Genomic DNA, 139,895 nt, shown 5'->3' on the forward strand with positions numbered 1-139,895 from the left:
CCCCAACACTGCATCTTTAAATAGCCCTGGCCAAGAGCTCCTGCCACATGTCAGGAGCACTCCAACCTGGCTGCCACATGTTGGAGTTTCTTGTGTTTTCGGTTTTCCTTCAACGCGGGGGGAAAAGGGAGCAGAGTGGGGATGGGAGGCTCCCGTGTCACAGCAGGCAGATCCAGCTGAAGGTGCCAGACCCCTCCAGGCAGATTACAGGAGGGAGAGAAAAATAATAATTAGGGTGTTTGCTCCCTTCAAGAGCATTATCTCTTCCCTTCCCATCTGGAATCGGATGCAGCAACGGCGGCGAGTGCGGCGAGTTTGAAAAGGAAAGTGTTAAGGGAGGGAGGAAGCTTGGCTGCCAAGTCACCAACAGAGAGGGGCAGACAAGCCTTCAGCTTGGGAATGTTCTACCAGGAACCAGGTCAGCACAGAGCTGTGCGAGCACAGATCACACCTGTGACACCTGAGTGCTCCCATCCCTTCCTGCCCGTCAGCCCCCATCAGGCTCAGGGCTCGGGGAGCAGCCGGGGTGTGTCCAAAACCAGAAATAAATTAACCAGGAGCAACCGTTGGGAGAGCGATGAGGCAGCAGCTGAAACCTTGTGGCAGCCTGAGCTGTGATCCACTCCCAGCACAGATCCACGCAGGCCTGTTCTCCCAGGGCTTCACTGCCCTCCTGAGAAGGTGAATTATTCCTAAGAGGCCGCCCCAAGGGAGCAGGGGAGCTGCACCAGCTGCAGAACGGCCACTGCCACCAACCTGCTAATACGGGTTTCACTTGGAGACCAGAAAACTGTTTTCTTCCAAAAAATTGTTATTTTTAAAAAATTGAAATTAATTAGGGGTAAAACACTAACTCTAGTGCCATGAACAGGCAGGATCAACTTTTTTCCCCTCCAAAGGGCAAAGAGTCATATACCATCCCCAGCTGAACCTTGGTGCTTCGAGCTTTTCAGGAGATGTTACCTAAACTTTATTAAAAGAAAAAGAACAATGTTTAAATATCAACACTGGACTAGCCCAGTCTTTTTTTCCAAAGTCCACATTCTTCATATGAAGCACACACGGCGTCCTGGATTCCCCAAGGCTGCATGTTCAGAAGTTCACAGTACATGGAACCATGTCTTTTTGTATTTTGTTTTTTTTTCTTGAGTTTCCTCTCCTTGCTCAGAGCAGCCACCCTTTTGTGGTCACTGACTGCATAAACCTCAAGCCATCTCCTATCCACGTGGCTTGGCCTAAGATGCCAAAGGTTTCCTTGATGAGAGTTGATGTCGTCATGCTCTATGGATGGAAAAAAGCAAGAGAAAAAAAGCACCTGGTACAGGTTTCTTGAGACCCTTGCGGATTCCTCTGTTCCAAAGCTGTTTCTGAAAGTCTCGGGTTTTATTTATTTTTTTTTTTGCCGGTTTCTCGAGCAGTTTTTGGCCTATTGCTCTGTCTCAGTTTGAGGAGCTGTTGTTGGATGATCCGGAGGTGGACGCGATGGCAGCTCCAGCTGGGCTGCTGGTGGAGACGGATTTGCGGATGTGGGGCAGCAAGTAGGGATCACAGGCCAGCTGCTGGACATCTATCCGATCCTCCTTCCGGTAGGCCAGGCACCGCCTGATGAACGCCTGCAGCACCCCAGGGCAAGGACAGGATTAGTGGCTTGGGACACAAACAGGAAGCTTTTGGCTCTTTGGGAGCAGGGCCAGAGGGACAACCCAGCGCCGAAATTCCGTCCCCAGGCACGGCCCAGCTCCTGCCCCACCGAAGCTCAGGGTGAGCAGAGGCCACGGGGTTCAACCCTCAGCCTGAGACTACAACAATCGTGGAATGCTTTGGGTTGGAAGGGTTGGAAAGATCATGTGGTTGCAACCCCCTGCCATGGAATCCCAGGATGGTTTGGGCTGGAAGGGACCTTAAAGCCCATCTCATTCCTGCCATGAGCACCTTCCACTAGCCCAGGTTGCTCCAAGCCCCGTCCAACCTGGCCTTGGACACCTCCAGGGATGGGGCATGCAAAGCCACTGATCCTTGTGCAAGAGGTGAGCCTTAAACATAGAATTCCAGCTGATTGTAGGGAAATCAAGAGGATGGAACTGCCTGTCCCAATCACTGACTGACCCACAAGCAGATTTACCTTTGCTTCTGGTGTGACTACTGGCTTTGGAGGGAACTGCACCTCGGTGGCTTTCAGGATTGTGTTCTCCTGCAGAATATCTTGTTGTGACTGGTTGTGACCGAAGGGCTACCAAAACAAAACAAAACAGTTGTTAAAGGTTGGTGACAGGCCTTAAAAGCCCCGTAACACCACTGTTCATCATCACCTGACATCAGTATTTTCCAGGCAAGCAGCCCACAGCTGCTGAGAAGGTGCTGCAGATTCCAGCCAGAGGAGCAGGACCTGCTGCTCCCACACTTCACTGAACACGAGGGATCAAGCTGGAATGTGTCTGGAGTGTCTCTGGCTCGGCCTGGAGGGATCTCCACCTGCTTGCAGACCTTGCAGGTCTGTTATAGCATGTGTCATCCATCTGAGCTGATGCAGATCCACCCACTCCAGCCTCTGCTGGGCTGGTTCCCCATGCCTGACTGACAGCTCTGAGCAGCACAGACTGTGTCAGCCCTGGCTTTCACAACACTTGGTTACCAAGGACTCCTGGAAACAAGAGCCCATGGAATCCTTTTCCTTCTGCAGCTGATCTCTGCTGTTGTCACAAACCAAATTACCTCTTCTCTTTTCCTGACCCACACTCTTCCCTCCCAAAAGCCACCCTAAAAACTTGCAGAATGGGTCTTTGTACTTATTTTTCCCCCCTAAAGACTTGCAGCCATCAAGCCCAACAAAGACTCAGGGCATTGAAAATGTTACAAACCAAGACCAGACCACAGTGCCCATCCACAGTGGTCTCAGTGGGAACATGCCCAGTGGAAAGAGATGTTGTGCAGAATGTCTTTTCTGAGGGAAGTGCCACACAGCAAAACACAGCCTAGTGCCTTCTCCCCACTTCCATTAGCATGGACTCTGCCTTGGAACTGATGGCAAGGAGACAAGGTGGAAGCACCTAAGTCTGGGGAGAAGGAAGGAGGAGCCAGGGCTGCTCCCAAAAGGTTTGGGAAACACCACTAAGAAAGGAGTTAAATGCCTTCTTACCTTTCTGCCATAGAGACACTGATAGAAGATGACTCCCACTGACCAGACATCAACTTTATTTGAAATCTTTGGAGGTTCCTTCCCAACCACAAAACATTCTGGTGGCAAATACCTGATTAGAAGCAAGTGACAACAGGTTATGAGAAGCAGCTCCAAGTACTTTTGATAATTTTTTTTTTTTTCAGAAAGGAAGGAACAAGCTTCTGTGATGAGATACTGGTTTGGGATTCAAGGGACCCCATTTCATTCCTGTGGATCTCTGGGCCAAGATCACCAGTGCCTACTCTCCTCCTGGGAACAGTGATCCCAAGGACCCTCCAGACACTGGTGTTCTGAGCTAGCAGCACACTCAGTTTCTTTTCACCAGAGCACGTAAAACAACTCCATTTTCCTTTATCTTCAGAACTGGTATTTGTTGTTGAAAGACCTTGGCCAACAATCCCACAATGGAAGCACGCAGCCAAAATACATATTTCTAGAAATACAAGCCCAGATGCCACGTCCCAGTTAAGAGACACTCAGGGTACAGTCAGTGTCATTTTTAGGAACAGAACAAAACTGTACAGCACGAGATGCCTCAGCAAATGTTCTGTAGAGCCGTTGCCCGTGGTGACAGTCGGCAGCTCGGGGGACATCTGAGAGTCCCCCTCAGTGGCACTCACAGAGGGGCTGCTCTCAGCCACTGACACTTGGCACTGAGGATAAAGGAGTGCTGAAAACATCTCTCACATGACACTGAAATGAAGCCCTGGCTATAGACAGCACTGTGAGATTTACATATTTTTTTTTGAGAGCTAACTATGGCTTTTCACCTCCTTGTTTCAGGAGAATAACTCTTTCCATCTCCCTGATGTACCTCAATTGCCAAACAGGTGTAGTATTCTCCTCGTCCTTGTTTAAGCTGGGAGGCAGTGCCACTCTGGACTGTGAAAGAGCAGCCAAGCCCCACTCCAGAGCTCTCAATCTCAGCAGCATATGCAGCTTTTCACCAGCCCTTTGGATCCAAGCTGGTTTTTGAACACTAACCCACTGAACAGCGAAAAGCTGCCAGCCTCAAAAGGAGCTGTGTGACAACAAGAGCAGTTTCCAGGGTCTCAAACCTCCAGTGTCTCAAGCTGTCACAGCCAATGGCAGCACACACAGAGCTGACACAGATCCAAAGCTGTTTATAAACTGTTCTTGATCTTCACTTGCAAGAGCCCCGGGCGACACTTACCAGTAAGTACCAGCCCCCTGCGATGTCAGTTCCATGCCATCGACAGAGTTGTAGCTGTCATCATCCATGATCTTGGAAAGTCCAAAATCTGTGATTTTTATCTCTCCACATGCAGTACCATTGACTAGAAGAATGTTACCTAGAGAGGGGACATGAACAGCCTTTAGGTTACACATCTAGCAAGGAAACGAGAAGAATAAAATCGCGCCGAGTTCTGGCTCTGCACGAGGACAAAGGGCCTACACTGTGAGCTGCAGCAGCCTGGGGTGATGTTTTAACTCTCAAAACCCCAAGTCCAGAGACAAGTCTGCTCCCATCAAGCACTAGAACTGCTCTGCCCATCCTTGAATGACCCAGTGGCCTGATCTTCCTTGGAGCCTCCAGATCCTGAGCCCTGTTAACCAGCGGGCTTGATGCCCAGGCTGCTCTGACCCTTCCCAAAGGTCCTGTTGGAAGGGCAGGTCAAAAAGGAGGATTAAGGAGAGAAGTGCACACACAGTTCTGACTCATCCTGCCCAGAAGTTCTGACTTGCCCTGGCCTCTCAACAAGCCAGAAACTCTCCTTCTTGGCAGTGCTCCCCAGTGACTTTCTAAGCTCAAAAAGGACAATTACTGCTTAGGCAAGAGTCTTTCACAAATCCATCAAGGATCAAGGAGTCAGATCATCAGTGTTCTTCTCCAAGCCTACAATAAAGCAGCAGAACTGTGCGTGGTGGCAGTGGATGAATCACAGCTTTGCACAGCTGCAGGCACAGCTCAGACACCCGGGAAGAGGCGGGGAGGGAGCGGGGTCAGGAGAACCAGTGCAACAGCACCACCTCCTGTACACATTCCTCGGGCTGATGCAACAAACCACATCACTCAGCAGTTACACAATGCTGATGAAGTGCCACCAGGACAGGGAGACGAGCCAGGGATAACTGCCCAAAGAGATGGATGAATTTACTGGACTAGCAAAAAAGTCATGTCACCAACACGCACCACTCCAAACAGAGCATTCCCATTTCCCTCCCGTGATTCTGCCCAGTGGTAAAGGAAAACCTACAACAAATATTTGGGGAGGATCCTCTCCCGGGCAGATGTAACTGAGTGAATTCAAAGGCAGAGCTGAGCAGTCTCACTGTGTGTCCTCAGCTTTGGGAGCTGCCCCACGATACAAAAACCTGAATATTTCCATATCAACTCCTGCCATCAAAATTTTCAGCCAGATGATTCCAGAAAGAAGAAGCCAGAAGAATGGGAACATGAAGCACACTAGTAATTGTGGGAACCTTTATGAAGCAATAACAGAAGCTCTCAACAGCAAAATACAAGCAGGACATTAAGAAAACAAACACAGACACTCGGTGGTTCAAGGGCTCGTTCTGAACAAGGAAGCTCCTTTTTCTGGAATGTTACACTTCCTTGTTTTATGTTGCAATTCTGGGAGACAATACCCTTTCCACAGCATGTCCTATGCATTTGGGGTTTTTTTTCTTGTTGCAAGCTAGTTTTCCCAGACAGCCCTGTCTCCATTTGCTGTCTGACCAAAGGAAGCTCCCCCACGTTACCTGCAACCCATTACCTTTTGTTACCTCCTCAGGCACCTCAGCACAGCATACCTGGTTTAAGGTCATAGTGTATGATGGGAGGTTTGATTTCATTTAAGTATTTTAAAGCATTCACAATCTGCATGATAATGGATCGTGCCTCTTTCTCTGACATGAGCTTGTGCTGCTTCAGGTAGAAGTCCAGATCATTCCCCTCACAGTATTCTAACACTGTACAAAACCTGCAGGCAAAAACAGCAGTTGTTGTAATTAAGGCACCTGAGAGGAACCAGAACACTTTGTTATTGCTTGTCTGTAACTCACCAATTTGGTCAATATATTAAATTAAGAGTCTGCCAGACTATTAATTCTTTTCTAAAAATAAGCTCCCAGGAGCACAGGCCTCGATGCTCAAGAGTACAAAGGTCAGAGATCCCCCATTAAAGACCCAGAAGCTAAAAGCTGTATGAGCTGGGGTTGTTTGCCCAGGCCAAAGAATAGGATTTACCAGTAAAGCACCACATCTGACACAACACAAACAGGCTGGTTTGGGAGCTGGAAAACCAGTGTAGGTTGAAAGTACACCTCAGATATCTCTAACATTGGTGGGGACATTCTCTGGAGCTTTCTGGGAAGTTTTAAATAGTCTGTCTGTAGTGAAGAGGCCAAAGCAAGGGAAAGGACAACACAACTCACGAGTCAGTATCCAGCGAGAAGTAGTCGTAGAGTTTAACTATTCGGGGGTGATCCAGTTCTTTGTGAATTCTGTACTCTCTACACGCATGTCTGAAAGCAGCAAAGTCTGAGCATTAGTCATACAAGTGACTTAATTCTTAGTTCTGCAGATAGTGAACCCAGACACACCACCCAGCATCAGCTTCAGTGGAGCTCATCACGCTGCTCAGCCTCAGAAAAGGCAAGGGAAGGAGGAGCTGCACAGAACAGCTTTTGGGAACCACAGAACCCCAGTGCAGCTCCAGGGCTGGCAGTGCTACAAAATAACTCATCTTGATTAATGGGACTGCTTGCCAAAATAGAATAACCTCACAAATCCTTAAGGGATCCAAGATGGCTGAATGCAAAAATCAGCAAGTTCTACAAAAATTCCATGATGCTCAACAGCCCAACTTCCAGGCTTCAAATTCAGCTTAGTTTGTCACCAGTGACTTGTTAGGGATTTAAGATCACAGCTTTGTCTGGGAAGCTCTGAGGAGAAGGCTTGGCTGCCACTCTGGAGAGCTTATCTAACCCATGGCATTAGGGAGCAAGAGCTACCAACAGCAAAAGCCTTCCAGTAAAGAATTTCTTCCTAATATCCCATCTAAACCTTCTCTCCTCCAGTGGGAAGCCATTCCCCCTTGTCCTTTGCTCCAGGCCCTGTAAATAGTCTCTCTCCATCTGTCTTGTAGCCCCTTCAGGCACTGGAAGGGGGTCACTCTGGAGCCTTCTCTGCAGGCTGAACAGTCCCAACTCTCTCAGCCTTTCCTCCCAGCAGAGCTGCTCCATCCCTCAAACCATCCCTCCAACAGCTCCATGTCCTTCCTGTGCTGGGACCCCAGGGCTGGAGGCAGCTCTGAGAGAGGCAGAGGGGCAGAATTCTCTCCTTGATTTGCTGCCCACACTGTTTTGGTTGCCCAGAGAAGCTGTGGCTGCCTCTGGATTCCTGCAAGTGTCCAAGGCCAGGTTGGATAAATTTGGAGCAACCTGGGCTGGTGGAAGGTGTCCCTGCCCAGGGCAGGGGGTGGAATGAGATGGTCTTTAAGGTCCCTGCCAACCCTAATCATTCCATGATTCTACATCCTCACCATCTGTGAAAGGATCCATCATTCTGGGAAGCAGAGGGAAGGGGGAGGCTTTCAGGGAGAACCATGGAGGTGTGTACCTGGAAGATGGGCAGGAACAACTGTGTCCCACAAAACAGCTTCAACATTTCAGAGAGGAGAAGCCACTTTACACTTCCCTCACAGAGCACTGGTGCTTTGAAACCTGGTGCCAGAGGGCTGATACAAAACTCTGAGTGTGTTTGTGGGCACATTTAAAACACTTCTAATCTGACCATAACTTTTGCAAGCAGCTACTGGGCTTTTGAAATGTGGCAAACACAGGAAAAAATTGGCAGACACTGGATAACCAAATGCAGGAGGAGTTTGGAACCATGGCTGGCTGCTTTACAGACCCACTTACTTGTGATAGTTTTCTTTCTTCTCATCTCTCCAGTTTTTATTTAACTGGTGTATTTTCACAGCTACGTATCTCTGTTCTGTTAAATCAAATGCCTGCAGAGAGAAGAGCTGAGAATCAGTGGGAATCCCAGCTTCAAGTTAACACTGCAAAAGCAGACAAGCTCTAACAACCCAATATCCCCACCCAGGAAATCAGCATTACGACAGAGTGAGGGAAAAGCAAACCCACATTTTGAGGTAATTAGTTTCACTAATGAAACCAAGCAACTCTGAAAACAATTGAATATTCTGGGCTTTGATCTGACCTTCCCCATGGAATCTAACTCATGCTGCATTTATTCTGACATTTTACCACCAGAGCTACAAAGGGACCAGAAAGGCCAAATTAGCAAAATATAGACAGTTATTATATTGGGAAAGACCCTGCCATTATCCCCCAAGTCCCCAACTCATTTTCTACACATGGTTAAAAAAAAAAAACAAACCCAAAATACAGAAGATTTTTCAATACTTTGTTTCACACTAGTAGCTCAGCTCTCCAACTTGGAGCATAATGTTTCAGCATATTTAGAAGCTGGAGAATTTAATGACAGAACTGTGTGATTTTGTGCTGCATTTTCCCTTCTACTTTTTTTACTATTTAAACAGTCCTTAAAGAATGGGCCTCTGGAATTGTGCTCTTGGAAAAACGCAGAAATCTTTTACCCTGTCTGAGAGCAGCAACAGCTAATAATTCACAGGACAGGGCAAAATGCTATTGTAAGCAAACAAGGATACTCTGTGTTCATCTCAAAAGTTGACTACTTAATTCCTAATGCTTAATGGATTGGCCAAGACCCTGGAGAAGAAGGGCCAAGCATGTCTTTGTTTTAATAACAGAGTTACAACTCTTAAGAGCAGTCAGGTATGAAGCATTCATACCCTCCTGCTTTCATCTGTGGTGCCAAAACTTTCTGCTTAGTCAGCAAAGCCTCCAAAGAACAGCACAGAGAACTTACACTCAGCTCACACTCTCTTCTTCCCCCCCTGAGCAGTCTGGTACCCTTAGTTTAGGTACCTATTGCTGCCCTCCATCAAAATAATAAAGCACTGTGAAGTTTCCAGTATTTGCATTGGCATAATTATTTTTCATCCCAGCCAAATTCAACATGAATTCAAGACTACTGAGAGCAGATGGGGAGTACTGAGGACTGGAATGGCTCTAAGCACAACAGTCAAAGAGCAAGCACTTAAAGTATCCCAGGTCTTGGCTGTCAGGAGTGCTGACACACAAGGAATCCTCAGTTCTAAGGAAGTCCCAAAACTACACACACACACACCCAGTCTGCTACTTCAGAGTGTAAAATGAAGGCACAAGAAACAAAGCCTTCTACCCCCAGGAAATGCAGGCTTTGCTCTTATTACTGCAGCTATTTTCTCTTCTTTGCAGAGATGTTCAGACTTGCTGTGCCATCTCAGGAAGGCTGAGCCACTGCAGATGTTTGTGTGCAGCACCTGGAGAAACGAGTGCTTTGCTTCTCTGTCCTGACAAAACTTGAAGACTTGGTGCCACATTTTCTTGACACATGTTTGCAGGAAATTTGGCCTTCTGAGGACAAGGGCAGCACCCAAAAATCTCAACTCTGCTGCCTAATGCAAGCCAGATGCACCAGGAGCTTTGTCCTCCCTTCCTCCCGCCACAACCACGCACAGAATTGAGAAAACAAGGGGAGAAATTCTGCTTCCTACAGTATTTTCCCTGCACATTCAGATTCCCCCACAGATTGCCATTTCAAATTTACCTTATATACTTCACTGAAGCCACCTCTACCCAGAAGATGTAGCAACAAATATCTATCATTTAGCGTTGGATGATCTTTAAATCTGGTGAGAAAGACATGGTTTGAGAACACTGACAGAGATAAATCACAGCTACTGCACAGCTGAGAAAAAACATTCTTATTCTCAGACAGAAAACTATTAATGACTGACAGATTTGATACTATTTTATCACTCTGCACTGATGAAAGACTATATCATGGTACCTTGATGTACTTGGAAGCCTTCAAGTTATATCACTGTGCCACCCCCCAGCCAAGTGACTGTTGAGTTGTAAGATCAAATTAAAAAAGATTGTCAAGAGAACAAATAAAAATTGCTTTAAGTTCTTACTGTGAATTATCTTCATTGTGTATCCTTTTCAATTCCCTGATGTGTAGATTCCTAACCCTCTCTAGCCGTTCCAGCTCTGCCTGGATCTCTGCTTCTTCCTGCTCAAGGGGAAACCAAAAGGAAAACACGACACTGGGTGAGATACTGCAGGCAGCACTTGGAAACACAAATGTAATTCCACTTCCCAAGAGGTTACTGCCAAAAAAACTTGTCTGGGAGATCAGAGAGATGGTCAGAGTCAATTAAGAGTCAGGTGGAAGGTGATGGGAATGAAAACTGACTGGGCAGTTCTGTTCACACCTACACAGGTAGGAGCTCACATCTCTGTACACCTCCTTATTTTTCACATTTTAACATTTTCTGTAATTAAGAAGCCTTGTTCTCTGATCCTGCTCCTTCCCTAAGCATTGTGCAGCTGTTTCTGTAGGAATTTCAATTCAGTTGGGACAAGAGAAAGGTGACAGCGCTCAGAAGTAAGGGCAGGGATGTCATGATGCCACGTGGGGATGGGGCAGTACCCAGACAGGATGGGAAATGTGAGAGAACAACATTGTGTCCCTATTAGTAGTGGCAGTGCCAGAACAGGTCAGAACGTTCCTCAGTGCCATGGGGAAGTTCTGACAACTGTTTATCCAGTGGGAAGTTCAGGTGCCCTCAAACATGACAGGAGAATTGCCATCCCTGTGGCCAGGGCTGCAAACCTCAAGGAAAACGTGTCCCTTGAGCAGAATGGGTTGGGTGTGTGACTCAAGGGACATCGTTACCCATTGGTCTTGTGACTCTGCTCCTTCCCTTTCCAACTTGTTCTATTTTTAGACACAAAGAATGAGCCAGTTTCCAAAAGTGGAGAAGGATAAGCTCAGCTTCAGACAATGCCACGATCCCAGCACATTACTTCATTTGCCATTAAGGTCCATTTCCCAAGGGATTCCTCCATTCCAGGGTGGCAGTGCCACATGCCAGTGGAGATGGACCTGCAGTTCATCCCCTGGAGCCATGTGGAAGCTGTGGAGCCCTGCCCAGATCCCTTCTCTTTGTTCACAGGTCAATAAAGCACAATGGGCACAGTGCCAGCAGATTCCATGTGTGCAGTAACTTTCCCTTCCACTGAAAATACCAAGGAGTACAGAGGCATTAATGAGGCTTTGAATGCAACCTGTGTGTCAAGGTTACAGGAAAAAAAAAATAAATGTAGAGCTCAGGCACCACCTGAGAAAAGAAGGGGCACATTTGTCCACTTTCTCTTCGTTTCATTTGGAAAAGAAAACTCCTTGGCCTTAGCAGAGATCACACCTAACCAGGAAATGGCAGAAGACATCTATCTTTTTTCCTTCAGAATTTCATCTGTTGCAGTGTCCCAGAAAACTTATTTATAGGTCACTGCAATCACTTTCAAGGTAACCAACAGCTTATCTAAATATAACCTCAGCTGCAGGTACAGTTCCTACTGAAGCCAAGGTATTTGAGAACAAATGGGCATTGCAGCTGCCTAAACAGGACTGGTTTGCAACAGCCCAGGAGATTTTACTGGACTGATAATGCTGGTTACTCAATATTGCAAAGAATTGGAAAAGCTGCATTTTGTTGTTGTGTTCTCCTGATTTTCTTCCCTTGGTCCATTCCTTCCTGTTCAGAGCCCAGCACCAGGCAGGTCACAGTGACAGATGTATCAAAAGAGTGGAACTCTCTGCATGAAATCCTAACTGTAAGGACACAGAAAGCTATTTATTGAAGCAAAGAACATCTTTCCTGAATACCACTGCCCTGGAAAAAAATTATTACAAAATCCTGGCTGTCCCTTTCAGGCAACAAAAACATCTCATCAAACAAAGAGTGGTGACCTCTACAGAGAAATGCTCTTGTTCACAGAACACTGCATCAAAAAGCCTTTGCTGCAGTCAGTTCTTACCTTTTTAAGATGACCTAGTCTGAGTTTGAAGATTTCTTCCTGTTCATGATACTCTGCTAATGTTAACCTGCACAAAGGAGAAAGATCCAACACGTTAGAGTTCAACAAAATGAACACACATCACCAGTGGGAGTGACAAATACCCAGAGGACATCAACAGCCAGCACAAAATTTTGTAGATAAAACTCTGCAATCCATATTTTTTAATACTCAATCTACAGGAGAGCTAAAGCTTAAAATCTCAACACATTAATTTCAAATCCAAGTCCCCAACAACACCTGTCTAGGCTAGGGACTGACTTTTAACAAAGATGGTTAAACCAGAATTCAAATATGGCACACTGAAGCACAAGTATTCCACAGCCTATTTTTCCATGTACAGTTTCATTTACTGACTCATTTTTCAAAGTTTCCTTTGTAATAAAAGCTGGATAATTCAATCCAGCTACTCCCTCTGGGACCAGCAGCACACCTGGCCACAGAGCCACTGCAAATAGAGCAATGACCTGGGATTCAGAGCTTTTTCCTGTTGCAGGTCCTGCCAGGTGGCTTCCAGGGAAATCTTGGGAAATTTACTGTATCTTGGACCTCACATGTAGTTGGGAGAAGCAATGGGATAAGGGGAATAATCCCCATTTTATGGATAGTAAATGATGTGCAAAATTTCCACCCCAGATGGCTGGTCAAGAAAGTTTTATGCTTTCAATATCTTTTATACAAAGGGCTTGGAGCAACCTGGGCTGGTGGAAGGTGTCCCTGCCCATGGCAGGGGGTGGGACTGGATGAGCTTTAAGGTCCCTTCCAGCCCAACCCATTCCATGATTCTATTCTATAGCCATGTAGGACAGAGGCAAAGCTCAGCCTTACACTGAAACAGTGACAGACCCCATCACTTGTGAAGTTCAGTGCCCTGCTGAGCTCTTCAAGGTTAGAAAATCAATCAGTACATTAATTGTCTCATTACTACCAACAAGGAGCTTGGTAAAAGCATCACATGCGAACACAGGGCTATGAAGCCCATATCAACTGCATCTATTTATTCTGTAAACAAGATCTGCATGTGACAGTGTATAAATATCTTTTTTTGAACCTAAACTGAGTTCAAAGGATATCCCAGGAGGATTCCTGCAATAGCAGTTGTGCTCTGCACAGTACTTCACACAAAGCTCCACGAGGCCTCCACAACATCAATGCCACAACTAATTTCAAGAGGGGACCAAGTTCTTCCTCTGTGCAGGCTGGGGGACCTTGAGAGGAGAGAATATTCAGCTGATCAACCATCTTGAAATGCCCCAACTTCCCTCCTCTGTTGATGATGCAGAGGGTCCACATAGTTGAAACCATGTGGAGAGCATGTTAGCTGATAAATTTAATGCAAAACTCACAAGCCAAGTTCCCTTTGAAGGAATCTCCACCATAAGGAGCTGCTTATTACAAATTAAAGATATGTATAAAACACAGCCAGCACCATAAATGTTCACATGTTGTCCCATTTCTTATAAAAGTGTGCTGAGGGCCAAGGAGTTGGGTTTGATGATTCTTGTGGGTCCCTTCCAACTGAGGATATTCTGTGATTTTAATTCACACACCACACCCTCCCCCTGACAGCCTGGATTTTAATCAGATTCAGCCAATCTAAAAGACCATCCCAAAAGTTTAGGTCTTTCTGTGATCCTTTGGTTGCTGTTGCTGTATAAGGGAATAAAAAGACAATTGAATAAACCAGCAACAGGCTTTGCACATATTCTTGTGCCCAAATGCTAAACAGCACCAGTCTCCTCATTAAGGCAGAGATGTAATTAGTACCACCAGATGTAACAAGCACCACCAGGCCAACACTGCCCAAAATAGCTGCCTGTTACAGCAACCATTACAAAAATCACAGGGGTCTGAGACAAACACTGCCCTGTTTCACACAAACATGCTGAAAATACACCACCTCTAGTAGAGCTTTAGGCTGCCCAAGCTGCCCTAATGAATGTCAGACAAGCCCAGCAGATTATTCTTCCTGAATGAAAATCCTTTTCTCATTCACAGCCAGAAACTCATTTTGGGACAGCACATGTTTAAATTTGCATCACGGGACCTTCCTCTCCTTTTTAAGACACAGCAACAGCCACGAACCAAAGAGGAGCCAAAAATCAAAAAGGAATTTGGCTGTCTGCTTCTCATTCAACTTTTAGGAACATTTATATTTAAATTGCCCAAAAGTCAGCCTCTGTGTAAGAGTTACACAGAAAAAGCCTCCCTCCAAAAGTCAGAAAATGTTATTTCTGATACACAATGGTCCAACAAATGCACTCACAGGGTAATTAATGATTAAGCAAGTAGTCAGTCGGTCCAGTTGCTACAGCTGACTTGCAAAAATGATGTTTTCAGAAGCTACAACACTCCACATGAACCACATCCATACCCTGGTAAGCACTTTTTATCAAGCACACCACAAGAAGCTCTTCTAAGCCACAAGTATAAAACCCTAAAATGATAAAACCCCAAAGTGAAGAATGATAAACCAGCAAGAACCAGAGAAAAAGACCTGGTAGCACAAAAGGCTTCCCAGCAGAGTCTGGCAAAGCTGGGTGAGGTCACAACCCCAGCACAGGCAGAAGCTCACTCAGTATCACAGACACGACCATTCCCATCAGGACCTGTCCTGCCACATCTCCAGAATAATCCACACCACAGGTGCACCAGTCTGCTGGGGAAAAACATCCCCACAAACATGGGGAAAGCTCATCCCACCCCTCAGAAGTCAAAGTTTACCACAATGAACAGCAACACTTCAAAATATCCCTGCACTGCCATTCCACTGGCTGCTCCCACCTCAACCCTTGCAATGCAGAAGGACAACCTGAAAGTTTTATTTAGTTCTTTTCAAGCTCACTTGGCCAGAATGAGGGGTAAATGACTCCAATCAAGTTATTTCTTTGCCCTCCAATACAACCCACCTCATCTGCAGGCACCTGGATGCCATCTGGGGGCACTGCCCTGGTTGCTGAGGGCACCCTGAACATGAGGATTCCCCCAGTGCCATCTCTGCTGTGACTGCACAAGGCAGTGGGAGCTGTTGCTTCACGTGCCCTTTTAAAGATCCAGGCTAAGAATTCAAAGGGCTTCAGGAACTTGGAGGTCAAATCAAGCCCAGGAGGATTTAATAGTGCAAAATGAAAAGTGTCACTGAGAGTTATGGTATTGCCCACAGCAAGGAAATGGGGTCTGTAAAGGGAACTGATAGAATGGAGGGGTAAGTCTCTGACTAATGTATTTCCAACTCATAAAAAGTTCCAAAAAATAATGGTTTAAATTTCTTGTGAGACCCAGCTTTACTCTCTAAGAATATAAAGACTCTTGGAACATCAGTAACTTCAAAAGAGGTAGGGGAAAAAAAGTCTGTAAGAAGAAAGAGTAGCACTTCCACTACCTTTCCATTTCCCCAACTCAGGTATGTGTGAAAGACTGCTCTGGGGACACAGGCCAGTGCTCAGTGCTCTGTCTCTACAGAGAGCATCTGGTTTCTTCAGCATCCCAAATTCATTGTTTGAAAATTCCAACTCACAATTCTCCCCAGAAAGTCCATAGAAATCAAGGCTTCTCAAGGTGTATAATTTTGTTTTCCTTACAAAAAGTGCACCACGTGTCCTACCCCGATGCTGATATCAATTGTGAACTTGCAACACTTAAGTCAGACCCCACTTTCCAAATACTGAAAAAGTTACTGCATTCAAAAGAAATAAAGTTAAGTTCATATACAAAGTCTGGACTCAGCAATGATCCTTGTTTTACTCCAATGAAAACTATTCAGAACTGCAGCCAGATGTTGCTGAGTGCCAGGCTAATTCCACAATACTCATTTGTGCATGGAGCGAAGCCTGGAGGCAAGGGCAAGATTCCATTTCCCAGGAGATATTCCATGCTCTCTAAGCAAAGCCTGTGGCTTTGCAGTGCCCCCAAAGAAGGCCCTGGATGGAACCTACGTTTCATTTTCTGCCCCGTTGGTCTTGTTCTTGCGCTGCTTCTGCTCGTTGCTGGCAGGGGGGGTCTGTCCCATGGCCGGGGGCTTCCTCTTTGCCAACATTTTTCGTTGTCTTTCTATTTCTTCCCGCTGGGAATTTATCCTTTCCTGTTGCCTGGAAAGCAGAGAGAAAAAAAACACAAAAAGCAACCATGAAGGGTGTGCACTTGGTTGTCTTCAGCATCTGCTCTCACCGGATCGGAGCGAGGAATCCCAAACGGGTCGGACTCGGAAGATTAGAAACGAAATATTTTCGTCCAGAAAAGGGGGATGTGCCAAAGGTGATGAGTCAGATTTTTAAAAGGTATTTTTACATAAAAGGGGATTCTTTTCCTGGCTCACAGAAACCTTGCAGTGAGTGAAAGGTTTTATTCATGCAGAGGATATCCAAAACCAAGGAGTCGCTGCCCTCACGGAAACCCAGGATCCATGGTAAGTCACTAACTTTCCACATACTTTTTCCTAGAAGGCTCTGTTCTAAATCTCAAGATTTTCCTGTTAAAACTGTTCCTGAAGGCTGGTACTGCCTGACAAAGTATCTTTATACTTCAAAGGTACAGTTAAACTACCCTAAGTTCTGTAAAATATAACCAACACCATTCCCGATTTCACCAAGAAACAGCCTCTCCTCTGAGATAAAAAGACTATCTGGAAACATTTTGAAGTGATAAAAGCACTCTTGAAATTCAAGTCTAAATGACTTAAGCATTTACATACTTAATTCCCTTTTAAGAAGACACTGCAGGTAAGTATTCCAAAAGTATTTCCTCCATGTCTTACAGCAGAAACTAAGCAAGAATTATAAAGTCCTTAATCTGTGCCTAACAAGAGCTGCACCTCCCTATCAGACTACAGAGAAGAGATGTGATTTTAAAGGATCACACACAGCTCTCTCTAATGCAATTAATTTGCCAAGTCCTACTTAAAGGTCTAGGCCAGGTGGGAATTGACTGGATATTTCCATTAACATCCTGCATAAAAGGGTCTCTGATCTTCATTTCCAGGTTTCTGCAGCCCCTTTGATCACTGTTACCAGAAGGCAGAAAAAGTTAAATAGTATGGATTTTCTCTTTTAAGCTTCTCTACTTTCTACTTTCAAGGAAAAAAAAAAAAAGCAAGCTAATTAGCCTTCCCTGACTAATGTATGCAAGTATGCAAATCAAACTGATTGACTCATAATATATGTGAGATTTTGGTCCACCCTAAGCACAGCAGTCACAGAATCAACGAGGATGGAAAAGACCTCTGAGATCATCCAGTCCAACCTTTGACCCACAACATCACCTTGTCACCCAGAGCATGGCACTGATGCCACATCCAGTCTCTTCTTAAACACCTCCAGGGATGGTGACTCCACCACCTCCCATTCCAGTGCCAATCACTCTCTCTGTAAAGACCTTCTTCCCAATGTCCAACCTAAACCTTCCCCGGTGCAGCTTAAGACTGTGCCCTCTTGTCCTACTGCTGGTTCCTGGGAGAAGAGACTGACCTCCACCTGGCTACACCCTCCTGTCAGGGAGTTGTAGAGAGGGGGTGCACTGAGGATTCCCAACAGGGCTTTCCAACCCACTCCAACCATTTCAGTCCAGTTCAAGTCTCTGGAGCTTTCAGTGGAAACGTATTTCCCTCTTCAGGGTGAAATCATTCCCCATTGTCAGTAGCTCCTGTCTGATCCTTCCATGCATCACTCACACCATTCTCACACTGACATGCATCACACACAACTGCTTGCTTTTGACATTTCTGCCTGTGAAGTTAGAGAAAGTGCAGTTTGTCCTCACTTGATGAGGTTCTGGAAGGCGTAGCCGTCTGTCCACTGCTCGGTGAAGGACGCGCCGTGCCGCACCGTGGTGAAGTGCCCCAGCCTCAGCCTGTCCTGCATGCTCTTATCCCTGCAGGCCATCTTCTCCTGCTTGGACTGCAAACAAAACCCAGCACATGTGAAAATACAAGCCATAAATTAGCAGCTAAAGAGCTGTGCCCTGTTTTAAATCACCACCAATTCTTAGCGCTTTCTATTGTTTCGGTTCTGCTTATCTGAAATGCAGCTGATCATTGAGCAGGTTACTGCTGGTGCTTCACAGGGGTTTGACAAGTATTTGTTCACCTCCTTCCTGGTATTTCAGCCTCACTTTTCCCTCCTGATTATTCCCTGGGCAGCTCACCCATCCTAGGATCAGTTGAAATCAGTCTGGCAGCAGGATTAGAGCTGCCCCTTTGTGCCAGTAGCTTAGCTAGACCACAGGCCTGGCTTTGATCAGGCCCTTATTGACTCAATCAGGTGATGGAGACAGAAAATACACCTTGGATCACTTAAGAGTATGATACAGTGATGAGCCAGCTCAGTCCTAGACTTGTACCATGCCCAGACATGACACAACCTCAGTTAGGTCACCAACATGCATAAACACTGGTGGTGGTGTCTGTCACAGAGGGTTTTGGTGGTTTCTGTACAGAGTGTTTCTGGGAAGTGAGAACAAATTTCCAAGGCCTGAGACAAGAACAGCAAAGTTTCAGCGAGACAGGATTAAAGATGAGCCTGGGAAGCTCCCCACTGGAGCCCCAGGTACCTCTCTGAAAGCCAGGCCTAATTAACACCTTGCCCAGAGTCACAAATCCTCCCAGAGAGGGGAGTCTCAGTCAGCCAAGAACAATCAGCTCTGTGACAAAAGCAACTCAAACAGACTGCATGTACCAGCCAGCACCCGGGTGGTTTTGCCCATCCAGTGCCCACAAACAATAGGTGTAATTGGCCAACAGGTGAAAGAGCAATCAAACCCCCCCACTGTTTAGCCATCAGGAAAGCTGGAAACCTTTCAACACTGAGCAGGCTGGACACTGGTAAACAGCAGCCTGGCACTGGCCCCAGTGTCTTTAATGTGTTGTTTTCAGTGTTACACAAAGCAACGATCTCCAGCTTCGCCCCGTGGAAGAAGGAAAGGTCTAAATCACCTGCCCATGTCCCAGAGCAGATCTGCAGTCCCACTGCACAAGGGGACACTGCTCTGGCACTGCCAGGGCTGCACAGGGTTGCTTTTAAAGTGCATGAGTCTCCAAATCAAGCAATGCCTGCTGCATTTAGAGCTCTATTTCACTCAAGCAAGAGATCACTGCGACTGTGAAAAGTAACCAAATCCCAACATTCTGAACCATTGCAGTCTTTGGATTATGTTCTCATTTGCAGAGAAATAATTCAAGGCAGAATTCCAGTTGTCTTTTATCACCACAGCGAGAGGAGGAGGTTTGTACTGTTCAGATGTTTCCAAGGATGTGAAGTGTGCCTGCAGAGATGTCCCCTGCTCACCTTTTCTATAAGAAGCTTCTTGCTCATCGTTACACATCGATTCAACCGCTCCTTGTACTTCTCCAGCATCTTCTGCTGCTCATCAATCTGCCTCCTCAAATCACAGTTGGCCTAAAAGTGAACAGAGAACAAAGCCTGTGACTTTAAACCACTGAGAAGAGCCAAACTAAGCATCACCTAGGCAGAAGTTTCTCCAGTTAGCTCTAGGGAGCAGATTAAAGTCAGCAAACCAGCAGGATAAGGAAAAAAGGAACAGGTTCCTCTTGGCAAAACATCCAAGGCAAACTTAAATTTTTAACTCACTCACATCTGAACACCCCTCTAGAACAGGTAAGTTCTATCATACTGCTTTACAGGTAAGGAACTAAGGTACAAACAGACTAACACAAGGAAAGGGATTTTTTAAAAAAATTCTTTTAAACATTTAAGACCTTGCCCCAGCTACCAAGTCTCAAAATAGCTTAGTCATTCCTGGACTATCCTTCCTCTTTAGCCACAATACTGGCAGAGGAAAAGGATGGGGGAACTCCCTTTGCACTTTCAGTGAAATTCTTGTTTAAATCCCTGTCCATGAGCCCCTCTACACAGACTGCTGCCAGCAGCAGCTGCTGTGTAACAGCACAGAGCACAGTTGGATCTGCAGCCATTTGCATTGAGAGAAACTTAAATTTGACTGTCTCCCTTCCAAGCAATAGTCTGGCTTCTGATAAACAGTAAATGGTAATAAAAATAATAATAATGATTTTTAAAAAAAATCTACTTCCTGCTTCACAGATTATTTTCTTTCAGATGCTGAGACCAGACACACACACAGAGCCTTCCCTCTACTCCCTTTAATGTGCTTTCTAATGCTTTTTGACACTTCACAAGAGCTGCCTCTCCAGCTGATGAGAGGCACATCAATTAGAACTTCTCCATTAAGACAAGATCCTTGATTTAAAGGTATTTATCTTTTACTGAAGAATACCAATGGGTTAAGAGTTTTACTCTTTTGGTTTGACCAAAAGATGTTCTCCTCATCTCTCCACACATCACTGACTCATGAAGGAGCATTTCAGAACACAACTCCCCAGGTACTGAGAGGCTGTTGCACATGCTGCTGAACAAAAGCCACAGTCACTGCTTGTGGATTCAAGCAGGCCCAAACACAGTGTCTACACAAGCCAGACAATTATCCTGCACTTGGATTTGTTTTACCTTGCAAGTGTGTTGGTTCTACAGCTGGTGTACAAAATCCTGCTCTGCAGCCCGGCTGGCACAAGCATTCCAGGTAACTTTAAATAGCAGCTTTTAGAAGAGTTGTCCCACTTTAAATACTTACTCTTAATAAGTCATCTATCCTCCCCTCCTTCTTCTCCAAGTCAGAGTTCTTACTGTTTTCTAGTGCAGATATTTTTTCCATTGTGAGGTCGGACTGTAGGGAAAAAACACCATAAACCACGTTTAAGACAAACAGGGAATGTTTCAGACAGTCAGCACATAACATCCCAGTGGAACCCCCTCTGGTCTGAACAGCTGGGCCTAAGAAGGACTGATCCCCTGCATCCTTGCAGTCAGGGGAAGAATTTTCTCCATTATTCCCTTTGTTTTTGCATGGGGGGCTCCTCCAGCACAGCAGGGGCAGTCAGCCAGCACAGAGCTGCTCTGGAGAACACAAACTGGGAACTCTGCACAGGCTACAATATCCTGTGTCCTGCACATTTTAGCTTTACAGTTGAGCTCTGCCCACTCCTTGGTGGTCTCTGTGCAGGAGAGCTTGTATAGGGAAAAGGCTTAAGACAAACCCCCTCAAATCCCAGCCCTCAGGTGGAATATCATGTTTATGAGATCTTTGATGGGCACAGACAACCACCTGCAGACAGAGACAGCACCTGTGGGTTCTAAAGTGGTCTTGACAGAAAACACAAGTCTTCATTTTAAAACACAGATGGACAGCAGGAATATTGAGCACAAGCTTTTGTTTCTGACAAATTGTTGTATTAGTGCCCACTGGGGACAGGAGCTTTACAGTTCTTGAGTGAAACCTATTTGGAAAGTTTTATGGGGTGCAGCACATCTCAAATACCTTCACCAGTGAAATGAGACTTAAACCCAGCAACAGAAGACATATATACTATATTCTTTTAGTGTTCCAAACTCAGCACTCTGATGAAAGGATGGGGAAGGAAAGGGGAAGGAGTTGGTATGTACATGAACACAGCATCTAAAATAGCCAAGTGAACACAGAGGAAACTCTCTCCCTGACTGCCCACACACATTTCACACTTATGGCTAGCAGGCACCTATCCTGGTTCTGAGAAGAGTTAGCAGAGACTTAACCTGTGGAATTGTTACATAACTGTTCTCCAAATTCCAGGCTTGCCTGGAAGCTCACACCATGGAGCAAGAGACAAACTTGGCTGACTGTTGCCTCTCTACACATGCCCAGTAGGGGAAAGCTCAAACAGAACACCTGCCAGCACTGCTCATCGAGCAAGATGGGCCTAAATCCCAAAAGACAAAGAGGAGGCCTGGGAAGGTCACCTCACCTCTGCCCTAACTTGGTTAATGCTTCCTGCCTGCAGGAGGCACGTGTGACAAAAGCTTTTGTCAGGGAGGGCAGCAGGCAGGGGGTGTGTGGAGAACCTGGGCTGCAGCTGGAGGCCAAGCAGCAGAAAGGTTCTTTGGTAGCTGTTATTTCATTCTGCCAAGGGCACAGACTCACTTGCCCTGGGGCAGATGAAGGCTGTTTGAGCATCCACACTCTTCCATGTGACCCCATCCCAACCCACACGGCCTCAGAGCACCTGGGCCCAACACTGAGGGAATCACATCCTGCTCCTGTCACTGCCACCAGGGATTCAAGCTGGGAATCACTGAAGATTATCTTTTTTTTCCCTTTCTAAATTCTATCAACTCCAAACAGGTTTGGAAGGGAAAACCCACGAATGTGTACATGTCCTCATCGTGCAGCCAAGCATCCTCCTGGATTCTTTCCCATAAGTGTATCCTACATCCAGACCTCTGGAGAATATAATGAAGTTGGACAGCTGCAAAAAGCTTGCTCAGAACATGTCTTGCTAAGAAGATGGACCTTGTGGGCATGTTAAGCAGAGGAGAGAGTAAGAACATCTATTTGAATAAAATAGATGTTAATGGAATAAAACCCACTGTTTGAAGCGTGGGTGTTGGGGCAGCAAAGATTGAAAGGTTTCTCTGGCAGGTTCCTGAGTTATGGCATCGTTCTCACACAAGAATTCCCCAGAGAAAACAGCAGCAAACATGGATCTTCCCAGACCAGCATTTTAACAACACAGACAACAAATGTGACCCTAGTGACATGACAGAGCTTAGGCCTGAGCAAGTGAGTACTCCCAGAGATGGAATTGCTGTCCTTGGTGCACAAAGAACTTGTACCACCTGCTGGGGGAATGGAAACCAGACCTTCCCAGCAACCAAATCATCTCTGACACAGACCAGTGTGAGGAAATGATTGCTTAAAAATTGCTCAAGGGAAGGGTCAGACACAGAGAGATCAGAGATGAAAATCCAAAGAAGATTAAAAGCAGGCTTGGAGAAGAAATAAGCCAGGTGCATCGCAGATAAAGCTGAACATCCTGGTAAGCAACAGAAGAAGATGACACAGATAAAAGAATCTTAATGTAAAAGGCACCAAAAAGACACCAGTACAGTCAGAAGAGCTACTCCTCTTCCTGATTCCAGGTCAGTGAAGTTGCTGGGAAGCACTGTCAGGAACACATCATGTTCCACCTTGACAGGACAAACTATTCCAGGGGTGAACTCTGCAGAGGCCAAAGATCTTCCAGCCAGACTGTGGCTATTTGTACTGTAAGCCATGCAGATGCACCCAGGACCCTGAACAGAGGCATTCCCAACCACCACTCAGGTCTCCTTCACACCTTCACTTCCAGAGAGAACATTGAGGATAGCACAGAGCTGACACAGACAGGGCTGAGATGCTCCTCTCCCAAGCACAGTCACACACAGCTGAAGAACTGCCCACAGCATTGACACAGAAAAGCCTCAGCAGTAGATTGGACAAACTCCAGCAGCAGCAACTGAAAACATCCTTTACAAGATGAGGAACAAAGTTCAGAGTGATTTACTTCACTCAGTAGGTACAGACTGAGTTGAGAATACTGGCTCTTCCACTGGAAACATCATGTCCACTACCAGAGGCACGGCAGACAAACTGCATCAAGCTTCAACCTCACACCCAAGAGCTGTATCATCTAGTGAGCTATACCTGTGACTGTTTGTGCTGGATGGAAATCTGTTTTTGGGAAGTGCAGGAATGCTCAGTGTTCCCTGATCCGGTAGAAGATGGGCTGCCTTGCTGGGCCTGTAAAAGAAAGTTGTGTATCGTTATATGTCCCTCAGCACGACCACAGAGCCCGTGCACACACACAGGGCTGCAGCCTGGCCTGCACCACACTCTCATGTTCAGGTTTAAGAAGGCTCTAGAGATTCAGTTCAGTAAAACAAGAGTGTCAGTTTGCTTCAAGAAGCCTGGCCCAACCTGCTGAAGACAAAGCTTTTAAAAGCCTGATATAATTCATGTCAGCTGAGATTAAGCGAGGCCAAACCAAACATTTCTCACAGCGAGACTACACTTCATTCTTTTGCTTTTGTGCATCTATCAGATTAACCTCTCAGATGGTATCATTCTGATCTAAGATTTTTTGAGTTGTTAACTAGAAACTCACACTTCTATTAAACGAGCAGAGCCTGGCACCTACAACTCTTCACAAGGGAGATGAACTTACCAGAAGACGACAGACTGGGTCAGCAAAACCCAGGCTGCAGAAAAGCTCTCAACTCCCCATCCCTCAACTAGACATCCCTTTAAGGACTCTTAAAATCTCTTGGGAGCTGCTCACCGAGACAAAAGTAAAGCAGAGGCCACCTCCCCTCTGTGCCAGCTGCTCATTCTCAAGCCGCTGCTTGGCCAGCATCACCGACATCAGCGTGGGCAGCGCTGAGTGCTCCTCCTGCGGCTCCTTGGCTGCGCCGCCGTCTGCCCCGTACAGCGGCTGCTCCACCCGCCGCTGCAACACAGGCACAAAACACACAGTCAACTACTTTGGGGGCTTTGGGGAGGGGGGGGGTTGTTTTAAATTGAAAAAGAAAAAAAAAGCAGTTCCTTCTGAGTCTCGCCAAAAACTGTGGTCAGCGAAGCAGCAGCTCAGGAATGAGCAGGCGGCGTGGTGAGGGTGTGATAACTCCAGTCCTGGGGGGATTGCTCCAAGGGCAGGCAGCAAAGGGGGAATGGAGGGAACAATTAAAAAAACCCCACCAACCTAACAAATGAACACACAGGACAGAGTTCCTCGTTGCTGAACAAAACCCCCTTCCTTCGCAAATGCGTGTTTCAGAGCCAACAGGCTGAGGATCCAAAAATCTACAGTGAGGTTTTTGGTCGATGTGTTCACAATTGTGCTACTTGATGTTTTGAAAGGTTCACTTTAAACCAGCCAATGTCACCATACAGTGTTATTCTGGGGAAGTAAACTGGGTCAGAACTGCTAAATGGCAGCAACCTAACCATGTCTAGGACCCAGACATCAGGGCAAGCTCATTTCTGTCATTACAGCTGGGGCCCATCTCCTACAAGGTAAACAGGGTACTAATGCTTTCCCCAAAATCTTTTAAAGATCTGTTACATCTTTGAAGGGTCAGCTCCTTTCTCCTGCAGTAGACTCGTTTTCCAACTGTGATCCAGGAACTGGGTTTAATAAGAACAAGAATCATCTGAGCTGCACTGATTACAGCACTCAGCATCTCCCTGTCCTGACCTTCCAAGCCAGCCCATAGCTGCTAAAACTTGGCAGTCTGGGTAATAATCATCCAAGTCCTTCCAAGCCCTAACTCTGGGCCAGGCAAATGCCTCAGGGAAAGTAAACAGTCAGGTCAGGCTTCAGTTTTTCCTAATAGCCTAAATTGCAACCTGAAGCATATTTCCTGGCTAACATTACCGGTGTCAAGAGTGTGCTTCCTTCCCCAAAAGAGAGCTCGTGCCTGAGAGTGGCATCACAAGAGCCTCAAGACCTGCAGATCATTGTTCTGATCAAAGGAGGAATGAGGCAATTCAAAGCAGTCAAGAGATCTGAAGACAAGAAGCGACGTCCTGAAGCCACTACAATTCCTCTGCAAGTTCTGATTGCAGAAAATTTCCAGTGCAGTACAGATTAACTCAGGTTTGGAGGAGCTTTGTCTCATGTGAAAGACATTTCAACACTCTGTTCCCTTCCTAGACCACACTGACACCTGCAGTGGGTAAGATACTCAACCTTCTCCACTCATCCCCATTTTTTGGGCCTCAGCTCAAACCACTGACATTCAGTTTGGAAGAAGAGGACAGATCTTGCAAAGGCCCAGAATTGTTATGAATAAGCAAACACCACAGGTTTAGCTGCAAGAGTAAAGAAGAGAAGAAACACAAAGAGCACCTGTGTAAGGAGGAATACAAACTGGCCTCTGAAACTAACTCTAACATCAATATTCATCAGAAATACTCCACTCAAACTTCTACCTACTCAACACACACAAATGCAGAAGAAAACCAAAGGAAGAATCCACTTTTCCCACTACAAACACCTGTGGGGTATCTCATCTGCTGGAAAAAAGAATTGTCTCTAGTCCCTCACACATCTGCAACATTCAGAGATGCTATTTCTTTCACTACCCTCTCTTTAAAGAGATGTATTAGTGAATTAATACAAGACAGGAGGAAGGGCCATTCAACTGACAAGCTGTATTTTAATTTTTAGAAACATTAAAAAGGATCTAGAAGCATGTGTGAAGCTCCCCCCTCAAGCAGCAATGCAAGGCTTCTGAAATCTAACAATCACACATGGAATTCTGAGCAGAGTGTTCAGTGCTGGGGTTTAGTTCAGTACATTCAGGAACTGTGTAGAGGTCTCTGCAGAATAATGTAATCCCTAAGGACTTTGGTTTTGGGAATTCCAACCTTTCCCACAATGCTCCAGACTTCTGTGACACTCAACAGAAGCTGAACATTTTTAAAGAGGGAGCCCAGGCAGTGGTCAAAACTAGAGCTCAGCTCTGAATATTGTTTTGCTAATGAAGCAGATTTCTTTGGCTGCTCTGTGCTAAAATGGCTTAAAAATACTGGTTACTTCTTCACATCCAGATCTTGCAGAAATGCTGTGCCAGCAAAATGGAATTATGTAACAAACAATAGCACCAGCTGTGCATGTACACACATTCCTCTGCAAGTTTTGGCTGATGCCCCTTGCAAATCACATGCACATGGTAAGAAGTAAAAGACCTTCCCAGTAAAATTATGGTGTGTACCATGTTCAGGATATCCAAAGGGTCCAATCAAGATCAGAATATCCCTGACCAGAGCTGCACAAACACAAGACATTCTCCCAACTGGATGGAGAAGTTCATGTGCTACAGTGGAATACAGGATAACTAATAGGTCAGTGCCACCTTTTACTAAGGACAGGGACCTCTGTAAGCACACAGCTAATAAAAACAAATAAAAACAGTCATCCTGCATGCTTTAAGCTCAGGTATCCATGTCACACACAGCTGGAACAGCCACTGTCCCAGGGTCCTGGACACGGCTTCACTCCCAGAGCCCAGGTTCAGGTTGAAAATGGAGAACAAGCCAAACCACTCACCACGAGCCACCTCCCTGCTCAGAGCCTTGTGTTACCTGTGCCTTAGCACAGCCACCGAGCCAAGCAATGCCAGGCCAGCAGCAGTGCCAGGCCAGCAGCAGTGCCAGGCAGCAGCTATGCCAGGCCAGCAGCAATGCCAGGCCAGCAGCAATGCCAGGCCAGCAGCAGTGCCAGGCCAGCAGTGTGTCCCAGGAACACTCACCGGCAGGGGGTTGGACAGGGAATGCTGTGGCGAGGACCTGGCGACGGGCGGCACGCTCCGACCGGGACTGGTGCCTGGGCCACTGCCCCCGGCAAACTGGGCATGGAGACACAACAGGATCAGCAGGAATCCCACACAGACACCACATTTCACCAAGTTTAACACAGACAGGAGAGATTAATCTTAAAAATGAAGCCTTACAGGCTTCACAGACTCATCTTTTTCAGAGGAAAACCTTAACATTTCATGTGATGTTTTCAAAAGTAACAGCAGAAGTTCCTCAGACAAACCCTGGTGTTTGCACTGAGTACATTCTCCTTTTTAACACAAAAGAGATATAAACCTGCATGTATAAACCTTGGCTTATATATCCTATTCTAGTAAACCACTGATTTACTAGAATTATTTACGAGAATATTTACTAGAATAGAATTATTTACTAGAATTATTTTATTTACTAGAATTAAGAATAGAATTATTTACTAGAATTATTTACTAGAATAGAATAGATTTATTCACCAGAATTATTTACTAGAACAGAGTAGATTTACTAGAACAGAATAGATTTACTAGAATAGAATTATTTACAAGAATAGAATTATTCACTAGAATTATTTACTGGAATAGAATTAGGAAGCCCCTTCCCTGTGAGATGTGTCTCCTGTGCACCACAGGAGTGGTAAGGAAGGCACAGCTCCACTGAGGCACCTGTGCTAGTCACTGGTAAGAGACAGGACAGGTAAGGAGCTGGCAAACTGCTCTAGTTGGCACAGAAATCCCTGCACCACACAGTGAACCACTCATAAAAAAACTTCAGCCAGGAAAAAATTAAAACACTTACAAGCACTTAATTTCTGACTCCAAGTTAGTCAGTAAAATAAAGAAATGACTTAAGAGAAAAGCTACAGCCCTGGATTGAGCAGAGCTGGAAAAACTTCAGAAACTATGCAATGAAAAAAAGAATATTGACTTTTGGAATGTCCATCACTGTTGTGGGGAGGGGTTTCCATCTCCCACGTGCTGCCAGCCTCCCAGGGGAGGTTTTTCTGCAGAGGGAACCCTGTAAACAACTTCCTACTCCAATCAGTGAGGACTGTGCAGGGAGGTTCTTCTGCAGCATGAGCTCTTATCAAAATTGTTTGCATACTCAGATATCCTCATCTGAGATCCAGGTTCCAGTGAACCTCAAACCTAGACCTAAGTGAAAAAATGCTTTAGCAACTGTTCAAATACATGTTAATTTAAAAATCAACTTCCTCATATCCTGTGCCTAATCAGATCTGAGCATATCAGGCTGACATCATCAGTCAGTGACCCCAGCAAGGGATCAGCAACTCAAGTCACATCACAAATTTCCATCCACAGATTTTGCAGGATGTGAATTCAGGTAGATTTCTCAGACAACATAAAGACACTTACCTCAAAATAATCACTAATTTTATGTCCTCTAGGAGTGCCTTTTCCTAAAAAGGAAAGCAAAGGATTGAAATAAGAGTTGTATTTGTAAGAACAGAAGTTCCAATGCCATTCTAAAATCTCCTCCTACATTTTGACACTCCTTCCCCTGCTCAGTGCAACACCTATCACAACAAAGCTGCTGCACAACAAAAGCCTGCCCCAGGGTTACAGCTCCTGTGCTGTTGTTGGGAGGATCTACAGTCGACAATTCAATTAACTCTCAATTCCAAACATTTCAGATCCAATCAAACAGCATTTGCACCTGCTGAAGTACTTAGAAAACACTAAAGGTTTTGACTGTTGCACAGGTTCTCCAAAATTTCCTTCAAGATAAGGAGAGAGCAAAGGCTATTTTAGTCCTCTGCCTTCAGGTAAATTACTTTGTATTAGATCTCTCTTACTTTGTATTAGATCTCTCCCAAGCATTCCTATAAGAGTTCGAGAGATAATTAGTGGTGGCTTAACACCAGCTCATTAAAACTCAGCCCTTTTCTCTTATTATAATATTATCAAAGCAGTTCTGTCAACACAATTTTCACTACTTTCTTGTTGAGGAACAAAAGAAATCTGCTGGAAAATGTGAACTTGGGCTTGAACACACCAGGTTCTCCTGAGCTCTCTGGACAGCAGGGCCTGCTCTGTGCTTGGGCACAGCTTGTTCTCAATTTGTTGGGGCACAGCTTACTGTAACAAGGCTCAGAAAGCAGGGAAGGGAGCACAGGCTCTGTCCTCCAGTCTGGCTGCTGTGTGGGTAGTGATGCAGGACCAAAACAACCCTGCAGCTGAGCCATAGGAAGCCTCTGGGCAGCCTGCCCCATGGAAATGCAAGAGTTTGTGGGAATAAACGGAGTATTTTTCAGCCAGCGAGGATAACGAGGCTCCCAGAGGAGAACACACCATCATGGAGTAGTTTATAACAAGCTGCCCGACACACCCTGGAGAAGAGCCATTAGTTTCCTAGGACACAAGGAGTTACCAACCCTGCAGCAGGGTGGGAGCAGGAATTACCTTGACTGGTCTCGTAGGGTTCAGCTTTCCTCTTCCTATTCCGCTGGTCATTCTGTTTTTTCTCAGGAGTCTGTTAAACAATACTTCAAAATTAACATTTCTGCAGTTATTCCAAGAGTTAAAGAAAATGCCAATACACAATAATCTGTTCCATATCCCCAGTGGCCAGTTCGTTTCTCTGGTGCATTTGTTTCTCCTGCTGGTACTTAAAGAAACAACTGCTCTCAAATAGCTGCTACTTTCTGATGTGCTGCAGAAGGGAGAGAACACGGTTAACAAGGAGAATAATAAATTTTTTCTTATTTCAGCTGCAGCAATCCAGCCTCTACTACCCAGTGACCTCTCAGGGCCAGCAGAGCAAGCTCAAACACTTATGAAAATCTGTGTAAACTGTTTCAAGGTGATCATAGCACTGGTACAAGGGGAATAACAATGAGAGGTCTGAGTGCTGACATCCAAATTTGCAGTCCAATCACAGTCTACCAGGACAATTCACCTTGCCTGCAGGTAATGCTTCCTCCCAAAGCTCATTGCAGAAGGGGACAAGAACTATCCTGTCCACTGGTTCAGAATTACAACCTTGCACAAGGCAAGGAAGAGCCCCCCAGGACAACAGCCAGGAGAGACCTGTCACAGGTGCTGGACTTTGGTTTGCTCCTCAGCTGCTGTTACTAAAGTCAAGGGTTAGTTGCTTCTGCCATTTCTGTGAGCAACCAGAGAGCTGAAGGGCAGCTGACCAGTGGATTGATGTATAATCAGTGTTATTTATGCACAGGCACAATACAGAGCATAGTTGACAGGCCTGAGGGCTCCAGAAGTGTCATCCCTGAGGCCCAAAGGCTCCAGAGTGCCAGGCCTATCTGTTTGTACAAGGCTGACAGGCCCAAACACGTGGGAGTGGAGGAGACCCTGGCATGGTGCTTTCCCCATCACCAGGGTCACATCTGTGGCCAAACCTGCTGAAAGCATAAGGAAGCACTGCTGGAAGCAGCTCACTGAGGTTGCTGGAAAGAGAGAGGTCTTATCATTTCCATCACCAAACGTCATTTTAAAAACATCTCTTATCCCAAAGGGTCCCAAAGAATTCCCAAGCTCTCTGCTCTACAGTCACTGCAGCCACCACTAAACCACACCCTGGGGCCAGGGAGAAAACCACAGAGTGCAAAACACAGCTCTGGGGGAGGGAGAGCCACGGCCAGGGAGTCTGTGGGAAACCCAAGTTCCATGCTCTCTGCAAACCCCAAGTCTCAAGGCCCCTGTTTGAAGAGCTCTGCCAAAAGACTTGCACAGAGTCAGCACAGAAATCAATCTCCCTCCTTTAGCAGGATAAAAAGGGATAAAGCTGAGCCTAAACGTGGCTGTGTCCCCACAGTGGGTGGGGGACATGGACATCAGCTGGGCACCCACTGCCACGTTTTCTAAGAGGATGGAGGGGATCTTAAGACAAAGGTGGTTATTGTGTCTGCAAGGTCCTTTTTTAGAATGAGGGGACTGCAAACTCCATAACTGTGTAGAGACTTGCTGCTCCAGCTGCTGTGTGTGGAGAAGTCAGTGACATTGCCTCCTCACTGCAGAGTGAAGAGCAACTCCTGAGCAGCGTTGGCGTGACTGTAACACCACGGGCTCCATTACAGCCTCCATGGAGCTGGGAGCATATTAATGAGATTCACTTCAAGTTGTTTTTCCATTCAAGTACTTACATAACAAAAATGACACACAACATTATCTGCTACAGACTGAAAAAGCAAGGAATGGGAGAGATTAGAGTATGTCAGCTTGGTCAATTTAAATCTCTCCACAGAAGTTCAAAAAAAAAACAAAACCCAACCCAATTAAAATAAGAATGAATACTCGGTTTTTCCACTATTAACTGCACTTCTGGAGTTTTAGATACTGCATTCTCAAAAGACTGAGCTTCACTAGACCACTCATATCAGCACTGCCATATAACAGAGGGAAGTATGATCCAAAACTTACCTGATCACCATGTGGGAAGTTCTTTAAATGCATAAGAAAATGCACTTAAACTTGAGATTTAGCTTTATTAACATGGAATTTTAAAGTAAAAATCTAACTCTACACTTAATTTTGCTGCTTTAGCAAGAGTTTTTAAATAGTTAATCCTAAAGCACTGAGATTAATCAGGGACAAAGCATCAATTTTCTCCTCCCCACACTTGCACAGAGTGATCCATGAAAACTCTGCCTTGTACAGACTTAGGCAAAATCCCATATTTGATAGATAAGGCAAACTTTTCCATTGGTGCTCTCTGGCTTTTACTGGTTCAAAAGTACACCAAAACCAGCAAAACCAATTCCCTAAGCTGAGCTTTACAAATGCTGTGCTTGGGGTTGGGTAAATCCTGCCTGGAGCAGTGGGAAGCTTCCCAGCATGGTCCAAAGACTGCAGGGTTAAGCTCCAGACTAAATACTTGCACTAGTCCCACTCACACCCAAAACTAAGACAACTGTTGCTCACTCTCACACAATTTCTTGTACATTTTGAGTTCAATCATGAACTTGACATGAGTTAAGCCCCAAAAGCCCAGGGGTTGAGCCTCTTACCTCCAATTCCTTATCGCTCAGAGAGCCCACGCTGCACAAGCTCTGGTTGGAAGACTCACTATTTAATGGACCCTGGTGAAAAACAAGCAAAGACTGTTAGAAACAACACCCAAACGAGGCAGACCCGTCCTATCAAACACTGCACCTCTGGGCTGGCCTAAGTCCTGTGGGTACAGCAGCTCCAACACCCCCACACAGGATGGGGCACTAAACTTCACAGGTCCTTTGGATGGGCAGTTGGATGGGCAGGACAGTTGGATGGGCAGTGGACAGTCTTTTCTCAGGATAATGCTCCTCCAGCCTTTGGAATGATATTTCTGTATCAATTTATATACTCACTGCTCCATGCAACCCCACCCACAAAACAGCCAAGGTGGTATTTATAACAGCCTAAGGTTTGAGGGGAAAAAAACCTCCTGATTCGTTGAGTAGCAGGAGTTCCAAGCTCAGCTCTTCAGACAAGCATCTGCTTGACCCTGGGCTAAGCATTCAGAGGCATCTTCCATCTGGCAAGGCAGCTATTACTGTTATCAGATGCTGGCTGTACTACTGATTTTTCTTTAAATGTGTCATTTTATGCTTTTTTTAACACTGGGAGAGTGCACAAGTGAGAGTTGTGTTCCCAGCAGTCCAACTGGTACCCACAATACCATCTTTTCCCACTTGGCTGTTTTATGGACCCAAGGCTGACCTGCCCACAGAGCAGCTGCTCCCACCAGGCCACAGCACAAACTCCAGAGGCTGGAACAGATTTATCAAAATAGTAACCAGGTACCTCAAGAGCCTGCTGCATCTTTGCAGGCTCTGCTGGATGCACATCTGCATTTTTACATATCCAAGCAGTTTGAAAATGATTTAAGATCTGTATCAAAACCGGTTTTAAAAGGAAAAAGTGAATCATGCAAAGTCACCATGTTTTAGCCTGACACAAAAGTATCCTCCTACAGATGTAACTTCAAAAAAAAAAAATCTAGACAAATTTGACAAAGATATAAAAACAAGATTCACAATTAATGATGGAATGTATTAACAGGAAGAATGACATGATAAAGCCAGCTCTCCATTAATAACTTGGGAGCATCTTTTCCCCAAGATTCATTCTATTTTAGCATTCTTAATTTTGCAGTAACCATTTCCCACCAATCAATCTTTCCTTGTGGCAAAGCCACTTCTTCTTATATTTTTGAGCAGAAGACTCAATGGTGGGCTGGGGGAGAAGCCTTAACACCACAGTGAAACCCCACAGTAGGTAATTTTTGAGGGGACCAGTTCTCCCTCTCCTATTTCTGACACAAACACCACCATCAAATTAAATCTGTGATATAACCTAGTTGTTACTAACCCCAATTTCCAAGTAGGCATGTGCAAAAAGTAGAAGTTCTATTTACTTTCTGTGTTACACTGAGTGTTAAATACCAAACCTGTTCCTCCTAAAATGCTCAGTTCCTTCAACACAAAAAAAAATAAGAAAACCAAACACCTGAATAGCTCAAGAAGCTAAACATTTATGATTCCCTTTTAAAAGTAAGTTACTTTAAGAAAAATTGCAGGTTTATACTCTTTAAGCCACACCATTATCCCTTCAAGCCATCACACAAATAGCTCAGGACCAGAAAGATGTTTCATCTCTTCAGCAATAGTTGCTTTTTAAGCAAAGCAAGTTCCCCACCACCCAGTGTGACAGCTCACAAATGTTACAGGTACAATTCTTGGTTATTCCAGGGATTTTACTCCTTGGCCAACAGGATTTAACAGAAGTGCCAACACTAACCTCAGCTACATCCACGTGAAGGCCTCACTGTTAAAAAAACCCTGTAATATCTCATAGGAAGTGGCAGCAGAAAGTGAACCCTTACACCCATGAGAAAGCTTGTTTATAACCTGCCCAAATGCTGCCCTCCAAAATCCTTCCCAAACCCTGCAGCACCTCCTGTGCCAGCTGAGGTTGGGGAGGGGCAGGAGCATCTCTCCCAGGGAGCATTCTGTGGTTTCAGAGGGGCAGGTCGGGGTTCTGACATGAGGAAGATGAAAGTGAAAGTTGTTTCCACCTTTGCTTCAATCTCTCTGCCTGTTTTTGCACGTGGACAGCAAGGGATAGGAGCAGCTGCTCCCAAAATGCCCCATTGGAGCTTTTCAGGAACACTGTGGTTGAAGGGGAAGGTCAGGGCTCACACAGGACAATGCACCATGTTCTGGGGGCACCTGGACAACAAACTGTTGAGGCTGTCTAGAGTCAGAAATGATGCTAAGATTTTTTCCAGAAATACAAATTTATCCTCTCCAAGACAAGAAATCCACTCAGTTTGCCCCTGAATGTAAAGTTCTGGGATGCAAGCAGCTGCAAAAATGCCTGATACAAAATCCACTACGTTTTTCACACTTCCAGTACTACAACTACCTGTACTGACTCCTCTGTGTGGGAAATTTTCAGCTCTAGCAGCTGGAATCAAACCCACTTTTGGAATCAACAAAAGAGTAGTTCAGTCCTTGAACTAGATCAGATTCTTGAAGAGCAAAAAAACCCCCTTTTTCCCTTTATTTTAAACCTTCCTGTAGAATCTAAAGTGACAGTGTGGTAGAACTGAACTCAGTGCAGTAGTAGAAAGGGTGAGAAGGAACCAAGTATTTGGCTATGGAAGCACAACAGCTTGTCCTTGTCTACAGGTATCCAGCAACTTCACTGTCACATGGATCAATATTGTGAACAAATGCACAATTAATTCTTTGTAGACATGTTTTGACCCATTTTCACTGCAAGAGCCTCCCTCTCCCTCCACTACCCTCCAGAGGACCTTCCACTTTCTTACTGGAAAGGATTAGACCTTTACAGGCAAGAGCTGAACCTGGCAAAGTTGTTTTGAGGCATTCTGGCAATGGAAACACAAATTGTTCACTAGAACGTGCTGTACTCAAAGCAATAAAGATGCAATACCCAGGATGTTTCAGGAACAGGGCCTAGTGCTCAGCTGCACCTCTTCTCACAAGAGAAAGGGAAAGCAAGTTTTCCTGATCATCCAGATACCTCATTTCACACCTAACCTCACATTATCAGCTCCTTATAGCAACAGGTTTAGACATGGATGTGAAACACTATACATCTGAGTATCTCCCCTCAACCAACAGTCAGTGAGTGTGTGTATAAAAACCCCTTCAAATTTATATTTTATCATTCCTGACTGTTTATATTTAACTCAGCAACTGACACTGGGTAAATGTTCAGTACTTAATTTAGCATACCATTTTTAAGTGGTCATGACACAAAAGGAATTAAAGGAATGAACCTGAATTTTGGAAAGAAACAAAAAAAAAAACAACAAACAACCAAAAAACCCAACAAAGCCAAGTTAGCAAAGAACACTAACACCAGAATATTGCCAGGGAAATAGCAGTGGGGAATAATAAACATGGAATAGTTTACACAGGAAGGGCTTATGAATTTTGTTGCAGAAGTCATCTGGCTTTTCTAGCATAGACCACTTTGGGATAATACTGCACTTCTGTGCTATCACTCCCAGCCCACTCATCCCCTGCGCCCTGTCAAGGGAATCGCTGATGGGGCTCAGCAAAAATTCAAAATACGTGGGTCATCTGAACCAAGCTAATGGCTCCTATAGTGTTTACCTAAATGACAAGCACAAGAACAGCACACACTTCCTCCTCCACAAGGAATTTCTCCCTGAGATAAGCTGGCAGGCTCTTTTCCCTTGTGATTCACCTATCAAGTGCTGCCTCAGCCCGTGACCTACCTATGCACAACAAAGCCTCCATGTTGAGAGCTGGATGCAACAGCAGCAGCAGCAGCTTTCGAGACTCCTACTCAAAAGCAAGAATTTACAATCTGGCCACTCACAGGTGCTGGTTAGTCATTTCTCCCTTTGCAAGAGCCCCTGGGAAGGCCACAAGTGAGGCACAATGGCCGAGGCTTCAACACAAACAGCTCACCCTGCTGAGAGCTCCCACCAGATCCATCTGCAACACCAGCCTGGCTCCCCCCCTCACCCATCTCCTGCCTCCCATGACCTGTGCATTTCCACAGTCTCTCCAAGCTCCCAGAAATGATCCATCACTCCACAACTCCACTTGGGTAGTCTCCATTTTGTGCTGTCCAGAAGGAATCTCTAGGAATTCCAGCTGCCCAGCCAGAGCGTGCAGTGCAAAATTCTCTGGCTGTTTAAATGGAGGAGACATGGAGAGATGCTTCATTACCTCAAGCCAAGCTAACCTGAGCTCCTCTGAATTCTGTAGCAAATCAGGAGATTTCAAAGGGAAAAAGTCAATCCTTAGTTCCACTAAAAGTTAGTGCTGACTCCACACAGGTTCACACCAAAGCAAGATGGTTGAGTGGTTTTACAGTTATTCTGCTCCAGTGCTACTGTGTCAGACAGGTTTAATTAACATATTCTTATCTTATTTCAAGCATCACATAAGTATGAGAATTACAACCTGCTTCTTAATTGGACTTTTAGAAAAGCTCAGTATTATGGCCGATAATGAAATCCCCGAATCACTGAGGTCTTTTTGCCACGAGAAGTTAATCTACTCTCAGATGTTCACAGGTAACCCCCACTCTTATCAAGATGGGTAAGCAGATTTGCAGCAGGATTTGCCTGGCTCCCATTCTGCCTCAAGAGTTCTCTCTGGTTGGGAATACAGTATTTTTTATTTTACTGGTGGCAAACTGGACGGAAGGGTCACACCACTCATCCTAACCCTCAGCTCGGGGGCAGAAATAGAACTGAGATCTGACAAACTATTTCTGGGCTCCAGGAGCCAGACAACACATTTGAAGTAAGTAATGTTGCACAGGGAAGCATCCAAACAATTTTCAAGTATCTGGCATAAAGTCCTGGCACATTCTGTGGCAGCTGATAAATGAAACTGTAAGTTTTAAAACTCTTATTAACAGGTTCTTCTGGTGGCATGTGACACCTGCTCAGGACCATCACTGGGCAGCACCACCTCCCTCCAAGGAAGACCTGATTATCCTCAAACAGGAATTCTCAACTCAGTAACTCTGCTGCTAAAACTGTTGCTAAGTAGATCACAGACCTGTAAGTTCCTGAAGAGACCAAGACTGAAAAAGTGACAGAGAAAGAGTAAAAACCCAACTAATGCAAGGAAATGCTGGTTTTTTATGAGCACTTCTCTTTTTGGATGCAGATGTTCTGCAGCGTTACCTTAAAGAGGGAGGAAAGGGAGCACCAAAGACCCAAACTTCTTCAATTCACAGTTAGCTGGATGTACAAGATCCCTGTTTCTCTCCCTACAGGTAACTTCAGCATTTTTAGTTTAACTATAATTAAGTGACACACACAATTTGGTTTGAAGGTCTTTTAAAGACCAGACCTGTAGAAGATGCATGTGCTGCTGTGAGGGTCTGCCCTGGTCAAACCTGTGTGCAAATACACATTCACCCATCACAATTCCTTATTCCAGTTCTTATCCAGGAAAAGTCTGTGGAAATGACACAAACCCTTTGGGGTTTATCCCCTTGACATCCTAAAGGCAGCACCCAAATAGGGGAAAGGGAGGCAAAAGAGAAACAGAACAGATTTTATCTGAGAACAGACAAAATTAAACAACATTATCTAGAGAAACACCCCATGTTCTGTCTCCTGTACCTCCTGACCCAAGGAAGATGCCCCAGGTGACCAGTCAGGATAATGCCTTAGGTTTTCCCAGTCAGTAAATATAAGCAGGAGCTAAATAAGCAGGAACAGTCGGTGTCAGCTAGTCATGTGTTCATTCAGGGACCTGCTCTGCAAATTTGGGGAAGAATGGCACTTCACCATATGGCAAGAACAGACATCCAAAGCATCAGTGGCTTTTTGAAGCTATTTGGTGACCTGGATGAACCACAGGAGTATAACAGTTGCCTGGAAACATTCCTTGCTCATAAATTTGATTCCATGTATTAACTCCAAGCTTCTAGAGAAATATACTCTCCAGCTACTAAGTAAGAAAATTCATCACAGACTTGCAACAGAATTTTGAGGCATTTGGGACTAAAAATGACCTCGGTCATTGGGTTGTGCCTTCAGCTACCACAGGAGGTGACAGCACACAGCTGTTTCCAAAACAGTTTAGGATTTCTGTCCTCTACTACTGTTACTGGAAAGCTCTTCCAGAATCCCATGACTGATGGCTAGAAGCTTTTTTTTTTTTTCCTAGTTTCCAGCCTGAAAATTTATTCTAGATCAGCTTAGTCTCATCCATTTCTCCCAAGAGGTGGTTGTTCTTTAGCACGGAGGGACAGGGGAAGTGTTAAGATGTAAAGTAATTCTTTAGCAGGTCCAAAAACATACCCTGGGTTTTTAAACATTCAAGAAAGCAAAGCAAACACACGGAGAGATACACCCAGTGGGAGGAAGGCAGGAAGCTCAGCACAAGTGCCTGCTGCCTTCACCCAATGGTGGAGCATCTGAGATGACATTTCTTCCTTTTATGCAACAAACAGCACCAGACACCTTCCATCCCAGGGGGATGGGCCAGTCCCACTAGATGGCACTCACTGGTTCTTTCCTTCAAACATTTCATTGGAGCCAGCAAAAAAAAAAAAAATAAAAAAATTAAAAATAATAATAATAATAATAATAATAATAAAAAAATCTTAGTTGAATCCCACAGCTTTCCCAACATATTCCCTTTAAGACAGTGGTGACCTACCAAAGCCAGGGCGGAGCATGACGGACGGAGGCTTGGGGGGGTGGGGAGGGAATTTGAAGCACCAACCTGGGAGGGAATGTAGTAGCTGAAATTAATATTGCAACCAAGATTTGCTGCAACATAGCAGAGTCATGCTAATTCATATCAATGGTTGGCTGATCTAGTGCAAATTAGCGAGAATGCAAGTAAATAAATAAATATATAAATATATTGTTTGCAATAAGTGTAATGCACTTTAACAGTTTACTGACTGGTACAAGGTAAAAACTGCACAACAACAGGTAAAAATAAAACTCAGCAACAGAACAGCTTTGCTCAAAGTAAGGCCTCTGAGATATGAGGCTTTTTTACTTGGATATGCTTTAGAAACAAAAATGAGTTCTCAATATTCACCCCTACAGGAAAGGGCATGTACTTTCTGCTCCAAACATATTGGAAACATAATTAAGACTTGCTTTCCTGTATCTTTTAAAGGTTATTCCTTTAAAAGGAATAGTTCCTAACATTCTTTGCAAGTACTGAACATGTTGGCACTGCTTTAAAGCTTCAACAGTGTTTATGCTTTTAAGTTTTAGCTATTCCAGAAAGTTGTTTGGCTTTATCTATAGTGGTACAGCTAAAGATGCTAAAGTGACAAAATGGGGTAAAAAGGCAAGAAACAGGTGATAAAGTACATGAAAAGTTGTAATGTTGTATAAAACAAGTCTTTCAAGATCACAATACATTAAAGTACTATAAGGTTTTATGGCAGTAAAAGACTTCAGATTTAAAAAGTCTTAAGAATAGGGGGCAAAGATGAAAAAATCCCCACACTTTTACTTCAGTAACCAGAATTGTTACCTCTTAACAACTTCTAGTGTTAATCCTCCTTACTACACTGTCTTACAGCTGAGAATTTGGCTTCCTCACACTCCCTTCCCAAGACTTAACCTTGTCTGAAGAGCAGAGAAAAGCATGAACTCAAACTAAACTCTTTCAAGTTCTGACTCACTTTGCATTTTTCTAAGAAAAGCAGCATCTACAACGTTTCTCCTCAACACAGTTCTAGGAGATTTCTGACAATTTTCTACCAATGATATGTTGCTTTGCCCTCTACCTTGATGCTGTCCAAAACTTGGTATCTCCCTCAAAAATTACCTCCATGTCCCTGACCTACTTTAAGATGAGTTTTGCCACCATTTCATTGCTCAGAGAGACTGGCACTGACACTGCCAACACCTGGAGAACTTGGAGCTTAATGCCAGGACACCAGGCAACCACACCATGTTGTTACTCAGGTGCCTTGCTCAGGGAAGGCAGCTCCTGACCAGGGAGAAGTTGTACACGAGGATAAAGATGGGATTTTACTGGCAGGTTGTGGATCAGACCCAGGAGAGCTGCCCTGCAAACACTTTGTGTGTTAAATGGGAAGGCCCTGCACCCCCAGAGAACTGAACAACTCAATGTATTCACTCTGGTTACATGTTGTATCCAACACACTGCACTGGAAACTGTATCTCACCAGAGGCCAAATCAGCTCTCCAAGGCATTCCTGCACAAAGGAAGAGCCACGGGAGATTCCCACTTCCACAAAGTTGCCGTGGAGTTTTTTGGGTGCACAAAGTGCCTTAAGATGGAACAACTCCTAAGAACTTCATCAGAGCCCCAAATCTTCCGGGTAGCGAAACATCTGCTCGTAGAGATCCCATTTTCATTCCTCCTGAACACACTTCACGCAAATTAGTTGTCAAAACACGACTGGCGACACAAAACTTCTCTTGCAAAGCCAAACTCTCCGTGTAGAAACTAAAAACACCCAAACAAAGTGCAGGCAGGGGTGGATGAGAAGTCCCACCTGCTAACCACAGGTACTCCCACTCACCTTGGCAACCCCGACCCCGGTGAACCTGGCCTCCAGGAGCTCCTGCCTGCGTGGGTCCAGGCTGTGCAATTCTTCCATCATTTCTGCTGCTACGGGAGAACAACACTCAGATTATGCAAGGCAAGGAAAAAGGAGAGACATTTAATATTCTGTGCCACTGATGAGACTTAAAAAGTGCCTGTTCTGCAGCACAACCACGTAGAGAGCATTTTCTTGAAAGAGAAATGCAAGCTTACCACGTAATAACAACATGACTTTGCCACCATATTATTGTATTTAAACCATAACCCTGCTGGAGTTTCCTCTCTTCTGTTGTACCAGCCATTTCAAGATCTCTAAATCCAAGAAACCAATTATGTCACATTCTCCCACTGGATGCTTTATTGAAAGGAAAACATGGGACCAGAGTGTTATGACTAAAAGATTCAGAGCTTTTCATCCGTGCTGCATGACTAGGAGAAAAAAAAAAAGCAACATTCTTTACCCCATAATTTATTTTTGGCCAATCCTGGAAATACTCGATCTCCCCAAACTCCAGATTTCATTGACAACAGCTCTGGTTCTTCCAAGCACAGAAAGAGATTATAAGAAGAAAATAATGCTCATTTAAACCTTTTAATTTATAGGGTAAAGCATCAGATGCCTCTAAAATAACAGCTGCTTCTACATCTTGGATGTGCTTTGGCAATCCAACACTATGGATGCTTTATATGAAGGGTTAAAAACCCACCCAAGCAAAACTGTGTAAACAGGTTAAAAATCAGGAAATACACAATTCGAATCCTGAACTGCTAAAAAAATGGGACAAATTTCACTGTTCATTATAACTGTGAATCACATCTTCCCAACCGCACCAATCAAGTTCATTTCCAGAAATGTCTGTTCCAGTTTCATTTTCTGGACTAAGGTAGGGAAGGAAAAAAAAAGGCAAAAGCAAAAAAAAAAAAAAAAAGGCAAAGCCCAGAAACAGAAGATAAAGATTTGCTGTATAAAGAGCATATGCGATGAGGAAAGTTCTTGAAGGGCAGCAAGTGCCCTCTAGAACAGGCAGTGCACAATTGTTCCTTTTATGAACTGTCCATTTTGTCCCCGCCGCTTCCTCCAAACGCTGCGGCTCCAAGTTACAGGGGCAAAGTGAATCCATCCGGGGGCATTCCCAGCTGCTCTCCCAAATCAGCCACAACCCTCAAAAACTAATGGGATACTAAACGTGCTTATCAGACCACCTTATTTCTGCTGAGAGCCCAACAAAGCTCTCTCAGCCCAGTTTTCAAAACAGGAAATCTGAGCAGCAGCGAGGAAAATGACAGACAAGCCACGAAAACGCCAAAGATGTTCAAACGCTCCCAGGGCTTCTCCCCCCACCGCGGGGCCACCATCCGTGGGGAACCGCATCCCCACGCCGGGATGCTGCCGTGGGGAAGGGGCTGACACAAGCTCCCCCAGCCCGGGGGGCTGCCCCGGGACCCCCGCGGGCAGGGCTGCCATTCCCTCCGGGTGGGGGGATTTCCAGCAGCCCTCTCCCACCCACTCGAGGCGCAGAGCCGAGCGAGCAGCCTTGCCCCGCTGCCAGCTGCTGCACCGCCTCGGCCTCCTCCTCCTCCTCCTCCTCCTCGCCCCCCAGGCCGGGGCTCCGCAGGCCGTGCCCACCCTGCTCGCCCCCGCGGGGCCGGGCCGGGCCGCGGGGCCTGCGCTGCTCCGAGCCCGGCGAGGGGCCCAGGCCGCGCCGCCGCCGCCCCGGGGCTCAGGCCGCGGCCCTGCCGCCCTGACCCGGCCCCCGCGGTTCTGCCTCTCCCCCACCCGCCCGCCCGCCGGGATGGGGCGCAGGGGGGTCCCCCCGCGCCGGCCCCACCGCCCCCCGCGGGGTCTCACCTGGCGCTGCCGCTCCCGCCGCCGCCGCCCGGCCCAGCGCTGCCGGGGCACCGCGCGGAGATCCCGCCGCCGCCGGGGGCACGAGCAGCAGCAGCAGCGGCGGCGGCGGCGGCGGCGGCGGGAGGAGGAGGAGGAGGAGGAGGAGGAAGGCGGGAGGGAGGGAACCTGCTGCGGCGGCGGCGGCGGCGGCACGGGCGGGATGGAGGGAGGGGGGAGGCCGGGGGCGGCTCCGCTGCGGGCAGCGGGGCTGGGGAGGGCGGAGGGGCGGGCGGGGAGGGAGGTTGGGGGGGGTGGTTCGGGGGTAGGCCGCGGATCCCCGGCCTGGCGTGAGGAGCGCGGCCGGGCCGGGGCGCGCGCGGGCCGGCGGCGGGACAAAGGGCCTGGCGGGAGGGCTCGGGAGGGCCCGGGCGGTCACAGGTGGGGCGGGGCGGGGCGGGGGGCGCGGCGGGGCCGGGGCAGGGCAGGGTCGGGGCGGCCCCCCCAGGTCCCTCCCGGCCCGCGGCGCTCGGCCCGGCCCGGCACTGGGGGCACACGCGCGGGGCGACACCGCCAACAGTCTCGCGAGAGTTGGCGCGCCGGGGACGGGGGGGGTCAGAGGGGGCGGGGCTTTGGGGAGGGGCGGGGCCTGAGGGGGAGGAGGGAGGGGCGGGGTGGGGGGTCACGGGGGGCGAGGGGGGTGATGGGGGGGTTACCTGGGTGGGGGGGGGGCAGCGGGGGGTCAGGGTGGGCCATGGGGTCAGGGCAAGTCGTGGGGGTAGGAGGTAATTAGGGGGTCACACGGGACTGGAGGGGAAGGGGGTGATTGGGGGGTCACAGGGGGCTGGGGAGGGAGGGGGGTGATGGGGGGGTCACAAAGGTGTAGGGGGCTGGGGGGGGTCAGGATAGGCCATGGGGTCAGGGTACTATGGGGGTCGGGGGGAGCTGAGGGGGTCAGTGGGGGCAGGAGGGTCACAGGGGGTGGGGGAGGGGAAGAGGATGATGGGGGGTTCACAGGGGGCTGGGGAGGGAAGGGGGTGATGGGGGGTCACACAGATGTAGGGGGCAGTGGGGGGTCAGGGTGGGCCATGGGGTCAGGGCAAGTCAGGGGTGGCAGGAGGTGGGGGGGGTAAGGGGCCCGGGGAGGGGTCACATGGGCATGGGGGGGCATCAGTGGGGGGTCAGGGTGGGCCAGGGGGTCAGGGCAGGTCGGGGGGGACAGGAGGCATGGGGGGTCACACAGGTGTGGGGGGGAAGCAGGGGGTCAAGGTGGGCCATGGGGTTGTGGGGAAGGCACAAGGAGGGGTCAGATCCAGCCTTGGGGTGAGGACAGGGCCGGGGGTCAGCAAGGGAGGGGGGCAGGAGGCAGGGGGGGTGTCTTACAGGTGGGGGGGAGCAGGGGTCAGGATGGGTTCAGGTTTCTGTGGGGCTCAGAGGGGTTTGTGGGGGGTGACAGGCACAAGTAGGGGGTCAGATCCAACCTTGAGGTGGGGATCAGGTCAGGGGGACAGGGACAGGTCCCTGGTGCCCCCACAGCGGGGGTGCAGCTGTGGTGTCCATGTACCCCCAATTCTTCCCCTCCTCTCCAGTCTCCATCTTCCACCCCCAGGAGCGACCTCGCTCCCCAAACCACCCTGTTTCCCCCCCCCCCCCGATGGAGGGTACAGCCCCCAACTCTCCATCCCCCCCTCCCCTCCCCTAGGGGACCCCCAGGAATGTTCCCAGCCCCTCTTTTGGGGCCGATCCAACATGGAAAACACGCGTGTGAGAGACACAAGCCGGGCGCCCCAGCAGCCCCCGTCACACACGGCCCGCCCTCGCCTTTGCAGGGCCGAGCTGCCGCCGGGGGAAAAAAAAAAAACCCACCAAAAAAACCCACCAAAAATTAAAATAACAACAAAAAAAGGCTCGTCCTGGCTGGACCCGAGCGATCCCATCGCGGCTCATCCCGCCCGGGGCGGGCGGAGGGGGCAGGACCCGCTCGCCCCAAGGCTGAATCAGCTTTGCGAAAAGCAAACAAGGCAAGGGGGGGGAAAAAAGAGGATTGTTGGGAAGGGAAGTGGCCAGGCCTGTCCGAGGGGAGGCAGGCGCGGATTAGCGATGGGAGAGGAGGCTCCCGGAGCTCCAGAAGGGATCCGGGAATGCCGAGGGACATCCGTCAGCTCCGCTTTGCATCCAGCGGTTTGGGGGCGAGCTGGAACCCCCAGGCTGGCAAAGGGAGGGTGCGGGGAGGAGCCGGGATTATTTAAAAATCGCCAATTTATCGTACTTTTGGTAACTGGGAGCAGCCAATGGCTCCGGGAGCGCTGCCTGCTCACACAAACCGTGTTTCCTGTGCTTTAATTTCAGTGGTTTTTTTTTTTTTTTTTTTTTTTTTTTTTTTTTTTTTTTTTAATACAAGAGCAACTCCAGGTTCAGCTCCTGCTCCGTGAGTCACATTTTCAGTGCACGACCAGTGGCAGGAATCAAATAAATAAATAAATAAATAAATAAATAAATAAATAAATAAATAAATAAATAAATAGCATTTTCTGTCTGTGTTGTGGTTTTTTTTTTTTTGTTCGTTTGCAGGGGGTGGTTTTTTTGTGTTTTGTTAGGAGTTTTTTTTTTTCTTAAGAAGAAGTCCTGGAGTAAATATTCCATCAGCTGCTAACTAATCACAGCCATTTAGGGGAGCGCTAATTAGGACCACTCGCGGTGAACGTTGTTCAAGGAGGTATAAATTTCATTTGAGACGTTTCTGTTTGATTTTTGGGTGGAGGGAGGAGAAGATCTGGGAGCTGTTACACCCAGTAAAGAGCCCAATTTCCCAACACCCCCCCACCCCTAGAAACACCTCTAACTCCCAAAGGACCAGCTCAGCCCCTCAGAGTGCCAGGCAGGAACTGGACACCAGTAACACCAAATCTATGGCACTGTCCCCCCCATCCTTGTGTTTTAGGGGTGATGGAGGTTACTTTGGTCTAATTTTTCCTGTCCTTTTTGGTCAACATTTGTTGAGGCACTTCCTCCTCCTCCTCCTCCTCCTCCTCCTCCATGCATTGCCAGGGATTATATTGCCAGGGATCACACTGCCATCAATATTTCCACCTAAGGCCACCAGAAAAGCCCATGGGCTGTCACAGAATCACAGAATGGTTTGGATGGGAAGGAACCCCAAAGCCCATCTCATTCCACCCCCTGCCACGGGCAGGGACACCTCCCACTGTTCCAGGTTGCTCCAAGCCCCGTCCAACCTGGCCTTGAACACTTCCAGGGATGGGGACAACCTCAATCTCTGTCATTTCCCAGTGATTGTTTGCTCACTGTCACTTCTACCACTCACAGATCAACGCCCCTTGCTCTCCTTCCCTCTGGCAGGACCAGATTCCCAGGGAGGTAACAGCCTCCTGGAGAATCCACTGCAGCCAGGAATGTTTTCCAAGACATCCTGCAATCCACTGCTGAGCTCCAGGCCTGACACAGGACCTGTGGCCACAGCCCTGAGCTCTGGGTCAGGCTGGAGCAGGGGGTGGTGACATCTGATAACAACAGATAAGCTGAGGTTGCACCATCCTCCTGCTGTGCCTCACCCCTCTCCCTGCCCCATGTTCCTCTGAAATGGTTGGAGTTTCTCTTCTCACTTGTAAATCAGGGGTAGGGCACGTTCCCTTCAGTACATTTTGGGAAGACAGCCCTCCTGATTTGCAGTCCAGGGGCTCTGCTCTGCTCCTGGACCTCTTCCCTCTCATCCTCGGCCCTACATTCACACCCTTCCCTATTTCTCTGCTGCAAACTCAACTATGGTCGTCTCCACCTCCATCCTCCAAAGAGCAGCTCAGAGCAACACTTCCAGCTGCAGTTTCCTTTCCAAGATGCCAGAATTGCAGCTCACACCAGCCATGGCAGCTGGTCCCTCTGTGGCACGGAGGGAGAAGGAATCAACAAGTTGTAACTGTATTTCTGGCCACAAGCAGGAATTTTGGAGCAGCCTTTAAGGGTCCCACTTGCTGTCAGTGGAGTGCCAGGTAGGTACAAGGGATTTTAGGCAAGTTCACTGGGCAGTAGGAAGGAAGTTACTGGGTAGATTTCCCAGTGCAAAGCCTGGAAATCAGGGCTCTCAGAGGTTTTCCCTCCTACAGTCCATCAGGACACAGCTCTGAGCAGGGATGCACCATCCATCCCAGGCTGGTACAACACTTCTCACTGTGCTGTGCCAGCACATCCAAAACTGGGGTGTCTGGAACAGCAAAGGTCTCTCAGGTAAAAAATATAATTATCAGTGTTAAGACACAGCACACTTGGACTATTTTTTATGACATCACCTCCCGTGGGAGCTGATCCCCTGGGTTTGGACTCAGCAGAGAAGTGGTGGATTGTTTGGGGGTTTTAATTCTGTTTTCTAAATACGAAAAGCCAACTTACTGGAATGTGCTTCTGGCAAGAAAAGGTCGGTTTGTGAGTTTCTGTTTTTACAGGGCAAGGTTTGCTACTTCAAAGTGGCTGCAATATGTGAGTAGGTCATCATTTCGCACAGGAAGTTTTTGGATTCAATTAAAATTTCTAATGTCAACTCTTAAGATACTTCTAAAAGCCTATAAAGCAGCAAAACTCAAATATTTTAAGGTTAGAAGACCAAGATTTTGTTGATGTGGACTTGATTTTCCCCATCTTTTTTGGGAAGAGTTTGTGCGTTTCACTTTCCGGCCCAGCAAGAGAAGGGACTATTTGGATCTCCAAGAATTCTCATGCAAGAAAACTCCTCCTTCCAGGAGGAGTGACACACAAAACTATTCTGTTATCCCTCTGTTTGATTAAGCTTGTAAGAGCCCCTGAGCTCTGGTCCTTTCAGAGGAGCTGCTTGGGAGCAACACATACAGGGCCGACCAAATATTATCTCATCCATGGGGGCCAGCCAGCCCTCCTCCTCCATGGGCTCTGCCAGATCCCTCCCGGACACATCCTGCTCTCCAGCTCTGCCATCAGCCAGTGTTAATGCTGCTGATTCCATCCCCTGTGGCAGCTCTCAGCTCCTTGGATGTCAGCAAGATCCTTGGCACGCTGCTGGTGTATCATGTTTGGAAGGACGACTCAGCTGCCGCAGCCATTTTCTCTGTCACTGGATTCGGCTGGAGCAGCTCAGAGCTCCCCTCCAGCAGGCACAGCACGCTCAGCAAAACTGCAGCAAGCCCTGCCCTCCCATCACAGCTCCTCTGCTAACCCAGGAGAGGTCTGACCAAAATTTGGTAAGGTTTTCATAGGTATTTTAACAGAGCACGTAACAGGTTCCTTCTGCCTTGAATTGTGAAAAGATAAAATGACAGAAGTCAAACTCCTCGTCTTTTTAATGTGTTTTTGGTGACTTTTCTTTGCCTCTGCTCTTCATGCTTGTGGAATACTCTGGCTGCATTTTTTCCAAGCATTTCTGTACTGCCACAAGATTTAGAAATCCGCTGATTCAAGGTAACACATACACAAGAGAGCTGAGATTCCTCAGTGACAGCAGGACACTGGAGAAAAGCAATAAAAGTCTGAGCCTTTAAAATGTAAAAGCTGGCAGAAGTGGTCTCAAATCCAAACATTTTGTAGCACTGAGAAAAAAACAACAAAAACCAAAAACCACAAGAATTCAGCACTCAACAGGTTTTTTAAGGATTTAGCACCAAGGGATGCTGTCACCTCCAGGCATCACATCCTGAAGAGGCCAGCCCTTGTCTGCAGAGCAGATTCTGTTGGATCTAACAAGGCACGAGTTGCAAATGACGATTTTTCTGGACTTGGGGGGAATTCAAAACCTCTCACCCCAGTGTGGATTCTTGTCTAGTAAGGGCAGGGCTTCTGCCACACTACGAACATTAAAAGGGTCTTTCCTCATTTTCATTAGGGAGAAAATTGGTATCTGAGCTCCTCAAAGATAACATGCCATCACCTGACTCCTTCCCGAGGCCATGGACAGGCTCCACCCTCCCACACAATGGAGTTTATCGCCGAGGTTGTTCCTGCCCCTCCCTCTGTCTACACCTTCGGGTGCCCCATTAGGGAGGCTTTGATACCCAAACCCAGTAGGAAAGCATCCAGGTCACAGCCTCCACACTGCAGCCAGCCAAGTGCAGCCTCAGAGCCGTGCCCTAATCCAAAGGGAGAGCATGTCCTGCTGCTGGAGGAGGAAGGGAGCTGTGTGCAGGCACCTGGAATTGTGCAGGCACCTGGAACTGTGCAGGCACCTGGAATTGTGCAGCCTCCATGGCCCAGCTGAGGGGAACCAAACCTCATAGGTAGGAAACACCTCTGTGTGCCTGGTGCTAGAAACATCCACTGGTTTTAGTTCTGCACACACTTGAAAGGATGGGATTCTCCTGAATGTGCAAGTCCTTCCCTGCCCTCACTTGCTCCCAGCTTCCTAGAATACAAGAGGGTTCTATTCTCAGCAGGGTTTGCCCCCTGCTTCTCTTCCTCCTGCATAATAACACCCTACCTTGCAGGGCTTTGGAAAGCCTTAATTAGACAAACTGCTCTGAGATTTGTGTGAGAGGGAAATTAAATCAACATCCTATTGTAAAGCTGGAGTTACTGCACACACATTTCTCCAAGTACATTCAGCCTCTGTGTGAGTGTCTGTAAACACATTCCAACCTTCCTAACAAGGCTCCTCTCAGTAGGGAAGAAGTCACTCAAAGCTGTGGAAAAGCCAGACTCAAGTTTTCTGTGCAACCTTGAGCGACCTCTTCACATCCACCCTTGGCACTAAATGTGGAAAAAAAACGTGTGGCTGTTTAATTACAGACTGCAGGGACACAGACCTGCCCAGGTGAGGGGGGGACAGCACCACACCTCCAGCTCGGTCCCAGGGGTGAGGAGGCAGCCTGAGGGGAGATCAGGCAATCTTTCTTCTCCCCAGATGAGGAAAGCCACATCCAGTGACCCTGGAGAAGATCCCCCAGGGGTGCAGCAGATCCCCCAGTGTTCCCCCCTCACACCACAGAGGTGTGAGCTCGGCATCTGCGACCTGGGATTGCAAACGAGACCTTCCCACTTCACACGAGCTGAAAGACAGTTTCATATTCCAAAGATGTGGCTGCAATCCCCCAGAACTCCCCCAACCCCTCCCAACATGGAATTGCAAGAGCTACAAAGGGTCCTCTGGACTGCAAAATCAACCTGAACACAGCAGAGACACTCACGCTCCACCCCAAACCCAAGCTGCTGTTCCCACGCTGTGTTGGTGCCTGCAAGTGAGGGCTCTTTGGGGTTATTTAATACCAGGGAGCACAGCTTAGAGCAGCAGGGTCCAAACCTCACCAGGATGTTCCTCCTTCCTGGAGACAGCCATGGACCAACAGGCTGGGAGCTGCAGGCAGGTGCTGACACGTCAGACTTGCCAGTGAGCTTTGCCATCCCTGCTTTCCAACCACAGCCAGCTCCTGCTCATCCTGCTGGGGGTCAAAGACCATGGATTCAAGAATAAAAGCCTTTGGTGGGAGGACCCCTCCTGCCATGCCACACAGCCTCTGGGCAGGAGGGAAAAGCAGAGGCACACACGGCTCAGATTCCTTTGCCTTTCCCTGCCTGTGCTCCAGCTGAGTGGGCAGTGCTTGTGCTCTCCCTCACAGAGGTAGCAGTATCCTCTTCACTTCAGATTAGCACTCAGGGCTGCTACAAAGGTGATTTCCTGCACTGTGTCCCACTTTCTCAGCAACACAAGCTCCCATTCAGCCAGGCACTTCCACACAGGAACTTACTGCCTTCAGCAAGAGCTAAAAGCACAAACTCCAGAGCTTTGCTGATTAGGCACAGAGCTGACAACTCCTTTTCCTCCAGAGCACCTCACTTTGCAGGAGAGTCCTCCAAAAATTCCTCCCTAGTCCTCACTTTTCTAGTAATTTTTATCTTGCCCTGAAAACATATGTGACAACACAGTGAAAATCAGAATGTTCTGTTGGAATCAGTGTCTAAGGACACTGCACACAAGGACATGTGCCAGCCACCCCCTGTCAAGGCAGAGGAACAGCTACAATAGCAAAAGTGATCCTCACTGTGGATCCTCTCCTGGACTAATTTCCCCCAACGTGGCACCAAACCAAAAGTGGTGGCACTGCTCTGACTGACAGATGAGATCCAGCTGATGGACCAGGAGAACAAAGACTGCCTGACTTGGTTTCCTTTCCCTCCACCTGTGTTTAGAGATGGAAGGATGCTCCCCAAATCCCTGAACAGCCTGATCCCTGCAGCCTCACCCTCACTTCTGGGCACTGAACCTGTGCATCTTTCATCTGTGCTCAGGAAAAACAGTTCAGGGCTGTGATTCCCATCGGGAATCCAGTGGGGACAAGCTGGGGCTCATCCCAACGCCAACGACAGAAGGAAACTCTTCCAGCTTCCACTAGGATGCAGTGCCAAAAGCTGCTGGGGTGTGCACATGGAGGTTCCTTCTGCTCATAGCCCTGTTCTGTTGAAATCATTCAGGTCTCATTTATCCTGAGCTCTACAACTCACAAATGGTGGTGGCATTCCCTGAGAAGGTGGAGAGAAGACAATTGTGTCTGGTCTCACACGCCCCTGGTCAGAAGAATTTGATGGTTACTGTTGTAACCACTGAAATCACTACAAAGAACTGCTGTTCCCACTTTGCTGTGCTGTCAGGAAGATCCTGAGAAAGCTCCAATTTTCAGTGGATTTTACAATGTACTTATTTTGGAAGGGACAGCATCAGAAATACCCCCCAGCTCCTTGTTCTCTTCACCTCCCCTGTTCCCTCCTGCCTTCCAATTTCTAGCCCCTCTGTGAAATCAGGATGCTGGGAGAGGAATGATGTACCTGGGGAGGCAAAGGGTTCTTTGCCATGGACTGGAGCCCTCAGCATCATGGCTGGATCAAAACCCTTTCTGAAGGACTAGTTCCAAGTCCAAGTCTAAATCACAGGCTTGATGCCCTAATCCCTACATGAAAGGGTTATGTGAAGGGTCAGAATAGGTGGTGATAAAGTTCCCTTCCAGCCAAAACAATCTTGGAATCTCCAAGGAAATCCACCATCCTCTGGCAAGAGCCAGGACCAGACTTTCCAAAGGGTAACAATGCCTGGCTCCAGACTCACCAGGGCAGTGCCAGTGAAGAGCTATGAAATCATCTCTTCTGCTTGGGAGGTTCAACAGGCCACGTTGGCATTGCCCGTGAGCCACAGACCACAGGCCTTGGAATGCTGGGAACAAAACCAGACCAGATACGCTCAGAAAGGCTTAAAGTTAATGTTGCTCTGCTAAAAAGGAAGAGAGGGGGGGGGAAAAACCGAAACCAAGTAAAGGCACTTCACGTGGCTGTTCAGCACGGCAAAAGGCAGTTGGGAGATTTCCTCTGAACGTGCTGGAAGGGGTTGTGCAACCCAGCTGGCTCAGCAGGGGCAAGGTGGGAATGGCAGGAGCTGCTGCAAGTCAGGACTCAGGTACCCGACAGGAGAGCAGCAGGAAGGGGAGCAGGGATTAATGAGGGAAACTCAGACAGTGTCTGTCTGTAGGAGGCCTGGCTCAATTCAAGGCCATTAACTTGTTGCTTTCTGAACACCACCAAGAGCACTGGAAACAAAAGCACGTCTGCCCAGCATGGGCCCTGCTGAGTGATTGCTTAAATACTCCAGCAGGATGAAGAGCATTAAGAAAGGCAAAGAGCCACTTCAGTGGCTCCAGGCTCCCAGCACTGCAAGTTTTTGCATGAAGCCCAAGTCAAAGCCAGGCAGGCAACTGGGAGGTAGCCTTGAAAGTAGAAACAAATAAATTACTAGCCTTCATTTTCTCCCATTCTGGAGTTTAAATTTAAAGGGGAGGTCCATCAACTTTACATAAATCATGTTTATAATTAAAAACATATTTTCCTGCACTGCTTACAAGCCTTTGGATGCTTAATAAGGCATTTTTCACATTATTTTAAGTCGCACTAATTATGCTGCTTGTTTACCCCAGTCAATAATTTTTCTTCCAGGGAGATAAAGCCATCCTGGGACTAGACCTCCCTCCAGAGACCAAGAGGGAAAGGCCCCCAGGGAGCTGCCTGAGGCCCCAGGAACACATGGGAGGTCTGTCACCGAGCTGGGACATGAGTCACATCACGTCCAACACTCACAGGACTCTTGCTAAGCCTGACTCTGAGCCTGGGTAAGCTGAGGAGACTTGAGCTTGCTCAGCTGCTGCCAGAGGCCTTGAGCTGTGCTTTGCCTAGACCTTGCCTGAGGTGCCAGCCTTGCCAGGGAACCAGACTTGGGAAGTTTAGCATGAAAACACAGCAGTGACTGCACAGCTCCTGGGCTGGGTCGGGTTTGTGCCTGGCACAAGCCAAAGGAGCTTTGGAAGAGCAAAGCTTTATCTCCTCCTCTTTCATTTGCAGGTGCTGGAAAGGCTCTTGGCCCTTTAGAAAATGCAGGACCAACCAACTGACCAAGAATTCTCTTCCCAGTTATGTGACTCCCTTTCAACATTATTGAATACATAAAAAAGTTGGATACATAAAAAAGCAACGGTGCATTCCCACTGCAGCCTTCGTGGTGTGAGTGGATTCCCTGGGTCACCTTCCCCAGGAAGGGCTGAAAAGTCCCACCTAGAAGCCTTCAGGTAGCAGACAAAGCAATACCTGCAGGGTGACACAGTGCTGCAGGAGTCAGGAACTCCTCATGCAGCCCCATGCCCAGCAGGAAGCATTGCTCCAGCCCCTTCCAGTGCTTCCCAAAGCAGGGTGTTCCTGCTCCATCTCTCCAGTGCTCCTGCAGACTCTCCAAAGGCACAAATGACATTTCCTCAGCTTTTTACCCTTTCTCCTCTGGTTCAAGGCAGCAGTTATTTCATAACCTCCATGTCTCCAGAGCTGGCAGTTACTCTTAGGCAACTGCAGGCTCCAAACACAAGTGTCTGGCTGACAAAACACAGAGGAACTGCTCTTCAGCCAGTGCTGCACAACCAACACGTTGTTATTTCATGAACTAAAACAAGGTAGGAGATACCAGCCAAGGCTTTCTCTTCTTCAGAGCTGAGAGCAGGCACTAGTGAGACTCATGGTAACAGTAAAGAAAACTGTAGTTACCTGTTGGTGGCCCTAATCCTTCAGATCAGGTGCTCTGTGCAAGCCTGATTTATATTAATCAAACCAGCACTGAAAAGCATGACCACAAAATTTATTCTAATACCTGTTGTACCACACCCTAAAAATAACAAAAGAAAACAGGCTGAGATAAAAGATATTTGCTGTCAAAGGTGGGGAAATACCTCCACAAAGCCACAATGTTGGCTTCCTCTAAGGAATTAAACAAGAGTGCAGAAATTAAATATTCTGCAGATTCTGGGTCAAAGACAAGTGTCTTGTCTGCTTGGGTTTGGCACATCACCATGACAGGGCAGTTTGTGACCAGCAGAAAAAGCAGGTAATTATTTATAAACCCTGGTCCCATGGGCTGCTTCTGATATGCTGCACTCTGAAGGTGCCCCCAAACTGGCATCAGCCCTAAATCTTTGAAAACCTGAACCCTGCCTGATAGGAATTTCCAGCAGCTGAGCTGTGGTGTGCTGGTTCCCTGGGTGGACACCCCTGTGGACAGTGAGGGCAAAGCAGCAGCATCTCCTTTCTCCACAGGTGATCTGCACACCTCGGGGCATCCAGGGGCAGCTGGCACAGAGAAACTCTCACAGTCTCAGCTCCTGCCCTCAGATCAATGTGTTTGAACTTGTGGATTGGCACAAACCTGAATGACCAGAAGAGAGTTGCATGAGATAAGCTGGCCAAGGGATTCATAGCAGTGACCAGCTGCAGAGAAGAGCAGATTTAGTGCCTTTGTATGTTCTCTGTTCACGAGACACGAGCACACAAGACAGAGGTGAGGTCACAGCTCTCCTGTTTCATGTGGAAATCCAGAGTATGAGTGACTTGCTACTCATCTTGCTCAGCTGCTGGAAGACACCAGGACCACTTCTTCAGTTGTTAAAACCATAAATAATTTCAAAAACTCAGACCCGGGGCTCCATCCTCAGCCCAGTTCTCTTCAACATCTTCATTAATGACTTGGATGCTGGACTTTGAAGGAACACTTCAGTTTGCTGATGATACTAAACTGGGAGGAGCAGTTGATTCCCTCAAAGGCAGGGAGGCCTTGCAGAGAGACCTCCACAAATCAGAGAGCTGGGAATCACCAACCATAGGAATTCCAACAAGGGGAGGTGCTGGATTCTGCCCCTGGGATGGGGCAACCCAGGATGGATGGACAGACTGGGAATGAGAGGCTGGAAAAGCAGAGCTGGGAAAGGGCCCTGGGGGTCCTGGTGGTGCCAGTTGGCCCTGAGTCAGCAGTGCCCTGGCAGCCAGGAGGGCCATCCCTGTCCTGGGGGCATCAGGGAGGGGATTGTCCTGCTCTGCTCTGCCCTGGGGTGGCCTCACCTCAACATTGGGGCAGTTTGGAGGGACACAATATAAAAAAAATGACATTAAGCCATTAGAGAGTCCAAAGGAGGCCATGAGGATGGGGAAGGGTCTGGAGGGGAAGCCTTATGAGGAGGCTGAGGGCACTTGGTTTGTTCAGCCTGGAGAAAAGGAGACTGAGAGGAGACCTCACTGGGGTCTGCAGCTTCCTCATGAGGGGCAGTGGAGGGGCAGGTACCAACCTCTGCTCTCTGTGACCAGTGACAGGACTTGAGAGAACAGCTGGAGCTGTACAGGGGAGGGTCAGGTTGGATCTCAGGGAAAGCTTCTTCCCCCAGAGGGTGGTTGGCACTGACCAGGCTCCCCAGGGCAGTGGGCACAGCCCCAGGGCTGTCTGAGTTCAAGGAGCATTTGGACAACACTTTCAGGCACGTGGTGGGATTCTTGGGGCGTCTTGTGCAGGGCCAGGAGTTGGACTCAATGACCTTGACGGCTCCCTTCCAACTCAGTACATTTTACGACACCTAAACCACCCCTCGGTCCACTCTCAGGGCGTTCATCCTCGGCAGAACTCGCAGTGACACCAGGCACTGTCCGAGGCACTGAGGTGTCCTGGGTGTGCAGGACTCCATCAAACCACGTCTCACCAGGAGGAGACACTCCCTGGGCACGGAGAGGCTGCAGCCCCAGAGCCCAGGCCGTGCCTCAGGCCCGGGGGGGGCCGGGTTTGCGGTACTTGCACTGGATCCACACCCGGTACATCGTCACCTGCTTCCCACGGTTCACCTGCAGCCGCCGATCCACCACGTTCTGGATCTTCTCCAGCCCAGCCCTGCTGAAGAGGTGGTTTAATTCATCTGGAAGCAGAGAGAAGGGCACTGAGGAGGCTGTAATTCCTTTAACTGACAGCTGCTCACGCTGAGGGCTGAGCCGTGCTGAAAGATGGGCCAGAAGAAACTCAGGGCCTCACCCTGGCAGGGAAATGATCAAACGAGACTTAACTGCTGTTCCAGGGGGGTTTAACACCACAGTTTGTCAAGTTTTCCTTCTAGCAAGGAAGGAAAGAAGAATTTGGAGTACAGCTAGAGTTATAGAAACTTGACAAAGAAAACAGCAGCAGTTTCCCACGTGGACACTGCCTCCAGTAACTGATTAAGGAGCATCTTCTGACAAGTAGGGACAGATCCATTCCTTCCCCTTCCCCCCCCCTCCAGAGGAATTTCAGAGTCTGCAAGAGCAAAGAACAGGATCAGACCTACGCCTTTAAATGGTGGCAGTAAGATCTGTGCTGTATAGGCTGGAGGGGAATGGGATTCATTAAGGCTAAATTTGGGGAAAAAAACATCCTTAAAAACCACACCCTGTTGGGGCCCAATCAAAGCATTAACAGCCCTGGAGGCTTCAGCACTTCCACGGGCAGGTATTCCTGACCAAGCAAATAAGTCTCAGAGTGCCCCAGCACAGTGGCTGTGGGCAGAGCCAGCCCCAGTCCTGCTGAGCAGCAGAGAGCTCGCTCCACGGCAGCCCAGGAGCACGTGGTTTGTGTGGAGTTTCTGTAGGAAAGGGTTGACAGGTCCCAGCTTGTGCTCCTTTATCAGATGCTTTCCATCGTGAGGTGCTTGCCAAACACACATTAAACATTAATTTTGTTGTGACAAACAAGACTGGGGCAGTGGGGAAGGGAACAGTTCGATGCAGTTGTGCCCCTGCTCGAACGCTGACCAGGCACTGACTGGAGGTGCAACTGGTGATAAACTGGGAGAAGAACACACCCCTGCCAACACCAAGCAGCAACAGAACTTGAAGGGTGCCTCAGCTCCATGCTGAGCCCCACCCTTCTGATTTCCTCATAGGAGAACAGAAATATTAAGGGAAGTTCCTCCAAGTGGTGTCCAACTCCCTCCATCACCTGCAGGCAAGATTCAAGGAGAGCTCCTCCAATCCCACCCCTCCCAGGGGAGCAAACACTCCAGTTTTTCTCTAAAAGGATTTTCCACTAAGGAGTTCACCATACTTGCACCAGGAACTGACAAACCAGGTTCAATTAGAAGACACTTAACAGTGCTCCAAGAAAGACAGACTGGAAAGAGCTTGTGGCCAAACTTGAGGGCAGAGGGACAAGAAGCAGTGAGGAGAGTCAGAGGGATGTTTTTGGATTGTCAGAGGGATGTTTTTGGATAGTCAAAGGGATGTTTTCAAGCCTCCTACCTTGTGTGAAGAAGTAGACTCTGGTGCCATCACCTCTCACATAGAAGTTTTCAGACAGACATTGACCTGAGGGCAAGAGGGATTTAAACAGTTACCAACTATCACTTAAAAATCAACAACAGGCACACTCTGTGCTTCCAGGGAATTAATGAGCTGCCTCCACCCAGGGCAGACACAGCTCCAGAGAAGCATCATCTACCAGTGATGTGGCCAGAGTTGCCAAGGGAGGAGGGAAAATACCTTTCTTAAACCGAAGCTGGGCCAGGTCGTAGCGTCCGTAATCCCGTAACAAAATCATCCCCCCTGGCTTCAGGAGGCGGCTCAGTCTGCTCACAACGCTCTGCATCCTGAGGGAGGAACAAACCAGGAGTGCTCAACATCCTGCAAAATCAGGCTTGATCCCTTCCAAAAAGATGGGATGAAGTTTCAACTCGATATATGGGTATAGATGTTTGAATTTCACATAAAGAGCTCCCCGAAGCCAGCAGGGTTCTGAGCTCTCCCAGTCTCAAGTGGGTGGATTTGATTTGGCCTCTTTATTTCTGACACTCCCTGATTCTGGGGTACTTTTTTCCTACAAGGATAACAAGCCTGCCACGGCAGGGGTTAACTGCTCTCCTTTACTGATCACAAAAAGATCTCCCCTGGTTTATGTATAAAAAAGTAGTAAGTGAACTTGAAGAAAAATGCTGTGTAATAAAACTGAAGGGAACAAAAAGAGAGACTAATATAGGTTGTAACACAGTGTCACACTAGGATCACAGCACTTGTCTTACACTGTTTTCTCAACCTGTCCCCTCCCTTCTTGCCACCTCCCATGTGAGAAATTCATCCACCCTTTGAGCCTGAAAATCCAGCAGAGTATTTTCCAAACAGGTGCTGAGTGCTCAGCATGGCTGAGGTTCAGAGCAGTGACCACAGCAAGGCACCCCCTGCAGCCACTTAGCACTTCAAAATCACACCTGTCCTCTGCCAGAACCTGTTACAGCATCAAGCACCTGCTTGTAAACTCTGTAAACTTCATTTACAGAGGCTTCACGGAAAACTGGACCAGAAACACAACAAACTTTAATTTTACTTGACATGAGACTATTAAAGAGCTGCAGTTGTAGAAGAATTACCTTCTGCAATCACAAAGATTAAAACTTACTTCTCTGGGAGAATTGCTGAGAGGACAAAGATAAGAATAACAATGTCAAGACTCTCCTCTGGCATTGGGAAAGGACTTTGGTCGTTGCACAGGTCATGGACAAAGGCAAAGCAGCGAGAAGAATCATATTCTGCATGGTTCTGTATTTGAGGGGAGAGAAATCAAGAGCATCAGTAGCAGACCCTGACCTCAGTATTATCTGGACATGGAGCATTTTAACTTTCACATCATCAAGTGGTGTGTCCAGAGATCTGTGTCAGCCTCACTGGTCTAAGGCAGATGGGGTCAGGTGGGTTGGGCAGGAACAGTGCTGACATGGGAAAAAATAAGAACACACAGGAGGTTTACCAAGAAGTTGGTTTTGTTACAGTCAGACAATCAGCACTGCCAAACCCCCAAACTGGATTCAGGCTTTATTGCAATTTTAAGGTCAGATTTTCCACTAGCAGTGGTAAGAAGTGAGGGATTTATATTGTTAAATTGGAAATCCTTACATAAGTGTGAGCATCAGGGCCCCTCTCTGCATCACTGACATCAATATTCATTTCACCTACAAGTAGATATTCCTTATCCCCCAAATATCAAACCTGGCTCCCTAAAACTGCACTCTCAAAAATCCCATTTGGACCTCTGTAAGAAGTTGTGTGCTTTCCTGAAGCTGCTGCTTTGAGAAGTGGTTGTGTCACCTTAGGAGGATGAAATGGGTACTGCCTCTGCTGCTCTCTCATCTCGTGAACTGATGGCATTTGATACTTCCTAAATTCTCAGTTCTGCTCTGACCTGAAATCTGTTAGCAGCTTTTGTCCTTTGACTAAATCCCAGCCTCCTGCTCCACAAACAGGCTCCCTCCTCAGCAGTCTGTGCTGGAGCAATCAGACCACGTTCCCAGAACTGACAGCAGTGCACACACAAACCCAAACCAGCTTCAGTTCCTGTTAAAAAATAGCCTGAATGTTTTCAAGGTTCAGCAGTTACTCAGCTAAAAGAGCACTGGATTGAGAAAAGTACTGCCAAGCACAGGGGAAGAAAATCTGCCTGACTTGTCTGCTGCCAATGTGACATTTTGAGAACTTCAACTTCCCTCCTTCCTACAATCTTTGATGGTTCATTTTCCAGATTTAGGGTCAGCAGCAGGGCTGGCTAAAAACAGAAAGCTGCCAGCACAGCCAGAGAGCTGCTGGAAGCTGGGAGAGATTTGTGTTAATGGGAAATTGGCCCCAGGTACTTCCCACTTTTTCATAAATCACCACTGAGTTTACCTGGACAAGATCCACAGCTGTTGTAGAAAAATCACAGCAATAAACAAACAGGCCTGGGTCACTGCAAGAAAGCACAGAAACTCATCATTTATAGCCAGCAATTAAGGAGTGTCTCAAATGCAGAGTGCAGAACTGGGAGCCTGGGCTTTAGTCTCTGTGTAAAAATTTGGTGGATCCCATTGTTCCTTTATGCCCACTGTGCAACTGCTTCCTTTTCCTTCTGGAAACAGCAAATGGGAGACAGCAAATGTGAATGTCGTGTATATATTTACAGTGAATCACATTTTTTTTCACTGAATCTACTTTAATAATAGACCCTTAGATTATTATTACACTTTCCTTTGCATTAAAGGAGAGACATGTGAAAAACGTGGCAAGTTTAATGTAAATTACTCCTGGATAGATGGAACATTTTGGAAAACACACTGAAAAATGATTCAAGGGTATCACAGAAATAGAAATGTGACTTCCAGCAGAAATCACTCCCATGTTAACATCTGCAAATCAATACTGGAAAAGGAGAGGCACCAAGGCCTGCAGGAAAATGCTTTCAGAATGAGACATGTAAACTCACAGCAGGCTTTGTTGGTTGCATTCTAAGACCAAAGATTTCCAAGCTCAGAGCACAATAATATGAAGTTGCAGGTGGCAAAGGCCTTTCTCTGAGATTGTTTAAACCAAGATCACAGAGAACACTTTTCCAATTGGTTTTTAGGGGCTGGTGGATCATGCAGGTAAAAACCTACTTCATAGAATCCCAGAGTGGTTTGGGTTTGAAGGGACCTTAAAGCCCATCCAGTGCCACCCCCTGCCATGGGCAGGGACACCTTCCACCAGCCCAGGTGGCTCCAAATTTATCCAACCTGGCCTTGGACACTTCCAGGGATCCAGGGGCAGCCAGAGCTTCTCTGGGCAACCTGTGCCAGGGCCTCCCCACCCTCCCAGGGAAGGATTTCTTCCCAATATCCCATCTAACCCTGCCCTCTGGCAGTGGGAAGCCATTCCCCCTTGTCCTGTCACCACTTACTTGTTGGTTTGTAAAATTGGGAAGACTGTATTCCCAGCCCCACAGCCAACCTGCACAAACAAAGCAGATGCACACAGTGAGAATAATTCCTTCAGCACATCCCAAAATTTCAAATCCTCTCTCTACAGCCAGGCAACAAAGAGAACCTCCCCAGTACCAGCTGAGCATGGCAGTGACCATTTGTAACCCTCCCTGCAAGGTCTGTGTTCAGCTCTGAGGAGCAGAATGACTCTTGTGGAGAACACTAAGCAAGTTCTTGTCAAAATCTTACTAGCAAACTATATATTGTTACTCTCTAAAAGCTGTTTTTGCTGGAAGCCCAAGCATAACAACCAGTCTGAGTCACTGAAACACTGGCAAAGGCCAGGGGTGGGTTACATTTGCTTCCACAGAAATTCAGAGAAATGGAGAAGGGAAGTTTGCTTTACCCAAATTACATCCTGCTGTTGCAGAGTTTCCTTCACTATATGGCTTTTCCTCAGCTTACAGCCAGGCCCACAATGATTCTGCCTTATTATTCCTTTTACTTGTTCCCATTTGAAGAGAAGATGATGGCTCCCACAACTGGGTTTGGGGAATTTGCCTCTGAGTGTTTAGGGAATCAGTAAAATTGGAATAGACTGAGCAGAGAACACCACTGAGGGTTTGCAGGGACAGATGTGCTTAGGTGAGACAGGAAAGCCACAGTGATAATATCAAAGCCTGAAAAAGCCTCCAAACCTCAGATTAAATTAAAATATCAAAAGGACAGTTCAAACTAACTCCCTCTGGAAGGGCAGGATTTCCATTAAATACAAAGTACTAAACAAATCCAGCAATATCTACAGTGAACATGTAGAGGTGGCAGAGCAAAAGGTCACAACCAGCTGTCAGGAGTCCAGTATTTATAATTCCCACAGATTTCTCTCTGGGACAAAGCCTGTATCAGTCTGGGATTCCCTGTTATCACATGGGCCATAAGGAACAAACCCAAGAGCATCTTTACATTCTTGGCTTCACTGCTTTGTTTCACACCTCTCAAGGCAAACAGGAGTCAGCACAAAAGATAAATGACAAGGGAAAACCTTATACAAACAAGCAAAAGAATCAGTTCCTTCCAAAGATGACTTGTAAATGCTTGTTTGAACATCTGACAGCAGTAGTTTGGCTTTTAAACTCTGAAACTTCTTACATCCTTGTGCTCTGCCAACTCAAGAGTCTGAACCAAAGGAATCCCAGCAGATTTAGTTCAGTTCTAAGCTGCCCTCTGATTTCTGCATTCTGCTGACTGAAGGCACTCAACCACTCCCTGTTTGCCAGTGATCCATATTTTTATGTCCCAGTCACACAGCCCTGATCCCAAGGCACAGTTTGGTGTGTGACTCTGCTTTCCAGCTCTCACCTCCAACACCCGGTAAGAAGCAGCTGATCCTGGGTAATCTCCAGCCCTCTGGGTCAGCTCCCTGTGCTCCTGTGCAGCCAAGTCCTCTGTGCACCCCTCAGCTGTGCTTTGGAGCAGGTTGGACTGACCCTCTGTCCTGGTTTCCAATGAACAGTGTCCATTTTCACACCTTTCACTGTTGGATTCTTCTTTGGTACTGAATTCGTGCAGAGAATCCCCATTTTGGCTTGAGGTCCTGTGGGGTGCCAGCTCAGGAAATTCAGTGAACAGCCAGTGCCTGTCCTTGAAGAAGCCATTTTCGTGGATTTTATAGAAGTCATCCCAATATCTCTTAGCATTCACCTCATATTCCTCTGGGAACACAAACAAAAACATCATCAGGTCTCAGGGTTGAAGCAGGTCAGACAGGGAGGGATCACTGCAGACACCTATGCAGCAACCTGCTCTAATAAGGAAGATTATCCACTGAAAATCACCTTTATTTAAATTTGCCATCCCACACAAACACTCAGGTTGCCTCCTCACAGTCACTTTGTTAGGACATGAAAAGGGAAAAGAGAGAGAAGAGGAAACTCTGTGTGTCCTGGTAGGATTTAAAGGAAGCTGGCAACAGAAAAAGCCTCTTTGAAGGACACTGGAATGAAGAAATCCAGGTTTTACTTCCATTTCTAGCACTGACTTGGTCAGTTCACTGGAAAAATTCATTTGGAGCCTCATGACACTGAGTGTGAAGCACATACAACTCCTAAGGAATCCTGAGAGCCCCTTTTTTTCAGATGGAGAAGCAGAATAATTATCCAACCCCGCAGGCCTGGCAGAAAGCTCAATTAGCATTTGCACATTCCTCCCAGATTCCAGCACGTTTTCCACAAGTTCTGCTGCAGTCCAGTCTGGGGTACTTTGTTTTCCACAGTTCTGTGCTTTTATGAATTAAAACAACAGAAGTGACCACTAAAGTAACAGTGGAGAGCTAAGGTGGACATGCTAAAGATGATCAGAAAGAACTTCAGCAGCAGTATTTTCACACCAAGTGGATCATTCCAGGAGCAGGATGAGTATTACAGGGAGCTGGAATAATACTGGCCTAATGGAATTCCAGTCACCTGCAGAATTATTTCCACACATTTCCCAGATTTCAGACCGAGTGCAGTTCTGGGGGAACTATTTCTTCCACGGGAAGTTAAAAATCCAAGTAGCTTTCTGAATCCTCAGTGTGATGAGTCCTCTGTCCTGGGAAATAAGGACCTAATTACAGCACTTTATGCTTGGAATCACCTGGAAATATCCATGGCCAGAAATCCCAACTGCATTCCAATAACATGGAATTCCTCAACCATCTCTGCACAGCAACAAGTGCATTACTGAAAAAAGCTGACTGGAGATCAGTATCATTGCCTGAACTGCAGTTTATTTATTAAGACTTTTAAAAGCATAAAACTGTTCAGAAGATCTCTGAAGGGAGACAGTCAAGTGAACCCAGAACACCTGGAAAAATATGTACCCTCAGCCAAATATAGACAAAAATGGCTTTAACAAAGAAGCACAAGTCAGTCATATATCTATTTTTAGTAGGATCTATCCCTGCAGCACAAAGAGCTATATATAAAAATAATCTCTTTACCTCAACTACAAGGATCTTCTCCTTTTAAGAAGCCCTGTCCTTAAACCCCAATCCAAAAGAAATTTTAATGTCTGGTATCAGAGCAGGGCAGTGAGTTTGTGCCATGATCCCACTGCAGGTCACAGTGGGCAGGGCCAGGTCAGTGCAGTATTTTCATGGAAGAGCTCCAGGACTGCTGATGCTGGGAGAAGTGTTATTGATCCATAGTCTGGCACACTCCTTCCTGAATTGTCATGTATTAGTAGGGATTTGTGAGGCTGCTGGGGCTGGAAATGCTCTTTCACCTCCCAAAAACACAAAGTCCTGATTCCTGCCTGTCCCTGACAATCCCATGGCAGCCTGACTGGAATGGGATGCTTATCTGAGGTGCTGGGACAAAATTCCAGCCCAGCCACTTTGGATTACCCAGTTTGGATTACCCAGATTTTTGCCACAAGACTTTGTGCTCTTTCTGTGTTAAATTACTGTGGAATTCTGTTGGATGCTGTTGAACAGCTGTTACACCCCAACCCACAGGAGGGGAAGCTTTATTTAAAGCTCATTTATTCAGAGCCTGGTGTTTTCAAAGCACCAGAATAAAGGATCAGTAACAATTTAAATACAAGAAATCAAGGGCTGGTTGACAAATATCATGCAAGGAATAGACTGAAAGCAAATAAATGACCATATTAATTTTTCAGGCTGACTTTCAGCCAGAAGAGTTCCCATCACATTTGTTTCAGCCCCTTTTTGTGGTATGATCTCATGGGGATGTTGGGGTGGGAGCCAGATTCCTCCAAAGACCTTCCTGACAAGGGCTCCTGACTTTCCTGCTTGTCTTTGTAAAGCCCTTCACCCTGCAGAAGGAGGGCAAACAAAAGGAACTGTTCACAAAGGACAGGAAGAGAACCAGGGTCCCCCCTGAATTTCACAGGGGCTAATGATGGAGCCTCAAAAAGAAACCAAGGAACCCTTCCACTTCTTTCTTTGCTCCCAGCCAGGAGACACATCCTCCACACACCCCACAGAACTCCTCTGCTCCTTCAGAACAGATCCTGACAGCCCCAAGAAGTGCACAGAATAATACAGCCCTAATGACCAATAGCCTGCCTTTGTTCTCCTGCTTGGACATTCTGATTCTCAAACTCCCAGACCCTTCAGGCACATTTTCCTGGGCTGCCTTCCCTACTTTTCAGCCATCCCATTGTCTCCACACGCTTCCCAGTGAATAGCAACCATCACCATTTGACTGGCCTGCATTGTTCAGGCTGGGAAATACATCATGGAGCCCTGACAAAGTGCCCCAACAGCAAATTGCTCCCCAGTTTCCTGGTTGTATATAGGTTCTCAAAGCATGACAGACAGCACCCTTTAATGCTAACCAGATTTGAAACTGAACCCAACACAATGGGCATCACAATGGGAACTGCTGGATACTTCTGGCAGTCCAAGAAATGAGGAGGGTTGTTCTTTGGGATAATTAGATTTGCTATTGTGAGCACAACTGGGAGCTATAGGGAAGTGTCTCAATAGCTCCAGTAGTGCTGAGCTTCATCTTAAGGGTGACACACTCCATTAGATGGGGACAAAGGGAGCAGATCCATCCTAGGGCTCAAGCAAGATCATCATCAGACAAGTTTCTTATCACACCAAAGAACCATTTCAGCATCATTTGAGGGACTGGATGGTCTCTGACAGAGTGGAGAGTGACACAGCTGTGAGCCTTGAGCTTGATTCAGACACAGGTAAGCTCCACATTTTGGGTGTATAAATATCCCTTGAGCCAAGTACAATAAAAATTTGGGAATCCTTTTGCTGTCTATCTGATGATAAGCACTTTCAGGAGAAAATAATTTTTTTCTGACTCTATGATTTAATTATTCTCATGCTGCTTGTTAACTCTGTAGAGACAGATTTGGACACTACTTTATCAGCCCCTGTTAAGGAGAAGAACTGAGCTTGAATTAGAATCACTCCACAACAAAAAGAGACTGACTGTTGGAAGTTAATAGAAAGCACAATAACTCTACACTCAAAGAGGTTTGTTGACAAGGAACAGTAACAAGTATTTAAACACACACAACACCACAAAGAAGCTCAACCCAAGCTGACTCCTCCCAACCAAGACCACGCCTGCTCCAGCAGGATGAGTCTCTGGAGAAGGTGGAGGAGTCACAGAGAGGTAATTTAAGAACAGGAAGGTTCCTCCTCCTCCATTTCCCATTACCAACAAGTAGGTAAAGCATTCTGAGTGACTGGGGAGGGGGCAGGGAGGGATTCATGCTGCTGCTGAGGTGGCTCTGGCCACTGTTCCACTCCTGGGGCACAGGCCAAGATGGGCAGAGGAGACTCTCCAACAGTACCTTGTTTATCCTGTGGCAATAGCTGGGAGCTGTTCTCTTGAACTTTACTCCTGGCACTGGATTCTTGCTCTTCTGACCATTCCACATTATCCCTGTGGTGAAAAAGGAGATGAACTAGAGCTGTAAAATGGGCAGGGAGAGAAAAACTGAGAGAGGGAGAGAGGTGTGATCCCCAATTCCAACACAACAGCTGCCAGCACATGAGGCTCCTGGGCCTGAAGGAGCTGCACTCATGGAATTGTAAAGGAAGGGATCCTAAATCTGCCCCTGATCCTTTTCCCTCTTGGACACTCAGCCAAATTCAGAGGGAATAATCCTTCCTATAAAACCACCAGTGCACTCACAAAACTAAATTGGTTTTCAATTTAAAACAAAAAGGGCAGTGGGGTTATTTGGAAGGTAACTGTTAAATTAAATCCAGTTATGAGGAAAATATGCAGGAAGCTTTAAAGCATTAAGAATTATTAATAACTTCAGTGCACACACACAGCTGTGCACTCATTAAAGTGATTCACTTGGCTTTTTTTCATTAAAACAAGTGAAAGGAAAGCAGAATACAAGGAGCAATAAGCCCAGTTCTGGCCTCAGGAGAAATCAGCCTTTTAACTCACAAAACAAAAACTTAACTGTTAAAAAAAAAAAGCTGGATTACTTAAAGTTTCCACGGGAAAATTGAGGATGTGCTTTTGTAATGTACCTTTGGTACAGAACAGTCCCAAAAGGAATGACAGGCTGATACACGTAAATATTACCTTATTACAAGTGAAACACACCCAGTTCTTCACAGGGTATGACAGCCAGAGACCAAAAGTGGATCTCTTTACTTCAAAAAATGCAAAATACCTTCAGTTCCCAGCAAATTAGGCAATTTGGGTGCTTAAAACAGCTGCTGTACCCAAATAAAGAGCTCCTGTTCCAAGCACACACCCACCACAACCCCACAACCGATTCAACTTTATTAACTACAGCAATTAAACAACTGCAGCAAAGCAAAACAACACGTCTCCCAAATCAGGGGAGCCTGAGGAATCCCCAGTGCTGTGGGAGGAACCCAGAATGGCTCAGGACCCTCCTGGGGACCAGTTCCAAAGGGTCAGGACCCCCCAGGGACCAGTAAGAAGGCTCAGAACCCTCCGTGGATCAGCCCAGAAGGCTCAGCACCTCCAGGGAATGAGTCCCAAAGGGTCAGGACCCTCCTGGGATCAGACAAAAATGGCTCAGGACCCCCCAGGGATCAACCCCGAAGGCTCAGGACCCCCCAGGGGATCAGCCCCAAAGGCTCAGGACCTCCTGGGGACCGGTTCCCAAGGCTCAGGATCCCCTGTGGATCAGCCCGGAAGGCTCAAGACCCCCCAGGGATCAGTCAAGAAGGCTCAGGACCTGCCGGGAATCGGTCCCAAAGGGTCAAGACCCTCGCAGGATCAGTCGAGAATGGCTCAGGACCCCCAGAGATCAGCCCCAAAGGCTCAGGACCCCCAGAGATCAGCCCCAAAGGCTCAGGACCCCCAGGGGACCAGTCATGAGGGCTCAGGACCCCCGAGCACCGCCCGCACAGGGCAGGGCCCTCCCGCCCCTCCGCCAGCGCCCAGCCGGGGGCGCCGCTCCCCGCCCGGCCTCCCCTCGCTGTCCGGCGCCAGCCCCGCGCCCACAGCCCCCCAACCCGCTCCGGGGGCGAGCGCGGACACCGGGGTCGGGTCCCCGCGGGCAGGTCGGGGCTGGGCCGTCACGCAGCGCTCGGCCACAGGCACCGCCAAGCGGGAGCGGCGAAGGCTCGCCCCGGGCGCCCCGCACGCACCAGGCGTTGTGCTGGAAGAGCCGCGCGGGGTCTGTGAGGAGGCGCTGCCCGAAGCGCCGCCGCTCCCGCTCCGCGCTGGGCGCCGCCATGACGGGCCGGGGCTTCCGCTTCCGGCGCAGCCCGACCCGAACGGGGACTGCGGGAGGGTCACGTGGGGCGGCGCTGAGGGAGACGGCGGGAAACGGCCCCGAAAGCGCCTTTTCCGGCCTTTAAACCGAATTTCACTGAATAATGGGGTGGGTTGGGTGGGAAGGGACATTAAACAACACCCGCTGCCATGGGCAGGGACACCTTCCACTTGCCCAGGTTGCTCCAACCTGGCCTTGGACACTTCCTGGGATGGGGCAGCCACAGCTTCTCTGGGAAATCCATTCCAGCCCCTTCCCACCCTCCCAGGGAAGGATTCCTTCCCACTATCCCATCTAACCCTGCCCTCTGGCAGTGGGAAGCCATTCCCCTTGTCCTGTCCCTCCATCCCTTGTAAACAGTCTCTCTCCATGTTTCTTGCAGCCCCTTCAGGTCCTGGAAGGCCACAATCAGGTCACCCCAAAGCTTCTCTTCCCCAGGCTGAACAATCCCAACTCTCCCAGCCTTTCCCCCCAGCAGAGCTGCTCCATCCCTCTGACCATCTTGGTGCCTCCTCTGGACTCTCTCTAGCAGCTCCATGTCCTCCCTGTGCTGTTCCCAGGGCTGGAGCAGCTCTGCAGGGGGGTCTCACCTGAGCAGAGCCCACAGGGGAACTCCCATGGGAAGCAGGGAATGAATTCTTTACTTGTGTGCACGGCTGTTGCTTTCTCTGATAAACTTTCTCTCAACTCACGAGTTTTCCAGTTTTCACCCTTCCAATTCTCTCCCCAATCCCACTGCTAGGGGGGGACACGACAAGAAGGATGGAGAGAGACTGTTTACAAGGGCCTGGAGTGACAGGACAAGGGGGAATGACTTCAAACTGCCAGAGGGCAGGGTTAGATGGGATATTGGGAAGGAATCCTTCCCTGTGAGAGTGGTGAGGGGCTGGAATGGATTTCTCAGAGAAGCTGTGGCTGTCCCTGGATCCCTGGGAGTGTCCAAGGCCAGGTTGGACGGGGCTTGGAGTAACCTGGGCTGGTGGAAGGTGTCCCTGCCCATGGCTGGGGGTGGCACTGGATGGCCTTTAAGGTCCCTTCCAGCCCAAGCCATCCTGGGATTCTGTGCTTTTGTTCCTGGCTGAGATGTGGGCAGTGCCTACAAAGGAAAGCACACGGGGAAACAGCTCTTGCCACCGCCGAGGGAGCCCCAATCCATCCATCCGGGCTGTGCAGTCCCTGCGCTCCCGCAGCCAGAGGACAAAAGAGGGCGATGTTGGGCTGTGGAACAGCCCGGCCCCGCTCGGCAGCGGCTGCAGCCCCGCGGCTCTGCACAGACCCGGGGCCCGAGGGCTCCGACTGCTCGGGGCAGTTCCAGCAGTGTCTCTGCAGGGCGGGGGTCGGCTCTGCAGGTGCCTTTGGGTGTCCAACCAGATCTAAAACATTCCTGGAAATGCAATCTTGGGGCCCCCGTGTTTTGTATGGGTCGTTACAAACGGCACAAATAACCCGGTAAAGGGGGGCTCTCCCCTCTCTGTCCCGCAGAGCTGAGGCAGCTCACCTGATAATCTGAATCAGTTCTCCAGGGCAGAGCTGCCAACTCCACCCACTTCCCAAAAATTTGGAGGAGGAGGATTCAAATCTACAGAACTGAAGCTGCCCGAATCACTTTTCCCAGGGGCTGAAGAGGAGGAGGGTGGTCAGAGCTGTGACTGAGCCTTGTCCTACCCTCCCAGAGCTCAAAGGGAGCAGAGATCCCAGCAGTCCCAGAGCTGAACAAGTTATGCCATGGGGATCCATCCCCATTTTTTGCTGAGTGCTGGCTGGGTTTCTGGCAGGGAGGACAATTCCCTGCAGTTTATCAATAGCCAAAGAAGCTAAAGTCAACTCCTGTGTCCCATGTGGTAAGAGAGGAGCTTGGCCTCTGCTCTTGCAGCCAAGAACCTCTGGAAAAAGGGAAAAAGTGAGAATGTGGATTGACTTCATTGGGCACAACCCCCCATCAGAGCATGATGCCTCTGTGGCACTTGGGGGTACAAAAATCAGGTACAAGACCCTGCTGAGACAGGGGAGGAGGATTTTACTGCTAGGGGGGCAACAAGTCCCTCACCACCAGAGACTCCTCCATGGTTACCCCCTGTGGGTGGGAACTCACTTGCCTGGTGTTCACATCCTGTCCTCGTCACCTGACACACACCAGCCCAGGCATGCAGGAGCCTTTGAACTCATCTGCTGGTTTCCAGAGGTTTCTAGGCTTCCTCCAAGGAAAAAGACCTCAGAACCTCCCCTTACCTCCCTGTGTCCTAAGGCTTCCAGCTTCCCCTTGCTGGGCAGGTGAACCCCTCTGGCTGTGGAGCCCAGGCTGGGGTTGAGGTCCTGGGTGTCACTTTTGTACCCTGAGGAAGGGCCTGGGAAATATTTGAATGGAGCAGGGTGTGTTGCCAGCAGCAGGGACTGGCTCTCCAGGGAGATTTCAGGCCTTGGGAATGACAGTGAAAGGGCAGCCAGGGAGACACCACCCACAGCAGCCAGACTTGGCACCTCCAGTGGCTCTGAGGTCAAGTGGTTCTCCAACATGACCAGGTCAGAGCCCAGATTATCCACAGTGACCGTGTCTTCTGTAACAGGAAAGTGTTGGAAAGCTCCTCTGCCTGCTGGCAGTGAGTGCAGAGAGACCTGCCAAAAAGAGGTTATTAATAATAATAATAGCGACTCCTTTGCCTTTCCCCCACTCCTTCCCTCTCAGGATCTAAAGGACTGTAGCCACAATAATGCAGTGAAACTCCCTCCCCTCTGGCAGGGTGGGATGCTGAGGCCAAGGAGGATTAAGTTCCCTTTCCACGGCCATTCATCACCCCTCACCTCCCTCCACGCCACACAGACGTGTGACACCCTCTGCACAGACACACATGACACCCTGTGCACAGACACGTGTGACACTGTGCACAGACATGTGTGACACTCTGTGCACAGACACGTGTGACACTCTGTGCACAGACATGTGTGACACTCTGTGCACAGACACGTGTGACACCCTCTGCACAGACACACGTGGGCTGAGCAGGAGCTGCAGAGACCCAGAAGCCTCCTCGTGACAGTGGGAAAAATCACAGAATCCCAGGATGGTTTGGCTTGGAAGAGACCCTAAAAACCATCCAGTGCCATCCCCTGCCATGGGCAGGGACACCTTCCACCAGCCCAGGTTGCTCCAAGCCTTGTCCAACCTGGCCTTGGACACTTCCAGGGATCCAGGGGCAGCCACAGCTTCTCTGGGCAGCCTGTGCCAGGGCCTCACCACCCTCCCAGGGAAGGATTCCTTCCCAATATCCCATCTAACCCTGCCCTCTGGCAGTGGGAAGCCATTCCCCCTTGTCCCATCACTCCAGGCCCTTGGAAATAGTCTCTCTCCATGTTTCTTGTTGCCTCCCTTCAGGCACTGGGAGGCCACAATTAGATCACCCCAAAGCTTCTCTTCTCCAGGCTGAACAATCCCAATTCTCTCAGCAGATATGTTTGAGGAAGGGGAGCCCAAATTCCAGCAAGGGTTTACAGGGAGTCTCTTGGCTGCAGCTTTAAATGTCTCACCCAAAGGCCAGTTTACAACACTGAGAACTCTCGTATCCACAAAGGATTTGGTGACCTTAGAGAATCTCATCCCAAAACTGCTTCCCAAACCAGGGCCTTTTTGTCCAGATGTAGGCTGGATGTCCCAGCTTTCTCCTAGTGGTGACACTTTCATCCCAGACTAATCCTGACTCCTTTACAGCCCCGGAGATCCCATAATGGATAAATCCCAGAGCAACTCAGCTTCTTCTCACACCTCACCTAGCTTTGAGCAAGAAGTTGGACTAGAGACCTCCTGAGGTCCTTTCCAACCTGAATTATTCTGGGATTTTGTGCCCTGGGAAATGTCAGCTTTTTGTTTTTAATTCCAGCTCTTTCTCCTCATCGTCCCCAGATCTTAATCTTCCTGCCCAGCAGATGCTCCAGATCCTGAACAAAGATCCCAAAGTGCCCATATATTCACCATCCACAGCCATGTCCTTCCAGTTCTGGTCTGGGAAGTGGATTTCCATTGGGATGGGAGAAACTCTGTCCCAGCATTGACCAACTTCCCTAGAACCAGTGGGGAAATGTGTTTCACTTCAGAAAATTTCCTAGGGACACAGAAAGCCCAGTCCTGGGGTGGCACAGGATGGCACAAAGTGCACCTTAAACTGTCTCCTGGGTGCATCAGGAGATGCATTCACTCATTTTGGGTTTATTTACAAAAATCGGTTTACAAAAGGAGTCAATGCATTCCTGGGCTCCAAGAAGAGGGAGCATGTCAGCGCCTCAGGAATAAAAGTAGCATTTAAAAGAACCCTGGGACGAAGTGTTGCTGCAGGAGCTGTGTCTGTAGGGTGGGTCTCTGCGTGTCCCTGCTCCCTGGAAACCTCCACGGGGGAAGTGTCCCTCTTCAAAACGGGATTTGGGCACTGAGCAGCCCAGAAAGCTGGAAGGTTCTGACAGAGCACGTACAGACATCACCATCTAGCGGTGCCCGACTCCAACAGCCTCCACGCAGCCCAAAATTTGCACATTCAGCAGGGTTGGAGTTACTACCGCTCCCCGATGGCTCCTCCCAAGGAGCTGAGAGCAGCCGCTGCCCCCACCCTTGTCCCACCTCTGGCTGCTCACACTCCTTTCCTCCGGCCAGCACAGCGACACTGCCTTGATTTTGGGGGGAAAAGCCACTCCAGACTCCCAACAGCTGCTTCTTATGGTCGTGGGCTTGATCCTGCAAGCAGTCATGCCCAGTGGCATCGAGGGGCAGTGAACTGAGCTAAACTGGGGTCTTGTCTCATCCCACAGCTCCGTGGGAAAGGGAACTCTTCTGCCTGAATGGCAGCCATGGAATTGTAGGGGTTTCTCCAGTGGAAGCTCATCCTGCTCCTTTGTGTTGCAGCCAGGCTCTCCCTTCACCTTTCTCTCACCTCACCCCGTTGCCAAAATGCCCCTCCTGGGGTCAAACCCAGCTGAACCACCCCCAGCCCCAGCCCAGGTCCCACCTGGGTGCTGGACTCACACACCCAGCTCAGCTGGAGACACCGAGAGCTGCCCCAAGGTGCCTGCACACCCTGTGTGGGCTGGGGGCACCTGGTGGCCCGGGGTATGTGTGGAGGGTGTCAGAGAGTCAAGCAAACAGTTTTTCCAGAACTTTCTGTGGTCCCAAAATGCTGGTTTGAAGGGTGACCACAGGCTGTCCCCACAGCAGTGTGTGACATGGGGCCAGACTGGGTGCTGGGGGAACAGGCAGGACCCTGCTCCCAGGTTTAGCCCCTTCACCCCCTCCAGATCCCTGCTGTTCCTGGGATGGTCCTGCAGTGGTCCCAGCCCAGCTGCCCCGCTCTGGGGGCTTCTCCTGCACACTGGAGGGCTCACAGGGACCTGTGGGGCAGAATGGGGGTTACTGGGGCTCACCCCACTCCCTCACAGTGAACTGAGGTGCTGCCAGTACCACAGTCTGCAGTGGGCTCTGGCCCACTGTGTGCCCCCAGCTTGTTATCAACCCCCAGGAATACAGGAATTATGGAGCAGAAACCTCTGTGGGGGGCTAACAGCCAGTGGGAACCATCCTTCAACCCACCTCAGCTCAAACCAGCTCCCCGAGTCACACTGGGGTGCCAGAGGCTGCCCACAGGTCAGGAAGCCTGGGCACAGGCTGCTGCTGGGGACACTGACACCATGAGTAGTCTGAGGGGTTTTGTTTTAGTTATTTTTATTTTTGTGGTGCGATTTGCTGCCGCTCTGGTGCTGCCCATCCACCCCCTCCCTGGGGCTCAGCCCCAGATCCCACCCAGCACCAAGCCCTGCCCCTGCTCCCACACTGCTGGGACAGCCAGGGGACAGGGACACAGGGCCACCACCAGCTCAGCCAACACTCTGCTGGGGCCCTCGGGGCAAACCCCACACCGGGCCTGAGGTTGCTGTTGGTTTTTGGGGCAGCTGAGGGGAATTGAGCCACTGTGCTCTGGCAGGGCAGGGACCAGGCAGCAGCACTGCTACAGCCAAACTGGGACATCTCTTTGTTTTCCCCCACGGGTGACACACAGCCCCAGGCAGCAGGACACAGCCTGAGCCCTGCCTGCTCTGCTGGAACCCTGAGCTGTGCAGAAAACCAGGCAGGGTGCAGTTACACAGCTCAGAAAACACAGAGGGGAGAGAGGTGGCCAGGCCTGAGGGATAAGGGGCATCATGAGCTCCCGAGGCTGCTGCCTGCACATCCATGTGGGCTGTGGCATGAGGACAGTGAGGGGGGACACGGGGAGCTCAGCACCATCCCAGGGGCTGAGCCAGGCTGTGGCTGGGACCAGCACAGCTGGTGCTACATGGAGGTGCTGGGGGTGCAAACTGAGTGCACGGGGGGGGCAGTGAGGGAGGGCACAGCTTCTCACCACCCTGGCTCACAGCAGTGCCAGAACACGGGGGTGCAAGGAGGAAAGGGCTTGCTGGGCTGCTCAGAAGCAGTGTCCTGAACCCACAAAGCAGTGATGGCTCCTGCCTGCTGGCAGCTGCCCTGTGCCCAAGGAGATGGCTCCTGTGCCCAGCGGGACTGAGTCCAGTGATCCGACAGGCAGGGCTTCACCAGCACGGGCCGTGGAGGAGAAAACAGCTCAGTGTGGTTTGAGTGGCCACTCCTGAAGTCCCCTTGGCCCGATGAGCACCAAAGAGTTCACAGACTGGCAGAGAAAGTCCCATTTCTCTGTGTCCAGTGTATGGAGGGGCCGCCGGCTCCGCGAGCGACCCGCGAGGTAAGGACCGAGGTTTGCCTGGAGAGCACGTCCCTGCAGTCACAGAGGGGTGATGGACAACACTTGGAGGGCCTGGAGGCAGTCAAGGAGGTGTTAAATTACACACAGACACGTTCACACAGGCTCACACACACAAGGGCTTCTGTAAACTGGACTCCTTAAGGTTCCATGGATCCTTGGCTGATCCCACGGCCAGCGCTGGGTGTGGCATCCTTAGTTGTTCCCCCGGTACGTGATGTTGGTGAAGGTGGATGTGGCCTCTTTATATAAAGGGTTGTGGGTCTGGAAGAAGAAGGAGGAGGAAAACCAGTATCAATACTTTGTGCTTGGCATCACTGTTCATTCTACTCAACACCTGGGGACACTGAGGCACCACTTCAGCACGGAGTGGTGGATCCCTGGCATGGCTTTGGCTGTGCAGTTTAATGGCTCCCCATGGGAGAGAGCAGGGAAAAGCTGCTGTGGAGGAGAGGAAAAGCAGCAGGAGTTCAGGAGCAGAGAGACCTCCTGAAAGAGCCACCCCACCCCATCCCATCCCATCCCATCCCATCCCATCCCATCCCATCCCATCCCATCCCATCCCTTCCCTCTGTGGGAGGGAGGAGATGGAGAGGTGGGGGACGGGTGCTGTCTCAGCCCCCTCCCTGGTGCTCTGGATGCCTCAGTCCTTCCAGCATCCCATGGCAGGAGGGACCTTCCACTTTGCTCACAGGATGGAAACACTGGTGTGGGCAGTGAGTAAGGGGGTCACGCTGCTGACGACTGCTTGGGATATGCTGGAGGTGGGAAAATCATCTGGGACATCTGCTGTGGCCTGTGCACAGCCCTGGGAGCACAGCAGGCTCAGGGAGGGGTGTCCAGGCTGGCAGTGTCACCCCGAGTCCTGCCTGGGGCACTGTCAGACAGGGATGGGGCAATCTGGTCCCTATGGGCCACAGACAGCAGCTGGGCTCTCCTGCTGGGAGCACTGGGATCTGGATCCCTCAAGCTGGGGGCTGTGGGATCTGGGGGCTCCTGCCCAACACCCCCGACCCGCTGGCCCTCACCGTGTCCCACTTGGCCCTGGCCTTCTCCTCCTCGAAGCGGGCGAACTCCCGGCGGTCGTGGATGGTGATGAGGAGCTTCCAGATGAGCAGGGCAGCCAGGCCGATGAGCAGGATGGCCCCTGTCACCGAGAGCAGGACCACCAGGACATCGGGCCCCTTCGGGCAGTCTGCAGCACAGAGCAGGGTAGGGTTGGAGGGGGCTCAGCACTCCCAGGGCGACTAAAAGCAGCTCTGGGGCTGCCTGGCCATGGGTATGTGCAGCTCCTCTGGGCCCAGGAAGCCTTCATCCTCCCCTGGCAGGGAGCAGGAGCCTCCCCCCTGAGCACAGCAGGCTCTGTGAAGGAGGATCCCATCCATGGGGTGCATGTGCTGAGATCTTGGAGCTCCTGTCTGTAGGGTGGGGGTCTGCACCCAAGCGTGGAGCAATCCAGACCAGGGGCACCACGGGTCCCACCCATGGTGGGGGATGGCACCTGAGCCCAAGTCCTTGTGCTGGTGGAAGCTCTTCCCCAAACCACCACCCCACTGAGCCCCTGCTCTCAGCTCTGCACCAACACCACGTTGGCAAACGGGGGTGGTGAGATCCCGTGGGAGCCCCCACAGCCCCCCACAGCCCCCTGCTCCCCCCACCCCCTGCCTCTCTCTTCTCCACCCTGCGTGCAGGGCCAGGGAGGGTGGCTGGGGCTGCCTTCATGGCCCTGCTCCCAAAGGACCTGCAGCCACACAGCCCCTGGCTCAGCTGGAAGTCAGACCCCCAGGTCAGTGGAAACCCTGGGGCTGCCAATGGGACCCCCTCTTATCTGCCTCCTAAGAACAACATCCCTGCAGTCAGACACGGATCAGGGTGGTGGGAAGGTTGAACCCCCATCCTTGGCCTCAACCAAGGAAATGTGAGACGTGAGAGGCAGGAAATCCCGGCCCCGGTGGCACAGAGCAGGGAACAAAGCAGCCCTTTAACTCCTCTCAGCCCCTGACTGCGGTGCCCCAGGAGCCTGGCTGGGGTGGGAGGTACAAAGGGCACTCAAAATCCCCCAGTTTAGCACAGAAACCCAGCACTGCACCTTCTCCATCCCCCACCTGAGCCGGGTCTTACCAGGCTCCTCGATGACGGAGAGGATGGACTTGCCACTGGAGTCCTCGTAGTACTGGAACCTCATCACACAGTCGTTCTCGTCCTTGTAGGTGCAGTTCACGGCGTCCTTGCCCCTGTCACCTGCCAGAGTGAGAGGCTCAGACCCCCCCCATGCCACGGGTGTGCACACAGAGGGAAAGCAACCCCCTGGATTTCCACATTTTAGGGCAGGTTTGGGTCTCCTCTTACTCAGTTCCTGCACCGTCTCGATCTCGTCCCGGCACATGCGGCTGCAGGTCTGCTCCTCCACCAGCCTCCCCCGCTCGAACTTCTTGCACTCCACACAGTCCCTGAGGAAGAGGAGGGAGGTGCTGTGAGCTCCTCTGTGCTCTCCTCAGAGGACCATCACACCTTTCAGTCGCTGGTTGTGGAAATCACCACAATCCCAACCTAACAGGGCTGCAGCTGGTGGGAGCTCCTGCTGCCACTGCTGCCAGCTCCCTGATGGGGTATGACCCATCTCAGCTCTCTGCTGGCTGCCCTATGGAATATCCCAGCTTTCTGACAGCCCCCTGATGGGGTATGACTCATCCCAGCTCTCTTATAGCTCCTCAATGGGATATGACCCATCCCAACTTTCTCCCAGCCCCCTGATGGGATATGACCCATCCCAGCTCTCTTCCAGCTCCCCAATGGGATACGACCCATCCCAGCTCTCTGCTGGTTCCTCAATGGGATATAACCCACCCTAGTGCTCTGCTGGCTCCCCAGTGAGATACGACCCTTCCCAGCACTCTGCCACATTCCCAGTGGGATATAACCCACCCCATCCCTCTGCCAGCCCCCTGATGAGATATGATCCATTCCAGCTCTCCTCCAGCTCCCCACTGGGATATAACCCACCCCATCTCTCTGCCAGCCCCCTGGTGAGATATGACCCATTCCAGCTCTGTTCCAGCTCCCAGTGGAACATGACCCATTCCAGCTCTCCTCCAGCTCCCCACTGGGATATAACCCACCCCATCCCTCTGCCAGCCCCCTGGTGAGATATGATCCATTCCAGCTCTCTTCCAGCTCCCCACTGGGATATAACCCACCCCATCCCTCTGCCAGCCCCCTGATGAGATATGATCCATTCCAGCTCTCCTCCAGCTCCCCACTGGGATATAACCCACCCCCGCCGTGGCACGGGCTGCCCCAGCCCCGTGCCCTGGCTCACTTTTTGATGGTGCAGGCGTCGGGGCAGGTGGGGCACCTCTCGCAGGTGTCGCCGTAGGAGCCGGGCTGGGTGCACTCGCAGCGGCCGCACACGCAGGAGCCGTGGCCGGAGCAAACCAGCCCGTTGCCGGACATGCACGTGTCCGTGCGCGTCGTGCAGTTGCAGTAGTCGCCCGTCCAGTCCGGGTCGCACACACAGTCCCCACAGCTGCACTTCCCGTGGCCTGGGGACAACCCAAAGAGCATCAGGACCCTCAGTGGCAGAGCAGCCACAGGGACAATCCCCTTGCACTGTGCTCGGGATGGGACAGGCAGCAGCTCACGCCAAACCTCAACCTTTGCTGGGTCCCCAATGCTGCTCTTATCCCACCCGAACAAGAACAGAAGTGGGCAATGAAGATGGGGAATGGCCTTGAGGGGAAGCTGCATGAGGAGCAGCTGAGGGCACCTGGTCTGTTCAGCCTGGAGGAGACTGAGGGGAGACCTCATTGCAGTTCCAACTTCCTTGGGAGGGGAAGCGGAGAGGCAGGCACTGAGCTCTGCTCTGGGGGGACCAGGGACAGGACCCCAGGGAATGGCCTGAAGTTGTGTCAGGGGAGGTTGGATTTTAGAAAAAAGTTCTTCCCCCAGAGGGTGGTTGGGCACCAATAAGGCTCCCCAGGACCAGTGGGCACAGCCCCAAGGCTGACAGAGCTCAAGGAGCGTTTGGATGATCCTCTGGGGCACTCTTGGGGATGGTCCTGTGCAGGGCTGAGAGTTGGACTGGATGATCCTTGTGGGTCTCTTCCAACTCAGCATATTCTGTGATTCCAGGCTGAACTGCCCCAGCTCTGCCAGGCTGGCAGCAGCTGGAGATGCTCAGTCAGATCCGTTTCTGAGCGAGTCAAGCCTTGGCTGTGGCTTTGAATTTCAGATTGAGTCGGGACATCTGGTCAAACCCCCCAAATCCCACTCGTTTCCCAGCCCTGGACCAGGCAGGGGAAGCTGACTGCTGGGAAAAGCCCGCCGAGCTCTGCACGCTCACCGAGCCTGGTTTAATCACACAGACAGACAGACAGACAGACGTGCTCAGATCCTGCCAAACCCCGGGGCTGTTTGGATTGTGGTTTGATTCCAGCTCAAAGACCAGACACGGTGAGCGGTGGAAACACCACGGAGCCGGCACGCGCCGACCCGTCCGAGCCCTGGGCACGGTGGGGAACGTTGGGAACGCTGCTCCCGGCAGGGGATCGGCTAGGCACCGTCCCAAAACCCTGCTCTTGGCCTGGCACTGTCCGGGAATGCTGCTCCCAGCAGGGGATCGGCCGGGCACCGTCCCTGCCACAGCCTTGGAGGCACCGGCATGAGAAATAAATGTGCAACCCCGTTAATGAGGAACCAGGGCTGAGTCACAGGAAAACGGTGCCACGCTGGGTGACAGGGCATGGAAAGAGACGGGCAGGCCGGGGAGAAGTGGCTCAATGGGACCAGAGTGATGCCAACGGGGTCAGACAGTTCAGGTTAATCAACAGCCCGCCCTGGCTGGGGGCAGCTCTTCATCATCGCCCTTCACCCACCCCGACCCGCAGCCTTGGCAGCCCTTGTGCAACAGGAACAGGCTCCCTGCGGGCACTGACTGCTCTGGGTGGGGAAAACCCGGCGTTTCCACCTCCATTATCAGCAGGCTGTGAAGATAAAGGATCAATCCCAGCAGCACAGAGGCCACTTTGAGCCATGAATTTGGCCTGAGGGGCAGGTGGGGTCCCAGAAACTCAGTCTGGGGACACTGGGGAGCAGGAACCAGAGACAGTGATTATTCTGAGTTGGAAGGGACTCACTGGGGTCATCGAGTCCAACTCTTACATGAATGGCCAGTGTGGGGATTGAACCCACAACCTTGGTGTTATTAACACCACACTGTAACCAACTGAGCTCGGGGTCATCTCCCCACAAGTGTTGGTCTGGGTGGGTTGCATCAAATCTCTGCTTAATAATTATTTCCTTTTTGACAGCTGCAATGTAATTGTTTCAATAACTGCTTCAATGCAGTGCACTATCCTATTTTGTACCACACTACTAGTAGTTTTAGCGCTTATACTGTGTACTAAATAATTCTGATTATGATCTTTTGCCTGATCATTTGTAATAATTATATTAATAATAATAAACAATATAATATATAATATATATAATATAATATATATCATATATTATATATAATTATATATTATGTAATATATTTTATATATTATATAATATATACAATACATAATATATAATATATAATATATATTATACATAATTATATATAATTATATATAATTATATATAATATAATATATTATATATATTATATAAATACATAATGCATAATGCATAATATATAATATATAATATATAATATATAATATATAATATATAATATATAATATATAATATATAATATAATATATAATATGATAGAATATAGAATATGGAATATAGAATATAATAAATAATAAATAATATTAATAAATTCATTTTATATAAATATTCTCATTTTGCCTGTCATTAAAACCTGGGGGACAAAAGCGGTTCAGTGACACCTCTGCAATTCCTTAAATTTAAACTGCTGCCATAATCCAAGCTAAGACTGGGTGCAGCTGGATCCAGACTCCTCTGTGAGAAGGGGTTTAGAAAGCCTCGTGATTCGGCGGCGGGGCTTTTTTAACAAACTCTGTGTAACATTCATCAAGCCCCGCGGCAGCGGGTCCCTCCCGGCCCGCCGGTGCCGGCACTCACCCGAGCACATCTGGCCCTTGAAGCGGACGCAGGAGAAGTCGTCGCACTCGCAGTACTTGCCGCTGACCTTGCCGAAGTCGCTGCTGTGGCACACGCACTGCCCGCAGATGCACTCCCCGCGCTGGCTGCACAGCGGCTGGCCCGGCCGGGGGCTGCAGTTGTCCTGCTGCGAGGGGTTGTACTCCTGCTCCGAGCACTCGCAGTGCGAGCCCAGGCGCCCGGCGTGGCAGCGGCACACCCCGCACTCCAAGGTGCCGTTGCCGCGGCTGCAGGACGGGCTGCGGGGCTCGGCGCGGCTCTCGCAGGAGCAGTCGCAGTCGAAGGTCACCTCCACGCTCAGGCTGTCCTTGAAGCCCACGGGTTTGATGGTGAAGGATTTGTGCCGCTCCTGGGGGCAGCCCCGCACCTTGGCCTCGATGCTGAAGCTCACCTGGGTAAAACGAGAAGATGCAAAAAAAGGAGCCCCAGAGTCACAGACACGTCCTCATGGGGGTACAGTCAGTGCTCTAGTTTATTCCAAAACCACACACATTATCAAGGGTCCTACAGGGTTCACACACTCTATTCTAACTTTCTATTGCTTACATTCACTTTCACACACTATAACTTTATTGGCTCTACTAGCCAAGGCACATTTCCAGGCCCTCCCCATCTTCTGGTTTCTCACACCCTGGATAACATCCTCGTTCCTTGTTTTCCTCTATGCAGCTTTCTGATTGCTGCTCAAGGACACACATCTGCTGCTGGAGAACACAGGTCCCTGCCGTCTGACACGCAGGCTGGATTGTGCAAGCAGGCCTGAAGCAGAATGTTATGTCCTGCATCATCTAAAATACTCTCAACACCTGGAGGGCAGAGGGGTGTGGCTGGGTGTCAGTGCCACCAGTGACAGGGACAATACAGGTGTTGGGGTACCTGCTCCAGGCCATGCCCAAGCTTGGTGTGATAAATAAATAATTGTGATTCATGAAACAAATGGGTGATTACATCAAAATAAAACAAACGGATTGTGAAACTCAATTACACCCCCACAAAGAAATAAAACAGACCCTTACAAGGTCAAGGGGCCCTAAAACTCCCTACTATCCTAAAAATAAAATATGGTCTTTTAGGCGCCTGTTTGTCCAAGAACGCATGAATTGTGACTGGTTGTAGGGATAACCCTTTTAGCTTTAGCTGTAAGAAAACCCATATATTAAATACTTAGCAAAAACCTGTATATAATATAATTAATAGGCATGAAGTAGCTAAGATAAATACTAAATGTACCCTGTAGAAGGCGTGCAGATTTGGGAAACTGGTCCCCATTTCTGTCACCCAGCCGGCTGCTTGTTTTTACCATATAATAAACTCTTATTCAAAAACTTATAGAAACTGGAGACTTTGTTTATCACATTGAGGAGCTCAGAAATAGGGTCTACCAGGTCTCTTTGGGCTTATCAAAGCTGTCCCAGCACGGTTTGGGCCAGGGCACCTGCCACAGTAACCAGGTGAATTTTTAGATTGGATATTAGGAAAAAGTAGTTCACTGAAAGGGTGGTCAAGCATCGGAACAGGCTGCCCGGGGAAGTGTGGAGTCACCATCCTTGGAAGTGTGCAAGAAATTTGTAGTTGTGGTGCTCAGGGACGTGGTTTAGTGGACCTGGCAGTGCTGGGTTAGTGGCTGGACTCAATCTTAGAGGTCTTTTACAATCTGAACAATTCCAGGATCCCATGCACTGCGGGCAGCAGCCTGGGCTGAGCTGCAGGACCGCAGGGTCGGCATCCAGGAGGCTCAAAACGTTTTCCTGCTTGCACCCACCCCACTGGACCCCCTCTCTCCACTGCTGAGATCCCAGAGTCCGTGTCACCGGGGAGGTGGTGGGACAAGCAGGCAGTGCTGGTGCAGAGCATCAGACACTCTGGCAGCACTGCTTGGTGGAGGGGGAGGAAGGCCAAGCCCACGAAGAGGATCCTCACCGTGTCCCCGATCTTGAGCCCCACGCAGGACTTGAGCCCAGGGATGACCTCGTCGTTGAGGCAGGTGGCGTTGAAGGCCAGGGACAGCTCCTCGGGGAGGTCCCGCACCTCCAGCTCCACCTTGGAGCGGATTTTCTAGGCAAGGAGAGAGCAGTGATGAGGACACAGCACTGGGGAGGGCTCAGACCCAGGGAGGGTCCCCCCCAGCACCACAGGACAGGAGCCAAGTGCTCCAAGTCTCTCTCAAGGCTCGGCTACATCATTCCCTACGTCATTGCCTCAAATGCCTTTGAGGATGGAAAGGGGCAGGCAGTGAACACAATGATCTCCCTTCCCTGCACACATGGGTGGAGACAGATGCTCACAGCTGGGCCAGGGAGGGTGCTCAGGGCTGGGGGGGCTGCCAAATCTGTGAGGGCTGTTTGCAGTGTGAAGCAGGGGCTATTTTGGGAGGCAGAGAGCTCTTGTGGGGCCAACACATCACACACTTACCCCATAGGAGTCCACGATGAGCTGCAGGACGTTGCTGGAGTCTCTGGACAAGGTGCCCACGGTTGTGCCTGGGATCAGCTCACTGTAGTTCTGGAGAAATACCATAAAGGAGGTCTGTTTGTGGTGGGTGACTGTGCCATGGCTGGGCCAAACCCCACCCAGGCACACAGGAGCTTCCCAGGGAGCTTCAGTGGGACAGGAGACCACCAAGCCATCTCCAGCCACCCATGGCTGGCTCCTGGGGACCCTCCAGCCCCCCAAAAAGGTGTCTGCACAGCAGCTGGTACCTGGTAGAGGCCAACAACTGTATCTGTCACAGCAAAGATCAAGTTGATGTTCTTCTGTGAGAGTTTCTCAGTCATCAGGCCCAGAGAGGGATAGTCCTGGGGAAGAGGAGAGGTTATCCCCTAGGGACATGTACCTCCACCACCCAGCTCTCCAGCCCTGGCTGGACCACCTTTCCCATCCCATGGGGACCCAACAGGAGCTCTGGGCTCCACAACCCCACTCCTGGGCCGGGATTTACCAGTGTGGTGCTGGCAGAGTAGAAATTATCCTTGCCAATGTGGCACTGGGCGTCGTTGGGCTGCACGATGCCGGCCAGCCGCCCGTCCAGGGCGATGTGGGTCTTGGCGTCCGTGGTGAAGACGAGCAGGTGGGAAGCATCATTCCTCCAACCAATCTTCTCCTGTGGTGAAAGGAGCTCCCAGTTACGTGCCAGCACCCTGTGCCAGCGCCCCACTGCTGCCTTTGTGCCACCCCAGGGCGTGACTTGGCCGTGAGGACCAACCAGCTGCAGAAGGAATGGAGGGAATTGCTCCCCCAGGGAAGTGCTGTGGGCGTGTGGGGGCTGGCAGGGGGGCAGGGGCTGCTTGTACAGGTGAAAGATGGGTTTTAATAAGGAAGATATCAAGCTATTAGAGAGTGTGCAAAGGAGGGCAATGAAGATGGGGAAGGGCCTTGATTTGAAGCCGTATGAGAACACTGAGGGCACTTGGTGTGTTCAGCTGGAGCAGAGGAGACTGAGGGGAGACCTCATTGAAGTTCCAGCTTCCTGGGGAGAGGCAGAGGAGGGGCAGGCCCTGAGCTCTGCTCTGGGGGGACCAGGGACAGCACCCAGGGAATGGCTGAAGTTGTGCCAGCGAGGTTTAGGTTGGATCTCAGGAAAAGGTCCTTCCCCCAGAGGGTGGTTGGCACTGACCAGGCTCCCCAGGGCAGTGGGCACAGCCCCAAGGCTGCCAGAGCTCCAGGAGGGTTTGGACAATGCTCTGAGGGACAGGGTGGGATTGTAGGGGAATCTGTGCAGGGCCAGGAGTTGGACTGGATGATCCTTGTGGGTCCCTCTCAAGTAGCATATTTTGTGATTCTGTGATTAATTTGCCAGTGTTAATCATGGTGTTTAATGACTGAGGTAATACAACCCCTCCAGCAAAATCAAGTTGCAGGCACAGGAGCTGTTGTCCCTTTTGGGCTGGTCACTGCAGGGCTGACATGGGATCATCACCCATTCCCAAACACCTCCTCTGCTCCTCTCTCCTGCCAGGACCACTGAAGGTCCTGCTCTTCCCTTGCCTTGACTACTGGGCTGGAAATGTGCTGGTTGAATGTTCGCCCTCTCCAGAGCCGAGTGGCACAGCAGCTCAACAAGGCTCATGATCCTGTCCTGGTGGGGTTGGGCGGTCCCTGCCCACACTGGTGACCCTGCCCCAGCCCCAGCTAGGCCTCCTTGCCCCTCACCTCGCACACAGTGGCCTGGATGATGGCATCGAAGCCGCCCTCGGGCGCGTCGCGGTTCCGGGACACGCTTTGCTTCCGCACCTCCTCGTTGAACCGGGTCACCTCGTCCGTCAGCGACAGCACGTGCTTGTACCCGAACATGGGCAGGCAGGTCTCACCAATCCTGGGGGGGCACAACAGTCACAGGGCTCTGCCAGCTCCCATCCCTGCCCTGCAGCCATCCCGTGTCCCAGGGTCCTGTCCAGGATGTGCTGGAGAGGGCACATCCAGAGGCCGGTGAAGGACCTTCTAAAAATCAACCCAGAGGTGCCGGGCTCAGGGCAGCTCCAGCCTCAGACCTGCTGGGATTTTTAGGAGTCGTTTGCTTCGAGCCTCAACACTTCTCATGAAAAACTGCTGTAAAATTGTCCCCTGAAGGACTTCCTGGTGACAATGATAGTTCTGGTTTAGACCTGCTCCTCCTCCCTGTGCCAGCAGAACACCCTGTGCAGCAAGGTCTGAACCCTGCCTGGAATCAGGCCCCCATCTCCCTGCTGGAATCCGCTGGCATGGATTTCCAGCCACATTCCAGTGATGTCCCATCAACTTCTGGCCCTCCCAGGACTCCCTCAGCCCGGGACTTACTCATAGCAAGGGTTCTCCACGGCTTCTGGAGGGGAGATGTACATGTAGGGGGAGATGGGCTTGTCCACGAAGGCCCCGAAGCCGATGCGGAGGTTGCTGGTGAGCTTGCGCATCTCGCTGGCCAGCTTCGTGCCCAGGTTCTGGATGTTCCTCAGGTCGTCCTTCATGGAGTTGGACAGGTCCATCAGGTAGTAGATGTCCACGGGGTAGTCTTCCACCTGACGCACTTGGACACGGAAGACCTGGGAGTCGTCTGGAATGTGACAGGGCAGCGGAGTGAGAGCTCCTCTCCCGGGAGGAGCAGGGGGGACTCGCCACAGGATTAGGGAGAAAGTCACCCTGCAGGGTCAGCAGGAACCCAGGGGATGGTTAAAAGCTGCTGGGAGGAGAACATCACCCTTAGACAGACACAGAGGGGCAAAGCCCTTAGTCAGGTGTTTGCACAGGAGATGTTCTGTGCACCCTTGTCCAAGGCCAGATTGGATGGGGCTTGGACCAACCTGGTCCACTGGAAGGTGTCCCTGCCCGTGGCAGGGGGTGGAACGAGATGAGCTTTAAGGTCCTTTCCAACCAAAACTGTTTTAGCAATCTGTGACAGATGTGTCTGCATTCCATGGCTCCTGTTCTCCAAACCTCTCAGTACCAGGACGTGAGCAGATCCTCCTGCCCAGGGCTGACCCCCCAGCACAGCAGGTCTGGCAGGGACCACGAGGGGACTGTAAGGCTGCTCTGGACTTCTCTGAGCTCCCAGGGACTCCAGGCATCTCCTGAGGCCTCCCCCATCCCTCTCCCCTTGGCTCCTCCCAGCTCCTACTGGGAAATTTTTGGTGCAACATTTTCCATTGAAACAAAACCTTCCTCAGACAGATCCTTCTGGGGATCAGGCCAGTTTTGATGACTTTGGCACTTAAAAAAAAAAAAAAAAGCTGAAAATGCCTTGAGTTGACCTTTTCTTTTGGCCTTTTTTAGAGACAAAGGTTCTTTCTTCTGGTCCTTGAAAAGGCTTCTTTGAAAGGTAAGCCAGGGCACAGCTGCAGCCTTGTCTGAACACCTCAGACACTGAGGGAAAAAAGCTTTAATTGAGCTTAAATTGTTGCTGTTTTCACATTTCCATGTAAACCCACACGTCACCTTCTTTCAGGATGGAGAAAGTTTCAAAAACTATGAGAGCCCAAAGAGCTCCATCCCCCCTCCAGCTGTGCTGGGACCCCAAACAGAGCCAGGGGTCCCATCTTTCTGCTCAGATGGCAGCTGTTTGTCCTTGTTGAGCTGAAGCCACGAGCACTCTCAGCTTGTGGGACATGAGCTGTGACTTGTCCTGCTTGTATCCTTCATGATCTGGTCTTGGTTCAGGAGTCAAGGCCGATGACTCATTCCAAACCCTCTTGGTTGGGCAGAGATGGTATCAAGCTGGGTTTTCTCCCAAGAAACAGGAATTTACAGGGATTTACTCTCCTGAGCAACACACTCACCCCCCCTCCTGCCAAATACCTTTAGCCCTAAATAGAACAATGGCCACTGAGCAGCTCCATGTCCCCACAAAGACATTTCTGTCCTTCAGATGGGTCAGGACTCCTCCTGGCCAGGCCCAGGGATGTGCCACGTGCTATCAGCCACTGACATCCAACCCCAGGGCTTTAATGAGCACAAGGAACCAAAATTGTTCCTGCTGAGACTGGCAGAGTGACCTGTGAGGGGGTGTCTGGGGTAGAGCAGGTGATGGCACCACTCGCTCCACGTTCCCCTGTCGGGGTTGATGACAGAGACCCTGCCAGCAGCCTGGCAATTAGTGACGAGGAATGTAAACAACTCTAAGGAAATATTTACTGTAATGCCGGATGGAACAAACGAAATGCAGCCCAGAGCAAAGGTCACCAATCAAAATGTGCACAATATCCCCAGTGACAGCAGGCACAGTGTCTTCAGTGCCACCAATGAGAGCGTGTGCAGTGTCTTCTGGATTACCAACGTGTGTACTGTGTTTTATGCTTGAGACTTTTGAACCAATTGTGTGCAAAGAGTATAAAATAAACACTTGAGAGCAATAAACAGCTTCCTGTTCACCTCACACCTGGGCTACATCTGATATCTGTGTCGCTTTGGCTGCTCTGACTTTACCGGCGACGTTCCCCGAACCGGTTCTGTGAGCTCGGGCGAGTGACGCCCGTTAGCTCTGCCTCCTGCCTGGCATCCTTGAAACCCCTGGCTGCTGGCAGAGGACCAGGGCAGTTAATTGGCTCCAGCCTGCCTGGCTGAAGGGAGCCAGGGAAATTACAGGACCTCTTGGCAGCCCAGCCCTGCCAGCTGCTCGTTAGACACGAGCCGACTTCCACCCAGGAATTCCGAGCGCAGCGGCAGCGCCTCGGATCCAAACGGCTTTTTGTTGAAGGCACATCCAGTCCTGCCCCTTGGGCACATCAGGCTTCAGGCAAGAGACTGAACGCAGCAAGGAGCTTGCAGGCTGCCCACCAGGGATGTTCTGGAGGGTTCAGTGTGGCCCCAGCCTGGCCTTGCCCCCACAAGACCCCCTTGGCCAGCGAGGCAGAGCTGTGGCTCTGTCACTGCCTGAGCCCTTTGGGTTATTCCCATTGCATCCCCCCCTTCCCACAGCGGCCTGGGGGCTCTTACCCGGCCTCAGGTTCAGCCGAATTCTCTGGGGGCTCATCTGGGTGGTGGTGGCCCCCCCTGAGCCCTTGTTGCTGAGGGGTCTGTCCTCCAGGATGGTGACACTGCTGCTGGGGGACTCGATGTGCTCCTGCCCGCAGCCGTTGTGCAGCAGGTTGGCACGGAGGTCACAGCGAGGGGACGACTGTGCCCAGACCTGGGGGAGAGGGACACGGTCAGGAACCAGCTCTCCACAGCTGGGAGAAGGAAAACCACCCCCCTTTTCCCTGGAGAGCTTTATCACACCTCATGCCAGACCAGGACCGGAGGGGTTTTGGGGCGCACGGTCTGTGCTCGAGGGAGGTGGCAGACAGAGGGGATTTGGGATCAGCACGTCCTGCCAGGACCCAAAGCAGGAGCTCGGCAACCCCTGCCAAGGAGCGAGGGATAACACACCCCTGCCAACCCCCTCCTGGCTCCTGGCAGCTGGAGCCTCACGTTTGGGTTCTGGCAGAGCTGAAAGGAAAGCCTGTCTCTGTGGGATGGCTGGAGGAGGGTGTGGTGGGATGTGAACAGGGGCAGGCTGGGACTTTTAAAATTACTTGTTGCTTTGGCCAAAGACAAATCACCTTTTCCCCCCATTTTCTCCACACGTGCCCTCAGGAATCCTGCCCTGAGCAAGGAACGGGCCCACTGTGGGTGAGCCCAGTGCAGGGAGCAGTGCTCAGTTCCTGCCCAGGAGTGGAGCAGTGCTCAGTTCCTGCCCAGGAGTGGATCAGGCTTATCTCCAGCCCCCCAGCTTCCTGCCGGATGGAGCTGACCGGGAAAGGAGCACCAAAAAAGGAGTGAAAGAGTGAGCAGGCACTGGAGTGCGGGAGAAGCCGTCAAGGGCCCGTCAGGGGCAGGAAGCACAAAGTGTGGAGTCACTGCGGGCTCCAGCCCTGGCCCTCCTTTCCTAGAAAGCTCCCGGCTCCCTGCCCTTATCACCACACATTCAGAAGGGTTCACGTCCCTCCAGTTTCTCATGGAGACAAATATGGGAGGAATTTCTCTCCCCCATCACTGCCGGGATCTGCTGTGACACGTTCCCGCTCAGGCAGTGTCCACTCTCCTCCCCAAAGGGATTTTCCATCTGCCTCCCACAGCCCAAGTCTTTCTACATCGGACTCCTGCAGCAGAGGACCAGCACAGCCTCTCCCTGCAGCAAAGGGAAGGGGCACAAGTCCTGGTGGGGCTGGTCCAGGGATGCTGGATCCCAGTTCTGAGTCTCCCGGTGCTGGAGAGGTTCCCATCTGGGATATCATCTGCCCTGGGTTCAGGTTGATTGAACCCAGGGATGAATTTGCAAACAAGGAGAAGAATGCAATGGTGTCAGGAGGCCCTGGCTGGCCCACGGCCCTCTGGAAGCAAGGACAGCCAAGGAATACATCAGCAGGCGTGTTCCTCCCCCGCAGCCTCCCGATCCCTCCGGATCGCTGCTGACGGGAGGAGGACGAGTCATCCCTCCAAATTAGCTCCCTTGCACCCATCCACCCCACAGGCTCACCCCACGGGGCTCCCTGCTGTGGGAAGAGGTGGCTGGTTCACCCCAGATCCCATCAATCATCACGAACGTTCCTGTCCCGGGAAGGGAAATTGCTGGAAAAATACGTGGGTGAAAAGCAGGCTGGGCTGGGCAGGTGGGGTTTATCCATGGCACTGGGGGATACCTGGAGATCCCGGGGAGCTCCCAGGACCTCAGAGGCCACGTGGCACCTTGTGGGATTAGCAGCACCATTCCTGCTGTGAGATTCCCATGGAGAAGCTGTTTAACCCCAGGACTGCATCCTTGCCCTTTCCGTGGAGCCCTAAATACTGAGGTTGGCTCAGGACTCACAGGAGCCTCCCCAGCAACAAAACTACTGCAAAAGGTGAAGGAAAATATTCCTGTGCCATCCAAGGAGTATTTGGCTACGGGGCCCTGGCAGCTCCCAGTCTATTTTTGACCCCAGTCTCTGCCACCTTGCTGACTCAGCACTTTGGGCACAGCCCCAGGTGGGAACAACCTGGGGCAGCCAAGGCCTGCTGGTGACAAATACACAGTGCAGGGACTTCACCTGTGATAAATCCTTCTTCTCCATCAGCACAGCCCTGATGGCATCAGCTCCTTAGGGCAGAAATGTGAGGGGATGTGTTCCCACCCCTCCATTCCAGCCATCCCACAGCCCTTCCCAGAGATGCTCCCCAGCCCCACCTGCCCTCTGTCCCGCTGCAGGGAGGGAGGTTTTAACTCAGGATGGGAAACCTGGTGATTTTATCCCAATTCCTGCCTCCAGAGCCGTTAAGTGAGGGCAGGGTCAGGCAGGGCACTGCCAGAGCCAGCTCCATCCCTGCCTTCTCAGGGTGGGAGGCTGTGGAAACTCTCACATCCTCAAGGCATCTCCATTCTCAGCTCTGACACAACCACATGCAGCATCAGCTTCTCTGCAGGAGAGCTCCTGGGAGGGCTCAGAGCACAGATACCTCCCCAAATTAAGCTAAAATCTTCCAGCAGCTTCTCTGAAATCCACCCCTTGCCTCCACCTTTCCTCCAAGGGAACCAGAATGGGTGACACTTTGGGAGGGTGAGGTGCTGGAAGATCTGTCACAATAATCTCCAAAGGGGTTTTAGAGCCACGTGTCAGTGTTACAGCTTGGCTGGCTTTTTCCAAAAGCAGAAGCGAGGGATGAGAGCATCTATTTGTTGGGAAGAGTGGTCAAGGTTTCCAAAAAATAAATAAAACTCAACTCCCCTCTGCATCAGCGCTCAGGGGGGTCAGTGATCACAAGAAACCACAATGAAACCCTTCTCCCATCCCAGCCCAGGATGGAGCAGCAATAACTCATCACCCCAGTGAGTGGGAAAGGGCTGCAGCAGGAGCAGGAGCACAACTAAGGGCACTGTCCCTTTAAAAAAAAAGGGGGGGCTGTGCAGTATCAGAGACCTCCCCCACCCCAGGGAAATTAAACAAACCCGCAGCAAAAACCCTCATTTGCTAAATTAGGACAATGTGGTCCAGATGTTGGGGCAGAGTTGCTGAGCTGAGCTGCACTCCCTGCCCTCCGGGGGCCGGCTCTGGCAGGGGGACGGCTCCCTCCCTGCTGTCACGTCTGTCCACGAGCACAGCTCGCAGCAGCACTGGAAATATTTCCTTTTTTGGAAACCTTTGCTGATCTGGAGGAAAAAAAAAAGCTCCATCACAGCCCCCGCTGCAGCGTTAAGGCACCAGCCCTGCCCAGTCAGCAGCCGGGAAGGAGGGAGCCCAGCCCAGCCCAGCCCAGCCCAGCCCAGCCCAGCCCAGCCCGGCCAGCATTCCCCATGGGACAGGGGATCCAGAGGGAAGCCAGGCCCTTTATCACCCGGCACATTTCAGACACTCCCCGAGGGAGATAAGAGGGGCACAAACATCTTTATTCACACCACACCCGAGGTCCAGCCCTATCTGATGGGCACAGCAAGCACAGCCATCCCCTCCAGACACACACTGACCCCAAGGCATCGACCACACAGGCATGATCCAACAGCATTTTCCAGCTGGGATCACTTTTTCCCGGGTCTTCTCCTGGACAGCACGGGCACAGCCTCAGCTGGAGGAAGCAGAAAGCAAGGAAAGCCTTGCCAGAGGGGGACCCACCCCGGGCTGGATGCCCTGAAGGTTTCATCACCTCTCCCCATCCCAGCCTCACCTCCCTTGGCTCTGCCCTGGGGCTGCTCTTCCATCCCCTTGGGAAACTCCCTCCTCTTACCTAATGGATTAACCCCCAGGGCAGCATTTTTGGAGGGGAGTGTGGCAGATCTCCCAGGCTCTCACCTACCCAAACTGAGTGATTTGAGAGCCACAGCTCAGCACTCACATCCTCCTTAGCCCAGCAGCCAAAACAAGGCACCTTGTCCTCTCCTCCTCTCACTTGCAATGAAAAAAAGGCTTTTAAACCCAACCCCATAACTTCTAATCACCATTTTCAATTCCTCCCTCCAATCCCCCTTCCCTTTCCAGCCCTTCCAGCAATTAAGCTCCTTAAGCCAGAGCTTTACAACAGGTTTTCAAGAAGCAAACCAAAAGTAAACTGAGCTTTTACATGCACGTTATTTGAAAGGCAAAGTGATTTCCCAGTGGAAGCAGCACCATTTCCCAGCCAGCTCGATGCAGCTCCCACCAGCACACGCTTAAGGGGCAGATTTTGGGAGCAGGGCAGGAGTGATGTGCAGGTCTGAGCCAGGGGATGTGTTTAGACATGGTGGGAACAGGTGGAGATGGAGCCTGGGACTATCCCACAGCCCAAAGGCTCGTCCCTTCCTACACAGCCCTGGTCCTGCTCTGGGATGAGCTGCAGCCCAGCTCAGCCCCCCAGCTCAGCCCCCCAGATCTTACCTCAGCAGAGCACCAGGCACAGAGGGGGCTCACAGCCAGGCACTGCTTGCAGGAGTTCACCCCACGGGTGGTGCAGATGTTGCCCCCTGGAACAGCAAAACAGAGCAGTCACAGCCTGCAGAGCCCCAACTCACCCCTGTGCTCAGGACTCAGTGCTCAGCCACCGGCCCCCTGAGCAGCCACAGCCCCCACCAGGGCCCTGCTCTGCCCCCTTTCCCAGCCCCAAACCCTGGGTGTTGCCTCCTCACCCCTTTCATACCCTGGCACCAGCTGGGCTTCATCCTGCCCAGGGCTGAACACCATTCCTGCCGTGCCAGCTCCTTAAAGTGTCCCCTCCTCCCTGCAGCATCACCCAGGTGTTGGAGTGAAGCTCCCACTGCTGGTATTTGTGCCCCCCTGCAGCCCCCTTGGAGCAGCAGGAGAGGGAAGGGGTGAATTCCCAGGGGTGCAGAGTGGTACCCACAGCCCTGCCAGGGATCAGCTGCCTCTTCCACTGCCCCGAGCCAGGGTGGTCAGTGGGTCACCCAGGGCAGGGTGGTCGGTGGGTCACTCAGGGCAGGGTGATCAGTGGGTCACTCAGGGCAGGGTGGTCAGAGGGTCACTCAGGGCAGGGTGGTCAGTGGGTCACCCAGGGCTGGGTGGTCAGTGGGTCACCCAGGGCAGGGTGGTCAGTGGGTCACTCAGGGCAGGGTGGTCAGTGGGTCACCCAGGGCAGGGTGGTCAGTGGGTCACTCAGGGCAGGGTGGTCGGTGCCACCTTGTGCAGACACTGAACACAGTGACTGGCCTTGGCTCGGGTTCAAATCCAGGGAAAGGAGGGGAGGGAAGGGGCAGGAGTCCAGCAATGTGCTGGGGGGGGTTTGCACCGGTGTCCCAGGCAAAGGCTGGCTCTGGCAGTGACAGTGGCCGTGGGGACTCTGGGAGACACAGGCTGGCACCAGTCCTGGAGGTCAGAGAGTCTGTGTAGGGGGACTAAAGTGCCCCAAAGTGCCCGCAGGGCTCAGGGTCAGGAGGTGGCACAGCCCGGACTGGGCGGCTCCGGCAGTGACAAGGGCTGGGGACACGAGTGTCACCCCCGGCTCATCCTCCCTCCCGGGCACAAGCACCTCGGCAGTTTTAGGGCTCCCTGGGCAGAGCAAACCACAGCCATGTGCCCACTCGGCCGGGGGACACTGCAGCCCCGGGACCCGGGGGATGCTGGCAGGGCTCTCCCCTTTGCCCCGTGTCCCCGCTGTCCCTGCCCAGGGCTGTCCCGGCAGCGTTTTCCACCACAGGAAACGCAACATAAAACGGAAAGAGGAAACTGTGAAACGATGTGAAACGATGTCGTCAGGTCTCCGGGCAGAACCACAAACAACGGCCGTGAGCTTCTGCCTGGGGGCACCTGGGCTGGGGCATGGGGGTGCTGTCACAGGCTGGGGTTGTCCCAAAGTCCAGCAGCTGCTTGGGGATGTGCCCCAGGACGTGTCTCATCACACCTCTGCCACCAACACCCCCAGCTTGTCCCACGCAGGGCACCGAGCTAAAGGCTGAACCCACCTGCCTGGCTCAGCACCAGCTTTGGGGTGGCACCCGTGCCCAGAGCTCTTGCTACCCGGCTCCATGTAGGGGTGGGGCAGATTTTAAACTGCCCAAAAGTGACAGGTTGGTTCCTGCACCTCAGCAGTGTGCCAGCAGCAATATCTATCCTGGGGGTGGCTGGGGCAGGGAAGGGGGAAGGCAAAGGACTCTCCAACTGCAGCAGCAACACCAACACCTCCCACTTCTCACATTGGCTCCCTCCCACTTCTCACATTGGCTTCTGCCCCATCCCAGTGAAATCCCTCCTACCCCATCCCAGTGAATCCCTCCTGCCCCATCCCAGTGAATCCTTCCTGCCCCATCCCAGTGAAATCCCTCCTTTCCCATCCCAGTGAAATCCCTTCTGCCCCATCCCAGTGAAATCCCTCCTCTCCCATCCCAGTAAATCCCTCCTGTCCCATCCCAATGAAATCCCTCCTACCCTATCCCAGTGAATCCCTCCTGTCCCATCCCAGTGAAATCCCTCCTGTCCCATCCCAGTCAAATCCCTCCTGTCCCATCCCAGTCAAATCCTTCCTGCCCTATCCCAGTGAAATCCCTCCTGTCCCATCCCAGTCAAATCCCTCCTTTCCCATCCCAGTGAATCCCTCCTGCCCTGTCCCAGTGAAATCCCTCCTGTCCCATCCCAGTTAATCCCTCCTACCCCATCCCAGTGAAATCCCTCCTCCCTGCCAAGCGCCGGTGGCTGCAGCCGGGGCTCGTGCCCTGGATTTGTGCCGTGCTGGGAGCCAGATCCATGCCTGGCAGCGGCTCAGCCCCCTGGGGGAGCAGGGAAGCATTTCCCGGGCAGCCCTCGGGATTAAACACTCGGAGCTGCCAACGCCAGAGCCACGTGCCTGGACACGGGAACAGCTTCCAAATCTGCAGGTCCCTGGGGAGCCCTGGTGCTTTGATACCCCCACCAGGACCGTGGGAGGGGTGCCAGGTTCTTCCCTGCCCCGTGCCAGGGGTTTCCTTGCATTTCCACACTCGTGTCCCTGGTGTAGGGGCTGTTTCCAGCTGCTGGTTCACGGCTGTGGTGGCTCAGCCCTGCCTGGGGCAGGGTTATAGACCCCAGTGCCACCAGCAACACTCCTGGCCCTGGCTCCTGTTTAATGCCACTGTGGGGTTTGTCCCCTCACAGTGGGTTTTAGCTGGTTCAGTCACCTGGTTCTGCCCCAGCACCCACCCTGCTGGGGAACTGCAGAGCTGACACCCGTGGGTGCTGTGGGATGTGAGACACACTGGCCCAAATCCTGGCTCAAACAGGTTTCCCCCGTGACTTGAGCCAAGTCCCTCGGCCACTCCCTGCCTCGGTGTCCCCTGTGCAGGGTTAACTCCATCTCAGGGAGATCAGGATCCACTCAAATTCCATGTGGAGGAGATCCCAAGCTCGTGTCTGCCAGCTGAGCCCCTGGCTGCCTCCTCATGCCATGAAACCTGAGCTCAGGGCTAACAAGCCCCAGGACTGTCCCTTTGAGCTCATCTGCTGCCCACATTGTGGTACCAGTCACCTCCTGCCTGTGTGCAGCCTCTGGACCCTCGTGGTTTCCTTTCTCCCCCTCCTGCCAGCACCCCACAGCCCAGGGGGCCTTGACCTGCTGTCCCCCCTTCATGCTGGGGATGTAACCCCAATTTTCTGGTGGATTTTGGAACAAGGGCCACGAGCCTGGGCAGAGCAGTGGTCTCATGGCTGGGCAGCTGCACACGGGGGTAGGTGGGACTGCAGCAGGGGCAGGGATGGGGCAGGGATGGGGCAGGGATGCTGCCATTCCCAAGGCTGCCCTGGGGGCTGATGTCACATTGTGCCACCGTGCCATTGCTGGTGGCTTTGCCTGGGGGGTCCCTGGAGGTCTGTACCTGCCCCCAGGTCCCCATGGTGTCCAACACTCCGTGTTCCCAGGGCTGGAGGACCCTTCCCCAACCTCCAGCACTTTCCACAGCCATTCCTGGCTGCCTTCCACAGGGCTGGATGGAGGAGCAGGGCCATCCCTTCCCCTGGGAAGGGGCTGAAATCCGCTGGGTGCCAGCTGGGATTGATTCCTCAGGGCAGTTATGGCCCTCCAAACATGAGGCTGATCCTGCTGTGATCCCCTTCAGCATGGGGAAATATCCCTATTTTGGCATTCCCAGCACTGGTTGCAGGGCTGGATGCAGTGCCAGGAGGGTTTTGTGGGAGCAGGGGGTTTGGGGGATGTGGGAGCACAGATGGAGAGGAGAGGAGGATGTGGAAGGGGCTGCAGCTGGAGTCCCCTCAGGTTTTGCCCTGTGGGTGCCTGGCAGTGCCCCCCAGGCTCAGACACTGCCTGGCTGTGAGCAGGTTAACACGGTCCCAGCACAGCCTAAACAAATTCTGTGGGTTTTAGTTACCTTTTTTTTTTTCATCTTTGCAGCTTATTTTTCCAGCCATAAAAACTAATAAACCCAAGTACAAAAGCTGCATTTTTTGACTATGAAAGCAGCTGTTCTCACACACTGAGCTGATCCTAAAGACTCCGGCTTTTTAAAATAACAGCAATCCTGAAATCCAGGGAAATGGGAGATAAACTGGGCAGGATGATGGGAATCACCCACCTGGGGCTGGGCCTGGGGCCCTGAGGGAGGTGAAATCATAGAATCACAGGGTGGTTTGGGTCAGAATTACCTAAAGATCATCCAGTTCCAACCCCCTGCCATGGGCAGGGCCACTTTCCACTAGACCAGGTTGCTCCAAGTCCTGTCCAGCCTGGGATAGAACACTTCCAGGGAAGTGATGCACTTGGAACACCCCAGACATCCGTGGCTGAACATCACCCTGCCCTGGCTGGGGAAAATTACTCAGTCCAGTCTGCACTAGGAGTAACCTCTGAGTGCCCCAGGAGCAGCCACAGGCTTTGGTTTTCCCCCCTCTGCCAATTTGAGCAAGAATGTGCTCACTGACAACCTGATAAAGACATTTTAGAGGACTTGATAAAGGTACAAACCACACCTACTTAACATCCTCTCTGGTCTTTCTGCTCGACTCAACGATAAGGATCTGGCCCGTTTTTGGCTGATCCCCACCCTGCCAGTCCGGGGGTGTTTCTCCTCTCTGAACCTCTCCCTTCCTGCCAGCATTTTGCTGGGGGTGCCCCAAACTCATCTAGCTCCTCACAGGCACCAACACACAGGACCGGAGAAATCAATCCCCTGCACAGCCCCAAACTGCAGCTCTGCAAACTCAAACCCTTCCAGGGGTTATCCCGTGTCCTGTGCTGGTGACAGCTCCATCCGGCAGCAGATCGGAGCCTCGGGCTCTTCCTGGGAATTCACCAAGCTCTGGAAGTCTTTAGACAGAACAGTGTTGCCCCAAACCCCCTGAGTTTGGCCTCGAAAACAATGGGACCGATTTATAAATCACCTTTTCGCAGTTGCAGGATTGACTTTGAGCCCTGGGAACACACCTGGGGTGGGGTGGGGAGATAACGCTTTTCCAGGCTCCTCTGTACTTTAACATCGGGGAACTTTTCTAAAATACAAACTACATTTGTCCTGAGATCACCTGACGCCAGAAATCAGAGTTTTTAAAGAAAAGCAGCAAAATAACACGAGAAAAAAAATAACACAAGAAATAAATGCCCCCCTCCCCGTGCTCCTAAAATGCTCCGGACGCAGGAATTACCTGCCCGGTGGATTTTCTGTTTGTGAAGGACGGAGCCCAAGCCACACTCCAGTCCTTCCATTGCAAACCAGCACCCCGAGCCAAACGCAACGTAGGTAGAGGATACAAACTCGCCACACCCAGTGAAAATAACCCCCCAAACCCTGTCCTGACCCTGTAACATCCTTGAGAACCCCCGGCCCCGACCGAGCCGAGCTTTGTCTGTGGGAACGCGCCGCAGTTCAGGCTGCCAGCTCCCCCCCCCTCCGACGGATTTTCCCAAGAAATCGCGGACCCCGGGAAGGCAGAAAGTCCTGGGATTTGTAGAAATAAGAGTCAGCAGCTTCCCGAAGTGCCCCGGCTCTGAGAAGCGGTGCCAGAGCGAACCTACCCCAGGCTCCAGCGGCGCAGAGCGCCAGGACCCCGAGCGCCAGCCAGGCTCGTCCCATCTTCTCCTCCGAGCCCCGAGCGCGGGGGGCCGCTTGGACCAGCCCCTCTGAGAGGGCTGGGGAGCAGCTCGGGAGGGTTTTGAGCAGCCCAGGAGGTGAATCATGGGTCGGGCTGGATGACACACATGGCGAGCGGAGGAAACTGCGCCGGGCTCGTCAGCCGGGAGTCAGGAGTGCCCCCGCCCGCCCCGCTCCTCATGCTGCTCTGGCTCTCCCGGCTCGCACAGGGACCTAAGAAACCCTGGCAGCGAGTCCTCGGCACTGGTGACCTGCAGCCGCGGGGCTGGTAACAGGCTCTTTCCCAGAGGCTCTTCCGCCTGGCTTTAATTCCTCGCAAAATCCTACGCGCTCCTTCCTTTCGTTAACTCTTGCCGGGAAAGGAGGCTCGTTTTAAACCCCAGCTGAGCCGCCCCAGTTCAAGGGTTTAAGGAGAAACAGAGCAAATACAGGCTGATGTGAAAGCGTGGGTTCTCAGCTCAGAGATGGGCAAATGGGAATATCCCAGCTGGGAGCTGAGGGAGACCCAGCCAAAAACTGGACCCGGTGGAACCAGCAGTTTGGGTATAAACCTGGACATGGGTTCAGCTTTGGGGCCAGATAATTTGGACCTGATTTTCTTCTTCCTTGTATTGTTTTTTCCCCCTCTGTGTCCTCGGGAATGGCTCCTGTGCTAAGCAAGTACAGGGAATGGGATGTGCCCAGAAATGATGGAGCTGCCTGTGGATGCCTCCCAAAGGGGTTTTATCAACATGTCATTGCCCTGCAACACCGAGGGCAGAGACGGGGGAACTCCACAGACAGGCTGGGGGGCGAAAGGGAGAGAAGGGCTGTTTCCCTGGAGCCCTGGGATGCTCTCTCCCAGCGAGTGACAGGGGTTGGGGACAGTAATGAGGCAACCCTGGGTCAAAAAGATCCAACTCACAGAAATGCCAGTAAAAATGAGCTCATATTGGTGCCAAGAGCTGTACCCACAGCCTGGCAGTGCCAGAGGCTGCAGGGGATGTGCCCAGTGCTGTGTGAGAGCACAGTCCCAGGCCAGGAGAGATGGGGATGACAGCACCTGTCCCACATCCCACGGATCTCAAGGAGGTGGCAGTGCCTGTGAGGGTGAGATGGAGATGTGGACTCTACTTCAGGATCTGGAGCTTTTCTTGGCTTTGAAAGAAGATATTTTGATGTCTCTTGGTTTCCCCAGCAGCCCCATGGGCCCTGTGGCTGCTGCTGTCCCCCCATGGTGTCTGGGCTCTGCTCACTGGGATCACTGGGATCACTGGGATCACTGGGATCATTGTCTGCCTGGGATCCAATTCCCTCCCCAGGGCCTGTTAATGAGGATTTGGCAAAGGGGACTAGAAGCCCGTTGACCCTCACATGATGTCAAAAAGGGCTGTACCTTGGCTGAGACATCAATACAACCCCCAGACCTGCTTTTGGGTAGCTCTAGTCTTGCCCTGCTTCAGACCCCAGAACCACCTCACACTGCAGACCCCACTAGCCAGTTTTAGGGCATTCAAATTCCTTATTTTCTGCCTGGACGTGCTGCCTACGTGGCTTTCTGCCCACATGGCTGCCTGTGCCCATGTGCTACCCTGTGTCACCCTGTGACATGTCCAAGTGCTTCATGGGAGGGACAATTAATTCATCTGAAGTGTCCAGAGAGAACTGTGGGACCCTGCTGGGCTCTGCACACCCCCAGACCTGAGCTGCCATCCATGGCCCAGGCTCTCCTCACCAGGGACTCATCCTGCCCAGCACCCAACTACCCAAAGTGGCAAGTGCTGCTGCTCCCAAGGGTCCTGCAGCTCCCTGAGTCCTGGAACTCCCTGCCCAGCGTGGGCTGTGATGCTCCCAGCATGGTGTAAAAACTCTGAAGAAGAAGGAAAAAGTAATAAAATGAAGTATTTCACCTGCCTGGACCTTCCCAGGCTGGTCATGCCTGAGGACAAGGATGGCATGAACTTACCCAGCATGTCTGGGTGGAATTTCCCAGCCAGCTGCAGGAAGGTGCTGCTTGTCCTGGAAACATCACTGGCATGTGGATGTCCCATCCCTGGAAGTGCTCAAGATCACCTTGGACAGGGCTTGGAGAAACCTGGTGTAGTGGAAGGTGTCCCTGCCCATGGCTGGGGGGCTTGGGACTAGATGAACCCAAACCATTCCAGGATTCCGTGATGTTACATCCAGACACTGTGTAACAGGCAGTGGGATGCTCCGGATTTTGGGATCTGTGGTGGGATAAAGGCAGGGGAGCGTTTGGGAGCCCAGGCAGCCCCATTGCCACAGGCTGTGACCCAGGAGCGTGTGTGCAGCCCGAATCCATGCTGAGCTGTGCTGGGAGAGGAGAGGCTGGAGCTGGAGCCACCAGAGGGAGCAGAAACTCCTTCAGTCTGGGAGCGAGCGGGGAGAGGAGCTCCCACCCACCCGGGCTGGGGCACTGCGGGCTCTCTGCTTTCCCCTGGGGATTTTTCCCGGCCCGCAGGTTAAACACGAGCAGCAGCTCGTTGGATCAGGGCTTTCACCTCCTCCCTGCAAGTGCTTCTTCTGCAAAGTGCCCTCACAGCGGGAGCAGCTCGGTGAGAAAACACCAGGTGCTGAACAAGGAGGAAAATGCAACAAGTAAACCCCAAACTGAACAGTTTCGTGCCCTTAAAGTCACGGTAGAGAGCAGGGACACAGGTGCCTGCCCAAAAGGAAGATCAGCTGGCACTGTCCCTACAAAGCTCCCCCCACCCTTGGTCAGTGCAGGCTCCTGCCTTGGGCTGCAATTCCTCCATCCTCCTTTTCGGTTTGTTACGATCCCCTCGGGGGCTGGGCAGAGGAAACGAGCCAAGATGGACATGGATAAACCGGGACAAGGTGCTCAGGCTCCGGTTTGGGGGTGATCTGTGCCATCCACACACGATTCCAGGCACACACCAAAGGGCAGAGCTGGGGAGCCGGGACATGGCAGTGCCACGGGCACAGCCCTGGGAGGAGCAGGGTCAGACATGGGTGGGCACCCTGACCTGGGGGGCCAGTCTGGGAGCTTGGGCAGACACAGAGAGGGCAGCAATGATGAAGCTTCCCTTGGGATTGTCCTGGTGGGGCTGAGGGGCCTGTGATGCTCCAGCCCTGGCTGCTGCTGTGGGACAGGGCAGAGATCAGGGGCAGCGCTGCAGAGCTGCCCTTCCAAGGGCCAAAGGAGCAGGAGGGGGGAGAAGAGAGAGACCAGTGTGCTCTGAGGAGGAAACCCCCGGCCGGAGGAACGGGGCTGGATCAGCTCCTGCCGAGGCACAGGACAGGCATCGCCCAGCAGAGCTGGGGGTGGACCGGCTGCCTTGGGCTGCTCGGAGAACGAGTGGGTGGCACAGAGCAGCAAACAGGGATCAGCGGCGGCAGCGCTGGCCGGAGGCTCTCAGGAGCCTTCGGGGGAGGGGACAGGGACCGGCCGGGAGGAACAGCGACCGTGCAGGATGCTTTTGGGAGCAGGTGGGGGGGGCTGGAGGCAGGGATGAGTTAGGTGCTGCCTCAGGGGTCAGCCCCCAGCCGGGGGTGGCACCGGGCTGGGTGTGGGCACCCGTGGCAGGGCAGAGAAGGGGTGCCCGGCGTGGGGAAGGGGTGGGCAGCAGGGTGAGCGTGGAGGGGGAGGAAGGCGGTCCTGGGGGCAGGCTGGAAGGGGGTGGAGTTGCTGTTTTTGCCTCGAACACGGTGAGGACTTCAGCGTGGAACTTGCATTTGTGGAGCTCCCAGCCGGCAGGCACCAGCTCTCCCTCCCGCGGGGGAGCCCCGGCAGCGGGTGGCACTGCTTTAGGGGGGCAGCTCGGGGCAGTGGCCGGGGCAGGGGGCATGGGGTGATCTCTGGCTCCATCCTCTCCCCCGAGCCCCCTTCACCTCTTCTCTCTCTCTCTCCTTTTGCTGGTTTGGGAGCTCGTGCCAACGCCGTGCCAGGAGGGATCTGGGAGCCAGCCATCCCTTGGCTGCATCCCTGGCTTCCCACCTGCTCCCAGCCTCGGGGAAGTTTCCCTCTCCATCCCAGGCGCTGAGAGAAGAAAGGCAGGAGGTGCCCCGGAGCCCACCAGGGGTGGGCAGGGGGACAGCCCGGCTTCCCTTCCGCCTTTCCCGAAGATTTTGGGATCGCTCGGCAGACCATGAATGGATCCTTTTTCAACCAGACTCTCCTGGAGCAGGGAGCTGAGCCCAACAGGACCCAGGGCTTGGGGGTGCTCATGGCCTGCTGCAACGGGACCAGCGCCGTGCTGGCCACCGACGGCGGCTCCTCGGCGCTGGCCCCCGACGAGAGGAGCCTCTTCATCACCAGGGTGGTGCAGATCGCCGTGCTCTGCGTCCTCTCCTTGACTGTCATGTTTGGCATCTTCTTTTTGGGCTGCAACTTGCTCATCAAGTCCGAGAGCATGATTAACTTCCTGGTGAAGGACCGAAGACCTTCCAAGGACGTGGGCGCTGCCATCATGGGGCTTTACTGAGGCTCCTGGAGGCAAGTGAACTGTCTGGACCCGGTGCTGAGATGCACATTCCGTGTGTTTGGGGCAGCTGGGGGGGAGTGGGAAGGCAGGGAGGGGTCTTTTAATTTGTCTGTGCTTCCCAGCCAACAAACTGTCACTGAGAAGGGGGAGATGTCCCCGGAGCTGGGTGAAGCACAGCGAGTGCCCAGCATCGTGTTGCATGCACAAATGGCTCAAGTTTTGCATGAAACTTGCAGAAACAGTGATAATGTGCAGATCTGGACTCTTTCCTGCTGTTTCCTTGGATACTGCTACCTGGGCTTGAGGGCTCAATTAAAAAAAAAAAAAAATAAAAAAAAAGGGAAATAACTCGTTGCAAAAAGAAAACAAAAGAACAAACTAAAGGGAAAGCAAAATGCAGGGTGTAGACTTTGTCTTTGGCAGGGGCAGGGGAAGGGGTCGTACAACCAAGTCTGCATGCTCCCAAATGTGTCAGTCCATGTGTCAGTGTTCTGGACCTTGAGCATGCACCTTCTGCTAGTTTTGTAACAGGGAAAGCATGTTTTTCCTTTTTTTTCCGAGCTATCCTGTTAAATAAACTGGTACTTTCTTCTTTCACATTCTGCTGAAGGAAGAAAAGGACCCAGCTAAACACCAACCCCACTCCACCCCCAAATCAAGAGCATGCTTGTTTTTGTACACACCAGCCTTTTTTTCCAAGTGCTATATTGTTACAGTCCTTGAGGTTTTTGTAGTTTTTTTGGTGAACATTCAGGAAAAAACCAACCTGTTTCAAAAGAATTTTGTGGTGTCTTTATTCTTTGTATGTGTGTGGAGTTCAGGAATTTCAATCCTACTTCCAGATATAACCATCTCACCTTCCAAGTGAACTGTAATCAGAGGTATTTCTTTAAAGCAGAAACCACCACCATCATTTTTCCCAGGCAAGTATCAGTTATCACCAGCAAATAAATTCACCAGGAACTACATATTCCAGGCTCATATGAAAAACCTGCAGAGTGCTGAAGCAAAGACTCATAAAGATGCTTCGAGTGCCTCTTGTGAAGCAAGATTTCAGCCTTTGAGTTAAAACCTCCAGCTCCTCTGATCCTGATGAGCTGTCAAAACTGAATTATGTGAGAGGAGGAGGACTCCTGACCTTTGTTCTGTGATGGAATTACCGCTCTGGCTGTGGGTGTGAGATGGAAATAATTTGTGTTTTGTTGCGCCAACAATATTCCTGCTGGGTCCACTTCTGTAGTGGGAAAGCAACCCTGGATGCTGGAGGGGCTGATGACCTGAGCTATTTGGATGGAAATCCAGAAGAAATCCTCCTCTCTGCCTTTCCCAGAGGGAGGAACACGATTAGAGAATGTTTTGTAATTAATCAGTATTTGCTGAGCACCTTCTCAGGGTTCCCAGGGGAGGCAAAGCAGCATTAGGGCACTGCTGGCTCTGGTTGCTCCCACTCACCTGTTGCCTGGATGAGTTGCCTTTAAGAGCACAACAACAACGTGGAGGCAGGACCAGAATTTGGGATTGAAAGCCCTGAAATGTCCTGTTGGTGCCAGTGGAAGGGCTGAGCAGGCAGGGCTGTGATTTTACTGCGATTCTGTGATTTTTGTGGCAGTTGTGGGTCTGCAGACCTGAGCTGCCTTCTCAGCAGGGAGGGTTTCCTGTCCTGCTGCCAGATGGGAGAGTGGCCTCACAGGGCAGCCTGGAAGGGGATTTTGGTCCCTGCTGCTGACAGGGGTGTTATGGCCATTGATCTCCTGGCACAGGTTGCCCAGAGAAGCTGTGGCTGCCCCTGGATCCCTGGAAGTGTCCAAGGCCAGGTTGGACGGGGCTTGGAGCAACCTGGGCTGGTGGAAGGTGTCCCTGCCCATGGCAGGGGGTGGGACTGGATGGGCTTTGAGGTCTCTTCCAACCCAAACCACTCTGTGATTCTCAGATTCTCTGATCTGCTTGCACAGGAGTGCAAATCACTCCCCCTGTGGGAGCTCAGCCTGCCCAGACCTGAGGGTGAGATGGGAGTAACCCCAAATATACCATGACCCAGCTCTGCAAACCCTTGGGCTGGACCTGTGTGTGGCACCCAAAGGTGTAAGTGCATCTCCAGGCTGCTGTGTTGCCACAGGACAGCCCAGGTTTACTCACTGAACTCCCATCCCATTCTGCTCTCAGCTGCCATCTGGTCCCTCTCACTGGCCCTTCCACCAGCTGTGCCCCCAACACAAGGTGGAATTCAGAGGTGATGGAAGAAACCCTGCAGTGTTAGTCAGGAGAGAAAGCTCACAGGAAAAGCTGCTAATCCACAGAAAGTGCCCAAATGCCCATAACTGTGCCCTGGGTGAAGCAGCTGCTCCCACATCTCAGCCGTGCCCACCTCTGCCATGGCCCTGCCAGCTCGTGTGTGTGCTGGGGGTCCTGCTCCCTGCAGTCCCACGGGGCCACCAACTTGCCAGGTGTCCTCAGAGGCCACATCCAGGAGTGGGGGGTGGGGGGTCTTCAGCCCCTTTGTGCCGTGGAGTCTTGCAGAGGGGAGGAGAAACATCACCCACGGCAAAGTCACGTCCACGGGAGGTGGAGGAGCCACGACAGGGCCCAGGCAGCAGAGCTGGGCACCTGCTGGGGCAGGAGGAGCCAGCTGGGAGAGGGAAGGCCAGCTTGACATTGGCTTGTCCATCCTCTGGTGGTGCTGTGGGTCATTCCTGGCAGGAGGGACGTGTCTGTGTCACCGGGTCGTGTGGACCGAGAGAAGCGGTTGGTGGGCACTGTCCTAATTTCCAGGCCACAGCACATGTCCCCGTGGGGTCACTGGGGTTGCTGGGCTTCTGTCTTGCTTGCAGAGGGTTTAAGACACTTGCACATAAGTCCCCAGCCCACTAGATTCCCAATAAAAGTCTGATTACCCCGCTGAGAGGAGGAATTCCTGGGGAAATGAAGGTCTCTGGAGGACTGATTCCAGCACTGAGACAGCAAGAGGAGACCAGAAGAGGACAACAGAGGGCTGGCACGGTGAGGTCAGAAATGGGGGGTCTAAAGACCCTCTTGAGGTGAAATCTTGATGCTGTTTTGACTGCCCTGATTCCATCCCCACCCTGTTCTCCCGGAGCAGACACCAGTGCAGGTCATGCCTGCTGGGAGGGAAGGTTCTGAGGGCACCACGTTGTCCTCCAGATCTTGGGGGCAGAGCTGCCCTCCCAGCCCCTGCAAACCCAGCTGCCCTGCCCCAGAGGCACCAGTCCTGCAGCCAGGGGATGAGGTGGTTACTCCAGGGCTGCTGTGAGTAACCAGCCCACAATGGCTCTTTCTGCTGCCTTTCCCCACAAAGAGCTGTGGTTTGTCACCTCACACCCACTCATTTAGTGTAAGCTCACAAGTGGGCACCAGTTCTAAAGAAAATTTAAGCAGGTTTTTTTTTTGAACAAGGCAGGTGTGATGTTGTTTTTATGTATTTTTTTTTCTTTTTTAATTGTTACTTGCAGCACAGTAACTTCCAGAATGTCCCCGGGGTGCCAGGAGCTGTACAGGAATGACTGAGGGACACTGCTGGAGTGACAGGGAGGGAAGGGACGTGCTGAGGTGGATCATCACATCACACAGAGCAAGGACCAGCCATTGAGTGTCACCTAAAATCACCTCCTAGCAGTGGAACACCAGAAACCAGTGCAATCCTGTGGGGCTGGTCACACTGGCCTGAGTCACTGGTCTGTCTGGTCTGCATCCCTTCTGTGAAAACAACCATGATTTTAGGCAGTATGTGGTCTTGGAGGTCTTTTCCAACCTTAATGATTCCATGATTTTGTGATCCCATGACTCTGTGGTCAGTCAAGTTGTCCTGCTGATGGGGAGCTGCTTCTTGTCCCCCCCCAAGTGCAACCTGCCCTGGACCTTCATCATCCTCCTCCAGGCACAGCTCCCTGGCTCTGGGCTGGTCCCCACTTGCTGGGGTTCTGTTCCAGCTGGAATGTCTTTTTTCCAGACAGGCAGCAGGGAAAGAGCAGAGCAAGGCAAGTGAGAGCATTTTCCCCCTGCTGAGCAGCCTGCAAAGAGAAATCCTCTGCCTCTGGAATCACTGAGGGTGGCACAGCTGGAGAAATAAAGAGGTGGATTGACCCACCTGAAAACCCCACCCAGTGCCCCTCAAAAAAAAAACCCAAAACCCCCAAACCAAGTCCCAGATGATGCCCACCTCCTTCCCCTGCCCTGGCAGCCTGGGCAGAGGGCAAGGGAAGAGTTAAACAGCAGACAGACAGACAGATGGGGGGGGGAAGGAGGATCCCAACCTGAGCCTGGCACCAGATGTACTGGAGCACCTGCACCAAACACACAGAGTATTTAATAATTCCTGAGAATTGCCATGGTAATGAAGCACAGAGTCAGGTTGTTATGGCAACAGCTTTTTTTTTTTTTTTTAGGCAGGGAGGCATTACCCAGGTTGTAACCTCGATCCAGACTGAAAACATTTCTGAGAGCCCAAAAAATAGAAAAAAAAAAAAAAAGAAGTAAAATGCAATCAAATTAAATAAGTGGCAGTTTCCTGTTTCTCGTCTGGCAGCTCTGGGCTTGTTCTGTAGGTAGGTGGAGGGAACCAGGTTGTTCCAGACACATTGCCCTGGAAAGGCTGAGGAATAGCTGGAGTGGATCCCTGCAGGTTTAAACTGATTCTAAAGGGGGTGAGGGGCTGAACCCCCCTCCTGGGTGGGTCTGGGATGCTCTGCCACCACCTGGATTCCCTGCCAGAGCTCTGGCCTGGCTTCAGGAGTGTCCCCCGTGGGCTCAGGGGAGGGACACGTGTCTGTGCAGTGTCTGTGTGTCTGTGCAGTGTTTGTGCCATGGGCAGACCCTCAGCCCAGCCCAGCAGGATGATCCCAGCTCCCAGCCTGCCCCCAGTTCCCTGCATCCCGAGGGGTGGAGGTGCCCAAAACAGGTCTCCCAGGCTAAGCAGGCATTTGGGGGCTGGCAAGGAGGTGACACACCACTTTTCCTAAATCCCCAGGACAGATCTAAGAAGCAAACCCAGGTTTTCCTGGGCTCTGGAAGGTCTCCAGGCTGCTGTGCTCCCCGAAGGGGCACCCCTGAGGCAAGATGGAAATGCTGGGTCTGCCTCCTGCCCTCCTGCCCTCCTGCCCTCCCATCCACGGGCAAAAAACCTCTTCCACCTCCCCTCCCAAGCCATCCCCTCCAGAAAGTGTGTGAGCTGTGTCCAGCTGGTCCTCCCGTGGAATTTGGATTCAGTGTTGGTGAAATGAGCAGCTCTGTGAGCCTGTTTGCTCTGGAGGGAGCCGAGGGGGCGCGTGGGGGGTTCACTGGGCAGGGAAATGGTTTGAAATCCGCGCTGCCATCGCTCAGGAACATCACTCCAGAAATCCCACTGCCCTCCTGGGGGTCTCCTGTGTTGGCTGAGCAGATGAAGCCTCTGTAGTCCATTAGCTCTGCCAGGGAGGGACAAGTTGGTGCCACCAGAGTCAGGGACTTGAGGGGTGGCAGGGGCAGAGTCCAGGGCCAGCTTTGCCTGGCAGCCTCAGAGACTCTGCCTGCCAGTCCCCTGTTTGGAAGGGAATCCTTTCCCAGTTTCTGTGTCTTCCAGCTGCTTTGCTGCTGAGGCTGCTGGTGGCATTTTGGCCTGGAATTCCTCAGACCTGGCCCCTTGGCTGTGCCTGCCTGGAGCTGCCAGCCTGGCACTGGGTTTGCTCCCTGCTGAGCACACCAGGTGCCCACCACGAAACTCAGGGCACAGAGAGCTTCTCACCCCCAAATAAATGTGTTTTGTCCCTCTGGCTCTTTGCCAAAGCAGAGCTGTTTGGGGATTGTGTGAGCAATTAAAGCTGTCCTTGGAATAAAATGGATCTTGCAGCCCCACCTGTGTGAGGGACACGGACAACACCAGGAACGTTTCTGGGCGTGGGAACTTGAGAGATGATCCTGTTCAGGTGTGAGAATGGTTCTGGCTCAGACCTGTGCCACAACCTGACCTGAACACCCCCTGAGCAGTGGCAAAATGACAGAGGTAAAAGGCCACAGAGCACTCCAGGACATTGCTCTGGGCTGTGCTGTCTGAGCAGTGAGTATCTCATGAGATTTTGCAAGTTTAGATGCCTTTAAAGCAGGTTTTTGGCTTCCTGAATCCAACTTGGCTTTCTCAAGTATGAATGAGAGATTGGAAACCACTGGTTTTAGTCCTGGAGAATAAATCTCCTATAAAACAATGAACACAGGGGAGCACAAAACCTCCTCAACAGCCTGATCCATGGTGTTGGATACACCTTTGGGTTCACACCACTTCTCCCTTTCAGATGACTTAGCCAAGCATTTCCCCATCAGTCTGGCCAAGTTTCTGCTCCTCTGAGTTTAGAGACAGGCATTTTCTTGGACTTGTTTGTTCCATGAGCACATGGTCATGGAAAACTGAGTTAAGAGAAAATCAGAACGTTGCCAACAATCAGTGTGGTTTGGCACATCCCTGAAAATATCCCTGTCAACGTGCTGGGAAGTGGTGGAGGCACTGGCAACACTCAAAGACAGGAACATGGATGTGAAGTGACTGTCTCTGATCTGAAAAATGCTACTCATCTCCATGTGTTTCAGGCTGTAAGTAAAACACAAGCCTGGCTCCAGAGAGGTCTTTGCAGCTCTCATCATTCCCAGCAGCTCATTAGTGGGGCTGACAGTTTCATATCATTAATTCGAGGCAGGTCAATCAACAACAAAGCAAAAATGTCGTTTTAATGACAGAGATTTTGGCAGAGCAGTGAGAGGTGCTGAGAGCTGGGTGTGCATGGCAACCTTGGCTGCAGGTCACAGGTGACCTGGAGGTGGAGGTGGCAGTTCTGTCACTCTGTCAGCCCAGGGCATTCAGGTGCCACGACTCCTGGCCATGGCAAAGGGACCTCTGCTGGGAAGAGAGATCTCTGCAGTCAGGGAGCAGGCATTAAATCAAACAAGTTTCCTCTTTTTGAATTAATGAGGCCTGAATGTGTCTTCTCAGATGAATGGGGCCCTCCTGCCCCAGTGACAGCCTTTGAAGACACCCCAGGATTTACTGTCCTAGGAGGGAGCTGTGAGATCAGAGGACTCAGCACCACAATCCCTTCTCAGATCTGCCTTTTCCCTCCCTGTGGGCTCACTGGCTATTTATGATTTATGCCAACTGATACCTGCCTTTAGTGAACACCACCACTTTTGGATTTTGGAGTGACTCCAGGGGGAAAGGACACGAGATCCAGCCTTCCTGTGGTGCTGCAGTTCTTCTGAAAGGGTCCAACACTGTGAGGACATGAATTACCACCTCCTTCTGACTTGGGGGTGGAGATGAGCAAGGCAATAATCAACATAGGGCAGGAGAAATATCTACCCCGTGGCATCAGGCAGCTAGAATGGCCTTTCTGGAAAAGGGGCTGGAAACTGCAAAGCCAAAGAAGTCTGGTTTTCCATGACAGAGCTGGGTTTGTGTCGGGACCAGAGGCTGGAGCACGTGGGGGTGAGGATGGAGGCAGGTGCTTCCAGGAAAACCAGGTGTGCATGGAAGCAAGCCCAGGGCTCTGTTCCCTCTCCATGGCAGCTGCTGGAAGCTGGTGCTGGAAGCTGGTGCTGGATGCTGGTGCTGGATGCTGGCTCTCTGCCCTGGTACAGCTCGAGCTGCCCTGCACGTGGGGTTACAGCAGAGCCTTCCTGGCAGGGCTCACAAGTGGTCACATCCTACAGGTCTCTGTGCTGCTGGGAGCCCTCCCCTCTTGCCTCACAGGGTCCCCCCAGTCCAGGTTTAAAAGGACAAGACATCTGAAGAAGCAGTCAAAATGTAATTAGACTCTAATTAGCCAAGTTCGTTCTCTCAGATAATTGAAAATGGGACTAATTGGCTGCAATGAATTCCCAGTACATTCAGCCAGCTCGGTGTGTGCTCTGCCAGCTGCCACAGGACCAGCCTGGAAGCTGAGCACTGCTACCCACTGATGTGCCAGGCTCTGCAGGGCACAGCTCCTCAGCTCCACAGGGGTATTAAAGCCCCCAAACCCCCCAGGGCTGCAGAAAGGGAGGTCACTGAGCCATGGACACAGCAAAGCTCCTTGTTCCTTAGCCCACACCTCACTAACCAGGGAGCCAGAGGGCCACAAAACCTCCCAGCCCCAGCAGGACATGCCAATGGTCCCGGGGGACAGGACATGCCCTGGGCCATCTGCAGCACTGCCACAGGGGCACAGCTGCCAAAGGCAACAGCTTTCATCTCCCCTTTGCTCCAGCCATGGAAAGAACAGCAGGGGGTTTGTTCCTACCTGGGCAACCTGTCTGAGCCCTCCCTGGCCACTGGGAATTGCCCTCTGTGCCAGGGACCAAGCCTTTGCTCCAGGGCACAGGGATGTGGAGCCTCCCAGGGGACAGGCTGGAGAACCTGAGTGCCCCTGGGCAAGGCAGCTCCTCAGCCAGAACTGCTTCACTCTGCCCTGGCACCTCCAGGGGGGAGATGATCTGGTTTGTTCAGGTGAAAAAGGAGCTCCAGCACAGCCAGAGGCTTCAGGTCATGGTAGGGGAGGTTTACACTGGACATTAGGAAAAATTTCTTCATGGAAAGGGCTGTCAGGCCCTGGCACAGGCTGGCCAGGGCAGAGGTGGAGTCACCACCCCTGGAAGTGTTCAAAAAACATGTGGCTGTGGCACTTGAGGACATGTTTTAGTGGTGCTGGGTCAACAGCTGGACTTAAGGATCTTGGAGCTCTTTTCCAACCTGAATGATTCTGTGATTCTGTACTAAATCTGTGGGTTTCCACCAGAAATCATTGCCAAGGCTGATCTAGAAATGTCACTGCCAACTCCACCTTGTCCCCTCGAGGTTTCCATCAGCCCAGGGCAGCTCTGATCCCAAATCAGAGCTGCTGGAAACGCAGCAAAGGGGAGATGAAAGCTGTTGCCTTTGGCAGCTGTGCCCCTGTGGCAGTGCTGCAGATGGCCCAGGGCATGTCCTGTCCCCCGGGACCATTGGCATGTCCTGCTGGGGCTGGGAGGTTTTGTGGCCCTCTGGCTCCCTGGTTAGTGAGGTGTGGGCTGAGGAACAAGGAGCTTTGCTGTGTCCATGGCTCAGTGACCTCCCTTTCTGCAGCCCTGGGGGGTTTGGGGGCTTTAATACCCCTGTGGAGCTGAGGAACTGTGCCCTGCAGAGCCTGGCACATCAGTGGGTAGCATCTGGCCCAGATGGCCCAGGGGGGCTCAGAGAGGTTGCACAGGTAGGAACAAACACCCTGATGTTCTTTTCATGGCAGTGCTTGGAAGATCACGCCTAGAAAAAAAATGCTGGACTTATTCTGCAGCCTTGGCTCAAGTTTCCCTTCCCTCTCCCCCTCTGCAGCTTGTGCCAGGTGGCTGCATTTCATTGCAGAGTTTAGAAAGTGCCTGTGGAAACGAGGCACGGGGGGGATGACAAACCCTGCTCACATTTCTCTGGCTGTTCCTCATCTCGTTGTGCAGAGATGTAACAGGCCCTGGGCTGGGCAGGGGGGCACTGAGCACACTTGTACCCTTCCTGGAGCTCGTGGCTTTTTTTCCCCCACTTCCATCTGCCTGGGCTGCATCACTGGGGGTATTTCTTTTGATCTGGGGTTAAAACAGTTCCCAGTTTTATGTGCTTCTCAGATGAATGGGAAGGAAAAAGAAGGAAGGCAGCAGCTCTGCCATGGCAGGGAGCTCTGGATGCTGCTGTTTTCGAGTCAAGACCTGACATCTGGTTTTTCCCTTGGGCTGCAAAGCAATTGCAAAGCCCTGCTCTGCACTGACCACGTTTCACTGAGGTGGAGGTGGCTCTGCCCACTCCTGTCCTCGTGGGTTTGAGGGGCTGATTTCCAAGCCCTTGGCTCCGGAGCTGAAGTCTCCAGCACTCCTGGATGAGCCACAACAAATCATTTGGGAAGCAAAAATAGTGTGGCAGCAGGAGCAGGGCAGGGATTGTCCCCCTGTGCTGGCCCTGCTCAGGTCACACCTCCAGGGCTGTGTCCAGGGCTGGGAATCTCAGGACAAGAAGGACATGGAGGGGCTGGAGCGTGTGCAGGGAAGGGAAGGGAGCTGGGAAGGGGCTGGAGCAGCTGAGGGAGCTGGGGGGGCTCAGCCTGGAGAAAAGGAGGCTCAGGGGGGACCTTCTGGCTCTGCAACCCCCTGACAGGAGGGGGGAGCCGGGGGGGGTCGGGCTCTGCTCCCAGGGAACAAGGGACAGGAGGAGAGGGAACGGCCTCCAGCTATGCCAGGGGAGGGTCAGGTTGGACAGCAGGAGGAATTTCTTCATGAAGAAGTGTTATTAAGCACTGGCAGGGGCTGCCCAGCGAGGTTTGGAGTCCCCACCCCTGGAGGTGTCCAAGGAAGGCCTGGCTGTGTCACTCAGTGCTCTGGGCTGGGGGACAAGGTGGGCATCGGGCACAGGGTGGGCTCGATGTCCTTGGAGGTCTTTTCCAACCTCAGTGATCCTGGGATTCTGTGAAACCCAGCTCCTTCTCCTTGGCTCAGCAAAGGCCGAGAGGGAGCAGTCAGTAAGAATTTCATCTGTGCAGGAATTTCCACAGGCACAGTTCCTTCAAACAGCTCGTTGCCTGCAGGTGTCTCATTTCAGGCCTTTGGGATGACTAATAGCTCCAATCATCCCCTGCAAGGTCTCTGCCAGGTTACCTTTTAACAGACAGGGGGGAACAGCACACAAAGAAGCCCAGCTGGCCCCTGGGTGCACTGGGCCAAGGGCCCTTTCAGAGCTCCCTCCTGGTGTGAGGGGGTGGTGAAATGAAGAAATCACAGAGCAGCGATGCCAAAGCTCAGCATCAGCACTGCCCTCCGTGTTGTGGTGGCAATTCCCAGCTGGGCCCTTCAGTTATGGACATTTCTGCAGTTGGGGATGGTTTAGGGCTGTGCTTTCTTCTGCTAAAGCTCGTGGCAGCTGCAGCTTCGGGCATCCCCAGCTCCTTGCTGGCACCCCCACACCCTGACATCCCACCCGTGGGAGCCACACCGTGACCCAGGTCAGGGAACCTGGACAAATCCCAGAGTAAACTAACACTGCACATCATTTCCATGCTGGTCAGAGCATTCCCTGGTTCACCAAGCAGCTCCCAGGCACCACTGCTGGCATGAGGAGCAGGAAGCTCTGGGAGCTTGAGGAATTTGCCACATGCAGGGTTGATTTGGAGGGCTCGGGTCTCCTGCCTGCTGCAGGAGGGAGGAGGGAAAGGCTGCAACGTTGTGAAAGGCATTTCTCAAACTCCCCAAAAACCAGCTTTAGAGGAGTTCTCCCTCAGCTGGATCCTCTAAAACCCCAGGGCCATCCCCGTGCCCAGCTCGCTGTGCCCCACCCTCGGTCCGTGGAGCTGATGATCAAGGCAGGTTTGCAGGAGCTTTTGCTCCTGGTGAATCCCATCCCAGGGATATTTCAGGGCTGTTTCCCTGCTTTTCTGGGCTCCTTTCAAACCCTCATCTTGTCTCTCACCCCGTTTCTCACACCTCTCCTCCCAGTGGGGGGGATCTGCAAACAAATGACACATCCTGGAGCAGAAGAACCCTCTGTGGTCCCTTCCAGCCCTCCCCAGGCTGTGAATCTGTGACTCTGGGACTGGGATTTTGTGATTCTGGCCTCCTTTCTTCAAGCCACCACAGCCCTTGTGCAGAAGCCCCTTGAATTCTGGTGACTTCTCCCTTGCTTTTCCTTTCTGGGTGTGATGAGACATTTTTTTTTGGGAAGCACGGGTAGCATGGCACGAGTCTGCCACCTGCCAGAGCCAAAAATGCCTTGCCCAAAGCACCTCCCATGGGACCTGTTGTCCCCTTAATGCCAAGTCTTCAGTGTAGCTCAGCTCACTACATTGGATCAGGGAATTCCCAGCCCTGCTTTGAGTTTGGATGACAATGCAGAGATGGTGGGAGGACGTGGCATTGGTTTCCTGCTGATGGGTAATTTTGGAGCTTGGGAAATAAACAGAAAGAGAAAAAAACATTAAATTATCTTGGCTTGCTTTGCCTTAGTCCAGTGGCATTGCCATTTCTCAGGCTTTCTCTCCCTTCTCTTAGTCCATTTATTGCAATGTGACAAGCAAATAACTTTTTATTACAAAATCAGCCCTTGTCACTTTGTCTATGTCAAAATGCTCTTCTTGCCTCTTCCCCCTATTTATTTTCCCGTTTTCCTTCAAATTTGCTGCCTTTGCTCCTGGGGCAATCTCCCTGTGAATCCAGACAGCTGCAAGGAAATGATCCCACTTAAAAATATCCCAGGGAAACTAATTCTGAGCCGTTCTTGTCATAAGTTGCTTTGAGTGGGTCTCCTGCAAGTTATTCCAAGCTCGATGTAAAAGAATTACCTGTCTTGTTCCCCGGGGGATAATTTCAGCTGGGTAATGAATTGCCTGAGAAATGACTGTGGAAGGGCCCCAACAGAGCAGCCTCCAGTTCTGAGCTATTAATGCTCCTCCTGAAATGTGTCACAACTCTGCCAGCCCTCGCTGGGGCTGCTCTGGGGACGCTGCCTCGTGACTGGGAGAAGGAGCAGGAGGTGGGGGAAGTGTGCCCAGAGCAGGGCTGTAGGATAAAACATCTCCTGATGGCCAGAGAGCTCTGGTGTGTTCTCACAGGGAGCCCACTGTGCTGGGCTGGGGAGGGGAGAGTGGCCCCCAGCACCTCAGGGATGCTCTGAGGGGGCACAGCCCCTGCTCAGCCTCTGCAGGCCCTGCATGGCCATGCCCAACCAGCTGAAATGCCAGCTTCACCCCCCTGGAATGATCCCTCTGTGCTGGGCACTGGGGAGGCAACTCAAATCCTGGGGTCACCTTTGGGCCCCTCACTACAAGAAGGACATGGAGGGGCTGGAGAGTGTCCAGGGAAGGGGCTGGAGCAGCAGGAGCAGCTGAGGGAGCTGGGGGGGCTCAGCCTGGAGAAAAGGAGGCTCAGGAGGGACTTTCTCACTCTACAACCCCCTGACAGGAGGGGGGAGCCGGGGGGAGTTTGGGCTCTGCTCCCAGGGAACAAGGGACAGGAGGAGAGGGAACAGCCAGGGGAGGTTTAAATTGGATATTGAGGAAAATGTCTTCATCCAAAGGTTTGCCAAGCCCTGGCACAGGCTGCCCAAGGCAGTGGTGGAATCACTGTCCCTGAAGTGTTCAGAAAAGGTGTAGATGTGGCCCTTGGGGCTGTGGTTCATGGTGGATCTGGCAGTGCTGGGTTATTGGGGGCACTCACTGGTCCTAGAGGGCTTCTCCAACCTCTGTGATTCCATGATCCCATGATTCCCCATCCCACACCAGTGCAGGCACCACCAGAGAAGGGGGTCCCCTCCTCCTGTGCCCATCAGGGAGGCAGATCAGGGAGCTGATCTGGCTGAATTTTGGGGTGGTTTTACCCTCAGCTCTCTGGATCAGCTCCCTGCCCTGACTCACAGTGAGGATCCAGTGCCAGTGCCCCCACAGGGGAGACAAGTCCTCCCTGGGGTCCTCCATCAGGCAGTGCCTTCCCCACAGCCTCCAGATTGTGTCTGAACCTTCAGACAAACCCAGTCTGCCCTGTGAGGGTTGGTGAGGCAGAGGAGGAGCCCAGGGATGCTGCCCGTGGAGCAGCAAAGGCGCCGGTGGGCACTGCTGGAGGGACTGAACCCCGGGGTGCTCGGGGTGCCTGGGGAGCTGTGCCCTGTCCCAGTGATGAAACCAGGGGGTCCCAACACTGAAAACCACCTAGGGATGTGCCAGCTCCTGCTGGATGCCGGGGAACCAAAATAACTGCCTGTTTTTGCCAGGCAGCGCCGAGCTGGGCTGTGTTTGGGAAGGCGCCTGCGACGCGGCGACAGATGGCCAAGAAAGCAAAGGCTGTTTTTTATGTCACCTCCATGTTTCCTCCTCTGCTGTCTCCTGCACTGGGGGCGGTGTGGGGAGATGGGATGTGCTGCCAGCACACGCTGGCACCCGAGCTGAGGAGACGGCAGAAGGTGGAGCAAGGGGCTGGGCACCTCACACACCTGCCAGGTGGAGCAAGGGGCCGGGCACCTCACACACCTCTGAGGTGGAGCAAGGGGCTGGGCACCTCACACACCTCCCAGGTGGAGCAAGGGGCTGGGCACCTCACACACCTCCCAGGTGGAGCAAGGGGCTGGGCACCTCACACACCTGCCAGGTGGAGCAAGGGGCCGGGCACCTCACACACCTCCCGCCCCCGGCTTTCTGCTGCTCTGTGACCTCCACCAGAGCCTTCTCCTCCTGCAGGAACTCAGGCCAGAGCTGGGGCTGGGGAGTGGGCTGCTGCTTCAGTGAAGTGTTTGCTCTTGCAGAGCTGCCTGGTTGTGGGCCCTGTTCAGACCCTCCTGCACTGGCTGCTGGCCCAGGCTCTTTTCTTTTGCCCTGAAGAGCCAGATAAGAGAGGAAAACTTGGCCAGAGGCTTCTCCTGCCAGCTGGAGTCCAGTCCTGGCTCTTCTCTTACAGACTCAATGCCTGCTGACTATAGGGGACCCTGGGCAAGCCAGAGCTCTGAAAAATAGCCAGTTTGTGAAACAAGGCCAGGTTGGACAGGGCCTGGAGCAACCTGGTCAAGTGGAAGGTGTCCCTGCCCCTGGCAGGGGGTGGGACTGGATGAGCTTTAAGGTTCTTTCCAACCCAAACCATCCCACAATTCTCTGAAACTCCTCCATGTGCTGCTGCCTCTCCTCTGTCTTTGCTCAGTATTTTTAGGCAAGAGACTTCTTGCCTCCCCTGCTGGGGCACAAACATCATGGCAGAGGTAGGGAGGGCTGAGAGATGGAGCCCTGGATCCCTGACATCCAGAGGGAATTCAGGGGGAGAGCAGCACCCTGATCAAGAGGAGTGGAGCACACTGAAGCTGGTGAGTGTAAAGTGCTGTCCCCGGGGTTGTACCCTGGGGGGAGCAGGAATGGCCCCTCACAGGGACATGGGCACCAACCCCACCAGCCAGGTGGCTGCTGCCCCCCATCCTGGGCTCTGTTCCCATAGCAGGAGGAGCCCCTGGGCTTGGCTGGCAGGATCCAGCTCCTTTCTCAGCCTGCCTGGTGTGGAAGGAGTGACTGACATGGCTGTTGGCACAGCCTCTATCTGCCTCCTGTTCTGCCGTGTTGCACTTGGCAATTCTCCCCCTTTTCCCTCTGTTTTTCCACCAGGAGATCTCACACTCCTCTGCCTTGGCAGTGGGGAGACAGACAAGAAGGGCTGGACAGACACACAGATGGCACAGCTCAGCAATGACTCCCCTTGTCTCTCCCTGCCTGTGATGAGGAAGAGTCTCCCCCAGTTCAAGAATCCCCAAGTTCAGATCCCTGAGTTCAAGGACCCCTGAGTTCAGATCCCTGAGTTCAAGGATCCCTGAGTTCAGCTCCCTGAGTTCAAGGATCCCTGAGTTCAGATCCCTGAGTTCAAGGACCCCTGAGTTCAGATCCCTGAGTTCAAGGATCCCTGAGTTCAGATCCCTGAGTTCAAGGACCCCTGAGTTCAGATCCCTGAGTTCCAGGATCCCTGAATTCAGATCCCTCAATTCAAGCACCTGGAAGGAGCAGTGGGGATCACTGGTGTTTGAAGCAGCCAGACCCACTTTTCCAAAGATAAGGGAAGCTGAATTCCAAGAGGCTGGTGAAAAATCAGTGTCACACCAGGTGACAGCCATGAACTGGGTTTCCATGGTGAGCTGGGAGCCCTTGTGGGCCTGGGGAGCCCCAAAGGGCTCTGCCCAGCTGCTTCCAACTTGGTGGCCCTGGGGACCAGGAGACCTCAAGTGAAGGATGAGCAGCTGGCTGGGACTCTGCTTTGGGCTGGGGCTGGGCTGGGCTTCCTTCTTGCTGCCACCTCGAAGCCCTGGGAGGGGTAACTCAAGCCCCATCTGGAGATGGTTCAGGAGGATAAAGCAAAAGAGACAGTGGTGGGCAGACAGGTGACCCAGGGCAGATGTAATGACAGGAGAATTGTGCAGAGAAGCAGCACAGGGAGCTGCTCTGCACCCACACACCCGGCCCAGCCTGGAGCAGGAGCATTGAAATGGAAATCACTTTGCTATTTCCAGTGCCAACATCCTTCCTGCCCCCCCAGGAGCCAGGCTGGGACCCTCCCTGCCCGCCTTGGGTGGCTCTGGAGGGAGCAGAGGGCTGTTGGCACTCTGTGCCTGTGTGAGGGGGGACAGGGGTGCTGGGAGGCTTTGGGGAGCAACTCCTTCAGCCTCTCTGGCCAGCACAGCCCTGTAATGGTGAGGAGGAGCACTGTGCTTGTGATTTAACATGATGATTAAAGCCTCTGCCCTCTCCATCTCCCTGTGGCACTCCACAACCATCCAGGGACTCAGGAACAAGGCAAGGTGGGACACACACACACAGGGGCTGGGCACTGCCACCGTTTCCTCCACGTGGCAGAAGAAGAGTCCAGGAGGTATTTGAGAGCTCCCTAGAAGACCCTGGTCATTATGCTGCAGCATTTCTCTGCTGTGCAGGGAGACACATGTGTGGGAGTGCATAAAAGCACTGCCAGCCCACGGCCAGGCTTCATTTACCCACCAAAGGAGCTCGTTCTGTGCTGCACCCGCCTGGCCCCGGGGGATGAGTCAGTGTGGGAAGAGCCAGGCACCAGATCCAGGGACCAGGTGCCAGGGAGCAGGAGCTGAGGCTGAGCTGTGCCTGGAACCAGCCTCCCTCTGAGCCCTGGCTGTGCAGATCAGCCTCTGGACCTTCCCAGAATTAATTCCTGTTTGTGCCACAACAAGGAAACAAAAAGCCAGGAAGGACCTTTGGTGGCAGTGACACAACCTGCCCTTCCCATGGCACAGGGAAGGGCAGGTTGTGTTTCCCTGCAAACAGCTCCTGAGGAGCTGGACTTGTCCCAGAGGTCTGGAAAGCTGTGTTTGGGATGAGGATGCTGTGAATGAGCCACCACCTGCCAGCAGCTCCATTCAGGCAGGGCTCCTGGCAACAGCACACCAGGAAGGGCAGAAGGTGCTCCAAGTGTATTTTCCACAGGGAAATAAGAGCATATGATGGATATTGGTCTGTGCACAGAAGATCTGAGGCTATCACAGGTTGTGACAGGCACAGGTAGCCACTGTGCTGTGCTGGAATCCTCCTGGGTTACTGGGGGCACTCACTGGTCCTAGAGGGCTTCTCCAACCTCTGTGATTCCATGATCCCAGGATTCCCCATCCCACACCAGTGCAGGCACCACCAGAGAAGGGGGTCCCCTCCTCCTGTGCCCATCAGGGAGCTGATCTGGCTGAATTTTGGGGTGGTTTTGCCCTCAGCTCTCTGGATCAGCTCCCTGCCCTGACTCACAGCGAGGATCCAGTGCCAGTGCCCCCACAGGGGAGACAAGTCCTCCCTGGGGTCCTCCATCTGGCAGTGCCTTCCCCACAGCCTCCAGATTGTGTCTGAACCTTCAGACAAACCAAGTCTGAAGAAGCCTCTGTGCATCCCAGTTGTAATCCCTGTCTCAGATTCCTGCTGCCTTCTCCTTCCTGGAGTGTGGATTTGGACCCCACTGGCTTTGTTTGCTGAGGAATGTTCTGGCTCCAGCCTTTCTCTCCCGGGGCAGTGCAAGGAGGGGACAGGGAACTGATGTGGTGTCTGTGTTGCAGCTTCCAACAGAATTATGAGGAATCAAAGATCAGAAGTGTGGGACAGGGATGGACTAACCCAGAAACCTCCAGCCTGGGGGAGAGTTCAGTGACAGGGGAGAAGTGGCTGAGGTTTGTAAGATCTTCAGGCAGTGACCTGGGACAAAACCCCCCTCGTTCTTCACCCTTTAAGGACCAGAAACGTGGAACTGAAAGGAGATGAGAAACCAGCAGGTGCCACGGGGCCACACGTCAGTGCTTTCACACACTGCAGGATCCACGTCTGGCTGTGCAGCCAAAGCCCCCCCAGGCTCGATGTGGGGTGAGGGCACTCCCTGAGATCTCCTCACCAGCACTGCCAGGCTGTGAGACAACCCCCAACCTGCTGCTGCTGCTGGAGGAACAGGGACAAGCAGAGCCAGACTGCCCATCTGTGCCCTGTTACTCACAATTTTACAGAAGCTGCACTGCTGGGGCAGTTGGAAGCCCCACACCCTCCAGTCAGACCCAGTGTGCCCATTCTCACCCCTGAGTGCTGCCCAGCCCCGTGGTGAGGAAGAAAAGGCCAATTCCACCCCTGTCTGCCAAGCTTGGCTGAGGCAGGGCAGGCTCTGGGGGATTTCAGGACAAGATTTCCATGAATAGCTCCCCTCGTCTGCCAAACCCAAATTTAAAATTTGCTGCCAACAATCTCAAGCCCTCCCCCCCTTTTCTCCTTCCTCCATCTCTTCTGTTTTTTTGGACAATCTTCTGCATTCAAATGAGTGACAATATCAGATTGTGCATTAAACACTGGCCCACACAGGCTGGGAAACAAAGAGCATGAAGGAACACTGAGATTCCAGCTGTTGCTCCTTGATACACCTTTGGGCAGGTCAGGTTTTTAAGGATTTCCTCAGAACAATTCTCTCAGATTTCCTAAGGAGTCTGTAACGTGATGCTTTATGATGAAGCACTATCAGAGAATCCCACTGTCACAGAATGGTTTGGGTTGGAAGGGATCTTAAAGATCATCCAATCCCACCCCCTGCCATGGGCAGGGACACCTTCCACTAGCCCAGGATGCTCCAACCTGGCCTTGGACACTTCCAGGGATCCAGGGGCAGCCACAGCTTCTCTGGGCACCCTGTGCCAGGGCCTCCCCCCCCTCCCAGGGAAGGATTCCTCCCCAATATCCCATCTAACCCTGCCCTCTGGCAGTGGGAAGCCATTCCCTCTTGTCCTGTCACTCCAGACCCTTGTCCAAATCCCTCTCCAGCTCTCCTGGAGCCCCTGTGGGTGCTGGAAGGGGCTCCAAGGTCTCCTCAGAGCAGCTGAATGACCCCAACTCTTTCAGCCTGCAAGCTGTGAACCCCAGACCCAGAGAAATCCCAGAGGTCCCAGTGTTGATGCCCTCTGTGTGCAGGGAAGCAGCTGGTTATGGGCTGGAAAAAGCTCAGGAGTGAGACCCCCAGCTCTGCAGGATGCTGTAGGATTCCTGCAGTGGGCTCACCAATGTTTTCACCAGCTTTAGAAGGTTCCCACCCTACTTTCCAGGCTAAAAGGTTCTTGTTTTCTGTACCCCCACCTGGCACTGCCTTCAGTGTGCTGGGTTGCCCAGGCAGAAAATTCCCTGCAAAAAAAAAAGCTCTGATGTTTTACCTGACAGATCTTCCTGTTGCCTGGAAATCTGCAGGAGTCCTGGGGGCAGTGACACAGACTTGTGTTTTTTTTCTGCAAGGAAGGTGTTCTACAGCCTTGGAAAAGAGGAAGGAATGGCTCAATGGGTGGCTTCCAGTGAGGAATTAGTTTTCCACTGAGGAATTAGCGTGGGCTCTCCTCCAGCAGCCAGTGCCATCTGCTCACAGAGCCAACAGTTCCCCCTTTCCTCGTGGAAGCAGTGACAGAGCAGAGTGTGAAGCTTCCCAGCAGCTGGTTTTGCTGGAGCTCAGACAAGCCCTGGTCTCTCCCTGGGGCTCTGGGAGTGGGGCTGTGCCTGGCTGGGGGTCTGCAGAGCACGGGAGTTGATGGGAAGGGAGTTGATGGGAAGGGAGTTGATGGGAGAAGAGCAAGGTACCAGGTGGGAGAGGGAACCTGGGACCAGCCCCGGCCCCCGTGAGCATCACCCACCCCCCAAACCCCGGCAGAGGGGAGGGCCAACCCATCTCCATGGCACTCATCTCCCTCCAACAGACCTCCAGCTGGTCTATTCTGGGAAAGTCTGCCTGGGATTCATCCCCCCGAGGCGTCACACTTCACAGCTCCCTTCCCACGCACGGCACTTCGCTCCCTCGCTGGGAATAAACACCTTCCCTGCCCACCTCCCCACGGCCAGAGTGGCACCTGCCTCCCCCCCTGTGCCCCAGGGAGGTGTGGCAGGTCTAATCCTTACCCTGGGAGCTGTGTCCTGCTTCCCACCAAGGGCAGGAGGAAGGGATAGGGATAAAACCCACGCCAGAGTCTTCCCTCCTTGGCTTCTGTTTCCAGCCAAGCAGGTTCAGTGCTCGGGGATCTGATCCCAGGCAGGTCCCAGAACACCTCCCAGAATCACTCTGGTGGCAAGCCAGGGACAAATGGCAGCTTTGAGGTCAACAGGAGGTTTGTGGCTCCCTGGAGAAGAGTGCCAAATACCCCTGGTTGGTGCCAAGAGGATGGTACCAGCCCCTCTCCAGCGGTGCCCAGTGACAGGACAGGGACCAGTGTCCATAAACTAAAACACACCAAGTTCCACCTCAACAGGAGGAAGAACTTCTTTCCATGGAGCACTGGAACAGCTGCCCAGGGAGGTTGTGGAGTCTTCCCCTCTGCAGACATTCCAAACCCCCCTGGATGTGTTCCTGTGTCACCTGCTCCAGGTGACCCTGCCTGGGCAGGGGGTTGGACTGGGGGATTCTGTGACTGGTGATTCCCTGACTAATGGTTCTGGGATTCTGTGATGTGGGTTTTGCCCCAGTGGATGTTGATTTTGACTCAGTTGATGTGAATTTTGTCCCAGTCCTTCCTACAGCAGAAACAACTGATTTTTGTGAGAGCTGCCTGTCGGCTCCATCCCAGCCCAGGGGTGAGAGACTCGGTGAAGCACCACCCCACTGAGGCACCTCAGAGGCCACCACAGCCAGAAACTAAAGGCAGGCTCAGAATGTCACCTGCTTTTGGGCCTCAGGGCTCAGAAACAGAGGAACTGCACTGATCCTGAACACGGAACACCATCTGACCCTGGAAGGACACCTGAGCAAGCAAAGAGTTTGTGACAGTGGTGCAGCTGTGAAACGTGCAGGACAAGCTTTTCAGGAAGGAGATCAAGGGCTGTTCCTGTGGGGACTGATGGGACATGAAAATCCAAGGAAAAGCAAAGAGAGACTTGGTCACTTGGGGAATGCACCAGCAAGCCCTGACACAGGAGGTGACAGACTGGCAGGGATGAGAGGACACAGCCTGAAGCTGCACCAGGGGAGGGTCAGGTTGGACATCAGGAGGAATTTCTTCACTGAAAGGGTGATTAAACATTGGCAGGGGCTGCCCAGGGAGGTTTGGAGTCCCCATCCCTGGACTGAGATGCTCATGCTCTGGGCTGGGGGACAAGGTGAGGGTGGATCACTGGTTGGACTCAGTGATCTCAGAGGTCTTTTCCAACCTCAGTGATTCTGGGATTCTGTGACATCACCACCACTAGAACCATTAGATGGTGAGTCTGAATATTTCTCTCCCATTCCAATCTCCAACAGGGACAGTGGGCAACACACAGAAGCTCCAACAAGCCCCGTGTTCCAGCCTCACAAATGGATTCATCCAACACTCTGCCTCCTCCCAGGGCTTCAGTAATGAAAAATGCAGAGATAACTGAATTCACCATTTCACCCACTTGCAGTGATCAGCTCCCTGTCAGGCTGGCACAGGGCAGGCAGTGGCTCAGATCTCCATCAATCTCCTGGTTTTATGTCATTTGAGCCCTGAAATGTTAACCCTCTCTGCCCTGAGCTGTCTTCAGCAGCCCCAGGCTGACACCTGAGTAACCAAGAACAACCCTGTCCTCCTCTTTCCCCTCAGCTTTGGCTCCTTAGGACACTCTGCCACTGTTGCATTTAAAAAAGAGCCCCAAGAAACAACGACCATATTCTGGTAGATGGTCTGGCCCAGAGTTTTTGGCAGGTGCTCCTCGAAGCAGCCATAATCACTCATTTAAATCTCATTTCTTTTTATTTTAGAGAGCTTCCTAACACCACAAAAAGATTTCTTTCCTGCATCTCACTGGAATTGTGTGCACGTTGCCATGGCAACCATGCCAGGGATTTTTGTGGTCCAGGACCCATTTTATTGGTTATTAAATATCTGTGCAATAAATATATATCTATATATCTATCTTTGTTCTCCCATCTGTCTGTTCCATCTGCTTGTTTCCAAGTGAAATACAACCAAAGCCACAGCTTTGTCCCCTTCCTCATGGGGCTGGCTGAAGGAAAAAGGGATGGATCATGGATCAGGGTGGTCATGGAAGGGCTGAAGGGGAGGAAGAGGAACAGGAGACATTGGTGTGGACACAAACCTGAGCATCACACACACGGAAAAGCCTGGAAGTGATGACAACACCTTCTTGCAGTGCAAGTCTCTGCCCATTCCCAGTGATCTCCCGGCTGGGAAGGGGGAAGGGAAGCTCCAGAGGACTCTGGCCAACACAAACCTCCTCTGCTGCTGCTGGTGGGGCTGCAGTGGCCCAGCTGCAGCTCCACCCCTGCCCCGGGGTCCCTGGGGGGGCAAACCAAGGGTCATGTCACTGCTCAGCAACAGGAAACTCATCCCAGCTCAGCTGCATCCACTGAGGGGCCTTCCCACCTTCCCAGGAGAGAGGGATCACCTCGTGCCAGCACACACTGTCCCATGGAGTGGAAAACCAGCAGCAAGGAGACCTCTGTGCCCAAGTGACCATGTCCCTCCCTCTGTGCCCAAGTGACCATTTCCCTCCCTCTGTGCCCAAGTGACCCTGTTGCTCCCTCTGTGCCCATGTCCCTCCCTCTGTGCCCAAGTGACCGTGTTCCTCCTGCTGACAGCTCTGTGCCATCCCCCCGTGGAGGCACTAATTCCTCCTGGCACTGTTTGCCTCTCCTGCCCACCCCCACAGCCCTGCTGTGTTCCCAGCCTCCCAGCTCCCTGGCATTATTTAAGCTGTCAGTTGGTAATTATAGTGCTGCCTTGCAGCTTGATGCTTCCCTGGGGGGCCCTGGCTAAAATCGGTTCCCAATGGAATATTTTGGGAGCCTCCACTAGAGCTGAGCCTCCATCAGCCAGGGTGAGACATTCCTGACTGCTCTCAGGAGGCTGGAGCTGTTGTGAGACCCAAACCTGCCCTTCTCACCCTACAGAGCCAACATTCCCCCTCTCCAAGTGGGAGTCACGGCCTTCTGGAGGGTATAAACATCAAGATATATTGATTTTAATGTTATAAAACCATTAGAGAGTGTCCAAAGGAGGGCTATGAAGATGGGGAAGGGTCTGGAGGAGAAGCTGAGGTCACTTGGTTTGTTCAGCTGGAGAAGAGGAGGCTGAGGGGAGATTTATTGGGGGCTGCAGCTCCTCCCAAGGGGCAGCTCCGACCTCTGCTCTGGGTGAACAGGGACAGGACCAGGGAAGGGCTGGAGCTGTGCCAGGGCAGGGTTGGGATGGATATGGGAAAGGTTCTTCCCCCAGAGGGTGGTTGGCACTGCCCAGGCTCCCCAGGGCAGTGGGCACGGCCCCAAGGCTGCCAGAGCTCCAGGAGGGTTTGGACAACGCTCTGAGGGACAGGGTGGGATTGTTGGGGTGTCTGTGCAGGGCCAGGGGCTGGACTGGATGATCCTTGGGAGTCCCTTCCAGCTCAGGATATTCCATAAATCACACAGGATGCCCACCAGGCCTGGGGCACCCCAGGACCCCTCCCAGTGAGGAATTTGTCCCCACACAGTTGCCAAGGGAGAGGAAGCACCTGAGAAATGGGTGTGAGGCTGTAACATCATCGTCCAGCCAAGCTGCCCCTTGGCCTCGTGTGATCCTGGAAACATCTGCTTCAAATGCAGAAACAAGGGCAGTGATCAAACCATCAACCTGCTCAGGGCAAGAGCATGGGGGGAAAAAAGGTGAGAGTAGACTGTTGTGTGGGAAAAGGCTTGAGGATTTTGGTCCTGTGGTTCTTGACAGAAGAGCCTCCGTTTCCCTCGACTGTGTTAGGGGAGATGTTGCTTTGTGGGGATTTTTTTTCCAGGAGAATCAGATGTGATGGCTCAGACGTGCCAGAGGAAACTCAAAGGCTGGTGCAGAAAGCACCTGCTGCTGTTGTGGTCAGCTGGGCCAGCTGAACACACCCAAACACAGCCCAGGGAGCACGGGCAGCAAGGTCCAGCCGTGCCTCTGCCACTCTCAGCTGGCTGGAAGTGTTTTCTCAACACCTACAGAGCACTCACTGTCAGACAGTTCACAGCATGCTTGGCAGGATGGAACTCATCCTAAAAGCAACAAAAAAAAGCAGAAAAGAGGCAATAAATGAAAAAGAAGAAAAGCAGGAAGGTGAGGATGGTGTTGCACCGATCCAGAACTGGAGCTGAGAACAACCTTTGCACCAGGAGGTTGTTCAGCTCCTCAGTGCTCTGCCAAATTTGTATGAACAACCCTCATAATTACAATTTCATCTCGAATAGGTGTTATTTTAATTGTGACTGCTTTTCCTGCTCTGCACCAACGGGGGGAATCACAAAAAGCACAGCAGGAGGGCTGTGGGTGACTTTGGCCTTTCCTTCCTCCATCCCCCTCAGGTGTCCCCCCAGACCCCTTCCCTGACCCCCCAAAGCTCTGTGTGATACAAAACAAGCCCTGCAGTGCCCAAATAATCACAGGCCCCAGTGACAGCCCTGAAGGGACTGTGCAGAGGAACCCAGGCCAGCAGAGCTCCAGCAAAGCTCAGAACGTGATGCCAGACCCAGACCCGCTGTGGCACTTGGTGGTGGGGTTGGCACCTTGAGCTCCAGGTGGTTTCACTTTAAAATCAGCTGCTCTGACAAACCACTGAGGTTCTCAGAGAGCTTAAACCCTCAGAAAAACCCCCTTTAGGTAACAACAGCTGAACCCCCTCAGAGAAACCTGTTCAGGTGAGACCCACCCTCAGCTGAGCCCAATAACTCGGTTCTCATCCCTCCATAGTTTAATCTCCAGCCTAAAGCCCTGGAGCAACCTGGTCTAGTGGAAGGTGTCCCTGCCCATGCCAGGGGGTTGGAACTGGATGATCTCTAAGGCCCCTTCCAATGCAAAACTTTAATTTATATCCCATAAATTTCTATCCTATAAATCATACCAATGTCCTCACTTGCCTTTCAGCGTGTGTGGGCTCAGACACCATCTCAGGGACTGGTAACCCCCTGTCCCCCTTGGGCTTCTCTCACCTGACCTGAACACACTCAACCCCTCAGTTCCCTAGAGGGAGTTGTTCAGGCCTCTCTAATTTAGGGACCTCTCTAATTTGTCATCTTTTAAGGCACAATGCTCAAAGAAAAGGACAGTCCCCATCCAGCTGAGAACTCCTCAGCAGCATGTGAAGCACACTAATTATCTCCTGCATCTTGCATATGATGGCAAGTGCTGTATGTTTGGAGGAGGATGAGCAGACCAAGTGGTGAGTGGTCTTTCTGGGCTTGAAAGAAAAGATATGCAAAATTACCCAGGAACACTTTTAATTAATTGCTGCCTGCTGACAGCAGCTGGCAAGACAGCCCTTTGCCCATCAGCATTCAGACAATTAGCTCTGCCCTCCACTCGAGATGGTGGAGCAGCTCTGTATTTATTCATGTTTTGGGGAAGATCAAAGTGAATTGCTTCTGTGATTTATTGTCTGCAGAGAAAAAGATCTCTACATCTCACATCTTCAAAGAGAGCTGTCTCCAGCTCAGGGATCAAAGCACTGCCAGGGAGACAATCTTCCCTGGGGAGGGTCATGACTGAACTCCCCTCTTCCTCAGTACCTTTTGGCAGGAGCTGGCACAGGGAGCCTGTTCTTGGAGTTCCAGAGTGGTTTGGGTTGGGAGGGACCTCAAAGCCACCCCCTGCCATGGGCAGGGACACCTTCCACCAGCCCAGGTTGCTCCAAGCCCCGTCCATCCTGGCCTTGGACACTTGCAGGGATCCAGGGGCAGCCACAGCTTCTCTGGGCAACCTGTGCCAGGGCCTCCCCACCCTCCCAGGGAAGAATTTCTTCCTCATCTCTCATCCAACCCTTCTTTGCTTGTTGTCACCAAGGACCTTCAGCCCACACCCAGCTTGCTCACAGCAGCAGGTGCTGCCACAGTGGTTTTGGTTTTTCCTTGGCAGTTCCTTTTTTTTCCTGGAAGTCTCAGCTGGTTTGGGGTCAGGCAGGGGCCAGACAGGGATCCTCAGCTGCAGCACAGGGGACTGTGAGGGGAACTAAGAGAGCACAGGCTGCCAAAACCAGATGTGAGAGCACTGACCCTGCTGCCAGCACTGACCCTGCAGCACTGACCCTTCATAACATCCCAGACTGGGCTGGGTTGGACCTTTAAAGGTCATCCCACCCAACCTCCCTGCCAGGAACAGGGACATCTTCAACCAGACCAGGGTTCCCAGAGCCTCATCCAACCCGGCCTTGGATGTTTCAAGGGGTGGGACATCCAGAGCTTCCCTGGGCAGTTGCCACCTTTGGGGTTCCTCTCCACGACAACAGCCCCCAAAGCACCTCCCTGGGGGTCCCACGTCCTCCCTCTGCCCCTGAACTGATCCCTCTGCATCTCCCTGTGGGCACTGGGGGAGCTGCAGTGCCCTGGGCACCCCAAACCTCCTGCTCTGGGGTGGAGCAGGCTGTGGGAGGCACAGGGATGTGCCCTTTCCAGGCTCCCTGGGCAGCTGGGAAGTCCATCTGGCACCAAACAAGCACTAAAACCAACTGATTTTCCCCCAATTCCCTGCCTGTGGGCTGTTTGCTGTGCAGTGGATGGTTGGGATCCATGATAACTCCCAGAGAATTAACACAAAGCTGTCACCAAGGCACTTTGCCATCAGATTAGGCAGTTTTAAAACTGGAAAGAAACAATTCCAGACACTCAAACCTCAAAGCAGGTCTTGCTTAAGGTTGAGGTCACACAAGCAGGCACCAAACTGCACATTGTAAACTGAGCTTGCAGTCACCTTGAGACAGGGGTTGGATTATAAATGGTCACAAACACCAGCAGTTGTGGGATTTACTCAGAATTTTTTGGGGTTTTGTTTGTTTGTTTGTTTCATTAAAAAGCTCCAATTGTGTGTCGAGTTGTCAGTGATCAGAGCTGGTTTAGAAGTGGTTTAATTCAGCAATCCCAGAATCCACAGGTTGGAGGTGTAGTTGTCCTGGAGGCTCCAAGGTTTCAGAGGCACCACCAGCAGAGCAGCAGCAAAGCCTGGGGGAGAGGTGGAGAGAAAATGAGTTCTGAAGAGGCAAAACTCCTGATTAGCAGTGGAAATTCCTCCTCCTGCTTCCACTCCCACTGCATCCATCCTGGATCAGGAGGGAGGATGGACCCTGGAGCACAGGGAACCTCCCAGCCTCACGGAACAGCCCCCCACTGCAGGGCTTGGAGGGGCTCCCTGGAGGTGTTGGGAGGAGGACAGGTGGAGTGCAACCCACTGGAGAGAAAAATGGTCTCAGGGAGCTTCCTTGGAGGAGTTTGGGGCTGCTAAATGGGATCTCAGGTCCCTTCAGTCATTAAAAGACTCCAGGAGTTACCTGGGAGGAGCCTCAGGTGGATTCCAGAGAAGAGTGTTTCCTCCAAAAGAGGTAAAACATCTCAGGGAGCTTCCTTGGAGCAGTCTGAGGTTCTGAATGAGATTGTCAGGTCTTTAGGGAGTAAAAACAATCTGAGAGATGCCTGGGAGGAGATGCAAAGCCTTGGGAAGAGAAAACTCAGAGGCTGCTCTCTGGAGCTGGTGATGCACAGCAAGCAGGGGCCTGTTCTGCAGCCCTGGCAGGAGCAGGGGCCCAGGACCAGCATGTCTGGATGGAGTTCACCCGTTCAGAAGTGTTGGGGTCCCTTGCCCTGCCTTTGCCAGGCTCAGCACAGCTCAGCTGATCCATGCCAGGAGTGCTGGTGTGTGGATGTGGGTGGGAAGGGGCTGGGAACAGCCACCCCAGCACTGCCACCTCCTCCATCCCAGCACTGTCACCTCCTCCATCCCAGCACTGCCACCTCCTCCATCCCAGCACTGCCACCTCCTCTGTCCCAGCACTGCCACCTCCTCTGTCCCAGCACTGCCACCTCCTCCAGCCCAGAACTGCCACCTCCTCCAGCCCAACACTGCCACCTCCTTCTTTCCAGCACTGCCACCTCCTCTGTCCCAGCACTGTCACCTCCTCTATTCCAGCACTGCCACCTCCTCTGTCCCAGCACTGCCACCTCCTCCATCCCAGCACTGTCACCTCCTCTGTCCCAGCACTGCCACCTCCTCTGTCCCTCATGCTGTGGATCACACGGGTCTGGCCACAGCCCCCCCTCCCAGGATGGCAATATTTGGGGTTGTTTGCAGCAGTGAGAAGCCCTCAGCTGTCCCCAGGACTTTCCCTGGCCTGGTTTGGTGACAAACTGAGCACCCTGGGCTAGTGGAAGGTGTCCCTGCCCGTGGCAGGGGGTTGGAACTGGATGGTGTTTCAGGTCCCAAACCATCCTGTGCTCTGCTCTTGGGGGTCAGGAGCACTGGGGGTGCCTCTGGAGCCCGAGGGAGATGTAGGGATGGAGTTGTGCCACCTTTTGGAACATCTGTCCATCTGATACCCCAGTGCTGAAGGCAGTGACACAACTGTGGCACTACCCAGATCTTCCTTGGGCTCGTTGTACCTCTGTGCCACCCCCAGCTCACCCCACGTGCCCTCCCTGCAGCCCCTCTGCTCCCTCAGACCCCCAGCCAGGGGGGCTCTGCTGCAGGAGGGGGGTTCCAGCAATCCCTGGGAGCCAGCAGAAGGGAGAGGTTGCCATGCAAGGGAGGGTCTGATCCTGCTCTGCTCCTCCTGCCCTCCCTTGGCCCATCGGGTGGGATCTGTGGAGGCCCCAGTTCACAGCAGGGACATAAAGGCAACTGAAAACTGGAAATTAAAATCTGCTCTGAATGTGGTTTGGGTTCCTGATTTACTCACCCAGCTCCCATTTCACTGGGATGAGTCTGGATTCAAACGAGGGGGCAAAACTGGGATGGCTTTGAGTGCAGAGTCCTCAGCCTGTCCAGCCAGGCATTCCCAAAGGCACAAAGCCAGCACGTGTTTTGGGCTACCCAGTTGTTAAAGGTGGAAAGGAAGATGAGGGAAGAGGGACCTGCAAGGAAAGGTGTTTGGCAGCCTGGGGAGGAGATCTCAATCCTGAATTTACCAGGGACAATAAACCTGGGCATCAGCTTCACTCAGCACTTTCCCCCAGGCTGTGCAGGGCTGACTCTGGGACCTCCAGAACTTTTACAGATCTCACCATGTTTTCATTTCCAGAGGAAAACCTCTCCCCAGATATAAAGCTGAGAGGTCTGATGGTTTCATGCTGAAATGTTTTGTGTTTCCCATTTAAGATGAGTGTTTCTGTTCATCCAATGCTTTTTTGGCTCATTTCTTTTTCATTCCGGCCCATCAAATTTTCCCATTGCCTTCTCCCCCTAGAGTTCACCCCAGTGTTCTAGCTGGATTTTAGGCATGAAATAAATTCTGGAGCAAAATATTTTCTTTTTTAAATGCCATTTTACCATGGGGGGCCTAGGAAAGATGAAACTTTGGTTCCCAAATTACTTCTGGAAAGGTTCTATTACATGCACCCACATGCACAGAATTGCCCTGATTTAACAGAAGGCCTTTTGGGATCCAGCAGGACTGAAATCTAACATGAATTAGAATATTTTCAAGATGACTGCTTGCAAACATAAGCATCAATTAGTTCTCTCAGTCTGGTTAAGCAGCAGTGTGGGCAGATGATTACAAATAGTTGTGTTGCTGCCACTTGCTGCCTGATCACCCCACACCAAAAATCCCTTGGCTTTTCCCAAGGATCTTGATCTTTCCCTTAGATCCCAGTCCAGGGAAGCATCTAAACACATCCCAACACAAACATCCCCCCATGCTGCAGAGAAGTCTGTTAAGTGGGTGCTTAAGAGACTTTTGAATTAAACCCAGCTGGAAAAGGCATTTTTTTATCCTATTGGTGGGAAACAGCAGCCCCAGGAGGGCAGGGGGGTGTGAAACTCTGACCTGAGGTAGGGGAGGACCAGGAACTCACCACACATAATGAATTGAGCAGGGTTTAACCACCTCCAGGTCAGGGTCTGTGGGGGTGGCTGGGGGTTATTTAGGGGGCTGGGGGGCAATTTGGGGGTTAGGGTTGTTTCATGCCATGCTGGACACCACCTGCCCATCTCCAGGCTACCAGCCCTGTTCTGCCCAAACCCCTTCCAAGGCCCAGTTCTGTGAACCCTCCTGGAGAAGACTGTCCTAGGCATGGGGAATGTCCCTGCCAGGCTCTTTGCTCAGCCCTGGATTTTGCAGGGGTGATCCAGCCTGTCCTGAGAGCCCCCCATCCTTCCCCCAGCACAGCCCACCCAGCTGGGGACAGGGACAGCCAGCCCCAGCCCCTGGCACAGCCCTGCTGATGGCACTGCTCTCAGGATTAGTCAGAGGGAATCTGTTCCCTCCAAGCTGGGCTGTGGAGCTGCTGCTGCCTCCTCCTGCCAGTCTGTGCCAGCCCAGCAGCCTCACTACCCTCTGCCAGGTCTCTGGCACAGGGGGGGCATCAGCTTTGCCCCATTGCCTTGGCTGTGGTTTGCAGGGTCATTGCAAAGGGGGTTTTATAGAATCACTGAATATCCTGAGCTGGAAGGGACTCCCAAGGATCATCCAGTGCAACTCCTGGCCCTGCACAGACACCCCAACAATCCCACCCTGTCCCTCAGAGTGTTGTCCAAACCCTCCTGGAGCTCTGGCAGCCTTGGGGCCGTGCCCACTGCCCTGGGGAGCCTGGGCAGTGCCAACCACCCTCTGGATTTCCAGCCCCCTTTAGGATTTTGCAGAGGGAAGAAGCTGAGAGTGACTGAGGGGGTTGAGCACGTGCAGACCCCAGAGCAGAGAGGGAGCCCCAGTGCCCCTCAGTCCCCACACTCCACCCCTGTGGCTCAGGAAATGACCCACAGTCTTCCCCAAGGGACTTTCCCTCCAGCCTGGCAGAGAAACATTGAGGTGATGGGCCCAGAACTGACTCACTCCACTGCTCCCACCATCTCCCTCCCTCCAGGTCTGCACTCTCCCTGCTTCTCCCTTCCTAGCAGCCAGCATTCCCATCACTGGCTCTTCCCCCACCTTCAGCCTGCTGATGCCAAAGATGTGGGTCATTCCCTGCTGCAGCCCTACAGAAAAGCCCCACAAGCTGGAGAAAAGCCCTGAGGAGCAGGGGAACCACGGGGCTTTATTGGGAACCACGGAGCTTTATTGGGAACCACGGAGCTTTATTGGGAACCACTGGCCCTCCTGTCAGCTCCTGCCTGAGGCTCCCAGCCCCTGCTCTCACACATCTCCTACACCTGCTCCCTACTCCACTCCACGGAATCATTGAAGCTGGAAAAGCCCTCTGAGATCATCAAATCCAACCCTGAACCCAGCAGTGACAGGTCCACCCCTAACCCATGGCCCTCAGCACCACATCTACGTGGTTTTGGAACAGTTCCAGGGCTGGTCATTCCACCCCTTGCCTGTGGGCAGCCTGTGCCCCTGCCTGACCACCCTCTCAGTGAAGGAAGGGTGTGCAAGCACTGGAACACTTGGCTTTTCTCCCTCTTCTCCCCTCCCAGGTGTTTCCCAGGATGCTGTGGATGAATCCCACTATTTCTCCCTTTGTTGGGCCTCAGCAAACAGCTGCCAACACAGATTTCCTGGGAACTTTCTTGGGACAGCTTTGTGCCCCTGAAACTACTGAACACGAGCCTGGGGAGCTGGGCCAGTGCCCTGCTCCGAGTTTGCTTCTTCTGCACCAAAAAGCAGAACAAGCCCTTCCTTCCTCCTCTTGCGTTTTGGATCCAGAACTTAATTCCCGCTGGCAAGAACCTGTTCCCGGTGGAAGTGGCAGCCTCCCGCACGGCACTGCTGCCCTCTCCTGGGCTCTCCAGCAGCCGCCGGGCTCAGAAAACTTCCAGCTGCAGATGCCAACCTGTGCTTCGAGGCCAGGAAGGTGGGAATCCTTCCCCAAGTCCCCAGGTGGCTCTGAAAACGAAAAGATTTCAGGGCGCACTTTGTCCTGCCCTGTCCCGTATCACCTCGACCCCAGGAGATGCTCTGGCTTCCCAGGGGCTGCTTTTCCTGAGATGGATAAAAAGTGGTATAGGAAGGAAATCAAGTCACTCCTCAGTGCAAGACTGACTGGGAATGTTGTCTGTATGGTGGGTTCCCCCCTGCAGCCCCCAAATCCTTCTGTGTCTGGAGCAGCCAGTGCTGCAGAGGTCAGTCAGAAGCCAATCCTTGGCAGCAAAAGAAGTGGTTGTAGCCAGAGCCATTTGGGAAGAAGAACTCAGAGGGAAGAAGGGTCTCCCTTTTCCTCATTGCTGGGTGTTTCAGCCACTGTGAGGTGCTTGGGGACACAAACAAAATGGGCAGAGGTGGCTGGAGGGATGCTGGGTCTCAGGAGATCCCAGTCTTCATGTGCCCCTCACCTGCTTCACAGCCCTGCTGCTTTTTTGGGGGGCTGTTTCCTCTCCTACCCCTCTCTTCCCTCACAGGAGCAGAGCCAGGGCCCCCCCTGCCCTGTCCTGCCCTGGCAGCAGGTGGGATCAGCCTCCTCCATCCCCAGAGAGTTTTGGCAGGGAGCACAGGCTGCTCCCTGAGGATGAAGACATGGCCTTGGCCACAGAAAGAGAGACAAAATCTGGGGACTCATTGGAGGAATTCCAGGGCAGTGCAAAGAACAGGTCTGGAGCCCAAGGGAGAGGGGGGTTGGGAAGCCACTGGGACAGGCTGGGAACCTGGGTGGCACATGGATGGACCCAGCCCCACCTGGGACCACCCTACGGGAGGACTTGAGGTTGTCAAGGTGCTTAGAGGAGAGAAAATGCCAGGAGCTGTTGGAATAAGAGGCAGGAGGTGAGGCTGTGGTGAGCAGGGCTGGTGGACAGCACAGAGTCAGAGTGGGACACCTCTGCCCATGCTGGCTGTGACTGGGAAGCCCCATCCTCTGCCCAGGTCATTGGCAGAGTGGGCAGAGAGGGGAGGGTGCTCTCAGCAGCACCTGGACACAGGCTGGATGTGGAGAGCTCCTCCCCCAGGGAAAAGGGGCTGTGGGTCAGGGAGGTGCAGCAGGAGAGCTCTGCAGGTCTCAGCCCTTGGTGTCCCCAGCTGGAGCTGCCTGGCAGGTCCCCAGGCAGGGGCAGGGGCTCTCCCAGGGGCACAGCAGAGGGGCAGCACTCAGGCTCAGCTCAGAGGGTCCTCACCTCACTCCAGCTCCTCTCCAAGGCTCCCATCACCCTCCAAGGAGTCAGAGCAGGACACATCCTGGGTCCCCCCGAGGCCTGGGAGCACGTGGAGCATCCTGCCCCTCTGCACAGCGTGGAGCATCCTGTCCCCATGGCAACGAGGAATCTGCTGCTTCTCCCTGTCACCTCAGGGATGCCACCAGGCTGGGCAGCCTCGGGGCCCTGCCCACCTTGGGCACACCCACCAGGTCTGGGCTTTGAAGGAAACGTGGCCCTGGGAGGGATCTGGGAGGAGGGAATACAGCTGGGGATGTCCAGGTAGGAGAGGTGTGGTGGGAGGGATGATCAGAAGGGTGGAAAAGGGTGTGAGTGCTATTCAAGGATTTTTTTGTGGCAATCCCAGCAGACCAAGAGACAGGGAAAACCCAGAAAGCCTGGATTGAAGGGGAATTTGCCTCTCAACTCCAGAGGGAAACTCCAGGGTCTCCAGCTGGGGAGGGCTCCTTGAACTCACTGTGGAGCATCTGTGAAAAATTAAGAACATGATGGAGAAAACAGGGAATTACACTCACCAGAATCTCAGAGGGAGAAATGACAGAAGCTTCTGAGCAAAGAGGAGATGTGGCCACAGAGCAGGGAGGACTTTCTGCCAGCTTGGGTTTATCCTGAGAGCACAGCAGGAAGTTTGGATTCCAGCCTGGGATACTTCAGGCAATCACTTGGTTCAGATCAGAATCTCTTTTAAAAAGGGTGTGTTTCCTTAATGTTCCTGTTTGTCCTGGAAACGGGGTTGGAGTTCCTAGGATTGTCCATTGAGAACTGAAAGAGAGTAGTTAAAATACGGGGACAGCCAGAAACCTGGGAAGGGTAAAGCTAAAAAACTCCTTTTCACTCGTAGCAGAGTTTCTGGAGGAGGAGTGTGGGGGGAGGGAGAAGTGCTTTCAGGGTAAATGTGTTCAGATCGTCCTGCTGGCTTGTTAAAAAAAAAAAAATGTGTGCGTGAGAAAACAGCACAAGGGAGAGGAAAGAAAAGCAGAGAAATCTGAAAACACCCACCACTTCGTTTGAGATACAACAGAAATGTGGTGCACACAACAACTCAGAGACAGCAGAACACACCAACAATTATTCTTGGGGAAAATCGTGCCAAGCTAAGGCAGCTCTTCCCCCCTTTCTCCCTCCCTCCTGCTCTCTCTCCTCCCAGAATGAGGAAATAATGAGAAAATCCATGAAAAGCCTTGCACTTCCCAGCCCTGGGGCCGGGAGGGGTGGGGACCAGAGAGCAGGGCAGCCTGACCCCTCATCCTGGCAGGAGCCAAAGGAAAGGGCAGGGCTGAGGAAGTGTCTCCCGAGGCTCTTTGTTTTCCAGGCTGTGCCCGTGGAGAAAACTTGGCCCTGGCGAAAAACGGGATGAACAAATCCCTCGTGTCTCTTTAAAAAGAAAAAAAAAATTAAATAATATAAAATCCCACTGCACCCCAGCTCTCAAGTGTTTTTCTGACAGTTTTAGCACAGATAAAGCAAGTCTGGTCTGCAATGGCTTGGGGTAACACCAGGCAGCAGGAGGGGGAAGGTTTCCTTGCAGTTTGGAGTACAGGGATGTGCATCCCTGGTGCAGGCTGAGCCGTGGGGATCCCCCTGATCACTTCTTCTTCCTGAACATTCAGGAACTTGATGGTGTCTTTGAGATCTCCACTCCATCAGATTGGAGTGAAACTTGTGTCCAAAAGCTATCCTGAAGAAGGCAGCCAGCCAGGCCAGGCTCTGAATGACTCCACAGAGCTCATTTCCTGAGGGAACCAGGCTAAAAATATATATATGATCTGAGGCAGGTGCAAGATTTCTGAAATTCCCTGGCTTTGCATTCATCTGAATTCCTCAGCTCATTAAGGGATTTGTTTGTGAGTCCTCAGCAGATGAGTTCAGCAGTCACTGAACACGTGCTGTGCTGGCAGGAGGGGGGATCCCCTTCCCACACAGCCAAGAGTTTGGATCCCTGCTGGAAATGCAGAATTCCAGCTCATGTAGGAAGCTGAGCTTGGGCCATCCCACAGTAAAATGGCAAGAATACAGATTCACTTCCTTAGCACCTTACAGTGTTTGTTATTCCTGTGCTTCCCTTGGAGAGACACAACCACTGCCTCAGGAAGTACATGGAAAGATCATCCCTGTGTTGCTCTGACTGGGAATTAACCCCCCTGTAATGTGAGGTGCAAACTCCATTTACAAGTAAGAACTGATCCAGGAGCAGTTTGTGCATCCCTACACGGCTGGAAAGGAGGGATCTGGGCTTGGGGGGCTCTTTTGCATCGAGGAGGTTTCATTTTCCTTTGGCTTTTAGGAACTGCAGCAGTGTCCAAGGATGGGGGAGCATCTTGTGCTGTACAAACACAGAGCTGCTCCCTGCCCCTGGCACTGCCCCCCTGTGTCCTGCTGGCACATCTCACAGGGTCTCAGTCTCACACTGGTCCCCTAAAATTTTCTGGGGGTACCTGGACTGCCAGGAATTAATTTAAACCTGGCTAAGTTAATGTACATCCAAGCCCAGGTTCCCAAGGAGACAGAGGTGCCCACGTTTGGTGTCTGGTGAAGATTCAAGCTGTCAAACAAAACAGTCCCCAGGTTCAGCTTGGAGTGAGGAGGTGCCCCAGTCACTTGGGAGGTCCCAGGGGCACTCAGGGAACCACTGCAGGGAATGGGTGCTTTATGGGCCTGGCTGGCTCCCAGCTGAGAGATCCCGACCCTTGTGCCCCTTCCTGCAGCCTGTGAGGGCCCAGGGAAGCCAGAGCTGGACCTCCTGACAACGTGATGCCTCCTGAAGAGATCCTTTGTGCTCTCACTGTCCCAGAGCAGCTCCCAGGCTGGATCCCAGAGGTGGCACCAGAGCTGCTGGGTCACTTGGTTTCAGAGCAGGACTGATGATGTGGTGACTCCATCCTGCCCTGGAGAGAAAGCCAAAGGAAAATGAAACTTCCCTGATGCAAAAGAGCCCCCCAAGCCCAGATCCCTCCTTTCCAGCCGTGTAGGGATGCACAAACTGCTCCTGGATCAGTTCTTACTTGTAAATGGAGTTTGCACATGGGGGCACCTCACATTACAGGGGGGTTAATTCCCAGTCAGAGCAACACAGGGGTGATCTTTCCATGTACTTCCTGAGGCAGTGGTTGTGTCTCTCCAAGGGAAGCACAGGAATAACAAACACTCTGATCAAGGCAGCAACTCTGGTTGTTGGAGGTGAGCAGCAAGTTGTGTTCCCAGTGCAGGCTCAGGTTTACCTCCCTGTGACACCCCCATCCCCGGGGAATTCACACTTCAGATCCCAGCAGGAGCCAGCTGAACAGGGCTCATTAGGAAGGAATTATGCTCTGATCTCTCTTCTGGTGACAAATAATGGTGGTGGTGATAAATGTTCGACAGGGGCACAAAAGCACCGAGGCTGGCATTTATCCCTTGGCTTGTTTTACCCTGGGAAGGGGCAGGGGCTGTTAATAAAGGCCCCTGATAACACCCAGGATTAACCCAGACTGTTTCCTGAGACCTGCAGAAGGGTTTTGATGTCTGGTGAAGAGCTCCCATGGGCTGGTTCATGTTGGTGAGCAACACGGAGGGGCAGCACGAAGGGAGGGACAGAAATAGGGGGAGCTGAAAGCAGAGTGGGACAGAGCAGCCTGAGGGGTGGAGGGCAGCACAGCTCCCCCGTGGTTTGGATATTTTAACACCTGGGAGATGGTCTGAGTGGTCTGGGGGAGCAGATGGTCGAGGGGGGCTCAGCCCGAAGGCGCCTGGAAAGGCTGAGCGTCCTGTGATGGGCAGGATGGTGATGATGATGATGATGGTGATGGTGATGCCCCCGTGGCAGGTGACACGGGGACAAGAAGGAGGGAGGGAACAGGAGGTGAAATAGCGGTGGCAGGACAGCAGAGGGTAGCAAAAGCCTGGATTCCTCTGCCGGGCTCGGCTGGGTGCAGATGCGGAGCGCACATCTGGGCAGGTTTTGTTCGAAAATAAAAGAGGGAGCGAGGCGTTCTGATGAGACCGAGATGTTCTCGCCACAAAGGCTTGTTCTGAAAGAGCGTTTCCTTTAGAAATTTCCTGCCGAGACATCCCCGGTGACCCCGGCGCTGCCAGGGGGGAGGCGAGGCAGAACGGGAGGCTTTGATCAGAATCAGAGGAGAAGGTTTTCACCGAATGAAAAGGAACTTCTCGGCGCGGGGATTTCATCGCCCGGGAACGGCAGCGACGCTGCATCTTGGCTGCTCTTTGGGCAGCTGCTTC

At 51.7% G+C, this 139,895-nt stretch overlaps 4 protein-coding genes across 11 annotated transcripts; 1 reads left to right on the plus strand and 3 right to left on the minus strand.

Annotated features, from left to right (window-relative positions):
- Nucleotides 1–1,122: 1,122 nt before the first annotated feature.
- TLK2 (tousled like kinase 2) lies at nt 1,123–43,261 on the minus strand. Of its 6 annotated transcripts, none has more exons than XM_051768667.1 (23): nt 42,724–43,261; nt 40,852–40,940; nt 38,991–39,056; nt 32,325–32,396; nt 29,761–29,830; nt 28,714–28,757; nt 27,295–27,390; nt 24,321–24,488; nt 23,687–23,782; nt 20,762–20,854; nt 19,441–19,551; nt 17,918–18,054; nt 16,099–16,251; nt 12,125–12,191; nt 10,216–10,313; nt 9,846–9,927; nt 8,066–8,157; nt 6,578–6,667; nt 5,954–6,123; nt 4,353–4,491; nt 3,137–3,248; nt 2,123–2,230; nt 1,123–1,613 (listed from the first exon to the last, which is right to left on the minus strand). In XM_051768667.1, the coding sequence occupies exons 2-23, from the start codon at nt 40,930–40,932 to the stop codon at nt 1,440–1,442; spliced, it is 2,319 nt and encodes a 772-aa protein (XP_051624627.1). In that variant the 5' UTR covers nt 40,933–40,940; nt 42,724–43,261; the 3' UTR covers nt 1,123–1,439. The 6 variants fall into 6 exon arrangements, with proteins under 6 accessions (XP_051624627.1, XP_051624628.1, XP_051624629.1 ...); XM_051768668.1 differs by having other exon boundaries at nt 40,852–40,937; nt 42,724–42,741; XM_051768669.1 differs by lacking the exon at nt 38,991–39,056.
- Nucleotides 43,262–53,809: 10,548 nt separating this feature from the next.
- Nucleotides 53,810–67,949, minus strand: METTL2A (methyltransferase 2A, methylcytidine). The gene is made up of 9 exons (XM_051768675.1): nt 67,849–67,949; nt 66,054–66,145; nt 62,091–62,443; nt 60,710–60,759; nt 59,683–59,743; nt 58,424–58,563; nt 57,514–57,620; nt 57,274–57,339; nt 53,810–55,922 (listed from the first exon to the last, which is right to left on the minus strand). The coding sequence occupies exons 1-9, from the start codon at nt 67,935–67,937 to the stop codon at nt 55,771–55,773; spliced, it is 1,110 nt and encodes a 369-aa protein (XP_051624635.1). The 5' UTR covers nt 67,938–67,949; the 3' UTR covers nt 53,810–55,770.
- A 5,684-nt stretch (nt 67,950–73,633) lies between these two features.
- On the minus strand, nt 73,634–98,472 carry ITGB3 (integrin subunit beta 3). Of its 2 annotated transcripts, none has more exons than XM_051768663.1 (15): nt 98,180–98,472; nt 92,611–92,696; nt 88,244–88,436; nt 85,616–85,868; nt 84,992–85,154; nt 83,781–83,942; nt 83,542–83,637; nt 83,255–83,344; nt 82,763–82,897; nt 80,804–81,233; nt 78,045–78,267; nt 77,075–77,175; nt 76,847–76,966; nt 75,754–75,920; nt 73,634–74,989 (listed from the first exon to the last, which is right to left on the minus strand). In XM_051768663.1, the coding sequence occupies exons 1-15, from the start codon at nt 98,235–98,237 to the stop codon at nt 74,921–74,923; spliced, it is 2,346 nt and encodes a 781-aa protein (XP_051624623.1). In that variant the 5' UTR covers nt 98,238–98,472; the 3' UTR covers nt 73,634–74,920. The 2 variants fall into 2 exon arrangements, with proteins under 2 accessions (XP_051624623.1, XP_051624624.1); XM_051768664.1 differs by lacking the exon at nt 98,180–98,472 and adding an exon at nt 93,716–94,388 and having other exon boundaries at nt 73,635–74,989.
- Nucleotides 98,473–101,601: 3,129 nt separating this feature from the next.
- Nucleotides 101,602–103,480, plus strand: RPRML (reprimo like). 2 transcript variants are annotated; one of them, XM_051768683.1, is made up of 2 exons: nt 101,602–101,705; nt 102,144–103,480. In XM_051768683.1, exon 2 carries the CDS (start codon nt 102,365–102,367, stop codon nt 102,698–102,700), a length of 336 nt encoding a protein of 111 aa, XP_051624643.1. In that variant the 5' UTR covers nt 101,602–101,705; nt 102,144–102,364; the 3' UTR covers nt 102,701–103,480. The 2 variants fall into 2 exon arrangements, with proteins under 2 accessions (XP_051624643.1, XP_051624644.1); XM_051768684.1 differs by having other exon boundaries at nt 102,253–103,480.
- The last annotated feature ends 36,415 nt before the right edge of the window (nt 103,481–139,895 follow it).

The sequence above is a fragment of the Manacus candei genome, unplaced genomic scaffold, assembly GCF_025592945.1.
Source record: "Manacus candei isolate 608988 ecotype Guabito, Panama unplaced genomic scaffold, ASM2559294v1 h1tg000096l, whole genome shotgun sequence".
NCBI classification, from domain to species: domain Eukaryota; kingdom Metazoa; phylum Chordata; class Aves; order Passeriformes; family Pipridae; genus Manacus; species Manacus candei.

Excerpts from the sequence above, each read along its gene's own strand:
- TLK2 (XM_051768667.1), bottom strand. The coding sequence starts at position 40,932 with ATGATGGAAGAATTGCACAGCCTGGACCCACGCAGGCAGGAGCTCCTG. Across the intron at positions 18,055-19,440 it reads AGAAGCTTCTTATAGAAAAG|TCCAAGCAGGAGAAGATGGC; the intron begins GTGAGCAGGGGA and ends TTTTGTTTGCAG. Across the intron at positions 12,192-16,098 it reads AACGGGGCAGAAAATGAAAC|GTTAACATTAGCAGAGTATC; the intron begins GTAGGTTCCATC and ends TCCTTTGTGCAG.
- METTL2A (XM_051768675.1), bottom strand. The coding sequence starts at position 67,937 with ATGGCGGCGCCCAGCGCGGAGCGGGAGCGGCGGCGCTTCGGGCAGCGC. Across the intron at positions 66,146-67,848 it reads CTCTTCCAGCACAACGCCTG|GGATAATGTGGAATGGTCAG; the intron begins GTGCGTGCGGGG and ends TTTTCACCACAG. Across the intron at positions 57,340-57,513 it reads CCAGCTTCGGTTTAAGAAAG|GTCAATGTCTGTCTGAAAAC; the intron begins GTATTTTCCCTC and ends TCTTGCCCTCAG.
- ITGB3 (XM_051768663.1), bottom strand. The coding sequence starts at position 98,237 with ATGGGACGAGCCTGGCTGGCGCTCGGGGTCCTGGCGCTCTGCGCCGCT. Across the intron at positions 81,234-82,762 it reads GGCTCAAGATCGGGGACACG|GTGAGCTTCAGCATCGAGGC; the intron begins GTGAGGATCCTC and ends CGTTTTACCCAG. Across the intron at positions 75,921-76,846 it reads CTCCGTCATCGAGGAGCCTG|ACTGCCCGAAGGGGCCCGAT; the intron begins GTAAGACCCGGC and ends TCTGTGCTGCAG.
- RPRML (XM_051768683.1), top strand. The coding sequence starts at position 102,365 with ATGAATGGATCCTTTTTCAACCAGACTCTCCTGGAGCAGGGAGCTGAG.